This window comes from Equus quagga, chromosome 7 (assembly GCF_021613505.1).
Source record: "Equus quagga isolate Etosha38 chromosome 7, UCLA_HA_Equagga_1.0, whole genome shotgun sequence".
NCBI classification, from domain to species: Eukaryota; Metazoa; Chordata; class Mammalia; order Perissodactyla; family Equidae; genus Equus; species Equus quagga.
Window position 1 is genome coordinate 20,062,323 of NC_060273.1, and position 144,179 is coordinate 20,206,501.

General features: G+C 42.5%; 1 pseudogene; it reads right to left on the minus strand.

Annotated features, from left to right (window-relative positions):
- Positions 1-17,366: 17,366 nt before the first annotated feature.
- Positions 17,367-105,327, minus strand: LOC124242001 (ER degradation-enhancing alpha-mannosidase-like protein 1; annotated as a pseudogene).
- Positions 105,328-144,179: the final 38,852 nt, after the last annotated feature.

The following is a 144,179-nucleotide window of genomic DNA, read 5'->3' on the forward strand; positions in this document are numbered from 1 at the left end:
TTTAAGCTCAAGCCAACCATTATGCTGTCCTCTCCACTCTCAAGCCCATTGCCATCTGACCTTTAGATGTCCCCTGTGATGAATAAAGACTTTGGTGCCTCAGTCACGGTCTTCAGATCCACCCCAATTGCTACCATCATTCTGAGACTAAACACGCCAAAGAGGTCCCCAGCCATCATCATGGCTTCGCAAGGTTTTGACTTCTTAGAGCCAATGAGGAAGTCTTCTGGATCCATCCACCTCAGCCAGCTCCTCCTACCCAGACACACTGCCTGTGCTGTTACCATCGGAAACTGCTCCTCTCTGAAATCACTGATTCAAATGCCCCAGGCTGACCACTACCTTCTCCATCTCCTACTATCCGTGGGATATGTCTGCTTGGGTGTCTCGTCGATTCCTCTAGCTCAAAATGGCTGAAACTGAGAGGAATCAGATATAAAGTCTAGATTTAAACTTTAATTGAATTTGCTGATAGAAGTCTGGGGAGCCCTCACCCGTGAGTGCCTTTAATATTGAACGAGGTTATGTGGTCTCATGCCAGGCAATGAGACCCAGGCGTCAAAAATTTCCTTGATCAGGGCATCTTATTCACCTGTGAGATGGTTGCATTCCTAAATAGGTGGCTAAGCTCGGAATTTTTGTACACTGCCATAGACACATGTTTTGAGGTGATGCATCTCTTACTGTTGTCGCAGGCCTCGTTGCCCATGTAAGCTGTCAGGTCCTCAAGAATGACAGTGAGGGGGCGGGCCCCATGGCCAAGTGGTTAAGTTCGCGTACTCTGCTGCGGCGGTCCAGGGTTTCGCTGGTTCGGATCCTGGGCGCAGACATGGCACTGCTCGTCAGGCCACGTTGAGGCAGTGTCCCACATGCCACAACTAGAAGGACCCGCAACTAAGATATAGAACTATGTACCAGGGGGGATTTGGGGAGATAAAGCAGAAAAAAAAAAAGAAAGAAAAGAAAAAGATTGGCAACAGGCAAAAGATTGTTAGCTCAGATGCCGATTTAAAAAAAAAAAAAAGGAGGGGCTGGCCCCGTGGCCGAGTGGTTAAGTTCGCGTGCTCCGCTGCAGGCGGCCCAGTGTTTCGTTGGTTCGAATCCTGGGCGCGGACATGGCACTGCTCATCAAACCACGCTGAGGCAGCGTCCCACATGCTACAACTAGAAGGACCCACAATGAAGACTATACAACTATGCACCGGGGGGCTTTGGGGAGAAAAAAGGAAAAAATAAAATCTTTAAAAAAAAAAAAAAATAAAGGAATGACAGTGAGGAAACTGGATGTAGATGAAAACAAGTGCTGGGCATAGTGGCCCTGCCATGGAAAGTGGTCCCTGAAGCTCACAGGGAACTATAGCTCAGGTCTTTCAGAGCAAGAGCTAATCTGTTTCCTGTGCCTGTAGTATGGTGATGGTGGGTTTTCCCCTGATTGGGCCAGCTCAATTCTCCAGCTGGTTTGGAACTCTAAAGACACCAATTCTCAGTCCCATCCACTGGATCCCCAGGCTCCAGCCCCTGCAGCTAGTGAGCGGCCTTTGTGACACCTAGACTAGTCATTGGAGCCGGCTTGGCCCTGATCAGACGTGGGTCCCAGAAACGTCTGTGGTAGAGACTCTATCACCCTAACAACCGGATCCAGTTTTTGAAGGGACTCTTTCTACTTGACTTTAGCATTCTGGAAATAAATAGCTCTTTCAGTTGAAGACTTTGCCTTCTCCAGAGTACGCCACTCCAACTTATCTGATTCTAGCATTGTGTTGTCTTGAAGCACTTTTACAACGCTTTTGTAAGCTTTAGGTCACTGGTAACCATGTAGAATGCCTTCTTGAGTAGATATTCAATTGTCTCCCCTGTGACACTGTAATAAAACCAATTGTGCCTCCATTTATATATCCATTTCCAAGTTTTTGTCAATATTCTCGTCTTATTTTTTAATTTTTGATTTTCTTTTGAACCAGTTATAATATCTGCCCATGCCCCCATGTCGAATAGAATATTCTAAAACATGTTCATTTCATATTTCTATGGATGTTTTGATTTTATCCTGTTTGAACATATCCTTTAACTGTTTTGAAACTGACAATGAGAACCTATCAAATGGATTGACCTACCAGAGCCAGGTAAATATCATTGACGGGGAATGCACCTCTTGTGTGATTCAAGCCCAGGAGTGTCATTTTTAGTTCTCATTAGATGAATCTAAAGCTCCAATAGAACTTTGTCGACTTTCTAATTTTAATTTTCCTTTCTACTAATTTTGTATTTCTGTTTTGGTTTTGGTACATTCATAGCCAATAAATCATTCCCAATTGTTGGCAGCAGTGGTCGGGAATTGATTTTTAAGGTCTGACTGTTGGAAATATCTGTAAATGGATTAGCGGTTTATAGAGACACAGTCCATGTTGAGTGAGAGACAGCAGAGAATCTAGTGTGTCAGTCTTTTTGTTTGTTTTTTTGTCTTTTTGTGACGTTACATCAATTAAGAATTTCATGCATTCCAGGAGTGGAACAGCTCTTTGATACCGGGGCCAGTGCGTTTTTGTTTGTGTTCACTCTTGATCGCGGCTGAAATTGTAGAGTTGAAGTTACCAGCTCGATTTCTCTGCGCCACCGTGTCTATGTGCCTAAATTCAGAAATGCTTTCACCTCTGATTGTGTGAATGGGGAATGTTTTTCTACCTCTGGGTAGTGTTAATATATTAGACTATAAAATATCTTAAAGGACCTCTGTTCTGATTTGCATGTGTAGATAAGTAACGCTTACATAAATTTAATCCTAAAATTCCGAGAACATAAATATATTGGATTACTGATACTTTAAATGTATTAGATTAAAAAGTGTTCTTCCAGAGGGGCTGGCCCCATGGCAGAGTGCTTAAGTCTGGTGCACTCCACTTCTGCAGCCCGGTTTCACAGGTTCGGATCCTGGGTGACGACTTACATCACTCGTCACCCATGCAGTGGCAGTGACCCACATGCAAAATAGAGGAAGAGTGGCACAGATGTTAGCTCAGGGTTAATCTTCCTCAAGCAAAAAAGAGGAGGATTGCTAAAAGATGTTGGCTCAGGGTGAATTTTCCTCAGGAAAAACCAAAAAACCCCATGTTCTCCAAGAAACCAACTCAGAACCATTTCACCAATTCAAATTCACATAATTTATGTAAATCTTTGGCAAATAAGACAAGATTCATCTTTAGGGTTTAATAAAAAACGACTATGTCTTTTCTGGTTTATCAAGTGTTAAATATATTATAAGTATCATTATTTTAAAGATTGGGATATATTTCTCAGAAACTTATACATGTTATGCTTATACCTATATTGATTACATAGGCTAGCATTGGTTCTAGTTATTGGGTAACATTATGAAAAACACAAATTTAGGTTTAATCAAATTGATGAATTTATATTTCCACAGTAATAAGGTTTTCGCTTAATATATTTTGGGCTCTGTTGTTAGGTGTATGTATGTTTATAATTGTTAAATATTTTGTATGGATTGACCCTTTTATCAATACATAACGTCCTTGTTTGTCTCTTGTAACAATTTTTGTCTCGAAGTCTATTTTGTGTGATATTAGTATAGCCATTCCAGCTCTCTTTTGATTACTATGTGCATGAAATAGATTTTTTCATCCTTTCAGTTTCCTCTCATTTTTGTCTTCAGATCAAAAATGAGTCAGCATTGAATTGGATCATATTTCTTTGAATTATCCATTCTGCCAATCTCTGCCCTTTAATTGGAGATTTTAATATAATTACTGATAAGGAAGGACTTGTTTCTGCCATTTTGCTCTTTGTTTTCTATAGATCCTATTTTTTTTGTTTCTTAGGTCTTCCATTTCTGTCTTCTCTTGTGATTTTTTTTAACAGTATACCATTTTTATTCCTTTCTCATTTCTTTTCCTGTGTGTGTACATATATATATATATATATATTTTTTTTTTTTTCTGAGTGGTCACCCTATAGATTACAATTAATATCTTTATTATAATAAAGTTTGAATTAATACCAACTTACTTTCAATAGTATACAAAAATTCTGCTCCTTTATATCTTCACTTCATTTATGTGGTTATGGTCACAAATTACATCTTCATATGTTTTGTGCTTCTCAACATATGTTTATAATTATTGTTTTAAGCATTTTTTGAATCATACAGAGAAATTTTATCTTATTTTTGTTATCTTATTATATTATCTTTTCTTTATCTACAGTAGACTCAACAGATAATTAAAAGATAATCAAAATTTAAAACTTCTGTTTCTTCAAAAAACATTGGGAAGAAAATGATAAAACCAGACACAGAGTAGAAGAAAATACTTTCAGATGTCTTATCTGGTAAAAGATGTGTATCCAGAATATATATTAAAATACATAGGGCCAAGTGGTTATGTTCGCATGCTCCATTTCTGTGGCCCGGGGTTCATTCACCAGTTCAGATCCTGGCCATGGACCTACACACTGCTCATCAAGCCGTGCTGTGGTGGCAGCCCACATAGACGAACTAGAATGAGCTACCACTAGGATATACAACTATGCACTGGGGCTTTGGGGAGAAAACAGAAACAAAAAGAGGGAGGATTGGCAACAGATGTTAGCTCAGGGCCAATCTTCCTCACCAAAAAGAAAAAAGAAAAAAGCACTGATTCTTTGGTGCCAACTCCAGAGATTCTGATTTTAAAAAAGTATATCTATATATATGTTTTTAAAACTCTCAAAACTCAATGATAAGAAAGCAATCAAATAAAAAATGGACAAAATATTTGAACATACACTTCAACAAAAAAGATATAAAGATGGCATATAAGCACACACACAAAATTCTCGAAATCATTAGTCATTAGCAAAATGCAATGAGATGTCACTACATACCTAATAAAATGCTCCCTCCCCCATTGAAATAGCCAGTGTTAGTGAGGTGAGCAGCACACGGAGCTCTCATATATTCTAGTGTGAAAGCAAAATAGTACAGCCATGATGTAAAGAGTTTGAAAGGTTCTTATAATGTTAATCATAAACTTACTATGCAGCTCAGTAGTCCCACTCCTAGGTATTTCCCAAGTGAAATGAAAACTTGTGTTCACACACACACACAAAAAGTCTATGAGAATGTTTATAGAAGCTTTCTTTGTAATTTCTCCAAATTGGAAATAGCCCAGATATCCTTCAACAGATGAATGGATAAATCAACTACAGTCAGTTCCCCCAATGGAATACTACTCAGTAAGAAAAAGGAATGAACTACTGATACATGTAACAGCATGGATGAATCTCAAATTTGTTATGCCAAGAGAAAGGAGCCAAAATCGAAGGCTACATCATATATAACTCCATTTACATGACACTCTGAAAAATCCAGTGATTTATTTTTACATCAATAGGAAAATTGTCCAAGGAATTACTTCATAAAGCTCAGTATACTAATGTATTCGGAAGAGTACTGCCATTTCTCCTTTGCATTCCAGGAACCTTTCATCTCATTTGGGAGTTTAACATACGTACCAATTCAGTGCACGCGTAAGGGAGAAATGAACCCTGCATATGACCAACAGAAGATGAAGTGATTGGTGGAATACGTTAGCCAGCTTCCACAAAATGCATAGAGATGACAAAATATGTTCACTGGGGAAAGTACAGAATAGTATACAGAATATGAAAATTATCTATAATCTTACCCCGTAGATAGAGCGTCTGTCAACATTTAGTATATTTCCTTCTAGCTTTCCTCTCTCTGTCTCTCTCTCTCTAGATACAGAGAGATTAGATACTATAAAAAGGTATAGATAGATATTTTAGATTTTTATACACCAAATCCAATGTTTTCCAAATCCAGTGTTGTTTTTCAAATCCAGCGTTTATAGATATCTATATACAGATAGTTTGTGTACTTACAAACTGAAATTACATGTGTATACTTACACAAACAGACACACTTTGCTTTTTACAAAACTAAGATCAGGGGGCCAGCCCGGTGGCACAATGGTTAATTTCACACGTTTGGCTTCTTGGCAGGCTGGGGTTCGCCAGTTCGGATCCCGGGTGCAGACATGGCACTGCTTGGCAAAAGTCAGGCTGTGGTAGGAGTCCCACATATAAAGTAGAGGAAGACAAGCATGGATGTTAGCTCAGGGCCAGTCTTCCTCAGCAAAAAGAGGAGGATTGGCAGTAGTTAGCTCAGGGCTACTCTTCCTAAAAAAAAAAAAGACAAAAAAACCCCCAAAACTGCGATGATAGAATATACAGTATATCCTGGCTTATATTCAGATTATTTTTCTTCATGGAATACCATACATGTTATTTCATGCCACTAAATATTCTCGGCAACATGATTTTAATGGCTTCATAATATTTCATTGTATGGCCGTACCATAATTTATTTCACAAATCTCCTATTGTGAATATTTATTTTTTAAAATTTATCGCTATTATAAATAATGTTGTGACAATATCACACGTGCATTTCTGAGTATTTCCTTTGAATAAATTCCTAGAAGTAGAATTACTAACAGAGAGGATATAAAAACTTTTTAAAGCCTTTTGATATATCTTGCCAAATTACCCTCAAGAAAGGATAAAACAATTTATTCTCTTGCCATCAGTGAATGTATTATCTCAGCGCACTCTTGACAACAGGAGGCATTCCATATATAAATTTATTCTTTGTCAACTTGATAGATGAATAACGGCATTTTGTTGTTGCTTTAATTTGCATGCATTTGATTACAAAATAGGCTGATTCTTTTAGCCTTATATTATCCATATGTATTTCTTCATTTGGGAGCTGTCAATTTATGTCTCTTGCTTCTTTTCTATTGGATGCTCCTCTTCTTTTTTTAATTGATCCGCTAAAGTTATTTAAATATCAAATATATTAGCTTTGGGGAAAAAAAAAGTGGTGCTAAGAATGTACATAGAAAATGTTCTGGTGGAATAAACCCCAATCCATGAATAATCGCTATTTTATCTCTGGGGACTAGGCTAGAGGGCAAGAGGGAAGTGCTAGTTATTCTTGGTTTGCCTCCCCAACCTGATCCATTCTCCAGCCTTTCCTGTCCTACTCTGTGCCTCGGGAGACTGACATCTTTGCAGTGAATTATCAGGGCTCCCTTATCCTCTATTTTTCAGTTGGTTTTGGGTAATGGTCATCAGCAACCATAGATCAGAGGGCAGGAGGAGAGAGGGCATGGGTATTTATGTCCTCTCCCCTACTCCCTGCCTACCATGCAGTGGTTCTGGGATAGCCTGCATCCCTCTGTGGTCTCAGCTTCTGTCAAATGGCCCTGCTTCCGTGGGTCCAGCTGTTGATCAACTCTTCTGCTGACCACTTTCAACCTCGGGTATCAAGAGCTTCCCGATTCTGATTCTTAGTGCTTCACCATCCCTGGCGATTCCCATCGCTGCCCCCACGTCTCTGCATATTGCACCTTCCGTTAACTCTCTTCATTTAAACCCCTTGAGTGGGTCATCTGCTTCCTGCAGGCATGTCTCATACGGGAGGTGATTAACTTTGCACTCTAAACGTTTCCGTAGTGTTGTTGATTTCACTTTTTCATGATGATCTTGTATTTATTTTGTAAGTAACTAAAAATCCTTTTACATTTTTTCCCTCACCACTTGGATTTGCTCTTCTGGGATTTGATAGGCATCGTCCATTTTTCTACTGAGTTATTGGCCTCTTATTGTCAATATGTAAGAACTTATTGACTATTAACAGATTTTTAGCCATCGCATAGGATCTATATTATAAATGCCCCCCAAATCTATCATTTAGCTTTTGATTTTCTTTACAGTGTGTTTGACATATAAACATTGTGAAATTATATTCAAATCATCTGTGTATCCTTCTGTAGTCTCTGTGTAACCTTCCCAATTAACAAGACTTTATTATCCTAAGAATCTGTAGATGTAGGATCTTTGATTGTTTTCTAATATCTTAATTTAGGTTTTATTTATAAGACTATTGATTCTCCAGGTGATGGAGAACTTTTGCCTATTTTGAATAATGTTGCTAAGAATATTCCGGTGCAAGTCTTTCTGCGGATATGGAATTTATTTTTTATATGATGTGAGGTAGGGGTTCAGGCTCATTCATAGAAAACTAAAATCAATATAACAACAAAAAATCACTTTACCCTCAAGAGTTTGGCAAAAAATAATTAAAATTATAATGCTTATTCCTGGTAGGCATGAGGGGAAAATTGCTGTCTCAAAAGTTACTGGAGGAAGTATAAATTTTTACAGTCTTTTGGGAAAGTAAGATGGAAATATCTCATAAAATTAAAAGTACATATGCTATTAAACCCAGAAATTCCACTTCTGGGAATGTAACCCATAGTAATAAAAGCATCAATACATTAGGACACACATACCAGAATCTTTATAGCAGCATTGCTTGTAGTAGCAAAAATAAATGCCAATGACAAAGAAAGAGTTGAAAAATCTATATAATAGAATAATTTGCAGCCACTTAAAAGAGTGAATTACAGCTGTAACAGGTAGAAGAATTTATATGAGGTATTGTGGAGTAAAAAAAGAAAGGTAAAGAAATGTGTTTTATATGACACTATTTTTATTAAGCTAACAATGACAAGGTGTGTGTGTGTGTGTATAAGTTTGCAAATAGTTACATGAAGATGGAGAAAGGCAGAGAGGAACTTACAGCTGTTTTGTTAGCACAGGTTACATGGTTATGGGATTTGGGAGTGGGGCAAGAAAAACATTATAATAGAAAAATAAAACTCCCCACTTATGATATGATCCCTTTTTTGGTTTGGTACCGATATATGCATATATTTGCATAAGTAAATTAGAAAAAAGACTATATCTATACCTATTGACTTGTAAAGATGTCCTAGACAGGTTGTCGAGCATGAAGGTCAAGTTGCATAGTAATGTGCAAATAAACAGCAAAGAAAACCCCTGTATATGTTAACATATACATATGCTGATGTATAGTTTTATAACTTAGAAGAAAAGTAGAATACATTCCAAATTATTCATATGGGAGGGTCAAGGGGAGAGGCGAGCTAAGGGAAATGATGGATTAGCGGACAGTCATGTGCTGCATAACGACATTTTGGTCAACATCAGACCACATATAGGATGGTGGTCCCATAAGATTAGTACCATTCGGCCTAGGTGTGTAGTAGGCTGTACCATCTAGGTTTGTGTAAGTACAATGTGTGGTGCTTGCACAACAAAGAAATTGCCTAACAATGCATTTCTCAGAATGTATCCCATTAAGTTACGAGTGACTATACACGCACTTTTATAATGTATTATTTCAATCAAGGTGCTTTTATAGTCTGAAAAATATGTTTTTTTAAAAAATAGGAAAAAGAAAAAGGGGGGAGAAGTACTATGATAGGATCATGTCTAAGGGATTTAGGAAGGCAGATGTTAACATTGCCTGGGGGAAACTGGGAAGGTCTCTTAGACGAGGCTCTCTGAAACAGAACTTGGGAGAAGAGGAAAAATTCCTCAGACAGAGCAGAGAGTAAAATGCATTCTAGGGAGGCTGGCCCTGTGGTCAAGTGGTTAAGATCGCATGCTCCGCTGCAGGCGGCCCAGTGTTTCATTAGTTCGAATCCTGGGTGCGGACATGGCGCTGCTCATCAAGCCATGCTGAGGCAGCGTCCCACATGCCACGACTAGAAGGACCCACAACGAAGAACATACAACTATGTACAGTGGGGCTTTGGGGAGAAAAAGGAAAAAATAAAATCTTTGGAAAAAAAAGGCATTCTAAGGAGAGCAAGCAGCGTGTGCAAAGGCACAACGATATAAAAAAGTTTCTTAAAAATTAGCTAAGACTAGAGAGAAAGAAGTCATTTGGGTCTATACCATGGCCTACTGAGGAGCTTGGGATTTCCTACTACAGTCAGGGTATCTCAGTCTCAGCACCACTGACATTTTAGACCACGTAGGTCTTTGTTGTGGGGGGCCGTCCTGTGCAGTGCAGGATGTTTAGCAGCATCCCAGATCTCGATTCATTAGGTGCCAGCAGCAACCCCTCCGGCCTCCAGTTGTGAAAACCAAATATATCTCCAGTCATTGTTAAATGTCACCTTGAGGGTAAAATACTTCCGTCTGCTCCCCTTGAGAACCACTGCTATAGCTTAAAGGGAAGAAATAGTTTTTTAAGCAGTTGAGTAAACTTGATCCATGCTGATTCTTAGAATGGCCTTTCTAGTAGAAGACAGATTGGAGAGGGAGAGACCGTGGGCAGGGAGACCACTGAGGAGGCTGCTGTGGTGATCCAGGTAAGAAACGAGGACAGCCCATATCAGGACAGCTGCCGCACACTGAGAGATACTCTCCCTCCTACATTCATCTCAAATCTATGGCGCCCTCTCCATCCCTGCTGGTTTGTCCTGGTTTGTCCTTGTTGTCTGTCACCTTGCCTATCTGCCTCCAGGCTCTCCCTATCCTTCAATCCATTCTCTACCTTTCTGCCAGAGGGAACTTTCTTAAAAGCATACCAAAACGTGTTCATTCTCAGCTTAGCAACCTACAAATGGTCCCTATTATTGGCAGGATCAAGAACAATTTCACGTGGAGAATGAGGCCCTTCTTGAGCTGGGCCCTGCCAACATCCCTTGTCTCTTGTCTGTCAATTTCGGGGTCATTTCTCTTGATGAGCTCCTTGGAATCTCTTGAACGTATCTGACCTTCCCAAATGACTTCTTAGGCTTTGTTTTTCACCTCCCTTTCATCTGTCAAGACTCACCCAAAGTGTTGCCTCCTCTGAGAAGGCTTCTCTGCCCACCCTAGGGTAGAGTTGATATTCCTTTTCTGAGTTCCAATCCTCTGATGCTTATCTTGCTGTATCAAAATGCCCTAATAGTCTGTCTATCTACTCCACTTGGCTGTGAGTCCTTCACAATCAAAGTTTGTGTTCTGGGGGCTGGCCCCGTGGCCGAGTGGTTAAGTTCACGAGCTCCGCTGCAGGCGGCCCAGTGTTTCATTGGTTCGAATCCTGGGTGCGGACATGGCACTGCTCATCAAACCACGCTGAGGCAGTGTCCCACATGCCACAACTAGAAGGACCCACAATGAAGAATATACAACTATGTACCGGGGGGCTTTGGGGAGAAAAAGGAAAAAAATAAAATCTTAAAAAAAAAAAAAGTCAGCACATAAGTATTTTTTGGAAAAGGAAGGGAAGGAGGAAAGAGAAGGCTTCTCTAGAACAGACTAGCTCAAGCAGCAATATGGCTATACTAACTAGTAACTGTGTAAGCAATTTACAAAGAGAGACCTGGAAACGTAGGGTCTCTCAGTGAGGAAATTAATCAGTAAACGTATAGAAGATATGCTTCAGGAAAAGAGAACAGTCTGTGGTGGAAAGAAAAGAACTCTTGGGTCGTAGGAAGTCCTATCTCAGAGATGACAAAATTCTGATTGAATTTGGCCTTTGGTATATTTTGTTTGGCAGCAAATCATTGCTGTATTTTGTATAAAATAAACGCATAAAGAAGTCAGTAATCATTGCAAACAATTATGAATTGTAAGGCAGAGTTTATAACAACAATGTAAACAAGTGAAAATAAGCAATATCATAAAAGTATTGATTTCTGCCTTCTCTTGACATGGATCACTGAATAAGAAACCAAGAGTTGGCCAAGTCAAGTAGACTGTGTTGCCACAGGGGCTAGAAGATTGCAGGTCCAAGGGCAGGCAGGGGTCAGATGCTTATTCCCAATATAACAATGCAGGGTTTATGGATGCAAACTACTTGTAGACACTACCTGCAGATGGAGATAAAGGTCCTTTTGCTCTGAACGCCTGAGTAGGATGGTTGGATATGCAGTTAACTGGAACTGGGGAAGGCAAGGAGCTGATGCTCAAAGAATACCCCCAAGAAGCTGGAATTACTCTAGAGTTGTGGACTCTGCACATCCACACTGAGGAGCCCATCTTCTCCAAAACTCTGAGTCACCCTAAGCAGCCACTGGAACCGTGTCATGAGTGAGCCCATGGAGGGTCTGTAGAATTCTGGTCACTGAACGGAAACTGTGCTCGACGATGGCAAACATGTTTGCTAAGGTGTCTCACACGCCGTTTTGTGAATTAAAGAGAAGAGCAATAATGGTACTTTACTCTCAATTCCCTGAGAAGAGCTAATTGGCAACCAAACCTGAAATTGATTTTTTTTTTGCTAGTTCAATACTTAACGTTACATGTTAAGCAACAGGATTTTACAATTCACTAGTCCTTCACTTACAGGGAATTAAGCAATAAAAATCCATTCTTGGCCCAAATGCCAAGAGCCAAGGCTATGCACTAAGTGAATGAACCGATCGAGTGATTCAGTCAGCACATTGATTTCTTGTTTTTCCAAATACCTATTTCTTTGCTATATGTGGGGACTCCTTAATAGACTCTGAGAGCTATTTCTTCTCACCTTCTGTAATTCTTTGCCCTCTTTCCCCTTCTCCCCAAGCCCGAGACTCAGGAACTTGCTGATTGTGTCAGGGCGTTCCCAAGCAGAGTTTATAAAAATCAAACACATAGGTGCAAAAGGGAGCTTCATTTGGTCTTGACCACACCCTTGTGAAATACACGCTATTATTTCATGATAATAATGTGGTCGTGTTTATAGGTGAGGAAAAATGAGCCACATGGAGGTTGTCATCATCCTAAGGTCACCCAGGTGGCCAAGATAGAATTTGACCCGAATGCTCTGGCTCCAGTCGGTTCTTGACCTCAACCTTCATGTTATTTTTCCTCGCTGATATTTACATGCTATTCTCTAGATAGTTTTACTGCCTTTGGTTAATTCATATCCATCACTACTTATTTATTAAGAAAGCGGAACATGGTAGGTGCTCAATGATTAGTTCATTCGGAGCACTTTGCTGCCCTAATGTGGCCTAATGTTCGGCATGTTGTGTGGTGCAGGCAGAATGGAGCAGATGTGGAGAGTGGGAAATGATGGCGCTCAACAGCCTCCGAGACCACAGTTTACAAACTGCTGGTGTTTTATAGAGCTCTAAAAAGGTCTTATGCCTCCTCCAGGATCAGACAGGGAAAGGCTCGCCTTCTGTTGAAGGCTCAGTGGAGACAGGTCAAGCAGCATCTTCTCATTCTGCCCAATAGAAACTCCAAGAGCCAGGGTCAGGGGCTGGAGTGGAAGGACAATTACCTCCTAAATAAGTCCCATCACGGGTTCTTAGTCAAACTGCCCCATCCTACTAATAGGCCAGGAGAGAGGGAGGCACTGGTTTAAGAGACTTCAGGATCTCCTTGAGCCAATTGTGAAGGCCTCCTTTGTCTGCGTGATTGGTGTTTAGCTGGGTCAGTGGAGTGCTAGGTGTGCTGCAGAGGTAACTTAGGTGGCCAGGGGACAGGGCCAAGGAAAAACATGGGCACCTGGTATTTCCTTACCTGTTAATGAATTTGTATTACATTTATTACTTTGATAATAAAGAATAAAAACAACATGGAAACAAATTAAAACACCCAGCTCTTCCTTATCAGCCCCAAACCCACCAATACCAATAACTACCTTTTTTAAGAACAATGTGCCAGGCATTGGGCTAAATGTTTACAAGCATTATATCAAGAATCCTCCCAGAATCCTTAAGGGAAGTACAATTTACTTGTGCTATATTTTACTGTGTTGACTATATGTCTATACGTCACTGAGGAATCACCCAAGTTCACACAGCCAGTAGATAGCAGAGTCAAGATCTGAACCCAGGTACGTCTAGCTCCCAGCCCTGGGATGTTGGCCACACTGGTCCACCCCTGTGACTCCCTGGCCTCTGTCCTACTGCCTCCCGCTGCTTCTTCCCTCCTCCACTCAGCTCCATCCTGTACCATGAAAGGACATTGATACAGAATTTCTGTTTCCTCAGATTCCAGCTGTTGCTGCATCTGTGAGTATAGCTTTGCTATGCCCTGCATTGCAGCTGCTGAATCGAGGGATGGGACACAGTTTTTCTCTCCACCCATAGCAGAAACAGTTGAGGCTGGAGAGATTTCTGAATGAAAGACTATCTTTGACTGCCTAGAATCTCTTTTTTTTAATACCTCTCACATGGACATTTGATTGGTTGACTTCTATTTGCTGTTCAAGGTTTTGCCTGTTCCAGAAAGGAATGTAATTCCAGCACACACACACGTTATCTAGCACAGGGTACGACTCAATAAGTACCTGCCGGATGAGTGAACAAATGAATGAGTGAGTTACACAATGAAACAGATAATTCTCATTGATTATCCCTAGAAAGCACCAACTTTAGGTATGTAAAAAACAGTAAATTTACAACAAATGAAATTTGAGCTAGCTTACAAGAAAATTCGAGTCCAGGAAGGAAAATGTTGACAGAGTAACTTTCATAAAGGCCTTCTCTAGAAAACACGACAAAAAGGAAAACAAGAAAGCATGTGGAGTGGTTGAATGATTGCCTTATTCTGAAGGGTAGAATGGGGTAGGCTAGCGCCACAGCTCCCCATCTTGAGTACGCATGAGATTAACATACAGATTTCCAAACGCTGCTCCAAGATATTCTGATCTGGGGTCAGACTCAGGATTTTTAAAAAATTTAACAGTCTGGGATATTCCATTTACTGTATATCATGTACTGCTCTGAGTGCTTACACAAATTAACTCATTTAATCTTCATAACAATCCTAAAAGATAGGCGCTCCCATTATCTTCATGTAAAGTGCTCGAGGTCAGCTAGACTGTAAATGGTGGAACCAGGATTGAACACAGGCAGGGGATTGACCATGGTTGTGATGCGTCATTGTAGGTTTCTGGGCCCCTGTTCTAGCACACCGAAGTCCTTCGTCTTTGTTTTACCTCAGTCCGCCAGCAGAATATTCGGCAAAGGAGCAAGTTAGTGCTGGGCAAAGATGCATTCTCTCTTTGCATAAAAAGACTCTTCGGAGCCTCCACTAGTCTGTGCACACTGACAGTCGTTGCATCCTGTGACCATTGCCCATGGGTACGATGTCCCGTTACAGTGAGCGTCCTGAGGGCAGGGACAGCTTTGGATGTTGTTTGAATCCACCCACCTTGTCACCTTCCTGCGCTTAGGACCGTGCTTGGCACATAGTAGGTACTCCATAAGTGTTGAATAAATGGACAAATAAGTGAATGCATTTGTTCCTCATTATAATCCTGTTAAAGAGCTTGCTTATTCGATGGCAACAACGTGCACTGTACTCGTTTCCTGTTGCTGCTGTAGCAAACGACCAAACACGTGTTGGCTTAAAACAACACAGATTCATGGTCTTCAATTCTGGAGATCAGAACTCCAAAGTGGGTCTCCCTGGGCTGAAATCAAGGTGTTGGCAGAGCTGTGTTCCTTCTGGAGGCCCTGGGAGTGGACCCATTTCTTTACCTTGGCACCTTCTAGAGGCTGTCGCATTCCTTGGCTGATGGACCTCTTCCGTCTTCCATCTTCCATCTTCCATGCCAGCAATCACTTCACTCCAACCTGTGCTTCCACTCTCACATCTCCTTCTCTGACTCTGATCTCCTGCCTCCCTCTTTCACTTATAAAGACGCTTGTAATTACACTGGGCCCACCCAGATAATCCAGGATCATTTCACCACCTTGGAATCCTGAATTTAATCACATCTGCAAAGTCAAGATCCCTTTTGCCACGACTGGTCCAGGGACTAGGATGGGGCCATGATTTTGTCTATCACAGGCACCTACGACTTAATAGATTGTCCCTTTTGATCTATTTAATTAATTACAACAGTCCTCCCTTGTCTGCAGTTTGGCTTTCTGCAGTTCCAGTTACTTGTGATCAACTGTAGTCTGAAAACGTTAAATAGAAAATTCCAGAAATGAACAACTCATAAGTTTTAAATTGCATGCTGTTCTGGGTAGCGTGATGAGATCTTACACAGTTCTGCGCCATCCCACCTGGGAAGTGAATCATCCCTTTGTCATATCCACGCTGTATACACTACCCGCCTGTTAGTTGCTTAGAAGCTGCCTCAGTTATCAGGTTGACTGTTGCAGTATTGCAGTGCTTATGTTCGAGTAACCCTTATTTTACTTACTAAGGGCCCTGAAGCACAAGAGTAGTGATGCTGGCAATTCGAATATGCCAAATAGAAGTTATTGCCGTTGATCTCTTACTATGCCTAATTTATAAATTAAACTTTATCATAGGTATGTATGTATAGGAAAAAAAAGAGTGTATATAGGATTTGGTACTATCCACAGTTTCAGGTATTCACAGGGAGTCTTGGAACGTATCCCCCTGTGGATAAAGGGGGACTACTGTAATAATTCATTCACTCAACACGAGTCTTTATAATGAGCTAGAAATATGTACATTTAGGGCTGAGTATAGCGTAGTCGTTATCTTAAAGAAATCCTGTACGAATATTGCACATGAAATTAACTCCAGCCATGGAGGAGAAGATAGAAAATATTCCGTTAATTTTACAAGAAAGCAAACCACTTGTAGCTGAGAGAATACAGGAAGGTTTCATGGAAGAGGTGTCACTGGGCCTGGAACGTAAAGGTGTGTCACATTTGGGGCTGGGATGAAGTAGGGGCTGGAGGAGAAAGGGCATGGAGGAAGGCAAGCCTGATAACAAGAATAGCTTATACACGTTGAAAGTTATTGGAAGCCAGGTACTGTTAATTACTTTATAACGATAACTACACCTTGTTTTTCAAAACAACAGCCCTAAGATATAGACAATATTATTTTCCCGACATTATAGGTGAGGAAACTGAGGCACAGACAGCTCAGCAGCTTATCCAAAGGAAGCGATAGAATGGGAATTGAAACCCAGCTCCCCACCCACAAGGAAGTAGTTTGTCTTGGGTTTTGTTTGTTTGTATGTTTGTTTTATAATAAAATTCACTCTTTATTGCTCACACAAGTGTGCCAGGCACTGTCATATGTTTCACACGTTCGTCTTTGAATCTGCCCAATAACAGCCACCGCCTTATGGGAACTGCATTACTATTATCTTGATTTTACAGATGAGAAAATCTACACAGTGGAGGAAGGCACCTCCTGAGGGTGCAGGCAAGCCAGCGGCAGAGCTGGGATTCCAGCTCAGGTTTTGCCAGACTTGTGAGCACTCCTCTGCAAGAAGAAATTGAGCCCATGGGATGATCAGGGAGGGAGGGATGCTTGGGAGGGATTTTCCTGTGTTCTCTAGTGGAGGGGGTAAGACCTTAGCCCATGTCCGCACTCGCAGCCGGTGATGCAAGGATGGGCTGAAATCAGGGAGGATTCGTGCTGCCACGTCACTGCCTTTATTAAGCGTTAAGGGTCAGGTCTGTGCAGGTAGGGGGAAGGCAAGGTCTTGGTCAGAGCTATTCTGGAGCCAGCAAGTGAAGGTCGTAGGTCGAGTTGGGTGTCACATGTCAGGGTCGGTTGGCCTGGATGGTTTTTCGGATCCAGTGGCCATGTCTGCAGATGTTGGTGTAGACTCCTGGCTTCTCCTTGGATCCACTGGGGACATTGCCCCATGATACGAGGCCCCAGAGACTGTCTCCACATACCAGCATACCCGCGGAGTTGCCCTGGCAGGAATCCTTCCCATGCTTCTCTTCCCCAGCGCACACTGTTTTGGGTGATCTGGCCAGGGTAGGTTTGCTCACACTCTCATGGGACATCAGGTGGATGTACGCACACTGGATGGTGTCAGGGTAATTGCCTGCTGAGACAGATGGGCCAGGCTCACCTCACGTCTCATCCTTCCCGCATCCTCCCCTAGAAATCCTGCTTCTATTGGTCCACCAGTTCCCACTGGTTCGCTAGTTTTGTTTGAATGTAGAGTGGAGCGGATATGTAAATGGGAGTGGAAGATAACATTGCAAAAGGTAGGTAGAGACCACAGCATTTAAGAATTTTGGAGCCAGGCCTTGAATTAGTAATTCATTTAAAGCTTATAAGGACTTACACTTCTGGGAAGGTGGAGTAGATGTAATTTCTCCTATTCCTCCCACTATATACAATCAAAAACCTACACAGACTGGCTAGGTACCTTGACTAGACGAAGTCCCAGTTTTTGTTTTTATGATTATAGATCCCAGATTGGGAGCTGAAGAAGCCAGCAACCTGGAAACATCAAGGGGTGCAGAGAAAGAAAAGCCCCAACGAAAGCCCTCTCTCTAGTCGAGGGCCATGAAAGGGGCAACATAGGAGAACAGACAACTTGTAGACAATAACTGTTCTACTCTAGCCAAACTCCATAGGAGAAACTATGGCCCCATGACCATCTAAGCCAGCAAAGCCTGAGTGGGGAGCCTACTTCTGCCCTTGCCAGGCTGTCGAGAAGTCTCCTCCACCGCTGTGGTGTCAGGGGAGACCATATGGGGAGCCCGGAATTCCATTCCCATCCAGCAGCAGTGAAGTGCCCCTCACATTCCCCACGGGGGTGGTATCAGGACTTTCACCACTGCCCAGCAAGGAGGCCACACCTTGTGTCAGTGGAGGCCGCGTGGAAAGCAGCAATTATGCACACCTGCCTCTCCCAGCCAGGAAAATACCAACAGAAGTCTACTCCACCTGCTACTTGGATATCCACAGAGACTCAGTGAGGAACCTGGACATCTGCCCCGACCCAGAGTGACGTGGTGGTGAGCCCCTTTCCCCACCAGAGCAGTGTCACAGAAAGCCAGCTAATGCAGAAAGTCAAAACAAGATTCCAAGTCTCATAACATAATACCCAAAAAGTCCAGGTTTCAACTGAAATCACTCACAAATCCAAGAACCAAGAAAATTTCGATTAGAATGAAAAAAGATAATTAATCAATGCCAGAATGAAAATGACAGAAAGGTTAGAATTATCTGAAAAAAATTTTAAAGCAATCATCATCAAAAATGCTTCAATGAGCAATTATGAACATGCTAAAAACACATAAAAAAAAGAAACTCTCTGGGGGCTGGCCCCATGGCCAAGTGGTTAAGTTCATGTGCTCTGCTGTGGCAGGCAGGGTTTCGCTGGTTCAGATCCTGGGCACGGACATGGCACCACTCATCAGGCCACCCTGAGGTGGCATCCCACATGCCACAACCAGAAGGACCCACAACTAGAATATACAACTATGTACTGGGGGGATTTTGGGAGAAAATGCAGAAAAAAAAAAAGAAGATTGGCAACAGATGTTAGCTCAGGTGCCAATCTTAAAAAAAAAAAGAAAACTCTCAGCAAAGAAATAGAAGCTCTAAAGAAGAACTACATGTAGATTTTAGAACTGAAAAATACAGTAATTGAAATAAAACTCCAATGAATGGGCTCAACATCAGAATGGAGAGGACAGAAGAAAGAATCAGTGAACTGGAAGGCAGAACAAGAGAAAATACCAAATTGAGTAACAAGAAAATTGACTGAACAAAATGAACAGATCCTCCAAGGCTCGTGGAGCTTTAAGAAAGGATCTAACATATGTCATCAGAGTCCCAGAAGGAAAGGAAAAAGAAGGTGGGGCTGAAAAAGCACTGGAAGAAATAATGGCTGAAAACTTCCTAAATTTGGCTAAAGACATAAACCTATAGATTCAATAAACTGAGAGAATCCTAAACAAGACAAAGCCAAAGGAATTCACACCAAGAAAAATCACAGTCAAACTTCTGAACAATAAAAACAAAGAAAACATTTTGAAAGCAACTAGAGAGAAATGTCTTCTTATTCTATAGGGGAAAATAATTTGAACCTCAAAGGATTTCTCATCAGACAGGGAGATTGAAAAAGTGACACAATAATTTCTTTCAAGCTGAAAAAAAAGGGCTGTCAACTCAGAATCCTATTGAATGAAAATATTGTTCAGGAGTGAAGGAGAAATCAACGTATTCTCAGATGAAGAAAAACTAAGAAAATTTGTTGCCAGCAGATCTACCTAAAAAAAAAAAAAAAAAAAGTGGCTACAGAAAGTTCTCTAAACAGAAAGGAAATATGAAAGAAAGAACCTTGGGAGGAAGAAAGAATGTGGTAAGCAAAAATATGGATAAATACAATAGATTTTCCTTCTCCTCTTGAGTTTTCTAAATTATATTTGATGGCTGAAGAAAAAATTATAACACTGATGTGTTTTAAATGTACATAAAGGAAATATTTAAGATGATTATATTATAAGTGGTGAGGGAAAGGGACATAAAAGGAGTAAGAGTTCCTTTGAATTGGTAAAATAACACCGCCAGTAGACTGTGATAATTTATGTATATAAAAGCTAATATCTAGAGCAATCACTAAAAAAGCTGTACAGGAGATACTCTCAAAAAACGCTACAAACAAATCAAAATGGAATTTAAAAAAATGCTCAAGTAACCACAGAATATTTTCTTATTACAATGGAATAAGCTGGAAATCCACAACAGAAACATAACAAAAAATTTCCAAACAGTTGGAAAGTAAACAGTACAATTCTAAATCAGCCATGACTCAATGAGGAAGTCTCAAGAGAAATAAAAATAAGTTGAATGGAATGAAAATTAAAATACAGCATATCAAAATTTTGGGAAACAGCTAAGGCAGTGCTAAGAGGGAAATTTATAGCACTAAGTGCATACGTTAGAAAAAAAAGGAAAAGACTCAAATCAATCATCTAATGTCCCACGTCAAAAATTTAGAAAAAGTAAAATAAGCCTAAGGAGAGCAGAAAAAAGAAAATAATAAAGATAAGAGCAGAAACTGATGAAATTAAAAACTGGAAAAAAAAAATAGAGAAAATCAATGAGACAAAAGATTTTATTTATATAACATACTTGAAACAACAACTTTATAAAAACGGAGGAGAGATTAGTGGTTGCTGGAGGTTAAGAAGGGAGTGGAGGCAGGAGGGCAGAAGATGTGGCTGTAAAAGCACCAGGAGGGATTTCTGTGGTGATGGAAGTATTCTGCGTCTTGACTGTGGGTATGTCAACATCCTGGCTGTGTTATCGTACCGTAGTTTTGCAAGATGTTATCACTGGGAGAAACTGAGTTAAGGATATAGGGGGTCTTCTTCGTATAATTTCTTACGATGGTATGTGATTCTACAATTATCTCAAAAGTTTAATTAAAGAAAAGAGTATAGTGGGCTTCCCATCATTAATTTGGCTCAGGTTAAACGGTTTGAGGACAGCCAACATTTTTAGGGCAAAATAAGCGTGGGTCGGGGTCACAGTCCAGCTTCGTGGATGCCTGACTTGGGATCGGCTGGGAGCGGCAGTGGTCCTCAGCTTTCTCACCTTGAAAAGGGGGAGAGTGAACCAAACCTGAGCAAGAGGAGGACTCTAGGGTGTGATGAAGTAACGCAGGCCTTGTAGACTGTAAATCCTGGAACCTGCATGAAGGGGAGGCCATGGCTTGAACAGACTTCAAGGTTGATCTGAACTGGGGCCTAAGGGGCCATGAAAGTGGATTTTATCCTAAGAACAGGAGGCCTGGGCTTAGAGGTTCCCAGGAGAGAGCCCTCTTCCTGAGAAACATCCTGGCCTCTCTGATTTATGGGGAGAAGCAACATTGACTAGAGCAGCAGCGTTCTGAGAGAACAGGTCAAGATCAAGGCATTTTCAGGAAGAAAGAAGTTTCGAATGTGAAGACCCACTTAATGGACTGCTCCAATTTCCAGTTGAGAAGAAAACCAATTGTGAAGGACAGAACTCCTTAAATGGATTGCTTTAGTTCAATGTGTACAAAGGAGGAGGGGAAATGATTTATTTCCTCCATGAGGGACCACACTTGCCTTGTTCCGTCCTGTGTCTGTGGTGTTAGCTCAGTATGACCCTACCTGCTGTCTATGAACTTGGATTGGGCACTGATTAGCTATGTGAAGTTGCATAAGTCTTTGAGCCTTTCTGATCCTCAGGTTTCATTATTGCTCCAACAGGATGGACATGTGTGCCCCCATCTACATGACACAGAAATGCACAGATGGGAGATCAGATGGACTAGCACTAAGGTCTTGGCATTGGGACCCTGGGCACATTGTGGAGATTTGAGTTCCATGAAGGCAGGGACAATGTTATGTTCCTTTTTGCCCGCTGATCTCTAGCACCTGGAATAAGGCCTACCACTGAGTCAGTGCTCTGTAAACATTTGTGAATAAACTAACAGCTCTATTCCTCATTTATCCCATCAAGTATATGCCCGGACCTATTCTTCTCCACCTAATACTCAGGCAGTCCCTCCACCGATCTTCTCATCAGAGAAAGCTGGGAGTTGATGGTGTTGGCTGTGATTCACGTTCCCAGGCTCCCTGGCTGGACCCTGTTGCCGTGGCTATGCTGAGGAGGTGGAAGGGAAAACACTATGCGAGTAAGCCCGTTGAAAAACAAAATTCAACTGAGTAAATTTGAAGATCTAATTGGCTTTATTTAATGATTCATGAATTGGGCAGCATCCCATCTTAGCAGATAGAAAGGAGCTCTGAGGAGCTGTACAAAATGGAAGACTTTTGTAGGCAGAAGGGGGAGGAAAAAGGAAGTTTCTAGCAAAGAATGGATTGTTTCAGGCAGGGTCACCTTCCTTTGTGGGAAAGGGGGGTCTATCAGGCAGATTACTTCACTAGTATTGACCAGGTAATTCTAGAGGGACTGGTTAAAGTTCGCATTCCTGGGAGAGGCTGAAACTGAAGTTAGGTTAGGTATTATGTCTTGGTTTGCTGACATGGGGCTTAGCACGAGCGACTCCATTTTGGGCCTGTTGTCTCTGTTTTAACAGCCTCACTTTCTGGAGTTCTCTGTCAGGAAGGACACTGAGCTGGCACCTTCTCATTCATGTTCCAGGGATGTTGGTGATGCAACTAGCCTGAGGACTAACCTGAAGCTAGAAGACCAAAGCGGAGCATCTGGAATCAAAGAGAGGTCATTTCAGTTCTCACTTTCAGGTCTGTTCTTTCTCAGCTCTGGCTCCCAAATAAACATTTACTGACCACCTGCTGAGTGCAAGGCACTGTCCTACGCACAAGGAATCCAGTAGTGAGCTGAAGAGACGCAGCTTCTGTTCTCCTGGATCTAACATTTGGCGCAGGGAGAAGGATGGTAAGAGGTGACATATAAATAATCAGAACAACTCCAGATAATACTAAATGCTATGAAGGAAATGCGTGGTTCATATAATGAATTCACACAATAGATATTTGCTGAGCCCCCGCCACTCGTCAGGTGGTGTTCCAGGTGCTGGGGATACAGAGTGAAGAAACTAGAATCTATTCTCATAGAATGAAGATTTGAATGGGAAAGACAATCAAAAGTGAACATATGTGTTAGGTGGTGATAAGAATTATGACAACAAATAAAGCAGATTAGGTGAGTGAAAGCATGTGGATGCGTGTGTGTGTGTGTGTGTGTGTGTGTGTGAGGGCTCTTTTGTTAGACAGGGGGGCCAGGGAGACCCTCTGATAGAGTGGCAGGCATTCGAGCAGTGATCTAACTACTCCTAAGATCGATTTCCGCTGAAAATATGGAACATAGGATTCAGCTTTTAGGTTGCAGTGGGCATTGAGTGAGGTGCTAAATTTGAATATACCTGACCAGATGCCTGCAACACAGAAAACATTTAGGAAGTGAAGGTATCATCATTATTACTGTTGTTATTGTTATGGTTATGATTATGAGTTACGATGGTCTGTGAGAACTGAGTCAGAATCAGTGGTCCTTCTACTAGCATCTCAAGGTAACACCTCTACATGAAGAGAAGGAAGAGCTTGGGAAAGGAAGACAATTGGGGCTTTTTATTTGTTTTTCCATAGTCACAGTAGCATCTGTTGGAGGCTGAAATCTTAATTAACTCAGACAGGGGAGTGTCCCCATTTCTAGGCTTTTCAGCTTGTGATGTTCACGGAGCCAGCAGGGCCACTGGCTGTGTGCCTTAGGGTGGCTGAGTGAAGGAGCCAGGGACTCCTCCCACTGTGGGACGCACGGCTACAGGATGGGGCAGGCCTCGTGTGTGTTGTCTGAGGATGCTCTGGCTGTCTGGTCCTCCCCAAGGGACGGGACGCTTTCACCTTGCTGAGCCACTCCGCTCATCCTCCACAACCTGGCTCCAGCCCAGTTTATTTCATAACTGGCTCAGGAACCTAGACAAACCACACAGTCAGAAGCTAGTGGTGAAGAGGGTGCAAAAATATGTTACTAAGACTAATGACGAAAAAATTGGTCCAGGCGGTGGAAAGAGGCTTCTCAGCACAATAGCGGCCCTTAGTGATCACCACTCTGAACACCTTTGTTTTACAGCTGGGAAAACAGTGCCGTTTATTGCCTTGGCCAAATCTACACAGTGAATTCGTGATGAACTAGGAATCAAAAGTCAGCTCTGTGCTTTTTGAACTGAGGCCCACAAATATCTCAGGGATGATGACTATATTAATGAGGCTAAGCAGGAAGATGGAAATGACTTCAGGTATTTTAAACAGAAGGAAGGTAACAAAGGGAACTATTTACCCAGATGAGAGGGATGCTGAGCAGAGACGTAGGATAAAGAGGTTATGCAGGGATGAGCTACAGCAGAATTGCTGGCAACTCTAGGCCGGAGAGCTCCAAAGAAGAGGCGGTGTTACCAGAGCTCAGGGGCACCTGGCGGAAGCTGGAACCATGGTGGATCTATCCGGGAAGAGCTGACGCCACAGAGATGCACAGCCCGTGCCCTAGAAACCACTGCGTGGAGTAGAAGGGGGCAAATGCCTGTGTCTCCTTTCCCCGTGCTATCCCATGTCCTGCCACCTCCTGCCTTTGACCAAACCCCATAGGAAGCCAGCTTGCCTTAGAAGTGTAGGGGAGGAAAAATAATTTTCCCTCTACCCTTCTAGGTTCTTGACTGAGACACTTCCTGTAATAAAAGACAGATTAACAGAAGAAAAACAAACAGAAGTTTATTAATACATATACTTCCTACATACGTGGGAGATAACCAAGAAAACTAAGTAACTCCTCCGAATGGCCCAAGCCACCACCTCAAATACTGTCTCCAGCTATAGACAAAAGATGTTGGGGCAAGAGGAAGGCCAGTTATGAGAGGGTACCAGGAAAAGCACAGAAAACAAGGTAAGGTGGTAACACAGATTTAATTTGCTACTTTCTCCATTGATAACAGTTTCTAGAGATTTTGTCATCTTCCTCTTCGTGGTTCAGAGAGGGAGACACCTTTACAAATGGAGATTTCCCTTATAAATGTAAATGTCTCCTATGAAAGGCTCACTTTCACTCAGTTTTAAGAGCTTTTCCTGTGTCTACCATTTCATAAAATAACCAGCTCAAGATAATCCTTATATCAAGAGGCAGATTTGGAGTGGCATATTCTCCTCCCCTTCAGAAGCCTAGGAAACGCAGCTGCATTGGGGGAAGCCCCTCTGAACTACAGAGCAGAGCAGAGCGAGGGCGAGAAACCAACCTGAGGGCAAACAAACCCCAAACCAGCAACACAAGAGTAATCGCTACCTTTTATTGGTCATAAGCTATGCGTTAACACTGCAGAAAGGACAATTGGTACCAAGACCAAGAAGAGAATTCTTCCAGACAATTGCCTAGTTATATAACCACTGGTGTCCCCCTTTTGCAGCTAGAACACTGAGGCAAGGCTAAGTGACTTGCCCACAGCTGGCACTCATGGGTGGCTGACCTGTGTTTGACCTAAGATCATTTGGATTCCAAAGTTGATGGCTTTAACTCCTTATGGGAAGAGAATAAGAAACCACAGCCATTTTTCCAACGGGGCTAATTATATCTGTTGGTAAATACATTAAAATACTAGTTTTCTAGTAAAATAAATATTAATATATTTACAGAGGCGAATTATCAGTCTCTAAGGCTTGTTCTTTCATTTTTTATTAAGGTGTAATTTACACACATTAAATTCAATCTCCTGGTGCATAGTTTTGTGAATTTTGACAAACACCTACCTTTCGGTAATGAGCACCACAACAAGACACAAACCTCCATCACTCCCCCAAATTCCTCTGCGCCCCTTTCTAATCAGCCTCTCTCTCTCCCCTCGGCCCCTGGCCACTCACCCTCTATCTTCTGTCTCTATAGTCCTGCAGCTTCCTGAATATCATATAAACGCAATCATTTAATTTGTATGTTTCACCCAACATAACGCATAGATTCATAGATTAAAAAAACATACGACAGGAGACGTTAGAGATGTTTATTGCTGACTGGGGAGGTGTTTGAGCACTCACTCTTCTCTGTCTTTAGAAGTATTTTGTGGGCAAGTTTTAAAAATCCTCTGTGGTTCAGTTTCCTCATCTGGAAAGTGGGGATAATAATAAACATTCCACCTAATGGGCTTGATATGAAGATTAAATAAGTTACTACAAGTAGTAAAGGGCTTAGAACAGTGCCAGGCGCAAAACCATCATCTTGAGATTACTATAATGTTGACGATAATTATTACTACTATTGTTCGTCTTGCTGAATAAATGCTTGGGACACCGTCAAGTTCTGTGGAAATGGCACTGAGCGGGTGATATACTGATTTATAATGAGAAATTTGTATTTAGTCTTTGTTCCATTTCTGATACAGAGCTCCAAAAACTCTTGGAATTTCCTAAGTAATGAGTGACTAAGGTGTCTTTTGATATTCCTAACAAATCCCTTTCAACCACACCTGAGTTTATGTTAATGAGGTGACTTTGGAAATCACTTAAGGATGGGGGCTAGTTGCCCGGGAAACCAATCATGTGATTAGAGGGTTGGAAGCTTCAGCACCCACCTGCCCCCAGCCTCTGGTTGAGTTCAATCACCAGTGGCCAATGATTTCATTACTTCTGACTATGTAATGAAGCCTCCATAAGCCCCAAAAGGCAGGGTGGGGGGCATTCATGGAGTGTCCAGGTTGGTGAACACGTGGAGGTGCTGGGAGGGCAGTGCCCACAGTACAACCATGGAAGCCCCACTCCCTTTCTGCAGGCCCTGCCCTGTGCGTCTCTTCCATCTGGCCGTTCCTGAGTTGTATCCTTTTACAATAAACCAGTAATCTAGTAAGTAAACTATTTTCCTGAGTTCTCTGAGCTGCTCTAGAAAACTAATCAAACCCAAAGAGGGGTTCATGGGAACCTCAGATCCACAGTTGGTTGATCAGAAGCACAGGTGACAACTGGACTTGTGATCAGCATCTAAATGGGGGAAGTCTTGTAGGACGAGCCCTTAACCCATGGGATCTGATGCTAACTCCAAGTAGACAGTGTCAGAATTGAGTTAAATTATAGGACACCCAGTCAGTGTCCGCTGAGAATTGCTTGCTGTGGAAAACACTACCACATATCTGGAGGACAGAACTGTTTGGAGTATCGTGTTCAGTGTGAAGGAAACCAGCAGTGTTTTCCCTTCTCAGAGGGATGGTGTGCAGACCACAGGCTGGAGTTTCGGACTTTGCTCTCAAGACTTGGGCCATCTTAGAAAAACTACCTCATTAATGTGAACCTTTCTTTTCTTGTTTACTATTGTGGATAACTGTCGCTGTCTTTCTGCCCAACATCTTTGTCCTCTTCTTCTGGTACCTGATTTTGTACAACCATTCCTCATGTGGTCTAAAGGACTGTCTTGCCCCTGCTCCAGTGTCAGGCACATGACCCAGCCTTGGCCAATCAGAGCTCTGCATTCCTTTCACCACAGTGATTGGTTCGTGCATGGACACGTGACCCAGGCCAGGCCAATGAGGATCCTTCCAGGAATTTTGTTAAGAGCTATCAGGAATAAGAGGCTTCATTCTGCTGGTTTTCCTAAACTGCTAGACGATAAGCCAGGAGCTTGTGGTGGCTGTACTTACCATCGTGAGGGAAGACTCCACCTGTGAATAAAATCAATACCCAGGAAAGCAGGCATGAAATGAGGAGGCGGGAGTTTCTTTGCAGCGCCAAGCACAACTGAAGTCACATGACCTATGGTGTGTTCCAAGGACATAGACCAATAAATTCTCTTGTTGTCGTTGTTGATCTTTTGCTTAAACCAGTTTGAATTAGATTTCTGTCACTGGCAACCACAAGCGTCCTGATTTACAGATCTATGAATTGTGGATAATAATCCCTAATTATGAAGATTAAATGGATTACAGCTATGCATGCTGATTTGCAAAAGCTAAAACATTATACAAATCTTAAAAAATGATAACTATTTGAAATAGTGGAGAAAATCCTTGGGAGTCCTTAGGACAGGGACAGAAGGTGTCTCAGCTATGCTGAAGTAACTAAACAGGTGAGGAGCAGGGCTCACACCTCACACTGTCACCAGTGACTGGGTAAGATGCAGTTAGGATTTTACGAGTGTGTTCAGGATAAATGGACTTCTACATCCTTTCCCCATCACTGTGGTGTCAAAAACCCTTCATGTAGAAAGAGGCAGTTGCGTGTATCACAAAGCATGTTTAACTCAGTAGCAAATGGACAATAGCCAGAGCCGCAAGCTGCTGTGTGGCTTTAGATGGTCTCCGACCTTCTCTGAATCTCAGCTTTCTCAGATGTAGTAGAACATGGCAATAACTCCTCTGCCTTACTGCAGGATTGTTCTTTGACTACTGGAGAAAAGAGAGGTGAGAGGACTTTGAAAAGAGTAAATTGTATTTGGGGTTACTTATATCTGTTGGTAAATACCTTGAAATAGTAGTTTTCTGGTAAAATAAGTATTAACATATTTATAGAGGAGAGTGATCAGTCTCTAAGGCTTATTTTTTCATTTGTTATTAGGGTGTAATTTACATATATTAAATTCAACTTTTCTATGTGAGTTATTTTCATATATTTGTACTTAAAGAGGTATCTTTGGGATATAAATATAATCTTTGGAATATAAATGTCCTGAGTGTATGGATTACGTCTTTTAAAAATTAAAAGTTTTTTTGTAATAGAAATACCATATGACCCAGCCATCCCACTACTGGGTATCTATCCAAAGAACCTGAAATCAGCAATTCCAAAAGTCCCATGCACACCTATGTTCATTGCAGCATTATTCACAATAGCCAAGAGGTGGAAGCAACCTAAGTGCCCATCAACTGATGATTGGATAAAGAAGATATGGTGTATACGTATATATATATACATATGTATACATTATATACATATATGTATTCCATTGTATATATATATATATGTATGGAATACTATTCAGTCATAAAAAATGACAAAATCATCCCATTCACAACAACATGGATGGACCTTGAGGGTACTATGTTAAGTGAAATAAGCCAGATAGAGAAAGACAAATACCGTATGATTCCACTCATGTGTGGAAGACAAACAAACACACGGACAAAGAGAACAGATTAGTGGCTACCAGGGGAAAGGCGAGTGGGGGGTGGGCACAAAGGTGAAGGGGCTCACCTATAAGATGACTGACCAATAATAATGTACAACTGAAATTTCACAATGTTGTAAACTATCATAACCTCAATAAAAAAATGTAAAATATATTAAAAGTTTTTTTGTAACACCCTGTGGTGGATTAAAAACAAAAGGCCACAAACGCTTCCCTTCCCTGCGTTCATAGACTTTCAGTGGAGGAGTTGAAAATTTATTTCCCTTCCCTTGATTCTGGGCTGGTCTTGTGACTTGCTTTGACCAATAGGATGTGGCAGAAGTAATATTGTCCCAGTTCTGAGCCTAGGCCAAAAGAGACTTTGCAACTTCCCTCCCATTTGGGACTCTACCAGGAGCCACTGAAAGCCTAGGCTGGCCTGCCGGAGGATGCGAAACCGTTAGAGACCCACCCTCTCAGCTGAGCCCATGCCAGGCCAGCAGCTCCCAGCTGACCCAGTAGCTGACCACAGATGGCCAAGTGAGCCCAGGAGAGACGCAAAGAGCCACCCCATTCAGCTCAGTCTAATTTGCCAATCCATGGTAACCAAAGACTGCTGTTTTACGCCACTGTTTTAGAAAGCTGTGTCATATAGCAGAAGCTTACTAATACATACGAGGTAGAGTCAGCAGGTTGTCATGTCTATCACACCGTGTCATTTTACAAGGACAACGGTTTGAGCAGCTCTGTCATTTATTCTCAAGTGACCTTGGGGAACTCATTCCTGCTGCGTCCTTCCACCTTTAAAAGGGGACCAATAGTCAAACTTACCTCTCATGGTTGTGAGAATTGAAAAAATGCAGTCGACGCTGAGGCTGGGTAGTGTTGGCCGAGTTAGAATTGATGACCTTCAAGCTTCCTGGCGAACATAAGGGTCTACATGGATTGTATAACTGCAGGTTATTAGTATTATCCTTATGCATAGAGTAGACAGATAGTCAATACTGATGACACTGTTGGAATAAAACTGCCACGAGCTGAAGTGAAAAGAGATCATTTTCCCTGGGGCCCATTCACAGTGTTCAGACCGGTACTCTGGAGACATTTAGGAAAGAATTGTGAGAAGGTGCTAAGGGGGACCCTCCCCCACATGAACACAAAACTCACAGGGTTCTTGACTCCTGTGTTCAGAGACTACCCAGGAGGCATAGGGAACAGGAAGAAAGGCTGAGGGCAGCTTCTGACCCTGCTTCCACACTTCTTCAGAGGGTAAGGAGTGATTTCAGAGAATTTCCTGGAGCAACTCTGAATCGGGGATGTGGGAAATTCATCACCACTTTGTGAATAGTCAAATGGCAAAGGACCACCCCAGTCATTAATAACGCAACAGCAGTTGCAGGATTTGTAACCCTCCTGTCACAAGGCCTTTATTGGCGCTAATGAGTCAGCTTGCTGTGGTGAGTATGCCAGCCTAGAAAAATTAATGGGCTCAAGGTCTCGAGACCACTTGATGCCTGAGCCTCCCCAGGCCAGTGTTTTTTCTTTTTAACTTTTTATTAAGATTGTGGTAGTTTACAACCTTGTGAAATTTCAGTTGTACATTATTGTTGGTCATGTTGTAGGTACACCACTTCACCCTTTGTGCCCTCCCTCCACCCCCCCTTTCCCCTGCTAACTGCCAATCAGTTCTCCTTGTCTCTATCTTTAACTTCCACCTATGAGTGGAGTTATACAGAGTTCGTCTTTCTCTATCTGGCTTATTTCACTTAACATAATACCCTCAAGGTCCATCCATGTTGTTGTGAATGGGATGATTTTATCCTTTTTTATGGCTGAGTAGTATTCCATTGTATATATATATATACCATATCTTCTTTATCCAGTCATCAGTTGATGGGCACTTAGGTTGCTTCCACGTCTGGGCTGTTGTAAATAACACTGCGATGAACATAGGGGTGCATGGGACTTTTGGAATTGCTGATTTCAAGTTCTTTGGATAGGTACCCAGTAGTGGGATGGCTGGGTCATAAGATATTTCTATTTTTAATTTTTTGAGAGATCTCCATACTGTTTTCCATAGTGGCTGCACCAGTTTGCATTCCCACCAACAGTGTATGAGGGTTCCTTTTTCTCCACAAACTCTCCAACATTTGTCACTTTTCGTTTTGGTTATTTTTGCCCAGGCAAGTGTTTTTAATGAAAGTTTCCAGCGCAAGCAAATGTGGCTGGGAAATCAGAAAAAGATCATCTGGGTCCTAGGAAACTCAATCATCCCTGGGATATTTATTCATTCATTCATTCATTATAATATCAAGATGATTGTGGGTATGAATGTGGATGGTGGGACAAGAGCTTGGGCTCTGGAACCAAATTTCTGGAGGCAGAATTCCAGCTCTGCCACTCAGTCGCAGTGTGACTTTGGGCAAGTTAATTAACTTTTCTGAGCCTACTACCTCACCTATAAAATAGGGATAATAATAATAACAACAACAAACAACTCTTTGGGTGATGATGAGGATTAAATTGTTCTGTATGTGAAGACCACTTAGCATCATGTAAGTGTGCAAGGACTCAATTAATGTCAATTATTCTTATTTTTACTGTACATTAAGATTCTACTGTATGCCAGATTCCATGAGAGGAGGTAGCTAGGCTGTGAGAAACTAAAAGTAAAATGACTTTGTCATCATCAAGTTCACATTCTATACGAAAGGAGTGTTTAGTGACCAAGCAAGTAACGGGATAAAGGACCGCCAAGAGTGCAGAAAAGGAGGTAAGTGGGGAGATGTGCTAGGTTAGGACCTGGAGCGTGGATGATCAGGGACAGTCTTTAGCTGAGACCTGAGTCATGAGAAGGAGCCAGTCAGGGAGATGTGGAGAAAGAGAGTTCAAGACAGAAGGAATACGCGTGCAAAGGCCCTGAAGCACGGAGGGGCTGACATCTTCAAAGAAAATGTGGAAACCATGTGAATGGAGTTTAGGCAGAGAAGCAGGATAATAAGGGGCGCCAAGAAGTAGGCAGGGGGATTTGCGGCAACGTGGGTGGGCCTGGAGGACAGGATGCTAAATGAAATAGGCCAGACTCAGAAAGGCAAACTCTGCATGATCTCACTGATGGGAGGAGCCTGAAGTAGCAGGGAGTGGAACGGAGGCTGCCAGGGCTTGGGGGGATGGGGGAATGAGGAGGTGATGGCCAAAGGGTACAGAGTTTCAGTTACGCAAGATAAGTAAGTTCTGGAGATCGACTATACATCATAGCGCCTATAGCTAACAATACTGTATTGTATACTGAAAATTTGCTAAGAGGTTAGATCTTACGCTAAGTGTTCTTATCACCAAAAAAAGTAACAATAACGATAATAATAATGACAGTAACAAAAGAGGTGGGAGGAAACCTTGGGAGGAGATGGATATGTCTATGGCTTTGATGGTTTCATGGGTGTATATTTATCCCCAAACTTACCAAATTGTATACATTAAATATGTACCATTTTCCACATGTCAATCCTACATCAATAAAGTCATTTAAAAGAAAGAAAAAAGAAGCAGTCAAGAGACTGTTCCTGGAGGCTACGGCAAAAATCTAAGAATAAAAATAAGTAAAATGGGAATCATTTTTTTTTTAAATGCGTAAGTTGGACATATTCTCTCCAACTTACATGTGCTTTTATTTTATTTATTTACAGTTTACTGGGTTTAAGAGAGTTCAAATAACTTCTGCAAAGTCGTATAGTCCTCTGCTCTTTGCCCTCAACTCTGCAGGTCCTGTGGTGGCTGCTCAGCTTTGTGCCTCATCTCCCAACAATTCCCTTCAGTCTCCCTGGTTTTTACGGCACGCTTCTGGATCTGTACTTCCTATCCTCTGTCACTTCTAGATGATTTCCTATTTGAGCACTAGAGACCAGAAGCCGCAACCGGGAAGAGCTAGTCTTAGAAACGCTAACTCCTCCAGCTTCTGTTCTTCTGAAGCTGGTTCCCAGCAACTTCCGCTTATTAGCGCTCTTGGAGGCAAAGAAAGACATATTTAGCACATTACTGAAAGCTCTTCAGGTCTAAGGAGAACCTTCAAGTGCTCAGAGTTTTGTATAATAAGAACACAGAAGCTATCACTGTTGTTCAGGCAAAGGATTAAGGGCATCCACAAGGAATGAGTGTGTGTGTACACCACACATGCCTGCAAAGCTGCAATATCACGGGTGTGGGGAAAACTCGGACAAATTGTATCAGCTTTCTGAGCTTCAGTTCCTCGTTTGTGAAAAGGAATTAAAGACTATGTCTCAATATTCAAGCAACATGCTTATTATGTGCTGAGTACGTGGCAAGAACTCTTCCATTGCACATTTACAAACCTTTTCTACCTTCACATACATTTTTACCTCTGTGTAAACCCAATGAGGCGGGTATTGTGATTAGTCCCATTTCAGAAATGACATTGGAGAAGAGAGTCAAATCAACTAAGCCAAAGTCACAAAGTTAGGAAGTGGCTAAACGAGAATTCAAACCCAGACTGTCCTCCCCCAGAGCCTCTGTCTGTAATGTGTAGGATTGAGGTTTGGTGCCTCTTCTGTGCTTAAACTCTTTCTTCCCTTTCCAAGGGAAATTTGAGTTAGTCATGCAGAATGACTTCTGTGGACCAAGTGCAATTATTACAGCTTATTTTTGTTCACTGTTCACTCAGCCAGCACCCTTTAAACTTCAGAGATATACATAAAGAAATATCACCAATAGTCTGATGGAGCTTGGTGTGTCTCTCTTCAGATGGATGTGGTTGACGTACATTCCTCTAGGTCATGGATAGGTTGTGTAGGGAGAGCAAAAGGAATATTGTTGTGCGTCAAAGTATTATCCATAATGCCAATCACGGCATTCACAGATCCTGAACTGGGTTCATGACTTCTGTCCTGACCGTCCCACTCCATCAGAATAAAATTAGCTTCCTTTTGGCTCCCTGCCTCTCAAACGGTTTCTTCAGATGTGGGGATGCTTATCAGCCTCTGAGACCCAAACAGAGGAGCAGCTGTCCAATTGTTTTTGTTCTACTCCTCTATCTTGCTTTGGGAACAGGTTTAATAATTCAGAACTTTATTTCCCTCTGGCTGAGTCCTGCTCACCAGTACAAAGCCATTCTTTGATTCATGATATCGTTTTGGCTAAAACATACTCAATAACTAAACACTGCCTGTTAGTATGAGCATAGCTCAAGTCATTTCCAAAGAAACAATAAACATCTCCAGGGGAAGATTCCCATGAACTTGCTTTGTCTTTCTCATCTCAAAGTTAGACAGCATCAATATACTTAGTCCAACAAAATGCTAAAAATCAGTTTAGAGTTCTAGTCAAAAACAAAGTGGTTCTCATAGCCTCCTCTACCTTTTACTGAAGTTCTTTAAAAGCATAAAAAGTGATGCAAAAATTCAGTGGCACTAGAAACTAAGAACATGGTTTATTTATTTATGCTTCCACCTTTTTAGGAAAGGATTCCCAATGGCTTCCAACTGTACACACAACACCACAAAGTGGTACTGATTAAAAGTAGAGTGAAAGTTAATAGATGAATAAGACAGAGAGTGGGCAATAGAACTTGGTATGAGGTTAAAGTGTGGACTATCGTGGTCTGCATTGCAGAAAAGAATGAGGCCAATATTTGACTTTGAGCTTCCTAAGGGAATTTTGACTGTTTTTCCATTACTCGCCATGCCCATGAAACCCATGAAATAAAAACAAGCCAGTTTTCCAGGGGGAGTAAAATCTTCTTGGCACAAAGATCTGGTTGGAATGTGTCCCTGAGACCCTTATAAAGAGGATGTTTGTGATATGAAGAGCAGTGTACCCAACAACACTTTTGTGTTTGTTTGTTTGTTTTTAATAATGATTGTCACCAGTTTGAAGTTATCGCATCGATGCATAATTCTGGAAGAAATAATTTTTCAGGAATCTGTACAACATCGTCTAGGTCCCCAGCAATCTAGAGATGTGGCTTTGTCCAGAAATGTATTAGAAATGGGTGATCAAGTCCCCAAATTTTACTCTGCATAGAGATGATAAAATAGTGATGACCTTAAATATCGTTAAGGCAGATGGTCTCTAGGTACCAGAATCAGTCAAAATAGAATTTAAAGACTTCAAAAGGCAGCTCTTTCTGATAAGCTGCTAGAAGTTTGAATCAAAGTAACGAAATCAGGTAACTAGTTTGCTATTCCATTATTGATCACACTGAGAAAAGACATGGTTGGATACCAAGATAAGTTGAAATCATAAAAAGAATGATCTGAAGAAAGATTTTAAGCTGCGGAGTAGAGAAGGTAGAGGGACCTATGTGGAGGTTTGCTTCATCTTTTCTTTGAGATAGGGGGTGAAGTTCTCCACGGAGCTGACGCTGAATAGAGCGGGCATAAGAGGACACTAGGCTTGATGGTGTGGGGATGATTTGACAAGTGAAAGACATTTCTTAATGAGATTAAGTAAGGAAAGTGAAATCACAGTGTTACCTTCTTCAACATTTTGTGATGCTCATCGTCAGAAAAACTGAACGCTCCAAGTGATCCAAGTTCAGGAGTGGTTAGAATGTAAAGGGATATTAAAGGAATGACTAAATCTACAAGGCTGTAATGGACAGTTTGGGGATATCTGGCCAAGTGATAAAACTAGAAAGGAAGACATGTAAAGATGGAGGAGATAAAAAAGCATTATGACAATGGAGAGATCTAAGGATTGGACATCCAACAACAAATGGAGTGGTGGGAAAAGACGTTTCAAATAAGAAAGTTGTACTCAAAATTAATGAGCCACCTTGAGAAATTCCCATGAGTTAATGCTAAATAAAATTTACTGTATATAGAACTATATGCATTACAAATCATTATCCATTATGATCATATTCAGAATGAAGATGATGGAGAAGATGGTGACGACAGTAGTGATAGTGATGATGATGGTAGTGGAGATGATGATGGTGATAATGGTGGTGATGGTAGTGATGATGATGATGATGGTGGTGGGGGTGAAGATGGTGGTGGTGGCTGTGATGTTTCTGGTACAATTATGCTCTTCTTGGTGACTAGGGAGAAGATAAATTTCCCTCGACTGTTTCTTGCCTCCATATATTTTATATCTTCTTGGATTCTTCTTGCTCATCACTGCCTTATTGTATGTCTTCTTTTTTTTCTTTTTTGAGGAAGATTAGCCCTGAGCTGACATCTGCCTCCAACCCTCCTCTTTTTGCTGAGGAAGACTTGCCCTGAGCTAAGATCTGTGCCCATCTTCCTCTACTTTATATGTGGGACACCTGCCACAGCATGGCTTGACAAGTGGTGTGTAGGTCCGCACCCGGGATCTGAACTGGTGAACCCTGGGCACCCGAAGCAGAAGGGGCGAACTTAACCACTGCGCCACTGGGTCAACCCCTGTAATGTCTTGAGAATGCCTTTCCACGCATTTTCTTCTCTCCATCTTTACTGTCATTTCTGAGTCGAATGCATCATAATTTCTCACCTAAACTACTACAGCAATTTCCCAACTGAGCTCTCTGCTTCCAGTCTTGACTTTAGCATAGCCTACAAAGCCCTTCGTGATGTGGCCCAGCTCTGCAACCCTATTTTATGCCACTCTGCCCTTTCACAACTAAGCTCTAGCCACACTGTTATCTCTTCAGCTCTCCAAACAATCCAAGCGTTATCCGCCCAGTGATCTTTCAAAAAAGCAACTTTGACCGTTCTTTCCACTCCTATAACCCCAGAGCCTGGAGCGCCACATGGTCATTGCTAGCTATATTTAGATATATGTATTGAATGAATCAACAGTGACAAAGTAAATACTGTCTTTTCTGTGTCACCAATACGTTTCATAGCCATCTCTAATACCGTATTTATGACAGTGGATTATAATTTCATATTTTTGTATCTGTTTCTCCACCAGAATATTAGCTTCTTCAGGGCTGGGACCATGTCTGATTTATTTCCTCTTCCTCAGAGCTGAGGACAGTGTCAGGCAAATAGTATGTACTCCTTACACACCTGAAAAAAATGAATGAAAGCCACTGGAGTTGTGGGATCAGGAGCCTGTGAGATCAGAGTGTCACATGAAGGATCAGGTGTGTCATTGTTAGAGTTGATAAGATGTAACAAGACAACTCAGGGTGGAGGCAATGAACTATGGAAATGAACTTTTATTATGAAGTTGATGAACCCTCTTGTTTTTACCCCAGACAGCCTTACTATATCCTCTGTCTTCCTTAAAAATATCTTGTGTATCCTCTTCAGTCTGTTTGAAACTCTCCTTTCCATATTTTCTCTCTGAAACCAAGGGACAGGCAGAGAAATGACATTTTCTTTGCCAAGATCAATTTGAAGTCCTCAGCAGGAGCTCACATTAATCGCCTTCTTAGAAGCTCTCTCTTTCTGCTGCTCAGAAAGACTATTGTCAAAGGCAAAGGGGCCAGGAACTTCATTGATTCCCTTTCCACAGTATATGAATAGGTCCCCTTTATTTAACTAAAGAGGTATATTGTCCAATATCCCTACATTCAACCCTTAATACTTTGAACTCCATGTGGCTCCCTTGACCCAAGACAACAAAAGCATGCAAATCTTGTCTCTACGCTCATGGAGATAAAGCCAAGGTCACACATTCATTCCCCAATATGGGCCAATTAGCTTTCCTCTATTCAATGAGCCAAAGGAGCCCCATGACTGAGTACCTACTATGGGAAAAGCCTTGTGATAATCGCAGGGAGTGAAGAGATGAATGGCATGGTCTTTTTCTTGGAAAATGTAACAATATATTGAGGTGGCAGAAAAATGAATAAACCATCATAACAAAAAGTGTTAAGAGCTCTGATAGAAGGAAGATCTACAAGGCAATTTGGAATGAAAAAAAGAGGGAGATTAGTGGTGTTGGAAGAGGGTTCTCAAGGGGAATTAACATTTGTGTCAGGTCAAGAAGGATGGGTGACGGTTTTCTAAGCAGCTAAAATAGGAAGAACTTGCAGGGGAAGGGAATATGTTCTGTGCTGTAAGTGTGGAAAGGGACTTGACCATCCTCAACTCATCTTTCCCTGGGACAGGATTAGTCTTGTTGACATTGTTCAAGGACCCCTGGAGCAGTGGGGAAGCTGATAAGAGGGGCAAAGGATACTGAAGGTAAGCCTTTTCCATCTCCCAACCTGCTGAGGGCCTGCCCTTTGGGGATCGACACAGCGCCAGCACCAGAGGGAGAAAGCAGGAGTGGAATTTTATTTTTCAGAACTAAGCCACTGTCCTCTAGCCCAATTACCTATTCCCAATACACTTGGCTACTACAGAGAGGAGAAATGGGGAGAATGCCAAACTGAAAGTGAATGATTCAGGCCTCTTTGCTGAGTCAGCCCAGAACAGCTAACTTTCCCCTCTAGTATACCCTTAACCCTACTCAACGGATCCAGCAGAAAAGTGGACCCCCAGACAGAAGCTAGAGAAACAATCTCTAAAATTAGAAAATGTCTCCAGGAGTGGAGGGTTTTAGCATCTGATTGTATATGTGATGTCAGCCTACTACTTAGAGTTTTAGAAGTTACCATCAGAATAGCTTCAAACAGAATACTGTCTGTAGATACACAATCTGATTGCCACCAATCCAGATGAAGATATACTGTAAGTACAGAATACACAACGAGTTTTGAAGATTTAGCCATTCGTAAGCATCACTGTGGCATTAAAAAAATCTACATTAAATTGTCCACAATTTAAATGTCCAGCAAACAGAAATATTAACTCCTTCTCAGAATCACGGGTCCTAGATAATTCTGACACCATATTTTTCTTTGTAAAATAATCATTCTTGTCATTGGTTTCCTATGGGTTCTACTGACCTCCTGGATGAATGAGACATTTATGATCTCTCCCACTCTCCACAAGTCCAATCATCAATGTCCTAGCTTTTCTCCATTGATAAATCTTTCCAGGCTTCTCCATTCAAACCACCATTGCCTCAGTTCAGGCTGTCAGCACTGAGCACTACTCACTTAGAGGACCACATTCACCTGTCATCCTCCCCAGGTTCCCCCATGCCCTGGAAAGCAGAGCCCACAGCTTTCATTGTAGGCAGTTTAGTGACGGAATTGTGAAATAGACAAGAAGAGAAACCAACAGAAGAGGGTACTATTGAGCTGGCCATCGCTGTGGGTGACTGGGGCTAGATGCAGCTAGAATCTTCTGAGGAGTGATTAGAGCATGACAAGGAACTATCCACCCAAGGGATGGAAGAGGGAGCGTTTATCCTTTGGCTTGCATCTTTTGTGGGGCATTAGCTCCCATTTACTCCCTGGGTGATGTCGACGAAAATAATCCATAACCAATCTATAAATGAAAATTTGGGTGAGTTTATTCTGAGCTAAAATGTGAGGACCATGGCCTGGGGCCTTCTTTCCCGAAGGAAGAAAGGGCACCAAAGAAGTGGGGTGCACAGTGGTTATATACCCCCAAACAGAGTGTTTCACATAGGATTGAAATGTCCCTTTTACAATAGTCATGAGACTGCTCTGTCGGCACAGTGATTGATGGACACAGCAGGTAGGTCTGCTGTCTCAGTGGACACAGCAGCGTGGCGGGTCTGTTGTCTCAAGCTGGGTGGTCACAGGTGAGCTGGGTGGTCAAAGGGGAGCACAGCAATCAGTTCCTAGCCTAAGAAAAGATGCTTATCCCTAAGGAAATGCCGATGTGGGGGGAAGTTGCACCTTTATCTTAAGGGCATTTGTTCTTGCCATAGGAAATGTTTAAAGCAGATATATAATGCATGCTCAATGGCCACAGTCAGGCCCTTTTGGAAAAAAAAAAGTCAGGCCGAATTAGTTTTACACCAAATGGCTTCCTCATATACTCCAGTGTATCCTATTGCTTGCCATTTCTATTTGTCAGTGGGCATGCCTGAAGCCCAGGCTGGATGCCGCAGGCTTCCCAGCTTTGACTACATAAAAGGTATAGGGCAGAAAGTGAGAAATGTGGGAGAGCTGAGGTGAGGTGCTGTCAGGCTACAGCTGCGCAAAAGCAGCCACGCCAAAGCATACAAGTACAAGGTAGGCTGAGAGATGTAAGGTGGGGCACAAGAAACCTTCAATATACCTCTTAAAGATATGCCTTAATGAGTCTCCTTGTTTCTACCCTAACCATTGTCACTCTAATACTTTCTCATATAGTTTCTGTAATGAGCTTCAAACTCCTAATCATGTTACTCTTCTGATTAAAAATTTGTACCAACTCCTTATTGCTTTGTGTCATACTGTCCTGGGCAACTGTTTGCCTGACCATCATCCTTTCCCTCTTTTTACAATATTTTACAGCTTTATTGAAGTATAAATGACATACAATAAACTGCACATATTTAAAGTATATAATTTGATAAATTTTGGCATGTGGATATACCCAAGAAACTGTCAAGATAATGACTATATGCATCACCTCAAACATTTTCTCTTGCCCTCTTGTAATTCTTCTTTTCTACATCTCTTGCCACTTGATCTAGTTTTCCTTTAGGAATTCCTACTTCTCCCAAATTCGATCCATGCCATTTGGGTAAGGACCAATCACACTTCCAGGATGCAGGGATAAGAGCATGAACCAGGATGGCCAATGAGAATAGCATATTCCCTGGGTTCCACTGATTGGGTAAAGAATGGTCATATGACCTAACGGGCTACAGATCAAAGCTAAGAAGCATCAGACCCTAGTGTCTTGTTCAGACCGTGGGTAAAAGTTGTTTGCTCCCAGTGGGATTCCTCAACTAGGAGGATGTAAGCCTGGGCTGCTGATGCTGACCCTTTCTTTCACCTCTGGGAGAGTGCCTATTTGAAAGTGAAAAAGAAACTGAACTAAGATATATGGGCAGACAGATTCCAGATGACATCATTGGAGCACCTAGATCTAGCCATGCCTGAATCCAAATATTCTGGACTTTTCAGTTACACGTGCCAGTATAATTTCTCTTATGCCTAAACCAATTTTAATTGTATTTTGTCACTTGCAGCTGAAAGGGCTTGACAAACGCACGTCACAACCTAGTCCTATTCTTTCTTTTCATACTTACCTCTCACCGTTCCTCACTGTGCAATTCATCGCTTTATTTGTATCAAAACCTTTGCCTGTTCAGAGACAGACCAGGCAGCTTTATGCTTCTGTTCTTTTGCACACGCATTTTTATTTCCTTATACAATTTTATCTTTCCCAGTGGAAATCCAGCTCTCTTAGAGGAAAAATGTCTTTCTAGATATTTTAATCCAGTTGTCTATTATATCACTCATTTGCTAGCACAGTTGAATGCCTCCTATGTGCCAGGCACTGTGCTAGGTGGCAGACATACGTGTTGGACAAGACTGACTTTCTCTGCCCTCATGGGAAGTAGATTCAATCAAAGAAAATACTCAAATATTCCTGATTAATAACTTTTTCCATAATAGATTTATTTTCATCTTGGGAAGCAGTACGTGAACACATGGATGAACTTCAAAATCAAACGATTAAATGAAATTAAGTAAGATATGTTAGAAATAAACCCCCATCATTTCAAATTTATTTTACCAAGGGAGATTGATTTCAGACTTACGTTGATGGACAAAGAAGCAGGGGTATGCGGCTTGACCTCTCAACCCTACCCCTTACCATGAACTCAAGCCCTCCTTACCTGGCTGAGTAACATTTTGTCTCTCTGTAAAATGTGGCTAGAAAGTACTATTCTAAGTCATACCAGGATCCTGTGACATAAATCACCACTCCTTTAAAAATACTGGATTTTTGTGTGTGTGTTTATCTTATTTATTTGTTTGACAATCGTTGTGGTCAATATCTGAGAATTGGATCAACCAAGAAAAGACTAATCAAATTCCCCCAATGACAAACATATTACTATTCCTTGTTCTAGCTGAAATCCTGATTGAGTGAGCTATTGATTGTCCGGTATAGAAATTGGAACATTCGGCCCAATTGTAGACATTTTCTATAAGGCTCAATGATTCTCTCATGTCAGATACCTCCCAAATCCTCCACTATTTAAAACCCAGACACAGAAGCCTGACTGTAAGCCTTTGGCTGAAAGACTAACATGGTATTTAAAAAGTAAAAGACTTTCGTCTCCTTTGTCCAACAAAGTTCAAATTTCCCCTACAGCAATAAACACCTTATCTGAGAAGTATGCAGTACGGGCTGAAGTCTTCAACCATGAAATTATATGACTCTACCTTGCCCTCTGGTTTTCTCCAGTGAATCTCACCCTTAGAATACAAACACCAGCTCTGGGCTGTTTGATCTAGCTGGTGAATTGCGTAATGTTGAGCAATGCAGACTTCCATACAAAGGCATCTGGGGAACAGGGACATCTTTTTCTCTCCTCACCTACCCTGAGCATGACTGAGCAGCCCCAGGGGCTCGTGCTACGTGATGTATGTACCTGACCACCTTTCTGTCCATGCCTCCAGCAGGCAAGGAAGAGACAGCCTCCCTCTGGATGAGAACGCCAAGGCCTTATTGCAGCAATGGGTAGAGGCTGGTAAAACACTGTGTTGAGGCAGAACCTCCCTCCCTTCTTGGTTTGACCACGGATGTAATTAGAAATGATTGTCAGCCACTCTCAGGGATATGTGGCATATGGCTTGGTACTCAAAGTGTGGCCCATGGACCAGCAGTATCGGAATTATCTGGAGTTTATTAGAGATGCAGAATTTCAAGCCTCATCACAGATCTGATGAATCAGAATCCTCATTTTAACCAATCCCCAGGTGATTTTTGTGCACATTAATGTTTGAGAAGTACTGGTGATGCAAACTCGGCGAGCCGAGGAGTCGAAAGATTTCTTGGACTCTCAAGGTCTGGCAGTAGTGCTCTTTTATTCAGAGAATAGCATGGGGACAAGACCCCCGGGCAGTGAAGAGCTGCAATGGGTTGAGGGCAGGGCTAAATTTATAAGGCATAGATATGTTAGTTATTCTTTACAAGACAAAGGAAAGATCATGTGAAAAAGTCATTAAAATGGTATCAGTGCAGGTGGGGTCTGGCTATGGGTGGTCCTATAACTTTGGATAGGAATCAGGTGGGATCAGGTCAGGATGTCCTATGCTTCCAGGAGGATGATATAGATTGGTATGTAGGGCAGGACGCCTTGGGCTCTCCCTGGGGCAACCTTGATCCTCATCACTGGTTCAATGGATCTGTTATTCCCATGTCCAATCCTCTCACCCTACTTCTGATAATAATACACTCAATTCATTCCTTTGGGGGAGCCAAATCACTCCACCCTTAGGCCCATGGTGAAGGAGTCAGTGTGTCCCATTTTCTGACCTCAGGGCTTAGTTCGAGGATGAGGATGTGATTAATTGGGGCCAGAGGCATTCAGGCCCATAACAATTGTTTGAACTGCTGGGGCATGAGATACTATCTTCACTTTTGTTTTCAGACTTGGAAGGATGGGAGCCTGGAGCTTCCAAGAGCCTCCTTGTAGAGGCTGATGATGAATCTGCAATCAAAAATCAGAGTCAAAAATGAGTAAAAATAAACCTTCGTGCTATCATTTGAGCCCCTGGATCAACTATTGCCTGAAGTCCACATCTATATTGTTACTAGCATGAAAGAACAAATTCCTTTAAGGTTTTTGTTACTGTTTCATATATATATGGAGAGAGAGAGGGAGAGAGAGAGGTTGACTTACATTTATTTAAAGGAATTAGCTCACATGATGTGGGGGCTGGTAAGTCCGAAATCCACAGGGCAAACTGGCAGCCTGGACATCCAAGTAAAAGTTGATGTTGCAGTCTTGAGTCCAAAGGCTGAAAACTCAGGCAGAATTTCTGTATTGCAATCTGGAGGAAGAATTGTTCCTTTTCTGAGAAACCTCAGTCTTTGCTTATAAGACCTTCACACGATTGGATGAGGCCCACCCCCATCATGGAGGCTACTCTGCTTTAAAGTCAACTGAGTGTAAATGTTAATCATGTCTAAAAAAGACCTTTAGGCAACATTGCAACATCTAGACTAGTGTTTGACCAAACAACCGGCTATCGTAATCTAGTCATGTTGACACACAAAATTAACTGGCATAGTTAGGTTTTCTGAATCTTGCAACTGAAAAGATAGAAAGAGACAGGAGATGGCTAAAAATCCTTAGAGATGACTCTGGCGCTCAGCTGAACATACAGAACTGAATCCTGGCTTTCTGCTTTCTTAGAAAGGGTTGACTTTGCTCAAGGAAATCAGCAAAGCAATTTACACTTAATTTTGTTCTATGGAATCTAAGGAGCTCAGGACTGGGAAAGGCTAATGTCTAACCAGAGTTATCTAAATGTCAATTATTGAACTAGTACTAGAAGGATTTTTCCCCATCGATATGGTCCACAACATACAATATCCACGCCTACGCGTGTGATATTTTTCTTTAAAAGAGTATGATTCTTTAGTAAGGTAATTTATTTCTAAAAGTAATCTTTATATTACTGCCGTAAACATAAACCCCACATCACTTACCTTAAATATAGAAACATATACATAAATAAATACAACGAGAGAGAAATAATGTTTTAAAATCTTGCAAGATAGTATTACCTGCAAAAGAGTCTTCACCTAAAGATTTATTTCCCTTTTAAAAAAATGGATACAAAGCAAGGGTTAGTTAGGTATTAAAGACAAATGAGATGTTCTCCTGGACAAAATTGGAATAATTGAAAGGAAATTGAAAGGAATAACTTTTTCCTGCTTGATTTGATGCTATTTAATGGCACATCTGTGTAACATCTCCCATCTGACTGTGGTGTTGCCCCACCCGTCGGGAAACACTAACTCCAGTCTAACACCAGTTTTGAATCTCCATCTACTGTAACCTCAAGGTAGTATCCAGATTTTAACTTGGACTTTTCTTGGGATGAGAAACTCATTACCTACCAGGATGGAGTCTGTCATTGGATACAGATATAAATTAGAAAACTCCGCCTTTTGCTGAGCTGAACAACCTGCTGTAGTTTCCACCAACTGAGATCATAGAGCTACCACTTGGGACACACAAACCCTGACTCTCACCTTACCCAAATTCTGCATGCCAGCCTTCCAGAGAGCTGAAGATGCTCCTGTGGAAACTAGAATATTCCTACAGCTGTTCCTCACGTCCCTTTCCTTATATCTTCTACGTACAAGAATCTGTCAAGAATTAGTCACACCCCAAACCCGGCTTCAAGACCCAAAACACGGCAGGGACAACAACACTTTGGGGACAGCAGGACAGCATTTAGATTCAGGGTAGACATGCCCACCTGGTGAATCTTAGCTCAGACCACTCTCCTCGTCATTACGCTCCAGCCACACCGGCTTTTTCTCTGTTTTTCTTTTTGCTTTTTGTCAGGCCAACTTGTCCCTACTGGGAGATATTTCCACTTTTTGCCCCTACTGCCTAGAAGGATACCTCCCAATTCTTTTGCATAACGTTCTTCTTAATAGTTAAATCTCATTTCACATGTCATTTCCTTGGAAAGGCTTTCTTTGAGTAACCAAAGTAGAGAATTTTCAAACCCACAGAGGCTTCCTACCCAATCGACCCTATTTACTTGCTTCCTAACACAGAACTCTCCCAAATTATCTCATAGGTTCACTTGGTTTTATCTAAAATACAAGCCACAGGAAGGTGGGGAACTCATTGCTCTCTTTCTAATAACTAGAAGAATGCTGGGAATCCAGTATCTATTCAGTAAATATTTGTCCAAAGCATGGGTGAAATCAAGATGTAGCATTGCTATTTTCAAATTTTTAAAACTTATTCCCTTGGTCATTTACTTATGCATTCATACACTCATTAATTCAAAGTATTCTTTTTAATGAAAGTAGTATGTGAATTCTTGAGTACTGCAAACTGTCTTGCCACTGTCCCCGGAATTTGCTCCAGTTTGTACCTTTCACTTTTTAAGTGCTTTGGGCCAAACGGAATCTTCTAAGTGTGTTCTGACCTCATTACAGTAAGCATATAGCCTTCGTTATTCTGTGTTGTTTACTTCTATTAAGAGAGTGTATAACCACATCAGATTTTTTGGCAATCTCATCACTCTAGCAATACTTATATGCTTAATGCAAAAAAAAGAGAAAAGGCTGAGTTTTTAAATGTGTGTTTCTGCTAAGCCGCATGTCCTTGGGCAGCTGGCTTTTTAATACAAATTCCGGGCCTTGCATTCATCCTTGTTAAACTCCATCATATCCCCTGGCAGGGATTTGTGTCATCTTTCCATCTCCCAGTCTGTGACTTTATTTGGGTTCCAGCAGACTGTGTAAGAGGTGATTTGCAGACTTGCTTCCCTGCAAAGAAAGGTTGAGTGGTAACTGAACACATTGAGCCCCCATTTCTCCACTGAATCCACTGCGGGCTGGAGCCAAGGCAAGGACGAATGAAACACCATGAAAATAGATTTTTAAAAAATCACAGTAAAAACAAACATTTATTTATTTATTTTTGTTAATCTGTTTCTGTGTAATAAATCACATCGAAACATAGTTGCATAAACAACTTATGATTTCTCATAATTCTGTGATCTGATTAGAAGCTTCCTCTGCTTCATGTGATGTTGGTGAGGGCAGCAGAGGAAAGTTAAATGTTCTAAAACAGCCTTATTCCTGTGGGGAGCAGTTGGTGTTGGATGCTGTCTGGGAGCTCAGCCGAGCTTAGGATGGAGGCCTCTGTTCTCCGCCACGTCGGGCTCTTCACACGGCCTCTTCACACGGCCTCTTGGCTTCTTCACAGTGTGGAACCTGGGTGCCAAGGTCGGTGTTCCAAGAGATAGGGGCAGAGGCTGCAGCCCTCTTCAGGGCCAGCCTTGGAAGTTGCATGACTCCTTCCCACCACGCTCCATTGGCTATAAAAGGTCACAGGCCGGCAGATGAGGAAACAGAGGCTCAGTGACAGGAATTTGCAAAGCTGGCCCCTCAGACCTTTCATTAGAAAGGGGATGAGCTCTGAGATCTGAGAATCTGGGAGGCATGACAATATCGGGGTGCTCTGTGTGTATGTGTATATATTATTATTAAAAAGTAATAAAAATATACCCCCAAAGGTACAGATGTTCATTTTTAGAAAATGCAAATAAGAGCAAGCCAAAATGACCCGTAATCCCACTTTAGAGATAATGTTCTTCACATTTGGGGTTTTACCTTTTCAGTTGTTTTTCTATGTTTATGCTTTCTTTTATGCTTTGCATATATATATAAATACATGTAAAACAGACTTGTTTTGTACTCTGCCTTTTTTCTTTTAAAAATTTTGTCATGAAAGAATAAACAAATGGGACTTCATCAGACTAAAGAGCTTCTTCAAGGCAAGGGAAAACAGGATTGAAAGAAAAAAACAACCCACTAATTGGGAAAAAAATGTTTAGAAGTTATATATCCGACAAAGGGTTAATCTCCATAATATATAAAGAACTCACACAGTTCAACAACAAAAAATCAAACAACCTGGTCAAAAAATGGGCAGGGGACATGAATAGACATTTCTCCCAAGAAGATAGACGGATGGCCAATAGACACATGAAAAGATGCTCATCATCACTAATCATCAGAGAAATACAAATCAAAATACACTAAGATATCACCTTCCACCTGTTAGAATGGCAAAAATAACCAAAACAAAAAGTGACAAATGTTGGAGAGGTTGTGGAGAAAAAGGAACCCTCATACACTGTTGGTGGGAATGCAAACTGGTGCAGCCACTATGGAAAACAGTATGGAGATTTCTCAAAAAATAAAAAATAGAAATACCTTATGACCCAGCCATCCCACTACTGGGTATCTATCCTAAGAACCTGAAATCAGCAATTCCAAAAGTCCCATGCACCCCTATGTTCATTGCAGCATTATTCACAATAGCCAAGACGTGGAAGCAACCTAAGTGCCCAGCAACTGATGATTGGATAAAGAAGATGTGGTATATATCTACAATGGAATACTACTCAACCGTAAAAAATGACAAAGTCGTCCCATTCACAACAACATGGATGGATCTTGAGGGTATTATGTTAAGTGAAATAAGCCAGACAGAGAAAGACGGACTCTGTATGACTCCATTCATAGGTGGAAGTTAAACATATAGACAAAGAGAACTGATTGGTGGTTACCAGGGGAAACGGGGGTTGGGGGAGTGGGCACAAAGTGTGAAGTGGTGCACCTGCAACATGACTGACAATAATGTACAACTGAATCACAAGGTTGTAAACTATCATAATCTTAATAAAAAGTAAAATAAAATAAAAAATAAAAAACAAAGTGATGTGTATAAAACCACACACACACAAAATTTTGTCATGAGCATCATTTGCTCTATGCCATTAAATATTCAACTATTACATTATTGCAATGCCCCGTACCACAATTTACCCAGCCTCTTGGACATTTAGGTTGTTTCTGATTTGTCACTGTCACAAATATCCTTCAGGATCACATTGCAAAAGGGCATGTGGGATGGGAGGCATTGCCTTTGCTCTCATTGGATGCAAGATCCAGCATGGTCTGCCCTGTGGTCACAATTTAAGTTCCTCTGGCATGCAAACCATAGTCATTTCCTCCCAAGGCTTTAATATTCCCATCTCGTTATAGCATCAGGCTTAGCCTCAAGGTTCAAGACTTTGTCATGTAAATCTAAACCAGGATCCTTGGGTGCAGTTCCCGGATGTGGTTCCTCAGATGAAGACACTTGTGAGCCGAAAAGACAATCCATCTGCCTCCACATCCTCAGCGTAAAATAGAGCCACAGGACAGCATGACTAGATGCCCATGCTAGTCACTGGCCCATAGCAATTCTGAAATCCAGTGCACATGTTGCCAATTCTCCCTGCTCTGCAGGCAGAGAAATTATATTGGTTAGGGTCTATTTCTGCTTGTGGGAATCATTCTCAGCAGCTTTTAGCTCTGCTTTCTGGTCTCTGGAATGTCCCTTCTGAGTAATTTTTTTCTTTTCCGTTAGAAATGGCCTATTTTTACAGCGGAGTTGCTCTTGGCCTGCTCCCTATTCATAGAAATTAGGGGGTTCAGAGGTCTTTTTTCATTTTGAAATGTCTCTGTCTCTTTTAATTCAAGCTGGTGTCACTCCCATTTGCACAATTCTCTTCGAAACGCTGTCGATTTTTATGAGTCTTCTTGAAGTTCACACTACTAGACAAAAGACACGCCCACAGATGTCTCTCTACTTTGGGGTGTGGTCAAGAGCCTGTAACACAATACTTTTAACATTCTTTGAAGTCCTTTGTCTAATAGTGATGGGGTTTAGGAGACACCTCTTCACATTTTTCTGAGGCGTCAACAAAGAATGTTACAGCCATACCCTTTACTTGGTCTTGACCTGAGGCTACGTTTTAGTGACAACACTTTAGATTTGATCTTCGCTCCAGTTTGTATTTACTTTGAGACTTTTATGCCATAGAGAAGCTGAGAAACGATTTTAATTTCTAAACCTGCAAGTTGAGAACATATTCCGCATTTTCTGCTTGAATGTTGAACATTTCCTCCTTTAGACCATCTTGGTCTCCCCATACTTCACCACGGGCAGCTAAAGAAAAGAAGCCATTTTTCAACGTTATTCTGGAAATCTCCTTAATCAGATCCATACATTTATTAGGTATGCTTTTTCTCTTTCACCTTACCATAGGTACAGTGTTGCCAAATGTTGTGGCATTACGTCACACAGGTCTGCTTCTCACAAGCGTTCAGTAACTGTTGTGTCACTGCCTGTCCAGCCTCTGTTAACAGTCTCCTCGCTGCCCTTCACCCTATGCTGTCTCCCAAGCCCAAAGCTAGTGCCATGTGTTTTAGGATTTTGTCACACAGAACACGACTTCTGGTACTAATTTCTGTTTGAGTTATCTCTTGCCGTGTAAAATCCACCCTAAATTTTATATCCTAAAACAACAATAATTTATTATTTTCAAGACTTTGTGGGTCCGCAGGTGCAAAAGAGTGTGGGGATGAGACCTGGATGTGGCCATCTCTGGAAACATGGTCTGCCTCATTCTTGTTGCCCATACCATGTTCCAGGCTCTGCTGTAAGCATTTCCACATGGTGATAAATCACTTAACACTCAAAACCCTGTGAGATAGATTAATGTCATCTTCATCATACCCCTGAGGAAATGGTGGCAGAGAGAGGATAATTAACATGATGAAGCTTCCAGAGTTAGTAAGTTGCAGAGATGGAGATTGAACTCAGGCAAATCTGGTGTGTGACCTTGTGCGCTTAACCTCCACAGCCTCTGTAATAGTTTCCCTTGGCTGCCATAAGGAAATGACACAGACTGGGGAGCTCCAACAACACAAATTAATTTTCTCAACATTCTAGAGGCTGAGAAGTCCAAGATCAAGGTGTGGTCAACTTGGTTTCTGGTGAGGGCTCTCTTCCTGGCTTGTAGATGGCTGCCTCCTCACTGTGTCCTCACATGGTAGAGAGAGTGAGCTCTCTGGTGTCTCTTCCTATTAGAACACTAATCCTATGGGATCAGGGCGCCACCCTTATGACCTCATTTAACCTTAACTGCCTCTCTAAAGGCCCTATCTCTGAATACAGTCACATTGTGGATTAGGGCTTCAATTTATGAAGGGGAGAGGGTCACAATTCAGTCCATATTACCTTTCTGTCTATCCTGATAGAGCAACATTTCATCCTTAAGTGGGCAGCCCTGCCAGAGGATGTAAGAAACTATCCTAAGGAGAACATACCTCTTATTACACTGTATTAATTTATCCACTTATTTATTCATCAGATATTTACTGAATGTCTGCTAAGTGCCAGGCACACTTTTAGTCATTGGTGATATAATGATGCATAAGTCAGAAATTATTCTTGCTTTCAAGCAACTTATAATATATATTAGGAAAATAGCTATTCTGAATTTTAAATAATTGTTATTACAGTTTTCTTGTGTACTTGAAAGAAGCAATAAAATGTACTACTATGCGAGCTTTAAATAATAGGATGATTTGGACTTTGGCCCAGGGTCCAAGACATTTAAACATTTAACATTTAAAGTAATGACTTAAAAGATTGCACAAATGTCATGCCCTTTCTCCCTCAGCGAATGCATCGTCATAACTTCTAACTCTGTTACACGCCCAGCCACGGGAGCAGTCAGGTGCTGCTCCAGGATGAGCCTCCTGGACAGTGGTGGAGGGGGTTGTGCCCACCCTCCTGGCCACAGACAGTGTGTCCACTGACTCTTGGCAGCAAATGAGACATCCTGTCTTTATCCACGTCTCATGACTTAAGTCTTCATTTCTCCCAGATTGTCCTTAGCACAAATTGCTTGTGACTGTGCTGACAGGTCGATTGAATTAAGTTTGAGGATCCACAGATGTCTTCCTTGGGGAAGTGGCATTTAAAAAAAAGATGAGAAACTTCATGACTTTGCTGTGCATCCATGCGAAAGTACCATGCCAGTTGTCTCTGTTTGGTGTCCGTTTTAGTAAATGAGAGGGAAGTAGAGGTGGTTACAGTGTAGGTTCTCATGTCAAAGGCTTGACTTGAATCCTTACGCTGAACACAGTAGCAGTGTGATAGTAAATTACTCAGCCTCTCTGGGCTTGGTTTCATCTTCTGTAAAATAACAAACAAACGACACCATTGAGAATTATTGTGGTGATTAAATAGGATGACACCGAACACAGTGCTTGGCACCAAGGACAGAACTCCGTGTTGGTAGTTTGTTTGAGTCAGGAGAAGAGAGGAGAGAAACAAGCCTTTGTTTACCCACTCTAATAGGTATTGTGCAGAAAGGGTTAACTCAGCAGGCCTGGTTTGCCCAAAGCCTTCATATTCCAAAGATTGTCAGGACTGGCCCTTGACCAGCACCCAGGAGGTGACTTGTGAATATCCTTGGAATATCCTGCTTGATAAGAGTGTCTTTGCATATCAGATTTTGAGTCACGACAGTTCATTTACACTAGAAATGTGATTATGGCAAATGATCGTTTTTGTATGCCTGGGGCTTTGGGACATCCGTATCCCTTTGACATTGAGTTGGGGGTGCACTCCGTACCTGTGACCAATCCCTGATAAAAACCCTGGACACCAAGCCTTGGGCAAGCTTTCCTGGTTGGTGATACTTTACACGTGCTGCCACATTTCAGTGCTGGGAGAGTTAAGCACTCTCCATTGGGAGAGCACAACTGGAAGGATTCCGTCCTCTGTGACTATTTCTTTTGCTAATTAGAATATGTATCCTTTCACTGTCATAAACTGGAACACGAGTATAACAGCTTTTCCGAGTTCTTCGAGAGAATCCTGAAGCCTGACGGTGGTCTTGGGGACCTCCAACACGGGCACTGTGCAAGGCGATTTATTCACGACGTCTCCTTCAATCTAATCTTCAACACCACCAAGCAATGAAACTGATAGACTCAGAGGCTGTCTTCCAAGATGAGGCAGTCGGGCAGGTTCTCACAGCGGACGAGTATTCATCCAGAGTTTGAACCCGGGGCCGCCTGGTTTTGGAGAAATGAGTGTTGCTTGGGGTGGTAATTTCCAAATGACCAAGTACACACATGGGACAGTGCACTGTGTCCAGGCACTACTTACGTCACCGCCTCTGGCCTGATTGTGTTTTCTTCCTGTTAGAAGGAGACACTAGATATGAGAGAGGGGCAGAGAGAAGAAGACAAAGTGTCATAAACAAAGAGCATTCTTCCCCTTGGTCACTGCCCACTGAATTATCTAGACATCCTTCAGGAAGCTGAAGAAGGGGCATAAAAGAAGGTGACCCTCACAGGCCAGTGTAGCTAGAAACAAGAAATCAAGCACACTGAGTCTCAAGGAATTCCTTGCTGATTTTTTTCATATTTTTTATTAAAACATTTATTTTGAGGAACAAAGCATATATATGTGCACTGATATTGAAAAGTCTCCAAGATATACTGTTGGGGGAAAAAAGAATGGTGAAGAAAGATGTGCAGTACATGTTATTTGTGTAAAACAAAGCAAATACACACGTGTACCTATGCACACGTACTTCGTTATCTTTTATGTTTTACACATGGCATATGCATTAGCTATGTTACCTATGTATCTATATATCCATCTCTCTGTCTGCAACTATGCATCTAGGTATTTATCACAAACACACAGTCATGTGTCGCTTAACGATGGGGACAGGCTCTGAGACACGCATCATTAGGTGATGCAAACATCACAGAGTGGACTGGCACAAACTAGATGATGTAGCCTACTACACACCTAGGCTAAGGTGTGGTACCAATCTCATGGGACCCCCATTGAATATATCGTTCATTGCTGACTGAATTGTCATTATGCTGCACACGACTCTACTGTTTCTGGAAGGAGACAAAAGAACAGGGAGGAGTAATTGCCTCTGGGAAGGGGAACTGAGAATTCAGAGCTTGTATTAATTTCCCAGTGGTGATTTAACGAACTACCTCTCACTTAGTGATTAAAAACAGCACACATTATCTTACAGTTCTGGGTGTCAGAAGTGGTAAAAATGGGTTGGTAGGGCCACATTCCTTCTAGAGGCCTTAGGGGAGAGCCCGTTCCCCTGCCTTGTCCGGCTTTGAGCGGCTGCTGCATTCCTTGGCTTGTGGCCCTGCATCGCCACCCCTATTTCCATCGTCACGTCTCCTTCTTTGACTCTGACAGTCACCCTCCTTCTTCTCTCTTAAAAAGATGCTTGTGATTACACTGCACCCATCTGGATAACACAGGACAATCTTCCCTTCTCAAAATCCTGAGCTTAATCACACCAGCAAAGTCCCTTTTGTCGTGTAAGGTAACCTACACACAGGTTGTGGGGAGTAGAACACAGACATCTCTTCAGACCATGATTCTGCTGACCACAAGGGTAGATGGGCAACTTCACTGTCACTGGACATAGTTGTACTTTTAAAGTGCTTCACAGTGTGTAGTATTATATAACTTAATCAAATTTTAAAGTTATATTTATGTGATAGGACAATTCCTATATATGGTTTTTTAAAAATCAGAGTTTGTTTTTATACAGATTAAATTAAGCCTCCTGTCCACCCCTCGCGAGTCCCAGGTCCTGCTTGGAAGTAGTCATTTTCCTTATTTTTTGTGTACATTCTGCTTTTTTGGAAGAAGAAAAATGGGGGGAGGGGAAAGGACGTCGCCCTGGGTGGGAACGGTGGGGGAGTGCCACGAAGTCTTCTGCCTGGACTGAGACTTCCTTCTGTGTCTCTTTGGGGATCTAAACCTTACACACCCAGCAAATTGATATTTTTCCTGACTGTGCCAAGCATCACGTTAGATCCTGGGGTACAAACCAGGTTGTGCCCTCATGTGGCCTCGGACCTGGGGGAAGTGAGCAGTAAGAATGCAGCAATGGCTAATCAGGAGGATGCGTGGCCTTAGCAGGCACGGTCCCCTCTGCATCTCAGCTGGGAAGAACCGCTCCCTGTGCATCCGGGTGCTGGAAGACGGATGGGGAAGGAGAGGCCTGCTGGCTGCTGCCTCAGGAACATACTGTACGTCTTCCAGGAGGGTACCCGCCTTTCTGCTGTGTATTTATGCCTGGGCTAGTTTTCCGTGAAAATCCTATGATCAACCAAAGCATGATTTCCCTGGGAACCAGAAGGGCGCAAGGCCGTCAGCCCGCTGATATAGAGACCTCCCTGGGCTGCTTTCTAAGCAGCCCACAACCACAAGGCAGGAAAACACAGATGATGCATAGCTCTCCCGCTTTCTTCCCCTTCCTCTGGGGAACTGGGGCCTGGCTGATTCACTGTGGTGCCTTCCATCAGGCCCCTGGCCGAGGGCCTCTGAGGGAAGGAGGATTCCCCAAAGGCTGTGAATGCTGCCTGTCGAGGGCATTTACCCTTGGGCTGGTACCCTGTGCTGAGATTTTCAGAGGCTGACTTTCTCTTTCTTTTATCTGGCTGCAAATTTTGAATCTTTAAAAGCCCCAAGTATTTCAAACACCCACACAAGCCATAAGACACAAAGGTCAGTAAATTTCAGGCCCAAAAGAAAAAAAAGTGCAGAGGAATGAGAAGGAAATGTACAGAGACGGACGGAGATGCTAACACCCAAGAGACACACGCTTCCACGGAACAGGAAGAGAGCTGTGCCTGAGAGACAAAAATGCTGGAGGTGTAGAGACATACACACCCGAGAGGACTGGATATTGTCAGCAAAGGAGGGGCGCAAGAGCCAGAAACCCAGACACACAGAGGCTCAGCGCCACTGCTATCCTCAGGTGCTCTGAGAGGCAGACAGCGTGGGAGATGCAGTCCTTCTCAAGGACAGGGCCAGATACCCAGGAGGTCCACTCCCACTGTTCTTATTTCCAGTCTACAGATTCACTTCTTCCTCGTTCCAGGAAAGACTTTCTACAATGAGAGGTGCTACCTGCCATGCTGATGAGTCACTTGCAGACCCCCGCAGGGAAACTGTTCACTAAGCCCCAAGGACCTCAGTAAGTATCCAGGAGAGGAGCTGCACACAGGGACCAGAAGGCTGTGTATTCACAGAATCGACTTTCATGGGAAATTTGTCCTTCCCCCCCAGTCACTTAGCAAAGGGAGGTGACTTCAGAACTGCCATCACAGAGGCGTAAACAAGCCAAGCAAAATCCTCATTTTGTCAGACTCCTTTGTTTTGAAGCTGAGCAAAGTCCAGAAAGGCCAGGTGGCTCACCCAGTGTCACATCTCCAGTACAGAGGCCAGGCTGGAACTAGACATCTTTGGCCATGTTTTAGAGTCTCATAACAGTGGGATTTTGCCTCTCCCTTGAAAGAGTATCTTACTCTGCTGTGGGGAAAAAAATGTGGATCTTAACTTTATCAAGCATTATGAAGTGAATTGGGAACTATAAATGGCACTTCTAAAGGTGATCATAATTATTTCCCTCTCTTTGATGGAGCACAAAGGGGGTTCCCCATCTAATACTCCCACGAGATCTTGGCACAAAAGGGTGAATATGGTACAACTGTGGTTCCTTGCTGGCATTTAAAAGCCCTCATTTGGGAGTAGGATTTATTAAATATTGTAATCAGTTCAGTGTCGCCTGTTGAAACATTTGCTTTAATGGGCTTGTTAAATTTAGATTATGTTAAAAAGAAAGAGAGAGAGAGAGAGAAAGAAAGACATTTCCCTGTCTCTGAACCCTTGGGCTGCCACGGCGTGATTGGGTGTGTGTTCGAGAAACAGCTCCCAGCCGCGATAATTGCCCCCATTGTGGGAGGAAGAAGATGACATTTCGGGATGATTCAAGAGGACATTTTGTTTTGTAAACACACTCTTCCCATCAAAGCCTGTCCTTACTTTGAAAAGAGAGACATAAACTCTTCTTCCTTCTTTTCTTCTTCCTTTCCTTTATTTCCTGAATGGTATTTTAAATTGATTTTAATTATACAAGTAACAGACGATATTAATAGCTGACATTTATTGAAGGCTGACTATGTGCTGGGCACCTTTCTAAGTATTTTCCTTTCGTTAACTCTTTAAATCTCCTTAATGCTGTATGAGGCAGATATTATTATCCCGTGTTACAGATGAGGAAAGTGGGCACAGAGAGGTTAGGCAATGTGCTGACGGTCAACAGCTAGTAAAAGGCAAAAACAGGATTTAAATTTAGGTGTCTGCCTCTAAAGATTATGCCCCTACCTAACCGCTATGCTGCACTGCACATATATTCGTTCTCCCATAAAATTAAAGTTTTTTCATATAAAACTAATGTTTCCTTCGATCACCAATCCAGTCCCTATCTCTTCTCTCCATACCCAAAGTTAGCAGATATCATCAGCTTGGGAAGTATTTGTTGCAGGTATGAAATAAATAGAATCTCTGTGTGTCTTAAATCAATGTTATCATTCGTGAAACTGTTTTTTCATCCAAAAATATTCCATTTCACAGCTCTATAATATTTCATTCTATTTTATTTACTTATTTTCCTCCTAACGGATCTTCCCAGTAGGTTAGGTTGTTCCTAATTTTTCATTAAAGTAAGCGATGCCACATACATCTGTAGGTGTGTCTCTAGGGCAGTTAGCAATAACGGAACCACTTAGTCATTTCTGGTTTTAATCGATATCGCCAACTTACATTCTTCGCAGCTGTATCTGAAATTCACTGTTTCTTCAGAGTCTCACCATTACTTTTCAAAATTAAACTTTTAAAAAAAGTGCTTGCTAACCTGCAGGTGAAAATATGAGTGCTTCTCTCTCCCTGCTGGCACAGTAAGCGCCTCCATTGCTCTGCCTTTGTGTCTGCAGTCTTCAGCTCCACCCAGCTGAACCTACTAAAGGCCACGTTTAGGTTTTACTTTGTTTTCAGGAAAATGTGGCCAAAATAGAACATTAACTTTTGTTCTCCACTTTGAGCCCTGGGAATCAGGAGCCGAGGTGTAGCTGTTGAGATTTCTAGGATATGAGACCTTGCCAGACGACAACTACGTGCTTGTTTAGAAGCAAAACCAAAACCTCCCCCTTTTTGGTTTATTCATTCATTCCAATACCCAGTTTTTAATTCTACAAATAATTAATATTTGTTGTTTTTTTTTAAAGATTTTAATTTTTTCCTTTTTCTCCCCAAAGTCCCCCGGCACATAGTTGTATATTCTTCATTGTGGGTCCTTCTAGTTGTGGCATGTGGGACGCCACCTCAGCGTGGCTCGACGAGCAGTGCCATGTCCGCGCCCAGGATTCGAACCAACGAAACACTGGGCCGCCTGTGGTGGAGTGCGCGAACTCAACCACTCGGCCACGGGGCCAGATCCAATATTTGTTGTTTTTTAAATGCAGGGTGCTGAGGACGTGAGGATCAGCAAGAAGAATGCTCTCCCCATGCTCATGAGCTTTATATACCTGTGCTTGTCCAGTACATAGAATCAAACAGCCAGTCTGGTCTTCTCCATTTTATAACTGTTGCCCATTGATCTCAAGAACTTCATCTTGAATCCCATGTGTTTGGAACCCTGCTGCTTTGCAAAGCACCCAGTTCCCATCTATGAGGGGTGCATACTGCCTCCACGGGTCCTAAACTCTGAAATAAAATATCCACCCTTTCTGTTAAGAGCCAATTCTTGCTTTTTAAATCACTTCGTCGAGGAATCTTGCCATTTGGGACGACAGGGTGAACCTGAAGGACATTATGCTAAGTGAGCTAAGCCAGACACAGAAGGGCAAATACTGCATGATACCACTTATGTGATCAGTCTAAAAGAGTCAAAGTCATAGAAGCAGAGAGTAGAATGGTGGTTGCCGGTGGCTGAGTGGAGAGGGAAATGGGAAATAGTCAGAGGAGACGAGTCTCCATGGGTCTCTTGCATCTCTGCATGTCTTGAGAGTGAAGGGACTGACTGACTTTGTTCTGGATCATTGTTTCAAGGATGTTTGTACAGTGATTAGCCTTGGAAGATAGAGATCATGTCTCCTGCTGGAGTACAGAGTAGGTCTGCTCTCAGCAGGCATGCTTACTGCTTGTTATAAAAGATTCAGGTTCCCTAAGCTCAGCGTTCCTTTCCTGTAATGCACCCTACTGCATATGCAGATGTCATCTTGCTCTCTCTGCATCATCCTGTGGAAACTGGGGCTCAGGGAACCATTGCACATGCTGATACTCGGGCTAGTGCTATTGCTGTGAGTAATAGACTTTCCTTCCTTTCTGGCCCAGGTGTCTTGTGTCTTCCACCAGCATCTATGAAACCATGGACGGCTAACTTACTAGTTTGCACACAGGGAAACATCTCAGACATTTCACAGTTATTGACACACTTATTTATCCATTCAATAAAATATTTATTGATTATCTACCATGTGTCAGACACTAAGGATACAGAGATGAACCGAATAGTCAGACCTTGCCTTCACAAGCTTCAATTTAGTGAAGAAGGCATGTAAAGTGGAAGCATTTAAGGATTGTTAAATGCGCTAGGAGGGAAATACATAATGTGCAATAGGCACTAATAGGTAAACTAGGGTAGGGTGGTGCAAGATGCGATGGTGCCAGTCATTCAAACACTCGAGGAAAGCTGAGTACAAAGGCACTGAGGTGGGATGGAGCTCAAAGCCTTCCATGAGCTGCCAGGTGGCCAGCATGCCTGGAGTGGAGTAAGGCCAGTGAGAATGGCATGACGTGCAGTCAGAGGAGGAGAAGAAAAAGCAGAAAACACACGTTCCTGAGGTCACAGCATGGAGGTTGCATTTTATTCAAAGTGAAACGAAAATCACAGAAGAGTTGGCATAGCAAGGAGGAGGGAAGGGCAAGATCTGATTTACATCTTCTAACAATCCGTCTGGCAGCCAGGTAGAGAAAAGAGCAAGAGTGCTTCTCCCAGGCCATAGTGTCTGGACCGTCCACTGCCTTCTCTGGGCCCAATCTTGATTTCCCCTGCTCTGGGAGCCTGTTTCTGAGCAGTCTCTGCTATGTCTCTTGATCTTCATTCTCACTGCCCCTATGTTGCTGAGCAACCCACATTGCCTCTCGCCTCAGTGCACAGGGAACAATGCTTTTTCAGTCTAAAGCTTGAGAAGGGCAAAGAGTGAATCCAAAACCAGAAATGTGAGCAACCCTTCAGAATGTGCCATTGTTCAGTTTGGAGCAGAAAAGGATTTGCAACAGACAAAAAGAGAAGATATACCTTTTGTCAGGGCGGGATCACACAACCATCCATGAAAATATTAGCCCAAAGCATTAAAATCAACATTACAGACATGTTTGATGGAACAAGACAGTGGGACATACTGAAAACAGAATGCGGCAAACTGAATGTCTATCAAGAAAAGAATGGTCGAGGGACCGGCCCCATGGCCCAGTGGTTAAGTTCTCGCATTCCGCTTTGGCGGCCCAGGGTTTCACCAGTTTGGATCCTGGGCACGGATGTGGCACTGCTCATCAGGCCATGCTGAGGAGGCATCCCACATGCCACAAGTAGAAGGACTCACAACTAAATAAAAAAAATACAACTATATACTGGGGGGATTTTGGGAGAAAAAGCAGAAAAAAAAAAAGGATTGGCAACCTTGTTAGCTCAAGTACCAATCTTGAAAAAAAAAAAAAAGAAAAGAAAAGAATGGTCGACTAAATGGTGGCATACGTGTATTTTTGTGGGGTATTATGTAGCTAAATGAGAAAAACAAGTTGTAAAGTAATGTGTTTAGTATGATCCATTTAAAGCAAACATTGATGATTTAAAAAGTAAGTATGTGTTTATGTGTTTGCATATATATATACTCATGGAGACCGGTGTGGAAGATTACCTTCTTAAATGTTGTTGGGAAGTTCGTTCTCAGCTCTGGCTGAATATTAGAATCAACTGGGAAAAATTTTTCCCCCATAGCTACCATGAAGTTTAAAACTGGGAAATTACATATTTTCAATAAACTTTTTATTTTGGAATAATTTTACAGAAAGGTTTCTGCAAAGATATACATACAACCTTGCATATCCTTTACAGTTTCTCTGTGGTTAATAACCGTGGTAGATTTGTCAAAACGAAGGAACCAACGTTACTATTATCTACATTGCTATTGCATGTACTAATAGTACATTACTATTAACTAGCTCCAGACTTTATCCGTGTTTCACTAGTTGTTGTATTTTTTCCCATAATGTTCTTTTTCTGTTCCAGGATCCAATTCAAGGTACCATGTTGCTTCTAGTCATCACGTCTCCTTGGTCGCCTCTGGTCTATGTCAGTTTCTCTTTCTTTCCTTATTTTTCCTGACTTTGATAACTTGAAGGCATATTGGTCAGGTTTTTTGTTAGATGTGCCTCAGTTTGGGTTTTCTCCTGCTTTTCTATGGTTAGACTGAGGCCATGGGTTTTGGGGATTAATGGCAGGGCTGATGTGCCCTTCTCATCACATCATGTTGATGTGAACCTTGATAACTTGGTTAAGATGGTGTCTGCCAGGTCTCTCCACCATGAAGTTACTGTTTCTCCGTTTATATACTCTGTTCTTTGTAAGTGAGTCCCTAAGGCCAGGCCACAGTAAGGGGAGAGGCTTAAGCTCCACCTCCTGGATGAGGAGGGGTATATGCACACAGTCACGCGTCGCTTAATGAAAGTGATACATTCTGAGAAATGTGTCGTCAGGTGATTTAATCGTTGTGTGAACACCATAGAGTGCACTTACACAAACCTAGCTAGAATAGTCTTCTGCACACCTAGGCTACATGGTACTAATCTTATGGGACCACTATGGTATATGCGGTCCATTGTTGACTGAAACATCCTTATGGGGCACATGACTGTGTATTATTTAGAATTCCTCTGTGAGGAAGATTTGTCTCTTATCTCCCATTTATTTATGTATTCAATCACTTATTTATATCAATATGGACTTGTGTACATTTATTTTATACCTTAGATCATAATCTAATAGCACATTATTTTGTTATTTAGATTGTTCCAGCCTCGGCCTTGGGAGCTCTTTCAGGTGGGCTCCTGTGTCCCTCTGGCATATCTCTATCCTTGTTGTTAAAGTACTTCCTTACTTTCTGGAACTAGAAGATATTCCAGTCTCATCTTGTATAGTTCCTGCCTGAGGCTTAGAATCCATCACTTCTCTGAGGAGAATGATATTTGGAAACAAAGATGTGGGCAGAGAAGTTCTCATTGCTATAGGAGTGTCGCTGTTTCTGGGACCTCTCAGCAGACAAAGCTAAGAAATATACGTAGAGCTGGCCCTGATGGCCTAGTGGTTAAAACTCAGCACACTCCACTTCAGCAGCCTGGGTTGGGTTGCCAGACATGGAACCACACCACTTGTCTGTCAGTAGCCGTGCTGTGGTGGTGGCTCACACAGAAGACCTACAAGAATGTTCAACTATACACAACTAAGTACTGGGGCTTTGGGGAGGGGTTGGAGAAGAAAAAGGGAGGAAGATTGACAACAGATGTTAGCTTAGGTCAAATCTTCCCTTGCAAAAAAAAAAAGTTAAAAAAAAAGAAAAATGTATATATAACCCATGTATACACATATGTCTATAATTATTTCTCTTTTCCTCTCTCTATATAGATAATATATAATATATATAGTTATATATATAATTTTTAGAAAGTAAACACAAGTTCATACTAATGTCTCTGACTCTAGTATCTCAGGATTCATTCTCCCCTGCTCTCCTTGCTTATTGTAATTTCTTTCGCTGACGGTGAGATATTTGGCTCCCATTATCCACATTCATTCACTTATTTGTCCAACCCTAGTGTGGATGTAAAGTACTGAGAACTGGTAACCGATAGGCCTATGAAAAGCAGGTGAGTTCAGTGTTAATGTAAGGTTCTTTGTCTGTTAGCCTTACAGTTTCTGGTCAAAGGACTGTTTTCCATAGTTACTAAAGTAAGTTTCTTTTTTTTTTTTTTTTAAGATTTTATTTTTTTCCTATTTCTTCCCAAAGCCCTCCAGTACATAGTTGTATATTCTTCGTTGTGGGTCCTTCTAGTTGTGGCACGTGGGATGCCGCCTCAGCGTGGTTTGATGAGCAGTGCTATGTCCGCGCCCAGGATTCGAACCAACGAAACACTGGGCCGCCTGCAGCGGAGGGTGCAAACCCAACCACTCGGCCACGGGGCCAGCCCCTAAGTTTCTTTTTTTTAGTTCCTGGAGAACTTTTAAGAAACCTGGATGCCTGTGGCCTAATCCAGACCGTTCCAATATCCTTGAGGGCGGGTCCTAGCATTACATTTCTAAAACTGCCCTAGATGGTTCTAATATACAACCATTGCTTCCGAAACTGGAAATGAAGGGAGAGAGTTTTAAGTGTTTCTTCATGTACTTTTATTGCTTCACTAGTTAATGAGAACATAAAAACTCTTTTGTGATTTAAAACAAAATAAGCAAATATCTTTTAAAAAGTAGGATGAGAATAGCAGTCACAGAGACCAGGCTCTATTCTGGGTTCTTCCGATAAATAGCTATGTGACATCAGGAAAGTAAATTAAACATTCTGAGCCTTTATCTCCGTACCTCTAGATGTGATTCAGTCTAACGGCATCCATCTTGTCTTCCTCACACGGCTACCCCACAGACCAGCTGAGACCATGTATGTGAACACATTTTGATGATCTTAAAGAACTACTCAAATTGAAGGGATTATTACTAAGTTATGTCAATTGATGAGTTGTTTTTGAGATCTTTGAGGACTTAAGGCTGGCTCTGTCACCTGCACCGTTGGCCTGGCCAGTGCGCACAACAATTGGCCTGACAAATATGGTAGAGATTGGCCAGCCAGCAGGAGACGGGATTGGCGCAGATGAAGAGAAGAGAGAAGTACCATGAAAGACAGCCAACAAAGACAAAAGAATCAGAGAAAGTAGTCTCCTGATTTACTTTAGTTCCTGAATAGCTTTCAATGTCTACTTACTCTTGACACATCTCCTTGCTACATGACGGAGCTACTAAATTTTTCGTATTATTTTTAGCCCTCTATAATAGTGCACTGGGGTCCTCTAATTTGGTAGAGTTATATAATTTTGGATATCGAATCTCACCCATGCTGATTCCCCTATGATTAATCTAGGTGAAGGAGTGCAAACACAGTCACACCTCAAGCTGAGGGTTCCCAACATTGGCACTCTTGTAATTTGGGGTTAGTTGGTTCTCAGGAGAATTTCCTGCACAGGATAGGATGTTGGTGATCCTGCTCCACTCTTTGCCAGCAGCACGCCCTGCCCCAGTGTGACGGCCAAAAATGTCTCCAGATATTGTCAAATATCCCCTGGGGGCAAAATAGCCCCTGATTGAGAGCCACTGCTCTAGTGAGAATGAACGTTTTTGTCCTTATTAATAACTGATAAAATGTTATATGCTAATTTTATTATTTGAGAAAATTATGGTGAATCTTTAAAAGAAAGACCCCAAACTCGTAGTCTTTGCAGTCACTGGATGACCAGTAAAGGGGCTGATGATGTACAATGAGGAGGTACAGCTCTAGGGAGAGTATTCTGAACTTTTCAAATATTTTAATAAAATATTTTAAAGAAAATTGTCTCTTATCATTATGTAAGACAGCTACCACTGTGAACCACACTCTTATCTGTCTCCCAATGCCTTATTAAGTGGTGAAAAATATCCAAAGGAGGTAGATTTTTCTGCTAACATATCAGTTTTTATATTCTTTTTGGGTTTTAGGTCAGTTTCCATATTCTTGTGGAGTATACCTGAGTCACCTTCCAAATACAAACTACTTCAATGAAGTCTTGCTTGATTCCAGGTGGAAGGGCACTCAATCCAAACCGGCTTGTGCAAAATTCGAATTAGCTCACATTATAGAAAAAGCAATAGTGTTGTCTTCAGGCATAGCCGGATCCAGGGGCTAAGCAATGTATCCAGGATTTGGTTTGTCTCCATCCTTCAGTTTTACTATGATGTTGGTTTCATTCTCAGGCTCAATGGCCCAAGCTCTCCCTCAGAAAGCAAGATGAATGCAGCTGCTCCTCTTCACATGCTATCAGGTTCAGTCCCAATAGGAAAGGAGGACTTGCTTGTCTCCAAGAAGAAAAAACTCTTCGTTTTGTTTTGTTTTACTCTATGTGGGTCACAAGCTTATTCACATGCCCATTCTTGAACCAAGTGGTGGGCCAGAGCGTGGGTTACATCATTTAATTTAGTTCTAGTTTACATGCTCTGCTGTGATGGTTAATTTTATGTGTCACCTGGACTGGCCATGGGTTGTCCAGATTAAATATTGTTTTGGATGTGTCTACGAGGGTGTTTCCCGATGAGATGAGCATTTGAGTCGGTAGACTCAGTGAGGTAGAATGCCCTCTCTAATGTGAGCGGCATCGTCCAATGCCTCGAGGCCTGAATGGAAGAAGAAGTAGAGGAAGGAGGAATTCACTCCTCTTTTTTCTGTGTCTCTGCTGGAGCTGGGACATCTCATCTCGTCTTCTCCTGTCCTCAGACTGGGATTCCCACTTGGCTTCCCTGGATCTCAGGCCTTCAGACTTGGACTGAATCACACCACTGGCTTCCCGGGTCTCCAGCTCACAGACGGCAGATCGTGGGACTTCTCAGCCTCCACAATCCTGTGGGCCAATTCCTCATAATAAGTCTCTCTCTCTCCGTATATTTATCTCCTATTGCTTCTGTTTCTCTGGAGAACTCTGACTAATACACGTACCAATTCCTGAAGCTGCCTCAGAGAATGGGAGAGGAGAAAACCCTCAGATGGAAACAAGGACTGCTACTGGAAGCACGTGGAATAGCTCTGGGGAGGCAAACAGCAGTCTATTTCTCTAAACTTCTTCCTATAGTATAGTTACAGAAAAGTCCTTAGAGGCTGGACAGTGGGACGATCCTCATTTTATAAATGAAGGAACAGGTCCCAAGAGTGCTGAGACAAAGCAACGACCACAGTTAGTGGCAGGGACCAAACAATAACCAAAGTTTAGCTTTCAAGTTTTACAAGATGGACTCAAATCTCCAAGATTCAACATGAGAGATTAAAATCATTCCAGAACCAAAGAAAAGGGGAAAATGCTTTCTTTATATGTTCCTGGTGTCACTTTGTTTCATATCCAGGGTTTATCTTTATTTTTAAACCATACATGACCCAAAAGCGACCTGTGGTGCTTGCTAAAATTCCAGATTCTCAGGTAAACCTCCCATTGATGATAATTCACAGCAAATGCCTGGGGGACAGCAAAGGAACCCGCCATTCTTATTTTTGGGTAAGTTTGGAGAATGCTGCATATGCCAGTGGTTTTTTCAACCCAGATCAATTAAATCAGAACCTCTGGGTGTGGGTCCTGGGCATCACTTTTGTGTTAAGTTTCCAGATGATTCCAATATGTAGCCAAGTTTGAGAACCAATGCATTGTACTAATGCAGTCGCTCTGGAGATCTTGATAGAAAGACGGAAGCTGGGGTCCTATTCTCCTTAACAGACCTGAGCTTCTGTGTTCTTTATTAGCAGAATCTAAGTGATTCTTATACACACCAAAGTGGAGAAACATTGTAGAGACTCGCTACGCAAAGTGTGGCCCCAACTAATATCAACATTACCTGGGAGCTTCTCAGAAATGAAGCGTCTCAGGCCCCAGCCCAGACCTATTGAATCAGGATCTGCATTTTAACAATAATTCCTTAATCATTTGTATGCATGTTAGAGTTCAAGAACCTCTTCTATAGACTCATTTTTCTCATCTCCAGCAGCAACTTAAGCCCATCTTTGGAGATCCTATAAACGATTGATGTCCAAGCCCCACTCGAGAATATTCTGATGAGTTGGGTGGGGCCCTCAGTAGGACCTCTTTATCAGTAACATAACAAATGTCCCAAGGTGATTCCAATGTGCAGCCAGGGGTGAGAACCATTGTCGTAGGAGAAAGAGTCTGTCATCAGTTGAGCTCAGGTTGAATTTCAGCTGCAACCTTTGTTGGCTCTATGACTTTGGATAAGTTATTTAACTCGACTTTTTAGCCTCCTAATCTGTAAAATAGACATGTATTTAAAATGCTATTTCTAGGCAAATGGAGCTCCTGATGTACTTCTTACCTTGCGTCTTAGTTTCTGGGAAGGGCTGTTCTGCATGTTGAAGTTAAAAAACACCTGCAGCCAAAAAGAGTGAAGGAAATCAGGAGTGGAAACTCATTTTTTATTAAGTAAAACTCTAGCGAAAAGGATTGCCCTTTCTATCCTGGGTCCTGCCTGTTCCTTAGTCTAATAAGCCCAGGTTTCTAAAGGAAAGCCTAGTTAGGCTGCTTCTTTCTCTAGATCCTACAGCTGTTTCAACACCAGCTCTTCCTCCCGTAGGTAAATCAGATGGCACTTTATGCAACAGCAAGTGTAGCTTCGGGTTTGGAGGGAGGTACTGTCCTTCCATGAGCTCTTCCTGAGTCCTCTTCCTCATTAGTTGCACACAACGATGAAGCCACTCAAGCCTCCTAATAGGCAAGGGAAGCTCCGGCTTTCAAGCTAGATTGTCAATGGGCATGTTTGATACCGCTGCATTTCTGACCTAATCAGCTGCCAGCAGTCTCTCCACTGAGTTCCCTCGGGGCATCAGAGCAAGCTATATTTCACAATCTAATGGCTTAAATCAGCTCCGATCTCAAGGAGCAGAAGCCTGAAGAAAAAATAATGTTGGAGGAAGCTTGTATATGCAGAGAAGAATCTTTTTGATGATGGTGAGCGTGTTTGCACAAAATCTGCTCCTCGCCTTAAACCAGGCCAGAGCCTGCATCGACAGTGCCAGAGCCGATGTTCGTGAGAACAGGTGCATCTAAATTCAAATTAAATCCTCGGGTCACTCAGCATTCAGTTATTTTACTGGAGAACTCCCATAGGAGAATTTTTGCCAAAGCGTGGCAGGAAACAGAACATTAGCTTATCAGTGTGTGCTTCGGTCACACTTCAGCCTTCGTTAAATATCATCATCCATCTTGAAGACGCTCTGGCTCTGCCTCTATTTAATTTAGGCACAGAAGGGGGCATGTCAAATATTTTTGTATTAGTAGGATGTTCTCAGGTGCAATTTACTGAATACCTAAACAAAATGGATTAAATATAGACAGGGTTTGTAAGTTCATATAAAAAAAGAAATCTAGAGTCATGAGGTTTCAGGCAGCGTTTGATCAGAGTTCTTCAAATCCTGTCATTCTTCAGGCTTCCCTCCTGACTTTGTCCTCATGGCAGGCAAATAGCTGAAGCAAGTCTAGTCTTCATATCAGAGCCCAGAGCCTGAGAGAGCTTGTCTCTTCCCAACCATAAAAGCCCCAGGCTTCCTTTGCTTGGTGTGACCGAGTTTGCCTGCCTAATACTAAGGCGATCATGTCCAAGGGCAGGGACATTGTACTGATTCACCCGGGAGCAGAGTCAATTCCACCCAAACCACATAGCTGCTTCTCAATAAGATAAATGGATATCGGGGAGGAAGCCAACATTTCCTGTATAGTTACTTTCTGTCGAGGCCTTAATAGGTTTTTTTTTTTTCTTGATTAGAGAGAACGTGTGTAGGTACAAGCTAGATTCCAAAAGTAGTTTAATATTGGCTTTGCCAGTATCTCAGAATCCCTCTCATAGTGAGGCACGTGGAAATCCAGATGAACGCCTGAAGGTTATCTCATGCTGGCACAAAGCTACTTTAAAGGGCAGGAGGTTTGATTGTCTGGATGCCTTCTGACACACCTGAGCTGTGAGTGTGTGTGTGTGTGTGTGTGTGTGTGTGTGAAAGTGGAGGCAGAGACCCCTTGGATTTCTTTATTAACTCAATATGTTAGCTCCTGGCTCACAAATTTAGTTCCCACTCCAAATCTTCTCATCATTCTTGGTAGCCAAAAAATTCATATGACTAGTCATTTGGTTCTTTGACCTACTCTCCTCCTTTACCCCACCCCTGTCACCCCTCCAGTGTTCACACCCTGAACTTTGCACCACCACTAATTTTACCCCTTCTCCACATTTAAAATATATTTTGAACAACTCTGTCTTAGACTGTCACTTAATATTCCTGCTCACCTATTCCAGAACCCTCAACGTAGCAGTTTTTCCATCTTTACAATCCTCTGCTCCGTTGGCCACATCACCTTTCCACTGTTCATCAGTCGTTACCTGTGTTCACTTGTCTCCTTATCCAGCTTAGATTTTGTGACCCATTTTTATAATTAGTCCCTTGAAAAGATCTTAACTCCCTTTCTCTCTCTTCTTTTATCCTGTTCAGAGGGCTAAATTTTCCCTCACTAGCTGATTACTGAGGAAAAATCAAACAGGCAAACCAACTAGTTTCACTTAAAATTCATGACCACAGACCTCACATGCTCAATACTGCTCTACCGTCCTACAGTGTGTCTTCAGTAAGACTACCTCCTATCCTCTAGATGACTAGATTATGTTCCGAATTGCCTGCTCACAGATCTGGTAATAGAAATTTTCCTCTATAGGCACAATATCTGTTGAGCAGCCCCTACTTTTGTGACTCCAGCTTTTACCGTCCCCTTCCTTCCCTCTTTAAGGCCCGTATGTGGTCATGCTATCCCTTCATTGCTAGTCTGTGAGTGTTTCACCTACCCTCCCCTTCATAAGTAGTTCTTACTGTTACCCTTTGGGTATGCCAAGTGTTTCTTGCCAGAACTCTAAAGGATATTTCCCCCATTTTTAATCATCATTATTGTAAGCTCCATAGAATCATTCCTCACATCATATAAACGTATTATAATAATATCCATTAACAATAAAAATTTAAAACAGAAACTTCCCAGGGCTCTACTTCTGGATATGATGGATGAAATTCCTATAGAACAAATGCTCCACTAGAACAGTCGAAAAAGAGGAACAAAATACAAAACAAAAAACAAACAAACACACAAATAACACCTCATTTATCTGAAGACAGAGACGAGCCATCAGGACAGCCAGAATCTGACAAGCTAAGGTCCTGGAGAGATGGGAACTCTTTGAAGGAAGGCTAATCTTCTACCCGCAGTCACCCCTGGAGGAATTTGAAGTTTTTAAGCAGCACAGGACAAGAAGCGAGGAACCAGAGCAGAAAGTGACAGATAAACAGACTTCCTGCGTTCTCTTGGGGCTAGAAAAATGAAACTTGGGGTTCTAAGTTACCAAAACAGCCAGGAATTGAGAGGCCAAGATGCCAGTGAAAAGTAAGCCTGAAACTCTGTGACACTTTCCCCTCAGAGGCATTTGCCAATTTGTAAGCATCACAGGAGAAGAAACTAAGCATAAATTTCTGTTAAGAGGCTTAGAATATAAGAAGAACTTTGTTTTCAAAGCCTCCAAAATACTCAGTATCCTAGTAGGGACTCCTAACAGGCTATACCCTAGTGTTGAAGGTAAATTAGAGATAGGATCTTACATATTCTGAAACCCAGCCTTAAATTCACTCAATACTTGATTGGATTAAGGTCATATACCTCAGTCTAACTGCCTTCTAGAACCTAAAATAAATACTCTCGGGGAAAATAACATCATCCATAGACTCACAGTTTTCCATGTGTCATGTCCAGCATTCAGTCAAAAATTACTAGGCATATAAGGAAATGGAGCCAGAAGAACTGCAATAGAGACAGACTCACTGATGATTCAGATATTGGACTTATGAGGTATATATTTTGAAATAACTCTGAATAATATGTTTAATTGCATGAAAGACAAAGTGGAGAATTTTACCAGAGAACTGAAATATGTACTTAAAAAGTATGAAATCAAAAATTGGAAAATAAAAAAGAAAATAAATCAAATTTAAAACTCAATGGATGGGATTAACAACAGATTAGAACCTACTGAAGAGAAAATAATTGAACTGGAAAATAGTACTTTATAAAATATAATACAGACCGCATCATAAAAAGAGAAAAAGACTCCAAATAAAGAAAGGAGTTTAAGAGACACATTGGACAAAATGAAAATTATTTAATATTTTCATAACTGGAATCTCAAAAAGAGAGGAAAGAGAGAGATAAAGATAGAGATGTAGAGAGACAGAGACACAAACAGAGAATGGAGTAAAAATACATTTTTCCAAAACAGGTAAAAGCCACAGATTCAAGAATCACTACAAACTCCAAACAGGACAATAAACAAAAAGCCCCAACACATGTAAGCACATTATAGAAAACTAAAACCCAAATACAAAGTGAACATTGTAAAAGCAGCTGGAATAGAATGTGAGGGGTATGTTACCTTAAAAGAAATAACAATAAGATTGATGGCCCAATTCACAATTGAAATGATGGAATCCAGAAGAAAATTTAATGGTTTATTCTGAGTACTGAAAGAAAAGAGTTATAATCCTTGGGAAAAGAATTATCATCCTTCAAAAATCAAGATGAAATAAAGACAATATCAAGAAAATAAAAGCTGAAAGTTTGTCTCTAGAGCAGATCACACCAGAGACAGTAGGATGTACAGGGAAGGCATCTTATTCTGCTCTGGTTGCCATAACAAAATACTGCAGCCTGAGTGGCTTCAACCACAGAAATTTATTTCTCACAGTTCTAGAAGCTGGGAAGTCCAAGATCAAGGTGCTGACATGCTTGAATTCTGGTAAGGTCCTCTTCCTGGCTTGTAGATGGCCATCTTCTCATTGCTTCCTCACATGGCAGACTGAGAAGCAAGCTCTCTCCTGTCTCTTCTTATAAGGGTACTAATCCTATCACGAGGACTCCATCCTCATGACCTAATAGCTGCCCAAAGGCCTAATCTCAAGCACCATCACACTGGGGATTAGGGTTTCAGCATCTGAATTTTGGGCAGACACAAACACACAGCCCATAACAGAAGGCTCCTGAGATGTTAGTAAGACCGTTTTAAGATCTGAGTGGTGGTGACATAGGTGTGTTCACTTTGCATAAAATATTTGATTTGCATACCTATGACTTATGCTCTCTTCTGTATGTTGTACTTCAACAAATATAGTTAGTTATAAATCCATGACTGCTTCCTATAATATTTTATTTCTTTATTTCACAGCAAAACTTCTTGATAACATTGCTTATTCTTGATAGATCAACCTCCCTATATCTCATTTTCTTTTCATTTTATTCCAATCTAGTTTCTTTTTCACAACTTCATTAACATGATTCAAAATCGTCACTGCCCCCACCATGTTGCCAAATCCAGGGAGCACTTGGGTCCCCATCTTACTTTGCTTTTCAGGAGAATTTGACACAGTTTGCTTCCTTCTTGAGACATTTTCCTCTCTGAACTGACGTAATACCACATTTTGCTGGGTTTCCTCCAATCTCACTGGCTGCCTCTTTTCAGAATCTTTTCTGCACTCATACTCCTCTGCTTGACCTGTAAATGCTAGAGAACCTCAGAACCCTGTCCAGATACTGACCTTCTCATCAGGGTTTTCAAAGCTCTTTTAGGTTTTGCTTCTCTTTATGTCTTTCCAAACTCTTCTCTCCCCTCACCCCTATCTGCATTTCACCCTCCAGTCATGGTAATCTAACTGTGATTTTCAATAGGCATCAAGCAGTTTCCCACCTTCAAGTCTTTGCATCTGTGCTCCTTCTGCTCAGACTTCCCTCTACCTCCTACCCCTTTCTTCCTCTTCTTGAGATGGCAGCATACGCTTACTCCATGAAGCCTTCTTTGACACCACCACTTCAAGCCCCCTTCATGGGGCTACATGCTTCCCCACGATAGCTAGATTTTGTCATGCTGTATATCAATTGTCTGCTAGTAGACTGTGGACTAACAGCTCAGTACATGGACAGCATCTTTGATTCCTTTATGCTCAGTACAAGAATCACCGTGAATGTGATTGAGCTCTGCTCCTAGGTTTTGCCTGGTTTACGCCACAGATTTCTCCTGCCCTCTGTCACTGTCCAAGGTGCTGGCCACCTTGCCTTGCCTGCCTCCAGCCAGCCTTCCTCACCAGGGCTAGAGTCCGATCCTCTGTTTCCATTCCCAGTGCCTAAATAGGGCTACCTTCTCATTTAACCCTTATATTACTAGGGTCTGCTATAATCTCAGACTGTTGGAAGTAAGTTTATGCTTTAACAACAGCCTTCAGTTACTTACTTGCAGCAGAGGTCAGTATCTGCAGCCAGAATGAATTTCTCAGTAACTGGTCTGATCTAAAGGGTAAGTCTTCTGCCTGATCCCAGCCAGTCTTATGCACTGCTCGCTGCATAACCAAGTGCCAATCCTCACACCTCTCCCCACTTGTCTTGATATTTTTATCCCTGTTCTCACCTCTGAGGATGTGCAAGAAATAGTCCCTCATTTCCTTTTCTGTTGGGGGAGGGTCTTTGAGTGGGAGAAAGTTCAGGTCAAAGGCACAGACTTTATACTCCCTCAGACGTAAGTTTAAACCCTAGCTTTGCCAAAGACTAGATACACAAAGTTGGGCAAGCTACAAATGCTTCTGAATCTTGGTTTCCTCATCTATAAAATAGAAATAATAATGTGTATCTTGTTATTAAGAAAATTGAAGCTAATGCGTTTAAAAGCACTCAGTACATGTTATTAATTATTATTATTTTTTTGATGTTAATAGATACCAGCACAGCAATGGCCTCACTCATCATCCCAGCCTGAGCTCGGTCTTTCTCTCTCCCTGTGGAGCATTCCCCAGCCTCTCCCACTCTCTCCTGACAGATGCTTTTGATGCTAATAAATCCTGCTTGTGATATCACAGTTCATTGCAGCAGCTGGCTCAGAATCGAGACATCAACACATGAATCAGACAGGATGAGAGGAGGAGGAGGAGGAGGTTGAAGACAGAGGCTCCAACTACCTTGGTGACAAGGAACAGAGGAGAGAAAGAACAGGAGATTATAATAAGATTTGGGGGTTTTGCTTTTCTGCCAAGTGCGATGGGTTTAAACTTCTCCCTGTGTTCACCACCTACTTGGGGTTTGGCGAATTGCTTCTGGGAGGGGGCAACCAATTGGGAATTTGGCAACCAAAAGGGAAAAGTTTGCAAATGAGATCTGCCATCTGATGTCCAGGCTGAAGAAGGAAGGAAAGAGAATGAAAAAAGGAAAGAAGGAGGAAAGGAAGACCCATTAGCCTTTCTGATATGCTTGTCATGGACACCTTTCTAGCATGGTAGAAACAGGCTTCCCAAGTCTTACACAATTTGGAATTAGTTCCCTAAAATTTGATGTTCATAAAAATATGCTCAGTTCCACAGTGTAGCATTCAAGGTCATTCAAAATATGGTCCCTTCTGAACTTTCTCTCTCCATCTCCTGCCACCTCTTCTCACATCTGTATGAAAAGATAATAACAGAAGAAGTTTATTGAATGTACACTAAGTACCAGGTTCTATGCCTGCACTCTCATTTAGTCTTCTCAATAGCCCTTTGGAGTAGGTCCTATTATTACTCTTATTTTCTAGATAATAAAACTGATGCTTAGCATTATTAAGTTATTTCCTAGGGTCACAGATTTAGCACACAGTTGAGCCAGGCAGCCTGATAACAGTGACCATAATGGTGATTATTCAATGACTTTTTTTTTTAAGATTTTATTTTTTCTCTCCAAAGCCCCCCGGTACATAGTTGTATATTCTTTGTTGTGGGTCCTTCTAGTTGTGGCATGTGGGACGCTGCCTCAGCGTGGTTTGATGAGCAGTGCCATGTCCGCGCCCAGGATTCGAACCAACGAAACACTGGGCCGCCTGCAGCGGAGCTCGCGAACTTAACCACTCGGCCACGGGGCCAGCCCCTCAATGACCTTTTTTGAAAGAATAAGTTATATTTGAATGTATGCAGGTGTCACCTAATATGTGTCAGGTTCTACCATAGACACCTGGGATACCATAGTGAAGTACAGCCTTAGAGAAAATATACAGCTCCTTGAGATCAAAGCAGCAAGCGGCAGAACCAGGTCCCAGCCCTAGTCTTCAGCTCTCAAATTTATTTTTCTGTTACACTCAGCTGCTTCCCAATTCACATGTCTTCATATTCAAAGAGGTTATTAACCTACCACATCACCACCACCTGAGGCCTGCAAAGCAAATGGAGTTAGCATCTCTGTAAATAAGGACCGCTGGAGTTGGAACTCATGAGTCCCAGGGAAATGCCATCCTCTGTCTTTCAAAGAGAAGACAAATGACATTGCTCTCCTGTAGGGAACACGGAGCTGAGGCTATAATGACTGAGAGGCTGGCTCTGGCTCTGTGTGATACTGTCAAGAGGACTTCCCTCCTTGAGTCCTCATCTGTAAATTGAGGGGAATGGATGAACTGGTTCCAAGGTCCTTTCAGCCTTCTTGGGAAGGGACCTATGGGCAGTTGTCTCTCCCCAAAAGACCAAAATTCTTGGAGAGTGGGAGTTGAATGAAAAGAAATTAGGGAGACAAGATTTGACTCATTGAAGCATAATTTTTAAAAACTCCTCTTATTTTGCCAATCTGTTAATATGCTGGATCTCACCCTCAGGCCTAATTAGCTGTAAGATTCTCCTAGAGGCTTCAAAATACAGAAACTCAAGCTTTCTCAGGAGAGAACATTCTTGGGCGATTATGTTGGCACATTTCTGGGGCTCTATCCTAGAGACACATATACCTGGGAAAGTCATCCTTAGCATTCTCTTCTCCACAATCTGGGTATAGGACAGTAGTTAAAAGCTTGAACTCAGCAACCAGACAGGAAACGTCTGTGTTTAACTCCCATCCCTTAACTTCTCTTACCCTATTCTTTTCTCTGTAAAATGGAGATAATTACAGTACTTTCCTCTTTGGGTGTGATCCAATGAGTCCGTGTAAGGCTTAGACCCATAGCAGGAAGGTAGTGAGATGCTCAACCAATCAAGAGTGAAGCCCACAGGGCCATATGCCCAAGCTCCTCAGAACGTTAACATACTGGCTTGGGCAGTGGAAGCCCAGGGACCTTGTTATTCACAACTAGAGTCATTTACCACTTTGTCTTAGATTCTTTACAACTGGAGAGAGAGAGAAAGAGAGAGATAAATAAATGGGAACTTTTGGAAACTGTGCTTTGTTGGCTATCCAGCCAGGCAGTGAGCACTGAGCAAGCCACTGATTTTCACAAGAATTGTTGGTAATTGCTTCCTTCTCTCTGCCTCCTGCCTGACCCTCCACTTTGATGAGGGCCATGTTGTTTATGTAGAAAAATCCTAGCCCTGTGTTAGAAGGCATACTTACTCCTAAAAGGTCAGCACAGAGAGCCTCACGATTATGAATCTGGTGACACAATGCTCCGCTGCCCCACACCCCAGCATCAACTCTGTGTGTTTACAAGCTCAGAGCTCTAGCTGAGATCTGACACTTGGTGCGAGGGACTCTGAGAAGCAGCCCGTATCACTTATTTATTACCCCCCGACCATTGTTGAAGAGTATTTAGCAAGCATTTTTTCTGAAGGCTGTTCTCCTTGTAAGAAACCCCATCGGTGATTTAATTAAGCCTACATAAATGCTAAATGGGATTCAAGCAGAATGGGATTTGCTGATTTGTATGTGTTGAAATAAATTCCTTGTTCTGTTCTAATTGAATAGATTGAACACAGACTGTATTTGTTCTTATCCTGCAGCCACTTTCATGGGAGCGATAAATTGGAAATGTTATCTGGCTCGATATGCCAGTTTTTCTGAGAAAATTGCTCTGCCAGTGGTGAGGAAATAGAGGAGCTAAAAACATCTTTGTCTTCAAAGTCTTCTGTCACAAGCCAGGGAGATTAAAAGAAAAATTATGGCCCTTCCTGGCAAGAAGATGGTGGAACACGTACCTCACGTATGGCCAGCAATGTTGAAAATTAACATAACCCTATTGAAAAAGTAATTTGGAGATGTTAAAAGAGAGCTTAAAGATTGCTATGACGCTTCATACTTCCCTCTAGGAATTCCACATCTGGGAATCAGATCCAAGGACACAACTACAACCTGGAAAGAAGCTACTTGAACATATGAAGATGTTCACTACGGTGTTAGCCATAGCAGCAAAACCAAGCAAAATCACAAAGAAATTTTTCAATAAACCCAAAATAGAAACGATTAAGTCAGTTATGACACTTTCTTAATAAAATATCATGCAGCACTTAACGTGATGATTACCATGAGTATATGGAAGACCACTTGAAGCACATTAGTAAGTTAAAAGATAAAACTAGGTACACTTACACGTTAGGATTGAATTTAGCTTTATAAAAAATATACCATTCAGCATGAAATATTCAGAATAGGCAAACTTGCGAAGACAGAAAGACAGATACAGTCAGGCAAACCCAGAAAAAATAGAGAAGACACAAATTACTGTCAGAAATGAGGACAGGACTTTACTACTGATCCCATGGACATTTAAAAGATGGTAAACGAATGCTGTGAACATCCCTATGCTCCCAAATTTGATGAAATAAATCAATTCCTTGAAAGACACAAACTACCAAAGCTCACACAAGGAGAAATAGATAATCTAAATTGTCCTATATCTAATAAATCAATTGAATTTATTGTGAATAACCTTCAAAACAAGAAAAAACCAGGCACAGGTGATTTCAGTGGTGAATTCCACCAAGTATTTAATGGAAGAAATAATACCAATTCTCTATAATGTATTCCAGAAAATAGAAGCAGAGAGAACACCTCCTAATTCATTCTATGAGGCCAACATATTTTAATACCAAAACTAGATAAAGGTATTATAAGAAAAGAAAGTGACACACCAATATCTCTCGTGAATATAGAAGCAAACATCCTCAACAACAAATTAGAAAAGAGAATCCAATGATGTATGAAAATAGTTATACACCATACCAAGTAGAATCTATTACAGGCTTGAAAGAGTGGTTCAACATTGAAAACCAAGTAATGTAATCCATAGCATCAACAGGTTAAAGAAGAAAAATCATATGATCACATCAATAAGTGGAGAAAAGGCATTTAACAAAATCCAACACCCACTCATAATAAAAAATCTCAGAAAACTAGGAAAAGAGAGAAACTTCCACAACTTGCTGAAAAAATTATTTGCTAAAAACCTACAGCCAGCATTATTCTTAATGGTGATGCTGTCTCCCTCAGATCAGGAATGAGGCAATGATGTCCCCTCTCACCAACTCCTATTCAACATTGTACTGGAAGTTCTAGCAAATGCAATAACACAAGAAAAGGAAATAAAAGGTATACGGAGCAAGAAATAAAACTATTTCTCTTTGCAGATGACATGATTGTCCATGTAGAAAATCCCAAAGAATCAACAAAAAAAACCCTTCTGGAACTATTAAGCAGTTATAGCAAGATCATAGGATATAAGGTTAACATACAAAAGTCAATTTCTTCCTGTATACCAGTAATGAACAATTGGAATTTGAAATTAAAAACAAAACACCATCTTCACTGCACCCAAAAAATAAAGACTTAGGCATAATTCTAACCAAATATGTATAGGATCTGCATGAGGAAAACTATAAAACTATGATGAAAGAAATCAAGATCTAAATAAATGAAGAGATAGTCCATATTCATAGGTAGGAAGACAATATCGTTAAGATATCAATTCTTCCCAATTTAATCTACAGATTCAATGCAATGACCATCAAAATCTCAGCAAGTTATTTTGTAGATAGTGACATACTGATTCTAAAGTTTATATGGAAAGGCAAAAGACACAGACTAGCCGGCATAATATTGAAGAAGAACAAAGTGAGAGGACTGATGCTATCTGACTTTAAGACTTACTATAAAGCTACGGTAATCACAACAGCTTGGTATTGGTGAAAGAGTATGCAGGTGATCAATGGAACAGAATAGAGAACTCAGAAATAAAGCCACACAAATATAGTCAACTGATCTTTGACAAAGGAGCAGGATAATTCAACGGAGAAAGGATAGCCTTTTGAAAAAATGGTGCTGAAACATTTGGAATCTGTATGTCAAAAAAAAGAATCTTTCACAAAACTTATTCAAAATAGATCTTAAATGTAAATTGCAAAACTACAAAACGTCTAGAAGATAAAAATGGGAGAAAATCTGGGTGACCTTGGGTTTATTTATGAGTTTTTAGATACAACACCAAGGCATACTCTATAAAAGAAAAAAATTGATACGTTGGACTTTATTAACGTTAAAGACTTCTTTCTGAAAAAGACATTCTTAAGAGAACGAAGAGACAAGCCACAGGCTGGAAGAACATACTTGTAAGTTTGTATATTTCCAAAATATACAAAGAACTCTTAGAAGTCAATGTGATGAAAACTATCAATCCAATTAAAAAATAGGCAAAAGAGCTGACACACACCTCTCCACAAAAGATATACAGATGGAAAATAGGCATACGAAAAGATATTCAACATCATATATCCTCAGGGAATTGCAAATTAAGACAACAACGAGATATTGTTACATACCTGTTCGAGTGACTCCAATCCAAAAACAACCTGACAACATCAAACGCTGACAAGGATACAGAGCAATAGGAATGCTTCTTCCTTGCTGGCAGGAGTGCTAAATGGTACAGCCACTTTTGAAGACAGAAGGGCAGTTTCCTGCAAAGCTAAACATAGGCTTACCATACGATGCAGCAGTTATGCTCCTGGGGATTGACCTGAAATAGCTGAAAACTTATGCACACGCAAAAACCTGCACACAAATGTTTATAGCAGCTTTACGTACAATAGCCCAAATCTGGAAGCAACACTCTTCAATAAGCGAATGAATAATCTGTGATATAGCTGTATATAGAATATTATTCAGCAATAAAAAGAAATAAGGTGTCAAACCATGAAAAGACATGGGGGAATCTTAAATGTATTTTGCTCAGTGGAGGAAGCCAGTTTGAAAAATCTACATGCTATATGATTCTAGCTATATGACATTTTGGAAAAAGACAAAGCTAGAGAAACAGTAAAAAGATTGGGGGTTGCTAGGGGTTTGGGGGAAGGAGGGGAGGCATGAACAGGTCAAGCACAGGGAATTTTGGGGTGGTGAAACTATTCTGTAGGATACCATAATAGTGGGCACATGTCATTATGCATTTGTCAAAACTCATAGACGTGTACAATACAAAGAAAGAATCTTAATGTAAACTAAGGACTTTGGTTAATAACAATGTAAAAGAGTTGTAACAAATGTGCCACACAAATGCAAGATGGGTCATAACAAGATAAATGGGGTGCAGAGGTGGGGGTGGGGTGTGAATGTGAAATTCTCTTTACTATCAGCTCAATTTTTCTGTAAAACTAAAACTGTACTGACAGATGAAACCTATTAATTATTTTTTAAAGTCTGCCAGGAGGTGATCTATACCTTATTCCTAACAGGATGCCATCAGCACATGGGGGCAAAGCTACCTCGGAAATGGCAACCTTCCTTCGAATTCATCAGTATTTCTTCTCAGGGGTTTCATCTGGTGATTGAATCATCTTTTCCTGGCTTTTGTCACCTGGTGTGAACAAGATGTAATTGTCATTCCGATCCCTTTGGCAGTCAGTAAGCCATTTAGATGGGCTACCTGATGGAGAAGCGGTCAAGCCTGCGTATCTGAAGTCAGTCTGCCTGAGTTCACTCAGCTCTACCACTTGCTAGTCGTATGTCTGAGTTTTAACAACTGATATGGAGAAATCTCAGTGTTTACTTCAAAGATTGCCGTGAGGATTAAATAAGCTAATCCCTGATTCCTTGTAGGTGTTCGGTAAGTGTGAACTGCTGTTTTTATTATTTATATGTCTTACTCAATGCTCACATCAAATAGGGGAAAGATGAAAGCTTCCAGCTCAAATTATTTCTGGGCTGTGAAAGTACGTAAAAGAGAAGCTAAGATAGGATGCTTGGGAACTGTGGAAACACTGCCCAGAGGAAAACAAGCGGAGAAATATAGGTCAAAATGGCTTGAAATATCCTCCACCCATTATCTGGGTGCCCAAAATAGCACACCCCAAATCCCTTTAATAATCTCCTGTAAACTTCACCCTAACCTTGTGCTTTCCTGTGCACAAACGTGATGAAGTCTGAGACCTTCCCTCTAAGGTTCTCAGCACCCCCCGCCCAGGGCCTCCCACCTCCTGGACTAGAATCAGGAAGGATCAAGGACCTTAACACAGTGCTGCCTTATTGTGCTCTCTTTCAATGCTTACATTTTGCTCCACATGCCTGGGGCCTATGGCAGGGAGAAAGAACACTTTCCTAATGTAAACAACATTCTTATCCTATGCTTTGCTTGCTAGAAACTGTTATTGTAACCTGTTTTCTTTACTTTGGGGAGCTTAAAGCACAGAAATTGCTTTCCCTCAAGTCTTAATATCATCGGACTCGAAAGGGACCCAAAAGGGCTTTATTCTCACATAGTGTCATAGTCCCCTCCACAGACACTTTGCCAGTTTCTTGTCCTCCATGTTGGAGACTTCCTTCTGCGCTCAAGATTCCCAGAGCATCCTTAGCAGCCTTGATACTAAATGATGAACTCAGGCTGAGTTTCCTGTTATTGTTGCGAACTTCTCTTCTCTTTTCTATGCTCACTTGCTGCTTTTGAAACGAAGCCCCAATCATTTTCATCGCATCTTCCCTGAATGAAGAAGAGCTGATCTCTCCAGTCCAAGTTATTCCTCTTACATCGCCCATATTTGCTGCTCAGTAAACCATAGAAATCCTTTTGTCACCCCCTTTCTTTGTCTACATCTTTCCTCTCTCACTATTGAATTTAAAACGCATACATTAGGCATGCGCTTTATGATATTGGTGGCACCTCCCTAAATTGTAGTGCAAAAAGAGAAAAAAGGCGCCTGCTCAAATTGACATTCCCATCTCAGCTCACTCATTCAAGAGTGACAGGCTATAATTTGCCAACAGGTTCACATCCAAATGCATAGGTTACTGCTGACATCATGGGACTTGTCTACCATTGCCATCTCTGGCTCATGCGTGCTCTATAGAGGCCATGCTTGGGTCAGCAGATGTTGTAGTGAAAAACAAGAAGAATAAAGGGGAAAAGCTCTTGACTTCCCTAAACTTCTTAATGCACTAAACACAATGATATACTTCAATGTATTTTGTGGAGCAGGTGGGTGGGTCAGGCCATGCATCGGCATGCTGCATTGATGTTTAAAGCCAGCGTTCTCCTCCTGTTCACTCACTCTGGTGCAAACACCTTGATGCTGTGAGTAAACAGACTTTGTAGCCAAGGAAACCAGGAACAGCTTCTGGCTCCAAAGACGGAGGGCAGCCAGCTGTCTGAGGTGAGGGAGGAGCTGGAGCTGGACAGGTAGCTCCCTCTGCTTCTTGTGGTACAGCCCTGTCCATGTGGGAGCATCTCTAGCCAGAGCTCTGTTCACTGGCTAACATGTCAATTGTCTGGCCAAGAAGGGCCGTATTTACTTTACTCTTTTCTTTTACAATCTTTGAGGTAAACACTGAGATTTCTCCATATCAGTTGTTAAAACTCAGACATACGACTAGCAAGTGGTAGAGCTGAGTGAACTCAGGCAGACGGACTTTGCTTCTATTTCTTTGCTCTGCTTAGCCTCTTGCATCCTTCTCTTTCCACCTGCATCTGATTTTCTTCTTGCTAGGTTATTTCCTTCAGCAAATGTCTCTCTGGTAGCAAATTCTCTTAGTCCTTACACAGTTTTCAGCTTAGTTTACTTTGTAATTTTTGCCTGTGAGCTCACTTCAGCAGGAGCTGTCGTCTGCAGGAGTCGTGTGCGTGCCTGGATTTAGGAGGAATGCCACAGTCTGGTTTTACAGTTACTTCTTCCAGAGATTCCCCAGTTCCTGGCTGGCTTTTATGTTAATTTCGTGGCTTGGAATTCCTACTCTGTGTGAGGAGTTAGAACTCAGGCTTATCATCCACGCCCTATGCACATCCAGGGTTCTGATACTTTATGGAGAGCTCTGTGGTTTAGTTCAGCCTGTTCCCCTTTGGTGGTCCAGGTTCACGGCTTCAGGTCCCAGGCATGGACCTACACCACTCTTGGGTGGCCATGCTGGGGTGAAGACCCACATACAAAACAGAGGAAGATTGGCAAAGATGTTAGGGCAGGGCAAATCTTCCTCACCAAAATAAATAAATAAATAACTACTTTCCATCAGCCACCTGGGCAGACATTCACTTCTGGACCCTGTCCTGGGGCTGGAATGTGGTTTATCTTTCTTGTTTACAATATATACTTAGCATATCTTTCCTGGCACCCTAGTTTATTCAGGAGTCCTCATTCCTGCTCCTTGCAGCCCATAGAGCCTTGACTACATTTTCTCTGAGAGCACTAACATCTCAGCCCAGAGGTTCAGGTCCTGCTCTCCACTGAAGCTGTAAGGTCCCTCACCACCTCCAGATTCCCTGAGGATTACCCTTCCTGACTTTGGCATCAGATTGTATTCTACTTATTTGAAATGATTTTATCTAGGAATGTCATGGTTTTGAGCATGGAAAAGGAGTTTTGCACAACATCTTTGTTTAACCTTGTTCACCTGGACACCTGCACTGACTTTCAGCACCTGCTTCCTGCAGCTTCGTGTTATCACTTTTAAGCTGTGCCATCATCCAGGCTTAAACCTGTAGCCCTTTATGGACTGTCTTACAAGTCAGGACTCCCGCCAATCATGAACTTCAACCCCATAGCACACGGATGTCATGAAACTGAGAGACCCAAAGGTATTTCGAGGGACTCTTGTTTGGAGAAGCAAGATCTGTGTGTGGCTTATGAGCACATAATTGAGCTCTGACCTTTATCAGGTCTGGTTCCAGTCCTGTGGCAGCTGCTCAAAAGCAGAGAACAGAAGAGCAGGGGGAGGTGGTACATGGACGGAATGTCCAGCATCTTTGGGTTGACCGTGGCTAACATGCATTGCACTCCTGCTGTAGTGCACGGCTTCCTGGTAAATCCAATGCCTCTCTTTCTTTAAAGACGATAAGTTTGGTTTTTTGTCATCATTGTTTTTGGCAGCCAAAAGAATGAGTCAGTCCTCTTGGTCCAGAGTGGGAAGAAAACAGTATCAGACAGCAGAATCAGGGACTAACATCTCAGCAGCCAGCCCAAGGAGAGACTCTTTTGATTAGAGATGCCTTGAAGGGTCAGTGGGCATAAAGTGACTGCCTTTGCCCTCTGCTAAATTGATTGGTCTACTTGGGCTATTAATGTATGAATACTGTTCCGAAAGAACTTGCTAGTTCAGGTGACATAAGACACGTACCACACAAAGTCAAGATGCACAAGGAAGGCTTCTAGGTAGAACCTGGCAAATAGAAAACACCTCACTTCTCAGCAAGGTATCTTCCTGAAGTAGAGAGCCTAACAAAACAGGCTCAAAGTCCTTTTTCCCTGCAGGAGCCTACAGCATCCATGATTCTTGGAGGAGAAAGGACTTTGAGAGGTGCACTAATCCCACTGACTTCAGCTTCCCCGTCTTTTCTCCAGGCGTCTCCCGGCGCGTGGGGGGAGCTTGTGTTTCCTGAGTGTTTAATCTCTGCCAGGCAGGAATTTGATCTGTTCTTGACACAGCTGACAGAGTGATCTTTTAAAAGTAAAATTAGATCATTCTATTCTCCTTTAAAGACTATGCAAGTGGTAACTCCTTGGCATTCGGAAAAATCCAGCTTCTTATCCTGGCCATCCAGCTTCTTATCCTCGCTATGCAGCTTCTTATCCTGGCCTACTTGATCTGACGACTGTTTTCTCACCTGTTTTGTAACTTACCACAGCTCCCTTTGCTCCCTGCTGTCCAGTTTCTTTCTTCTTTCTTTCTTCTTTCATGTATATATATATACAGGGTGATAGCGAAACTTAGTATGAGGTCTACCCATTAACAAATTTTTAAGTGTACAATTCAGTATTGTTGATATAGGCACAATGTTCTTCAACCGATCTCTAGAACTTATTCATCTTGCATGGCTGTAACTTTATACCCGTTGGTTAGCATCTCACCATTTCTCTTTGCCCCAGCCCCCAGCAATCACTATTCTCTCTACTTCTATGAGTTTGACTATTTTAGAGATCTCATAAAAGTAGAATCATGCAGTATTTGTCCTTCTGTGACTGGTTTATTCCACTTAGCATAATGTCCTCAAGATTCATCCCTGTTGTTGCATATGCCAGGATTTCCTCCTTCTTAAAGGCTAATATTCCGTTGTATGTATATACCACATTTTCTTCATTCATTCCTCTGCTAATGGACGTTCAGATTGTTTCCACTTCTTGGCTATGATGAGTAATGCTGCAATGAACACGGAAATGCTACTTTCTCTTTAAAAGCCTGATTTAATTCTTTTGTGCAAATACCTACAAGTGGCATTGCTGGATCATATGGTAACTCTTTTTTTAACCTTTTGAGGAAACTCCATACTCTTTTCCATAGTGACTGCATCATTTCACATTCCCACCAACAGGGTACAAGGGTTCCAATTTCTCCGTATCTTCACCAATGGGACTTGAATAGACATTTTCCCAAAGAAGATATAAAACGGCCAAGAGGTGCATGAAAAGATGCTCAACATCACTAATCGTCAAGGAAATGAAAACCAAAACCACAAGCCGTATCTATAGGACGCCTCTTATTCTTTCTGTTTCTTGACCTTTCCCAGCTTGTTCCCACCTCAGGGCCTTGGTCTGCTGTTCCTTTTGTCTGGGACGCTTTTCCCGTAAGTCATCATCTGACTTCTAGTCATTGGAATCTCAACTCAGCTCAAATTTTATTTACTCAGAGAAGCTGACCCGACCGCCCCATCAGAAGTAACCGTTCCTGTCACTAATCACATCAGCCTGTTTTAGTTTCTTTATGGTCGTCCCCACTACCTGCAATTATTCCCTTTGTTTATTGTTTACTCTCTCTCACCCCCACCGTAATGTAAGCACCATAAGAACAGGGGTCTTGAGAGTCTTATTCACCACTGTATCTCCTATGCCTAGAGCCATTCTAGTCCTTAGTAAGCATATGTGCTAAGAACATGTCCTCCACAGCCAGCTGTCCTGGGTTCAAATCCTAGGTCTGCAGCTCACTTGCTGTGTGATCTTTGTCCTGTTGCTGAACCTCTCTGTGCCTCAGTTTTCTCCTGTGTGAAATGGTGATAATAATAGTAATTCTTACCCCATAGGGTTACTCTAAGGATTGAAAGAGTTAATACAAATGGAGGTGCTTTAAATAGCATCTAGTGCATAGTAAGCACCCAACAAATGTTAGATATTATCATCGATCACAAATGTGTTTAATGAATGAATGAACAAACCAGGTGTTTTCCCATATAGATTACATTTACTTGTCACGGCAAATGTGATTATATCCATTTTATCAGTGATATTGAGAAAATTACCGGGGGTTTTCACAGCAAGAATGACACGGAGCAGAGGTTTCATCCTAGATCTACCCGACTCCGAATTTCAGGCACTCTCCTATTACATCAAGCCCACTTTCCTGGCCTCTATTGTCACCAGTCTCCACGGTGCATCTCGGCCTTGCGCTGGGGTCGATTGTCCTGGATCCTCTTGCTCCCCGCGCCTCCCTAGCTGGTGATCTTGGGTTAATCCCCTATTTGCTGCTGTGTGTGCTACAGAGCATTCACCCCTCAGGTCTGTTAATTCCAGCCTCTTTGCCAGCAGCGCCTGATGACCCTCAGCAGGGAGTGACAAAAGGGCATTGCAGAGAAGAGCACCTCCTCCTGATCCTTGCACTGCTTCTTGCTATGTAACTTGAAAAAGTGGCCGTGATCCCCCTGGTCCTACCACCCTTATTACTCTATCCTCATACTGAGTTACTCTGCCCAGCACGGTGGCGGAAGTGGCCCTACTATTCTTGTAAATCTGGCTTTCAACTCCACTTACTGTTGACTTCTGCATTCAAGGAAAAGTGGGAAAAATAAAAATAAACATTTCTCCATGAAGAAAAAGGCCTAAGGCTTCAAATCTGGTGGGAGACCTCGGCGCAATTTTAATCTAACTGTTTTAGTGTTCTATCGCTCATGACCCCCAAAGCAGGCCCGTAATCCAGCGTTTGGTTTGATACGAGCTGTGGAAGAATACTTGAAATTCAGACTTCCCTGGAAGTTCTTGAGATAAACCTTCAAGTGTTCGACCTTTTCCCCATGCACAGCCTTTATATACTCCAAACTTTAGTCTACTCATTGTGCAATTCAGCACTTTGAACCTGGCATAGAATAGATACTGAATAAATAAACTCTAATTAGGAACAATGTTGACCATTCTCTTACAACTAAATTCCAGGCATTTGCAGATTTTAAATGAAGTGGTCTGTAACATTGAATTCTTCCTGAGTGCATTATCGGGATATGAATTATGCATGATAGCATCCATCATTTGTTCCATTCATTATTCACTCAACAAACACTTACTGAGAGCCTGCCACACACTGGGCCCTATGTTGGACAATGGAGATACAACTGAGCAAGATACATTCCCATAGGGAAATCAGGGTCTGACAAGCAAACTATCTGGTCAGCAGGACATTATAACACAGAACACTACATCCTTGGTGCGAGGAGAGTGCAAAGTAGTGGAGGCAAGGAGAAGGGCTTCCAGGAGAGTGCCCGAACCACTTGCACAGGTTCCTGACCCATCTTGGATCCTCAACATTCTCTTGGGACAAGGACAAGAAACCCAAGGGCTTCCTCATCTTCACTTTTTGGCTGACAACAAGTTTTTCAGACTCTTCCAAAAATGCTCTCCAGTCCTGGCTCAGGGGTGCCCACAGATTCCTGGCCTGTCCTTCTTATCTGCTTCAGCCCTTGGCTACTGCAAGATGGAGGGTCTCTTACCAGTGCAGCGGGGAAATTCAGGCTGATGCCCAATGGACACTGAAGCTGCCATTCAGTGGCAAAGCCCTGCTCGCCTGCTTTCCACGGCCAGGCAGGTGGTAAGGCAGGCCCTGCGTTCGCTCCTGTGAGTAACTGGTGAGTAGCCAGCGTTTTGTTTTTCTGAGCCACTGGTCAGGCCCCACTGAGCAGCTTGGCTCTGCTGGAGGCAGAGAGAGAAATCATGAGCCGCCATCAGTTTCTACAGATTCGGAGGTGTGTCTGGATGTGCTCTGGAAAGTGGAGAGGTAAACAGAAACCCGGTGGGCAGGGAGGACAGAGGGATGGGAAGCTGTGGGTGCTTGCGCAGGGTCCCTCTGGGAAAAAGGCACCTAGGACCTCAGGTAGGAGGTGAGTGAAGTGGAGCCCTGGAGAGAGGGTGCTCAGAGACAGCAGGGAAGAGGGGCAGGCCAGGGGCCCTCCAGTGGGAGCTGGAGAAGGACACCAAAGCACTCTGAGGTGGCAGACAGACAGCTGGAGGCAGATCCTGGAATAGAAGTAACAGGAATAAAAAATGGAAATAAGTCATGCTCAAAAAAATGAGAAGGCAGCAGCTGTGGGACCATCTTCGTGACTCTCATCTTTCTGTCCAATACCCACCGACCATGAGATGGCAGCTGTAAATGAATCAGGCCCAAGAGTGCCTTGTGTTCCTCACAATTCCACCAGGAAATCTTGCTGCCAGAGTTCCACTCGGAACCATGAGGACGGTTTAGTAGCCAGCATCCCAGCCCTGGGCCCTGCTGCAGCGCCCTCTGCCTCCCTGTCACTTTACCTCCCCATCACTGCCTTCCCTCCAGCCAGGACTTGGGATCCTGCTTCCCAGGATCCCTCTCCACTCCCAGGCCCACCTTCACTGTGGGGGGACTAGCCAGCTATCCACTATCCTCCAGGCCAGGGGGCCAGTGGGGCCAGGAGCTTCTGAGTTCTTTCCTTCTTATGTGAAAGAGTGTGAATGAGGCGTTTCTGCAAGGACAGGGTCTGTAATCTTTATAAGATTATCAAGGATTTGTAACAGCCCTATCTCCCCTAAAAACACCCACTTGTTGCCCTAGGCCTCAGGCCCTAACCCGCTTCCCTTTCTTCAGTGACGTTCATCTCCACTTGACTTTCATCACGGACTTCTTGTCATCCTCCCCACCTGCTCTGCCCCCCAAAATAGTCGCCTCTGACTTTCCTGACCACAAACTTTGGGCCAAACAGCTTTCTCCCTTCTTCCTGCTAATTCTGCTCTACCAGCTGGTTGAAAGCTTCTAGGCCCCTCCTCTCTTTCTCTCTTCTGGTCCTCCTTTCGTCCTCCTGACCGGACTTCCCACTTCATTCAGTCTGGACGCTGTAACTGCCCTACTGCTGGCATCTTCAGTCCCCCACGTTCCTTGTTTCATAGACCTACAAACACATCAGAGAATGCAGGATGGTGCCCTGCCCCCACCCCAAAGCTCACCTGGGCGCTCAGGGCATCTCAGTAATCCTATTATTGACCTTGGCCCTCTCTCCTTCTTATTCATCTCGGGAAACAAGAATCCTCCAAGATTTAGCCACCTGTCCTCAGATCCTCTTACGTGATCCTCCGGCCAACCCCTTTCTCAAGGAATGGCTTGGTCTCTTACAAGAAAAGAGTGGCCTGTGGGAACAAATTCTCTCAACTTCCTACTTGCCGTGCTAATTGCAGTCTTCCTTTGACAGGTGAGAAAGTGAGGATCAGAGAAGGAAAATGCTCTCCCCAAGCCCCTTTAGCTGGCTAACGGCTGTGAGAATGTTCCACCTTTTCGTGCTGTCTAGAAAGACTTTGTTCTCTCTGCAGTAGTAGTGGTAGGAGTAGGCAGCCTTTACTATGTATCAGAACAACAAGGATTTATTGAGTAACTCCCATGGACCATGCGTTACACGCTGGATAATAAGACAGGTCTGCAGGCACTGGAATAATTGTACAGGGGTGCAAATCCACAAGCAACAAATCTTCACACGCATTCCTGCACCACCTGCCTACATGTGCTCTGACACGCTCACACACACGTGTCTGCAGAGGCCCAGACCAGCTGCAGATGCGGGGGCATGCACAGATGTGCGTGCACAGGCAGCCTCCCGTCGCTTCTGTCTGGTCTTATCTGCCACCGGTCTTCCAAACACCTCCCACTGATGACCAGTGCACACAGCCTGTGAATGGAGAGGCACATGAACTGTGCTTAACAGGCCCATTAATTCATCAGGCACTCGCTTAAGACGGTTCCGCCACATTACAGCAAATGGCTTCTAGGGCTCAGGAAGCGCTGTATTTACTTTCTGAGAATCACCATTAGCCCCGGAGGGGAGGGTGCCAAGAGGCCGCATTAGTGGGCCCTTGGTCAATGTCTCTGCCCTGTGTAGTTGCAGAATTAGTCTGGGGTTTATTTATGGGCCAGTTATCCTTTCGCAGGGTCCCAATTTGGCCCCTGGGATAATGAGATGGGTCTTTAGGGACCGTCAGTCTCTCCCCCACAGCTGAGGGCGGCTCTGAGGAGCCTGGCCTCTTAAGTGGCTGGTGATGGAGTGGAGATGGGCCCGACTGCAGCACAATCCATTTATTTCCCTAGGAGCCGAAATGCTCAGCAGCCACTCTCTTCTTCTCCCCCCCAACACCCCGGTCGGCTGACATATTTGCAGGTTGAGCAAGGCTCTGTCTCAAGCAGTTGAGGAGTTCGTCTCAGCTCTGCTGGGCAACCTTAGGCATTGGCCTGACCTTTCTGAGTCCCAATTTCCTCTCTTGTAAAATGAAGACATACATTTCATGCAATTGGACATTAACTGAGGACCAACTGTGTGCTCAGCACTGTCCTGGTTTGCAGGTTAGGATAGGGCAGAATCAGGTAAAGTCTTTGTTCTCAAGAACGTTGATAAAAACTCAGTGGATCACTCTAATGAATGCACGATCCAGGCTGGGAAGGCAAGAAGCAGGATCAGATGACAAGGGGCTGTGTCCTTGTCAAGGGGCTCTGAGGGAGGGACAGTGAGTTGAGAGCTGAGGGAAGAGCAGGTGTTAATTGCTAAAGGGCCGTGGGGGGTGGGGTAGGGGGGGTAGTATACCAGGCAGAGGGAACAGCTTGTGTAAAGCCCTGGTAATGGGAGTGGACACGGCGTGTTGCAGGAACTGCCACGCCTCTAAAGAAGGGCGGAAAGGTAGGCGGAATTTGAGTCCTCCAGGAATTTTTGCCAGGACACCTTGTTTGAGAGTTGGCCTGTATCTTAAGAAAGGCAGAGAGCTGCCAAAGTTTGTAAGCGGAGGAAAGCCTTGCTCATACTGGCATTTTGAAAGGACCGCTCTGACTGTAGCATGGGTAAAAATAGGAAGGGAAACAGAGAAGATGTTAAGAGACTGGTTCAAAGGAAATTTGTGTAGAATTGATGGAAGCGCGTCCTAGGGTGGGGGCAGAGGACACAGTGAGAGGCGGTATTACGTGATGCGTTGAGCAGAATTTGGGCAGTGAGGACAGGAAGCTGTCAATAACGACTCCTCTATTTCCTGCTCATCCCTCACAAGGCCACTTCAGGATTAAATGAACTCATGTGTGACAAGCATCTGGCACACCGTAGGTGCCCAATAAATGCCAATTCTTGTCCCTCTGTTTCCATAAGCTCTTTGTCATTTCATTCCCACTGATTGTCTCACAGCCATGGAGGGATGGGGCTCTAATCCTTTTTAACTTTCTCCTAGAATGTTCTAACCTGATCATTTTCTAATTCAGCACTGAAGTGCCAACAGGCAGCCTTGGCTTGGCGGGGCTGCCAGCGAGAAGCCAGGTACAGCTTGCTGCCAGGAGCACTTCTGCTGGGATGTGCCTTGGTGGGCCGCCCCTCCTCCTCATCCTAATCCTGACTAGGATTACTGCTGCTTCACCAAGAAGACCAGCCAGGCCCCCCTCCCCTCTTAGCAGAAAGAAGAGGATTGTTGACAGGTAGACGAGGGGAGGAAACAGAAAACAGAATAACAGACTGGGGAAAAGAAGGGGATTTGTGGACAAAGGAAACGTCTTCGCCCGCCTTGGGCTTCTGTGATCGTGAGTAAATCACTTAACCCCTCTTAAGACCCCAGTTTTCTCATCTGTAAAATGGGGTTAATGATAGTTCCTACATTGGAGTTCCATTGTGAGAGTAAATGAGCTTCTGTGATGAAATAAAATGGTTTATAAATTATAATGTGGCAAGGAAATAATCCATGTGTAAGTAGCCCAGAAGGGCGGCTTTGAATTCAGTCAAACCTGGGGTCAAACCCAGATTCTACCACTTGTGATGTGTGTGGTGGAGTGGGGAGGTGAGTCACTAACTTCTCTGCACCCTGGCGTCCCCATCCACGCACAGGAATCAGAATTGTGACTCACGGAACTGTTGTCAGAATTAAAGGAGACGGCAGTCCAGGTCTTGGACTTCATGAAGCTTATTTTTCTAGAGAGAAACAAACAAACAAACATATAGGTCAAAGATCATTTAACAGAGTCATGAATGCTCTGAAGAAAGTAAAACTGTGATTGGAGAGAGAAGGACTGCCCTGGATGAGGGGCTCAGGGGAGCCTCCCTTTGGACATGACCCTTGAGTCCAGATCTGAGTGGTAGGAAACCCAAAGACTCGACGATCTGGAAAGAAGGTTCTCAGTCCTAGATGCCCACGAGAATCACCCCCAGAGCAGCTGAAATGGTACCCCTGGGGAGAAGGGCTTAAACACACGCATCTGTAATGCCCAGGGGACTCTCCTGCGTGATAAAAGGTGTAGAACAACCAAACAGGTCTAACGGGGAAGATGACGTGCCTAAGGTGCTTCACATTGCCCAATGTCTGGCAGCATTTTGATTGAGTCTGCTCCAAATGCCATAATAAAATACCACACATTGGGTGGCTTGAACAATAGTAATTTATTTTTTCACAGTTCTGGAGGCTGGAAGTCTAAGATCCAAGTGTCGGCAGGTTAGGTTTCTCCGGAGGCCTCTCTCCTTGGCTTGCTGATGGTGGCCTTCTCACTGAGTCATCACGTGGTCTTCTCTTGGTCTGTGCTGTCGACGTGCTAATGGCCTCTTCTTATAAGCCCTCTTATTATATTGGTTAGGGTCTGCCCATGTGACCTCATTTTACCTTAACTATCTAATTAATGGCTTGCCTCCAAATACAGTCACATTTGAGGTACTGGGGATTAAGACTCCAGTACAGGAATTTTGGGGGGACACAACTCAGGCAACACACCTAATGGATCCAAGTTTCTTTCTTGACCTTAAACTTCCTATTAACTTTCTGGCTCCCTGTTTTAAAACCCTATATTCCCCTCTGTGTGGTCCTGAGCACACTCTTTATTATCAAATCGTTGGTTTCCAAAAGATTGAACTTAAAATCTTCCAAATAAGGGTCTTGTGTAAAGCCCTTATTTTCCAGGTGGAGACTGACTGGTTAAGAGAGGAAGGAATTTGCTCAATTCCTCACAGATAAATGGTCCAGAATTAGGTCAACACCCCCGGTGTTGTTGCTGCCACCAGTTTTGTTTTCCTAGCTTGCACCCTACAAATACAGAGTAGAGAGGAAAAGTCTGCTACTCTAGCTCTGCACTAATTATGTGACTTTGGGTCAGTTAGGCTGTGACACTGAATGTTGTCATCTACAAAACGGAGATAATAAAAGGATGATCATGACAAATGAATACTGTAATGGGAAGGCTTCTCACAATAGCTGACACATAGTGTGTGCTATTGTAATTGATGTGATCATCAATGTCGTGCCTTGCGATGGGTGCCAAGGCCATCCTGGGAGGGAGGAGGGAGCTTCTGATTCCTTAAGGTCTCCAAGTCTGGTGCCCCGGTGCTGTGTGTGAGCCCAGCTCTGGGTTGCAGAAAGCTTATGTTCAGGAGAGGGTGAGCAAGGTGGAGGGGACCTGACATCAGGTGACCTTGTAGCCTCTATCTTCCCAAGGACAACAACCATCAGGCTTCTTTACAAATTCTGCACCTGGGCTGTTGTCAGAACCCAACATGAACCATGGGTCATGGGTCATTGTCACGTGGGATTTACACAGGAACTTGTGGGGTTCTTTGTGACATCTTGGCCCACCTGTTCTCTCCAAGGGAGGTGGGAGGAGAAAGTCTCTGTAGCTCACTGGGGCTGTGACATCAGGATTCAGCCATGTCTGCAGGTTCCCCTCCTTTCTGATGCTCTGGAAGCTTAATTATCAGATCAGCAGGGAAAGGAACATCATTTGCTGAAAGGCCCCGGGAGAGAAGGCAACCTGCATTTGTAAGCTTTTCCGATGAGATATTCAGAGGGGAACTTCTGCCAAGCAATGAACTCACAAGTGGTGGCTAGGGTTTTCTAGAGCCCAAAGACTAAAGAGACTTTGGATTTTCCCAAAACACAGTATCACTTCTATGGGAAAGGGGAATAAAACATAACATTAAAAGCAAGAAAAAACGTGGCTTTGTGTTTAGGTCCTGTCTAAGTCCTGCCCAGCCATTGTCACTGATGTCCATCCCCCGCCTTGGAGGGGTTATCCAGTTCCTGAACCAATTCTGACAAAGACAAGAAGTCCAGCCATAGCCTCAGCTCTACAAAGAGGTTGGTCTGGAATGAGGAATTCTGCTAGAGAACTAACACTCAGTCTGATAGAGGTCTTACTGCTGAATCTCAGCATACCCTCCACCTTCCTCCAAGCCCATATCAATTGGATTTAGAACCCAGGTTACAAAGTTACTGCCCCAACAACCTCTCTGATGCTTCCAAACCTCTTTATCCTACAAGGGTCTGTACCATAAACCTTCCACTCTCAGAATCAATTAGGCTTCCTTGGGCTGCAAGTAACAGAAAACTCAACAATGTGGCTTGAACCATAAAGATGTTTATTCTCATCTTAAATCCAAGTTCAGAGGTAAGCATTGCCAAGGATGATTCCACAGCTCAGACATGCCATCAAGGGTTGGAGCTACTAATCCTTCTGCTCCACCCTCCTTGGAAAATTGAATTTTCATCCTTCTGAGTGTTTCTTTAAGGTTGCAAAGTGGCTGTCAGTCCTCAAGCCACTGCCTCTTCACACAACAGCATCAAAGCAGGCAGCAAAGGAATGGGTAGCAGTAACAGAGCTTTCTCCTGACAGGTCCCCTCTCTTTTAACTTTAAATATAATGTTCAGCAAAGTGTAACCTACATAAAAATAGTACATAAATCAACAGTGTACATTGGATGACTTTTCACAAAGTAAACCCAGGCCATGAAAAAGACACACAAACCAGGATACAGAATATTACCAGCACCCCGGAAGAACCCTTGGCCCCCAAGGGAAATTACTAACCCGACTTCAAACACCATAGATCAGGTTTGCCCCCCTCCTTTTTTTTTGGTGAGGAAGATTGGCCCTGAGCTAACATCTGTGCCAATCTTCCTCTATTTTGTACGTGGGATGCCACCACAGCATGGCTTGATAAGCGTTGTGTAGGTCCATGTCTGGGATACAAACCCATGAACCCCAGGCTGCCAAAACGGAGCATGCAAACTTAACCGCTATCTAACTGGGCTGGCTCCAGGTTTGCCTTTTTTTTTTAACTTTATATAAATGGAATTGCACAGCATGTCCTTTAGGTGACTCTCTTTTTTTGCTTTGTGAAATTCATCTACATAGCTGAGAGGACCTATAGTTTGTTAATTGTCATTGCTGTGTCATGTTCCATTGCATGAATATACCAGAATTTATTTACCCTATTGTTTATGGTTATGTGAGTTGCTTCCAAGTGTTGTAGATCATGGATAGTGCTGCTATGACGCCCCATAGGTATATTCTGGTGAATGTATGTCATCTGCATGTGTGTTGGGATAACCTAGGAGTGCAAGGGCAGGGTCATAAGGATTGACTCTTTTTCCCCGGAGGAATGTCTTTCCCACAAGCCCCCAGCAGCCTCTCTCTTTCATGTAATTGACTTGTCACAAGCCTACCCTGAAACAATCCACCAACCACAGATTGACTTGACTGGCTTAGAGATGTGATTTGTTCCCTGATCTGGGGACATTGCTACTTGATCAAAATCAGGCTTCTGGAAACAATGAAGAAACCGAAATGGTATCCAGTGGCCACCGTCACACTCGGCCACCTCCTCCCGATTATAAGCTCAGGTTCTTCTATGAAATGTGAATTTGTGTGGCATCCCATGACAGCCACCCACCTGGAAGTCTCTCCACTTACTCTGCCTTGCCTGGAAGTGTGATCTTCTTCCTGTCACCATCTACCTGCCCTCCACCCAGGTTCTATCTCTAATTATGTACTTTTTTCAGGAGCTATGACTGAGTCCTTCTTCAACAGGTGGGCCTGAAGAAGCTGTCAGGCGATAATAATAAATATGGACCAACATTCACTCACATGCACCTTGTCTCAAGTCATCCTCCTGCATTTCCATCCCATCAGGCCCTCTTCTGTTAGTGAATTTCCTCAAAGCCTCTATTTCAAGATCCCAGCGGGAATGAGTTTTTTAAAGAGGCACAATCCTCCCTTGATATCATCAGACTAGAAATCCTGAACAATCTAAGGCTGATTCTAGGGCAGTTTCAAGTAGGTTAGCAGAGAATTTCCCCAGAGTTTGAGTTCAATGTACTATTTAGGAGAATCTTAATACTGCAATAAGAATAGAATGACATGGCATCAATTTCTACTCTCATTACAGTAAGAGGATCGGGGTGGTGTTAGAATTTTAAGGCCTGCAGTGTTGGGTGAGTAACAGGGAGGTCTAATGTGATTTCCCATGCTATGTTCTGTTTAGACTGGCAGGGTTCTCTGGGTGTTTCTCAATAGCCCGATAAAGCACTAGACAGAGGATTAGCTCTCTTGGAATCCAAGAAAGGAGGTGATTGGGGCTGTTTTTAGCTTGTGGGGATGGATTCTGATGGAAGAGCCCAGAGGGAGTGAGACTTTCACAGCATACAGAACGCCACGGACTCAGGGAGCACATTAGAGGGTACAGCCCCACCCTGGGGAGTAACTTCCCCCTGGGGAGCCAGAACAGCAACAACCAGAACAGAAAGACTAATGGATCTCCTCTTGGGACGACATCATAAGGAGGAATAAATCGCATCAAATGTCTCTCGAGGGGATCAATTTTTTTTCCTCTGCCGAAGAAAGGCTTCAGATTCAGATTTAACTGACACACATTGGACAGCCGACTCCGAGCGCTCTCAGTGCTCATTACCCCATCCCAGATGCCCATAGCCCCATTGGACAAGCTATCACCCTTATCCCCAACATCATCAGCATTGCTGTAGATAAGGTTTCCTAGAAACAGACTCTGAAATGGAGAATTGCTTGCAGGTTTACTTGGGATTTCTCTCTGGAGATACACCTGTAAGGAAGCTGGGACGGCAGGACTGGGCAGAGAAAGAAGCTGACCTGCTGCGTGGCTGCAGCTGAAGACTCAGAAGCTCCCACAGGGAACTCAGGAGTGGGATGGCCTTCAGAGTGATCCCAAACTGGCATCATGGGGCTGATCCTTTGTGTTTGCCCATCAGCCACTCATAGGTTGGGGCCACCCCATAGAGGGGGCATAAGTTTGGTCAAGGCCATGAGAGCAGTGCTGTCAACAACTAATATTCCCAGTATCTGGGGGATGAGTGTTAGCCCTGAAAAAGGGAGCTAGGTGGACTATCACACTATTCATTAATGAATAATCAATTCAATGATTATCACTGAATTAATTAATCAGTTCATTGATTATCAATGATCATCATCGTCATTATAATTTAGCAGAAGAGGGTCAAAAGAATTAAACACTTACCCAAGGCCACATGGCCGGTAAGTGGACCATCCATCAGTTCCTCTGATTGCCAGGTCAGTGTTCTTTCTCTTCCGTGCCTACTGCCTCAGCCTCCCTTTGTTTCTCTCAGGAGTCCAAGTAAGGATGGAGGAGGATGAGGGACATGATAAAGGAATAGGCGGCTCCCAATGAAGGAAACAGTAACTCTGGTGGAAGACGTCCAGGAACATTTTCATTCAATAAACACTAGTGTGCACCTGCTGTGTGCCAGGCTTATTCGGCACGCCATGGATATGATGGTAGGAAGACAGACAGAGCCCCTTTCCTCACAGAGTGCTTATTCTAGTCAAGCAGGTTTATATTCCAGGGAGCCTAGAAATCCGTGATGGAGAAAATCAGGAGTAGCTGGGATTGGTTGAGTGGACATGGAATCTCATCTGAGAGAACAGGAAAGGTCTTTATTGCCTACATTAATTGGGGCTATGCAGTATTTGTCTATAAATAATAGAAAACCCCACTGATAAGAAGAATGTTTATTACTCCTCTGTTCCTTAAGAATACAGATATTTTATTGACCATAAAACACTGAAGTGTGCAAGACTGTATGATATGGTGGGTATGCACCTGGACAGAAATTTCTACACCATCATGGATGACAGACTTCTGCCCACTTACTTCCATTTCAGACTGAATTTTGGTGTAGTTTGGGTTCGGTTGATGTTTGTTTTAAAATGTCGGTGTCTGGTTTCAAATGACAGAGCAGCAAACAGTGTGTCTCAGCTGCTTTCTGAGGCAGGGACTCCCTCTTCTCATCAGAAACGACACCAAGCATCGTTGGGAGTGATGGCTTTTCATTAATGAGGTTTAGGTCCGTGCACAGATTTTCCCCTGGGTCCTGCTCTCCTTCAGAAAAGGATTCCTTACATGGTGATTTCCCGAGATGCTTGTCCACAGATATAATATCGATTATCAACATACATCTGTTTTCAGATTTGTGTACTGGATGCTCTTCAAGAAATGGAAGATAAAAGTATTTACACATATTCCTGAAAAAGAAACTTCCATTCAGTCCTCTTTTATATTTTTCATGTATTAGAAAAAATATTTAATGTCATGGGAAATATTTATGATATTAGATAAAATGAAAGATGAATGCAGAATATATATAATACAATCCCAAGTTCTAAAAACTGGAGAAAAATAATCTAAATTTTAACAATTATGATCTTTGGGTCATGGGATGAAGAGTGGTTTTGATTTTCTCGTTTATACGACACCTTGTTTCTAATACCGTGTAGCGGTTATGACCATGGGCTTAGAGTTATGTCTTAGTTCTCTAGTTACCTGGATGAGTTAAATAACTTCTCTGAGTCTCTTTTCCTTGCATGTAAAATCCAGTTCTCTTTTGATTTGCTTTTACCACAGTGCCGTGGATTGTACCCACATTGGACTTCTGTGCATTTTCCAGGCTCTGTAGGACATCAATTCACGTATAAATGTAGAGGAGAGTCTTGGCTGCCTGAGAGAGGAGATATGAAGATTTCACTAATTCTGGTGTCAGCAGGTGGAAGAGAACATCAGAGAACCATAGATACCACTTAAACTTCTCAGGAAGCGATGGCTCTGTATCTTTTCTACACGGCATAGTAAAAAGTGTGGAGGCAGATGGCGACCCTTATTAGAACCTCCCCCAGGGAAGCAGGCCTTCAGAGTCAGCCCGGGGTTTACTGGCTGCCCACTGGACACGTTCACTTGAATAGAGAAGGGCGTCTCCTCTGTTTGAGGCCTCTCGACCTCTGCTTAAGAAATTCTGAATCCTCTGATGTGTAGCTGTCTTAGTTAGCTTGAGCTGCCATAACAAATACCATAGACTAGGGAGCTTACAACAGAAATTTATTTTCTTACAGTTCTGGAGGCTGGAAGTCTCAGATCAAGATCCCAGTGCATTCTGTTCCCACTGAGAGCCCTCTTCCTGGCTTATAGATGGCTGCCTTGTTGCTTCGTCCTCACGTGGCAGGGAGAGAGAGACAGCTCTCTAGTGTCTCTTATAAGGACACTAATGCTATGGGATCAAGGCCCCACCCTATGACCTCATTTAACCTTAATTACCTCCCTACAGGCCCTGTCACAAAATCCAGTCACACTGGGGGATAGGGCTTCAATATGTGAATTCTGGGGCCACACAATTCAGTCCATAGCAGTAGCACTAAAATCTGTAGATCTTCTTTTTCTTCAAAGAGAAATATTTCAAGAGATACTCTTAGAAGTAATCCAGCCCAGCATCCAAGCCTCTGTGCTTTCCAACCCAACAGCCCCTCTGGATGTTCACAGCATTCCTTAGTAATCACGTATCGCTGCTTCAGAGGTTCCAAAGAGCATTCATTGCTCCTTTGGGCATCATGTCCATGTAGCCTCTTCTAGTCATCAGCTAAGAATCCCAAATTCCACCAACAGGGAGCCACTTCCTGCTGTGCACTATTGCTGTCTTTGGGTCAGAAAATACAGGACTCCTTTCTTAGTGTTTTCAAAGGCACGGAGTTGTAACATGGCCAGGTCATGGGCCATGTGCAATAATTCATTATCATAATCCTTAACTGTCCTATCACCAGTGGGCTTCTCAGAGTCTACTAGCATTTTATAGTCAGACAAGACTTCCCAGGACCCTTATTGTAGCTTCAAAGACTTGTAAGGCTGATTCTGTGTGAAATAAAGCTGTGCTCATCACTAACTTCGCTGCTTTCTGGAACTCAGATGAATTCCCTGTTACTGAAAGTGTATCCAATGCGTCAACAAGAGTCAATGAATAGTTTCCTAGGACGTTACTGAGGTTCTGAGCTGAAGCTCAACTGTCAGACCTCGGCCACAGCAGTGGGGGTGAGAGCATCATCTACAGCCCTGGGGCTGGGGCGCTGCAGCCCTGAGAGCAGCCGTACTCCTCTGCCTCCTCTGTTGGCCTGGGAGCACCAAGGCAGGCAACAAATGGAAACTGAGTTGAGGGGAAGATTCTGGTAGAGCGCATGCTGGGTGCCAGCCTACACGTGAGCCACAACATCCATGGGGGCTGAGCCTAATGAGCATCAGTCCCAGGATGAAGGATCATCAATGCATGATTGCTTGGGCTCCATTTTAAAGAAAGAGGAACTTCCCCCACTGACCATCACATCCTCAAACTACCACAAAGCCCTGCTCACTTCCTCTTTAATAAACTCCCTTGTGTGGCGCCAGCAACTGGCCTATAGTCCCTCAGCCACAAGCCCCCAGGTCGAGTTGGCCAGGCCCACCCCTGGCCCTTGCCTAGTCTCATGGGAGCTTGGGTGGGGATCAGGAAGGCTTATTATTACCTTATAAAACAAGAAGTCTGGAAGCAGGAGTCTTCAGGCTGGTGTAGCTGCTCAGAGAATGTGTCAGATTACAAGTTCCTTCTATCTTCCAGTCTGTCATTCTCAGTGAGTCAGATTTCTTTCTCTCCCATCTGGTGGCAAAATGACCACAGTTGCTCTCTCTTAGTTACAGTAGTGTAGTTGCTATAACAGATGACCCTAAAATTTTGGTGGCAATAACAGTTATCCTGAGAAAGAGACTATTTCTCCCTCGTATATCATAGTTCAATGAAGGTTGATGGGAGAAAGTTGAAGAGGGAACTCTTTTCCTCTCTGTCACTCAAGGGCCCAGGCTCCTTCCATCTTGTGTCTGTGCTCTCCTCTGAGTCCTCAGAGTTGTCTCCAGCCAGTGGAGAGAGAATGAAAGAGCAAGAATCATAATGGGATGTGCCAAGCCTGGAGGTGGAGAGCATCACTTCTGTTGACAATCTAGAACTTAGTCAGGGAAACTTCCTTTTCCAAAGGAAGCTGGAAAATGTTGCATAGGTGTGTTACATGGACAGAAAGAAACTCAGATATTAGGGAGCACTGCAGGCCCTCCTACAATTTCCAAGTACCATATCCTCACACAAGAGCATTCCAGACCAGGACCAAAGGCAGGATCACAGGCCTCTCCTCATATATTTCTCTCATTTTATCAGAGAGAAGCATCTTTTTCCAAAGCCCTCTGGAAGATTTTTTGTCAATATCGCATTGGCCAGCCCTGGGCTACCACTAACTGCAAGGAAGTCTGGGAGAATGAGTGAGTATCTGGCATTTTGTTCTCTAAAATGAGAAGTGGGTTCTGCCAGCAAAAAGAGCAGGGAATGACTCTTGGTTGTTCCACCGACACGTGTCCATGACTTAGAACATATATTCTAACATGACTTAGTGTTCTAGCCGAGGTGAAAAGGAGGATGTCAGAAGCAGGACGAGATGAGGCTGGGCATGGGTGAATGACCCAGTCGAGAAGGCCAGGATTTGGGATGGATTTCAGTCCTAGCAGGGAAATGCAGCAGGACGAGCAGAGGACTAGAACCAAGGCCACAAGTAGTTAGATAAGGAAGCTACAGCTTGTGTCTCGCATGGATGCCCAGGGGGTAGGTTCATGCCTCATGCCTCTCCAGGAAGAACAAGTTATAGCATTGGGAGAGGACTGCCGGAAGGGCATCAAGGTCAAAGTAACTGGTTCAGCAGCATCCCTTGGTAGTGGGGAAGGGGGGTGAGCATTTTAAGAGATAACACACTTTGACCGCTTTGTCTAGGTATTTCATAGCCTTGCTTGAACACTGCTTTCTCCAGTGTCTATTCACCATAGTCTTAACCTTCTATCTATATATTACTTTTAGTGGCCATTTAAAAGCCTCCAGTTTTGGAAAATGTGCTCAGAGGTAATGACCCATCATCACCGGTTCCCCTCAAAGATATGCTCCCTCACCCGACCACATCCCACTTTCCTCCTTTCTAAGAAGAGTGGACTCTGACTAGACCAGGGATGAGGACCAAGGTTGAATTGCTGATGAATCTCAAGCCCCTTATAAGTGAGAAAGGAGTTTTTCATGGCTCCACGAACGCAGGTATAATAACGAGAAAATCATAACTCCAGTTTCTGTCTATCAAGCAGATCTTTTGTACTCGAACAGCGGTTTTCAGCTTTGACAACACATTGAAACCACTTGTAGTGTTTGAAAAGATTCCAATGTTCACGTTCTAGCTAGAATCTCTAGAAGTGGGGTCCAGACATCAAAAATTTTTAGAGGATCCTCAGTGATTCTGATGCTCAGAGAAGTTTGAGAACCATTGGACCAGCCAGTGTTCCAAAAGCTTTATAGATGCATGATCACTTTTAACCCTCATAGCCACCCACTAAAGGAAGGTACCAATGGTATCCCCATCCACAGAGGAAGGAACTGAGGTTTGGAGAGATTGAGCAATCAGCTGGGGGTTCCGTAGCTCATAGGGAACGATGCTGAGATTCAAACCTGAGTCTGCCTGACTCCCAGAGCCACCCTCCCCTCCGCCTCACAAGGCTGCATCTACAGAAAACAGGTTGCTATGTCTGACAGCTGGGGCGAGGCTGCAGTAGGCTTCAGCTGACAACACCCAAGATTGCTCCCAAATGGTGTTCCCCTGGCTTTGTCTGGGGAAACCTAATTGCTGCAATTGTGTTATAAAATTATCACTTTACCCATGCAAATGGGCCAGAGCGACCGGTTGTCTATTCCTGTGGTTGTCCCAGATTATTAAATGAGCAGCTGCCTCCAAATATGTTTGCAGCCGCCTAATTCAACGGCTGCGTGCGCTTGCATATTCATGGCTCCCAACCCACGGCCCAGACTTGCAGGACTCCTCCAGTGGGGCTCTAAAAGTTAATTTATCTTGACAATTTAAATAAATACACTTGCACTGGCTTTAGCAACTCCTCCAGATTTCAATGAGTACCTTGACAGAAAGGGAAGTCAGGGTAGCGGGGTTGGGTCTGCTCTGGATCTCAAGGTCAAGTGTAGGAGGAGGAGCAAACCCTTGAAACAGTGGGAGGAAAACCCTGCATTGGTCAGGCACCTGCATTCAAAGCTCCACTTTGCTGACTTCAAGTTTTGAGACCTTGGGCAAGCTTGATTGATCTAAACCTTGTCATTCCTCATCTTTAAAATGGGAATAACTGATTCATACGTAGGGTTATAGAGAGAATTAGATGAAACAATGCTATTTCCTAAACTTCTATTATCCTTGTTTTGTTTTCACCTAATTGTACCTCCAGGGTTACAGTTTGCTTAATTTTTACCCTTTAAATTGACCTACTTCTGTTTTTAACCTGCATATTATTTACCCATGATCTTATTAAGAGCATCCTGTAAATCTCAATAACATTGTCTCTTTCTAACATACATTAAAATAGTAGATAACTTGGGGCCAGCCCTGTGGCCTAGTGAATAAGCTTGGTGCACTCTGCTTCAGCAGCCTGAGTTTGGTTCCTGGGCATGGACTGACACAACTTGTCAGCCATGCTGTGGTGGTGACCCACATACAAACTAGAGTAATATTGGCACAGATGTTAGCTCAGGGCCAATCTTCCTCAAGCAAAAAGAGGAAGATTGGCAACAGATGTTAGTTCAGGGCCAATCGTCCTCAGCCAACAAAAATAGTAGATAACTTCAAAAACTGAATGATTTCTCCGTGTGCTACCTCAGTGGTATGTGGGCTGCACTTGGGGACCATCTGCATGGAAGAGGGTAAGGCCACAAGCCAGCACAGGACATAGGAGATATCGATGCGCACTTGTCTCATCCTCCTCTTTTCCTAATGCCAGGCTCACAGGTAAGGGAGATCCTCACAGGGCGAAATTGATTGAGGGGGCCTACAAAGTGCCCACTGAGGGGTGGGCGGGCCAGCCCAGCCACCACGAGGGAACAGAAAGAGCTCTGTGTGGGCGAAGGCCACCCGTTCCCCTCCCTCTCTCCCCTCACTGCAGCAGCTCCAGGCTAGTGGCATGGACGGCTTGGGCTCAAGCGTCGGCTGTGGCAGCTGCTATCGGAGCAATCCTCGGCAGACCTCTCACCCCTCTGTGCCTCGGTTTCTTCATCTGCAAGGTGGAGGGAATGTTAGCTACATCATAAGGTCATCACAAGGACTGGAAGACAGGCACACACTTCGAACATGGCCTGGTACAGAGAAAGTGCCAGTTGAAGTGTTGTTAAGGCTTTAGAGATATTTTCAAATGCCCACGATACACATCAGTTTGTGGTCCATCTTTGCTTCCCCTCCTCCTGTCCTCTCCGACTCTCCTTCCTTCCTCCATCCTCCTTTCCCTCCTCTGTCCTTCCCTCTGTCCCTTCCTTTCTTCCCATCTTTCTTCCTTCCTTCCTTCCTCCCTCGGTCCTCTCTCCCTTCCCATACTCGGAGGGCCTCCTATGCCTCAGGCGCTTGCTCAGACACCTGTACAGGGTAGGCCTTATTTTCCCATTTCACAGGTGAAACTGAAGAGGCTGCAGCTTGGAGAAAATAAGTGATCTGCACATGTTCACACAGCTAGTATGTGACTGACTGAGCCTACGTCTTTTCCCTGATTACACAGTAAAAGTAATACACACTTGGGAAAATTAAGATGGTCCTCCCACGTGCCACCTAATGCATTACATACGTCACTCCTGGAGAAACTCTGGTGTCACGTTAAGGAGCAAGCTCAGGCTTTCGCATAAGTCTCTTCTTGCACCTGAAGTGACCGTGAGGGCACAGGCTATTATGTTAGGGTGGCCTCTGGAGCCAGGCTGCCCGGCTTTGCCTTCTGGTTGTACCCCTTATCTGTGGCGCAGTGCTGGGCACCTCCCTGCACATTCCTGATCCTCAGCATTCGTATCTGAAATGTGGGGATAATGACAGAACTTACCTCCTGAGGTTGTTGTCAGAAATAAACGAGGCAAAACCTGAGAAGTGCTCAGTGCAGCACGTGCTAAGTGCCAATAAATATTAGTTATTGTTATTCTGAACATTAGAAGAAACTACAGTTCGAGGTGAGGTTTACAGTGGTGGCAGGATCCAGTACTCCCCTCCAACACGGGGTCTGGCTGAGCAGACATTCTGCATTCCAGTCCGCCTGCCACCCACAGGCTGTGGCCTTGAGTAAGTTCTTAACCTCTCTGAGCCTCAGTTTTCTTATCTATAAAAGGAGAATAAGAGGAGTACCTGCCTCAGGGTGGTTGTGAGGATGAAATAAAGTAACACAAGAGAAGCCCTTGGGACAGAGCCTGACACGTGGTCCATCGTAAACAATCCTAGAGGCGAGCCACTATTATCAAGCTGAGTTTTGCTCAGTTCACTTGCATGGATACCAAGTTTAGGGGACAAATATTGCCTATCTTTTTACTTCCTCTTTAAACCACCATCCTTCACTTCCCTAATACGTGATGCTCCCTCTCTCTTTAGGTAAACACACCTGGGGGCGTTCCAGATGTTTGCAGCTGGCACGCTCACCCATGGCTCCCATCAACAGCACCACCAGCTGGGCTCTGCACTTCCGCTGTACCCAGGGAAGGCACTGCTTCCAGGACAACAGGGCCCAGCCAGAGGCCTGGGGGGGCGGGGGTGTGAGCGGGGCAGGAGGAGAGAAAAGAACCACCTCTGAGTGTCTGGCTTGCCTTCGGCTTTCCCTCAGGAGAATCATAAATTACCTCCCTTTACTTGCTCACCACTGCTTCTGTGGAAATTAAATTCACAGCCTGTATTTTAAAGCCTGTATATTGTTTGGCTTAAGCTGGGATTTTTTTTTTCACTCTGATAAATAGGGCATTTTAATAACATTCACAGCATGACAAAGAGTTGGGAGAAAATACACATGGCTCCCCAGGTGCCGGATTCCCCGGGCACTGCTCAGATGGGGTCTTGTCACAGCTCACTCCTGGAGAGTGACTGATGCTTATGTAGGAAGGAGTTTGTGTCTCTGCTCCGCTGGGGGCTGAGGTCTTGGAGCGGGGGCTGAGCTTTGCTAGACAGAGCTCCTGAGGAAGCAGTGAAAGGCCAGGAGGAGGAGGCAGGGCAGGGCCCAGGGACGCTCCTCCGTGTGCTCCTCCTGGAGGCGGACAACCCCACGGGCACGGCCTGGGCCCCATGGCAGTTCTTGGAGCTCTTCTTTCTCCATTCTGTCAGGGCTCTGTGTCCTCGCTGCCAGAGATAACAGGGTGCTGAAATGTCCCCAATCCATCAAGTGCCCGCACAGCCAGCCAAGGGGCTGCTTTTGCTCCATTTTTTTTGGTTTTGCCCTCTGATGTCTGCAGAGGTCTTTGACGTTAACACGCGCGGGTTGGCTCCCGCTCTGTGCTTGGTTCTGTGGGGGACGCAGAGATGAAGAAGGCCCAGCCTCTGCCCTTGAAGAGGTCACAAACCAGCGGGGAAGACAGATGTGAGGTCCAGCAAGAAGAGTGCAATAATAGTGCCTCGTGCACACTGGGTGCCCACCTGGAGCCTGGCACGATGCTAAGCCTCCCTCATTCATTTAATCATTATTACTCAGTGCCAAGTATGTGCCAAGAACTTTTTGTTTGTGGTGCCTGGAATAAAATAGTGAAAAACACAATGGTCTTCTACCTTCATGAAGTTAATATACCCTATGGTGGTGCTGAGGAGAGAGTTTTACAGGAAATAAATAAACAAAGACTTATAGGATATTCCTGGAGGTAACAACTTAAAATGCAAAGTGGAGAGGGACAGTAGTGCCATGTTATGGTGAGCAGCTCTGAGAAAGCGACTCCAGTGAGCAAAATAAAAGAGTGAGTCACAGGGAAATCTGGAGGAAGAACCTTCCAGGTTGAGGACACAGCAAGTGAAAAGGCCCTGAGGCATGTTTGGATTGTCCACAGGACACAGCCAAGAGGCCAGCGGGCTGAAGCAGAGTGAGAGAGGGAGGATGGTGGGAAATGAGATCAAGATCAAGAAGCCTTATAGGCCAACGGAAGGACTTTGGACTTAATTTTGAGGACAATGGAATTTTTTTGGAGGCTTCAAAGCGGAGAAGTAGCATTAACTGATTTAAGTTTTCAAAGAGTTACTGTGGCTGCAGTGTGGGGAATGCGCTGCGGGGACAGGAGTAGAAACAGGGGACCAGTTGGAGGTCCTAAGGGACAGGCACTATCATTGCGGTTGTGTAGATAAGAAAAGCTGAGGCCTGAAACTGAATCTCGTCCTTGGTTTCGACCCTAGTAAGTGGAAAAATGAGGACAGAGCCAGAATGTTCCGACTCCAGAATCTCTGCCATTAACCCTGTGACCCACTGTCTTCCTGATAATCAGAGTCGAAGGCAGATGTGAGCTTCACTGGATGTGGTGCAAATATCTCACCTGGGAGGCTGAGAGGAGGGAGCAAACCACCATGAAGGGTGGCAAATCAGGGAAGGTGTCATATTGGAGGTGACCATGCGTTGGCCCTTGATGGAAGGGGTACATTTGGTCAGATAGAGAGAGAAAAGAGGATGCACCCTAGATATAAATGATAATGTAAGCAAAGGTCTGGAGACAGGAAAAGGAGGAATTATGTAGCTCAGGAAGGTTAGAACTTTGGGAACCTCTCAAAGAGGTGTGGGACGGAGGGTTGACTAGATAGCTAGACCATAACACATGTAAAATGCTAAACTGAAGAATTGTTGTTAAGGAGCCGTTAGATGTTTTCAACCTGCAAGTCGTGGAAAGGAGTTGATTCATTTCAGAGGTGAGCCTTGGGGAATTTGAGGGTGTCACCTAAGAACTAGATTTCCACAGCTCTGTCTCATCAAAGCCCCATCAGGGCAGTGCTGGGAGACGCTTGGCACGGGCTCCGTGTGAACCAAAAGACTGGAGCAAACGTGATGTCATTGGTGAAGTAGGGAAGACAAAAAAGAAATATTTATAAAGAGATGATCCACTCGGTTTTCAACATACTGAAATAAAAGATAGAATTTATTTTCCTAGCGCTCAAACAGCATTTACAGTCGACCAGGTCCAATTCTAAGTATTTTCAAATATTGACACATTAAATACTCATAATCCCAGGAGGGAGGTTTCCTATTATTATCCTTGTTTTGCAGACGACAGAACTGAGGCACACAAAGTTTAACAGCCTGCTCGATGTCACACAGCTAATGAACATCGGAGCCTGGACTGAACCCGGAATTTTGGCTCCAGAGTTCATTCTTCAGATGACTAAGTTACGACATTGTCCTTGTGAATGTCAATATCAAAACAATGATCTACAAATGACTGAGTCTCCCATATTTCCTTTTTTTTTTCCTTTGGTAATATTTATTTTTTTACCTTTTTATTTGATCAATTTGACATGTTGCAATTTGTAAATTTAAGGTGTGTGGCATGTACTTTGATACATTTATATATTGTAACATGATTGTCATTGAAGCAATATTTAGCACATCATTATAGTACAGTATTATTGACTAGATTCATTACACTGTGAATTAGATCTCTATGGCTTACTTACCACTCTTTACAAGTTTGTACCCTTAAACCCCACCAATCTTATCCCCCACCCCCCATTCCCTGGTAACCATCGCTTTACCCTGTTTTTTTACAGGTTTGACATTTTTAGATTCTACATATAAGTGATATCATACAGTACTTCTCTCTCTCTGTTTGACTTACCTCACTTAGCACCAATACCCTCAAGGTCCATCCATGTTGCAAATGGTAGGCATTTACGACAACATAGATGGACCTTGAGCACATTATCCCGTATTTCTCAAATTTGACAAAAGAATCTTCCCCCACCTTCTTATTTTAGGGACTAAGATTTACTTAGCTCTGTATATGTACTGCCAGGATATCCAGATATACTTGGATATGTATATGGCTAATAACCAATAAACTGGAAGTACCTACCAGGTCCTGTGATTGCCATGTTCCACCCATTGTGACTGGACGCCCTTGCCCCATTCTCTTCACCATTACATTGCTAGTGCCTATAGAAACACCAGGAGCCTAATTACTGCTCAGTAAAAAATTGTTGTTGAATATGGTCTCCGAATTTGCCTCATCTCTTGGACCCTGCCCTCTGGCGGTATAGTGTGGTGGTTATAGGCACAGAGTCTGCGGTCAGACTTCCTGGGTTTGAATCCTAGCTCTGACACTTGCTAACTTTGTGACCTTGAGCAAGTTACTTAACTTCTCTGTGCTTCAGTTTCCCCATATATAAAATGTGAAAGATAATAGCAAGTACTTCATAATATTACTGCAAAGATCAAACGAGTTATACACATAAAGTGCTTAAACAGTGCTAGCACATAGTATGAGATGAACAAGTGTTCGCTGTTACTGCTCCTGTGACCACTATGCTTCAATCACTACCGCCATTACTGTGAAGTAGAGATGGGCTGCTTCATGGTTCTAGAGGCTTCTTCCCAACCAGTCCTCATTTCAAACTCTCTCTACTGAGTTCTCAGCCTCCCCAAACCCAAGGCTATCCATTTTCTCTGATTATGCTTATGATGATGAAGTACCCTCTTGATGAAACCCATACCATCCCCGTCCTCTTGTGTCATCTTTATCTCAAATCATGAGCACCAGCCATTTCTTCTTTGCCTTCTTGCTGGGGAGATCAGAGTTTCAACATGAATTTGGCTTAGGAAGAAAAGACCCCCTTTGCAGCAGTTCCTGCCCTGCTGGCCCCGGAGCCCAACATGGGGGACAGGGCTGTGTGTCCATGCTCAGCCTCCCTCAACTCTCCAGGCCTGCCTTTACAGCGCCATTACATTGCTGGCCCCCCAAAGGCTCCCTGAGTTTCCCCGAGCTGGAGGCTGAGTGCTGCAACTGCAGCCACTGCCTTCCAGTCCCCTGTCCTGGAGAGAAAGGGGAATGAAGTGTCACGTCAGGGTGAACCTATGGGATTTTGATGAAAAGGCCTGGAGGTCTTAGACACGCCCAGTGGTTAGATGCTGTGATGGTTAGTTTTGTGTGTCAACTTGGCTAGCCTACAGTACCCAGTTATTTAATCAAACACTAATCTAGGTATTGCTGTGAAGTTATTTTACAAATGTGCTTAACTCCTACAGTCAATTGACTTAAGGTAAAGGAGATTATCTTCAATCATATAGGTGGACTGCATTTGAAGGTTTTAAGAGCAAACATCTCGATTTCCCAGAGAAGAAATTCTGCCTCAAGAGAGCACTATTAGCTCCTGCCTGAGCTCCAGCCTGCTGGCCTGCCCTACACACTTCAGAGTGGCAGCCCCACAGTCCTGTGAGCCACTTCCTTTACATATACATACACACACACACACACATACACACACATTCTCTTTCTCTGGAGAACCCTAATGGATACCGATATTCTCCAACCTCCCGGAAACACTGAGGTGTCTAAGGCAAGTGGACTCCAGGAGAAAAATTAGTCTGGCTCATAGTTATCAAATAACAGGAAGAGAAAAGAAGAAAATGAGGAAGGAAGGAAAAAAAGAAGACAGAAAAAGAAGACAAAGAAAAAGAAGGAAGGAGGAAGGAAAGAGGACAGGAAGGAGATAGAAGGAGAGGGGAGGGAGGAAAAGACAGAGGGAAGAGGGAAATAAACCATTTTTTTTTTAAAGATTGGCACCTGAGCTAACAACTGTTGCCAATCTTCTTTTATTTTTCCTGCTTTTTCTCTCTAAATCCCCCCAATACATAGTTGTATATTTTAGTTGTGGGTCTTTCTAGTTGTGACATGTGGGACGCCGCCTCAGCGTGGCCTGATGAGCGGTGCCATGTCCGCGCCCAGGATCCAAACCAATGAAACCCTGGGCTGCGGAAGCGGAATGCACGAACTTAACCACTCGGCCACTGGGCCGGCCCCAATAAATGTTTTTAAAAATTTTTTTAGATCCTAATATCCTGCAGACAATATTTTAGAGAGACCAATTGTGTTCCTCTCTGAGTTATACTTCTAAAATTTCGTGTATATATATATACGGAGAAATCAACTATTCAGCCAGTCTGTCAGACTTGTCACAGCCTCTGGTTCGGACAATCGGCAGGTCATAACCTAGAGAACTTGATCCCCGTTTGAGTGCAGTAGACTCACAACTATCCGTGTAACTTCTCTTCTCATAAATGAGGAAACTGGGGCCCACATTGAGGCCCAAATACAGACAGTGACTTGGCTAATATCACCCAGGAAGGGAAGGGCAGAGCTGCAGGCAGGACACAGGGCTCCTAATTTCCAGCCTTCTTCTTTTTCCACATGATGGAGAGGACCAGGAGACAATCTTTCCCCTCTGCCTCCCTTCAGCCACCTCTGACCTTGTTTGCCTCATTCCCAAGAGCCAGAGAGGCAGGGTGTCCCCCAGCCCTCAGCCATCAAAGGTGGTGGCAGAGGAGGTTGGGTGCATATGGCTGCTCAGGGTTCAGAAGTTGACATCAGCTCAGCTGCTTGGGGGCTGCACTAAATCCCAACATGCGTGGATTGAAAATCACCCAGTTACTTTGCAGGAACAGCAGTTTAATAAGATTAGGAGGAGTTGAGAATGCTTGTTACATCCAAGGCAGTGATATGAAAAGCCCAGCATGCAGCTGAGAAATTGCAATGGAATTCTGACATCAACAAGTGGAGGAGATGTATTTCGAGGACATGGAGTTCAAGCTCCTGCCGGTGGCCCGGTCAAGGTCAAATCTATCACTCTTAGAAGAAAAGCCAGTTAGTTGCCCTTTGTATAGAAGATCCTGCTGTCCTCCTTGGAGACTAGTTACAGAGCACATTATTGTTCACGTTTGGAAAGTCTACCAATGTCATATCCTATAGATAGATCTCATCTACTGAGCTCTGAGCCCAAAAATATTTAGTGTAACTTGACTTTGAATCAAATAGTGTCATAATCTAAATTAATGATGTCAGATAGAAGTTCATTAATTTGGTTCAATGGGAGCAGAAAATAGTAAGGATTTGTGTATGATCAGAATTAAGAATGTTGCCCAGCTGTGACATGGCCCACTAGGCCATCCCAGGGACTGTGGTCAACTCTGACTTAATTAGTCAAGTATTGTCATTGTAGAGTCCAACAAGACCATGTTGCTTGTAAGAAACAGAAATCTAGGTGACAATGGAAACATTTGGGTGAGAGAGGTCTTGATGTGTTAAAGGACCTGAAAGAAGACTCAAGTAGCTGAAGTATAGTGGGACAGAGGGATTGTTGTCTAAGGACAGCCAGATAGGGAGGGGAACGACAGATGCCTCAGAACCTCGAGTTGGGTAAAGAGTTTGGATTTTATCCTAAGGTCAAGGAGATGTTATTGGAGGGTTTCAGACAAGGAGTGACATGAATCAGTTTATATTTTTAAAAGCTCACTTGAACTGGTTGGTGGAGAATAGATTGTAGGAAAGGTGAGAACGAAGGGAGGCAGGGGACCAGCTGGAAAGACATTGCAGTGGTACAGGATGGAGATGATGTTGGCTTTGACTAGGATGATGGAAGCGGAGGTAGAAAGAGGTGGATGGATGAATGGTTGGACGGATGGATGGATGGATGCATGGATGCGTAATTGAATGACAGGGCATACACAGTGTGTGCCCTTTGTTCTTGATTTCCTGCTGCTTGAACTCAGAGAGATATTGATTTTCTGTAAGAAGCTCATTGACTAAGATTTTCTCTGTCAACACAGCAAGTGAAAAATGATAGGCAATAGGCCATTGTTGTATATGAAGAAAGAATCCTGTGCCACCCTCAAGTTGCAGACGAAGAGACTTGGGTCCTCAGGGGAAAACGGCTGGCCAGTGGAAATACAGGCAGGGGAGCCTGGGAGCAGAACTAGAACCCCACTCTGCTGACCTCAGTTGCAGGAGTCCTTGCTCTACTCCATGCGGCTGTTGTCATGCTGTTGTTGACCCTTTCCCAATAAGCAGAGAAGCCAGGGCCATCTGTTACTGCCATCAATTATGATGACATCTTCAAAATAGGCTGATGGAAGTCGCCACTGTGCATTGTCCACCAAGGGATCCGCTACACTGCGGAAACAATGCACTGAAGCTCCACTCTGGAGCAAAGTGGGGCAGGATCGCAGGGGCTGCCATTCCACAGGTGTGTGACGAAGGTTCTGTGAGCAGGAAGATGACCAGATAGGTCCTTGTGTGAACACAGGCATATCTACATCTAGAGACAGAGGGAAACCAAGGTATTCAGAAAGAAGATTCCAAGTTTGGTCATTTCACAGGTCTGGGTCTGTATTAAGCAATGAAGAGAATCAGGGACAGAAAGGGAGTGAATGAATGACACATGAGAGTTGCTCCATGTGGGCAGAGGGGGTATATGACTATGTGTGTATGTGGGTGGGTATGCTTGCCTGTTTTTTTTCTGTAAGTGTGCACGGTGGTTGTGTGCATTTGTGTTTATTTGTGTTTTTATTTGTGTGTGTGTGTAAGTGAGAGAAACATTTTGAGAGGTACCTCTGAGGATTCTCATTTCAGGGCTGCCTATGCATTTCAGGGAAGGAGGGATAGAGACATTATTTGCAACATTTTGGAGTTTAGGTCCATATGGGCTGTGGTGGTCAGGGTCAGGAGAAGGGAGAGAGAAAGAGACAGACAGAGAAAGAGAAATTGAGTCAGAGAAAGGAGCCACCGCCCAGCACAGAGGATGTCTGCAGCTCTTGGCCCCCGCTATCTGCCCGGAGCATCTCTCTATCCTAGAGTGGCTTTAATCCCCGCAAGCTGTGATTGTCCTGCCTGTTTGATGGTATGTCAGTCCTCTACATGACTAGAAATTGCTTAGGAAAAGACTTCATTTTTTTCCCAAACCGCTAAAAGCAGCTCTTCTGTTTCCGCTTTCTTTCAAATGCGGTCTCAGAGAGGTAGATGGGCTCTTGGTGGTCTGTCTCAGGTCTCTGGCGAGGTGGGAAGGCCTCCAGGTTATCCTGCAGAGGAGGGGTTCGGGGGGAGGGGAGAGAGATTCCATTAGATCGTGCCCCAGGTTGACCAAGTGGAAAATGGAGAAAATAATAGCAATACCTTTCTTGCCCTCACAAGTGAGTCTGGAAGGGGAGAGTAAATCTCTACTCTCCAGGAGTTCCCTGGAAGGCAGGTTTTATAAGAGCTGTGGAGGGGAGCCGGGGAGAGCATGTTCAGGGAGGGGGAGATGTTTAGACTGAGGAGTCAGTGTGTGTTTCAAGGAAGCGCGGGTAAAAAGCCTCGAGTGAGGGTAGCTGAGCTGCCAAGTTGTGGATTTGGTCTGCTCTTGGTCAGAATCTCCTTGTGGAGTTGAATTCCAATTAGACCAATCTGGCTGGAAAATCGAGCATCCAGTTCTCATGCTTTTAATATCACTTACCACAGTCTGGGCTTTACTTGAGAAATAGTGCTTGATGGCAACAGAAAAAGCTGAAAGAACATGCACTGGGGGCCTCACAAGACCCCATCCCTAGATGAAGGCAAGTGAACTCAACAAACACCTATGGATGGTTTACGACACGCTGGGCACTGGGCTGCATGCTGGGGCACAGCAGGGAACAGTTGGCACACCAGGTCCCACTCTCAAGGAGCTTCAGGTAAGTGGGAAAAGATAGTTAAGAGGTGAGCCAATGAACCGGATGATGTAGGTAGTGATAAGAGATGCGTAGAAAGTACAGCAATGGATTTGATAGGTGGTGATTTGCAGGGGATGTTGTTTGATTAGGAAAAGCCCACTGGAGAGACATTATTTGGGCTGAAATCTAAATGATGAGAAGAGAGATGTGGAAGCTTGAAGGTCACCATAGGAGCATAGATTTACTTCTAAGTGCAACCAGGAGCCATTGAAGGGTGTAGTAAGGAAGTGATAGAATCTGGATACTGAGTGGAAAATGGATTGAAGGGTGTTTGGCCAGAGAAAAAGCAAAGGGACCAGTTAGGAGCCTGCTGCAGGTGTCCAGGCAACAGACAATGGTGCCCTGGAGCAGGGCGGTAGTAGTGGAGATGATAAGATATGGTTGTCTCTACAACCCCCAGAACGGCTAAAGTTTTAGACTAATGATACTGAGTGATGGCAAAGAGGTGGAACAATGGGACTCTCATACACTGCTGCTGGGAGTATGAATTGGTATAAACAGTTTTAAAATTGATGACAGGACCTTCTAAAGCTCAAGAAACCTCTTTCCTGAGACCCAGGAAGTCAACTCCTGGGAATACGCCCAACAGAAATGAGTGCTCATGTTCACCACAAAGCGTAAAAGAATTTCTAACAGCTGTATTCACGGAAGCCCCAAACTGGATACCAAATGTCCATCCACAAGAGACTAGATAAGTAAACAAACTACTGAATTACCCAAAAACATGCATGAAACTCACATAGATCCTATCGAACAAAAGAAGCCAATTGCAAAAGAGTATACAGTGTATGGGTCCGTCAAGATGCAAGGCAAGGAAAGATGACAGAGGTCAGAATAGTGGTTACCTTTAGAGGGATATTCACTGGAATGAGACATGGAGGAACCTTCTGGGATGCTGGAAATATGTATCTTATAGATGGTAGCACAGGTGCATTCATATGTAAAAATGAATGGAACTTGATTTTTAAGATTTGTACATAATTTTGTGTGTAAATTATATCTAAACGACAAACTTAACACAAATGGTTTAGTAAGGACATGTTTTAGAGGTTGGTCTAAACATCCGATAGACCGTACTGATAGATTTGATGTGGGACAAGAAGTAAAGAGATGAATCAAGTATTACTCTTGGGTTTCTGGCTTGAGCAACTGGGTGGATGGCTTCACAAATTGGCGTGCTTGATATCCCGGTGGGCAAGGAGTGTTACCCAAGGATCCTGGTCATCGTTTGTCATTTATAAGTAAATGGCGGACACTGAGGTCTATGGTGAAGGAAACACCCAGGCCTCTCAGCAGATGGGCAGGCACAGTAATAAGGAAGCCAGGCCCATGGCCCTTGGGGAGCAGAACCTCAGACTCTAGTCTGGAGTTCAGAGGACAGAGCTACAGACTCTGGTGAGGGCAACATGTAAGAACATGGCGTGGCCTCCACCATATAAAAAGCCTGAGGAAAAACTGGTCACTGGCTTTTTTGCTATTAAGCTGAGGGGATGTGCTGGTTCTGGCCAGAGGAATATGAGCGAGTGAGATGTATACCATTTCCAGGCCTGGCCCCTAATCTCTCAGGAGATCCTTGGTTCATTCTCTTTATTTCGAGCATAAGAATCCAGCTTAGGACGCAAACCCCTATGTGGAAGGCAGAACCTGAAGGTGGAAGGAAACCAGATTGCTAAATTATGGCGTGTAAGACTGCTGGCTCAATAGCTGATTGGGTTGTGACATGAACAGGAAATACACCACTGTGCTAAGTCTGTGAGATACAGGGGTTGTTGCAACAACCGGATTGAATCACCCTGACCCACACATCTGTGTTCAGAATATAAGTAGAGGAGGGCACGGATGTCAGAGAGTTTGTGCTGGGATTCTAAGGTCTGGTCAGCTCTGAGGAGCCTGGGATGGAGTCAACCAATGGGGTGGAGACAGATGGGACTGAGCGCATCTGGTGGAAGCACCAAGGAATGACTGGGCTGTAAAACCTCTGCCTTTAGGAGAAAAGTCTGGGAGTTAGGCTATAATTGTCTGTGGACATTGGGCGACACAGCTGCGGGGATGCTGCAACTAGGAGATGTACAGAATCTCAGTGGTCCATCCATCCATCCATCCATCCAATACTTCCCAGCACCTGCCTTGTGCTAAGCATTGTGGATGCAGAGGACAAATAAACAGACATGGGTTCTGTCTTCCTGGTGCTCAAAGGCTAGTGCGATGGGGTGGTGCCTAACACATTATTCTCTGGTCAACTCTTCATAGAGAGGAATAAACATCTTGCTGCTTCCTTTGGGCTGAAAACCCACCTTGGAGACTCTTTTGGCACAGCCAGCCCAAGTTGCCCTGAGTAAGTAGAGGAAGAAGCATGTTTAACCTCAGCAGGAGGAGACAGTGGAGCAGCTCAGCCAGAGGGCAAGGTCATAGCCTGAGGGGCTGCTCCTGCCTGGGTTTTCCCCAAATGCCTTAAGGATAGTCACACCCCAACATTGTATTGCATCTGCCGGCTTGCTCTGCTTGTGTGAGATGCCTCTGCAACGTCCATCTGAGCCCAGGTCAAGGAAGGGGCAGCTGTCCTCAACAGAAACAGTTTTAAGCTCATGCGAAAACTGCTCCTGGAACAATAAACAAATGGAAATGATGACAACCCTCTGGGCCTGGCTGGTTTTCTCTTCAGCATTTCCTCCCCGAGCTGTCTGGTGCACAGTCTCACCAGTACTCAGAGCCCTATGGGTGAGAACCAGAGGCTACCCCATCCATATTTGGTGCCAGCTTTGTTTTCACTCCACTATAAATAATAATAGTAGTGATAAATAGTTAAAGATAGAAATAAAAACCATTAATTGAGGTCCTTCTATCACCAGTCACTTTATATTATCGCCTTTAATCTCATGCTTAGCAATGGCCCGTTCTGAGCTGTTGGCATCATGGAGCTCCGGGAATGAGGACCTCAAGGAGCAATACCCAGGATTAATGGAGCTCTTGCTGTGTGTCAGGCACCATGCTAACTGCCTTAGCTCACCTGACTTTTCAACACACCTGTTTCTTAGGTACCATCCGTATCTCCATTGTGCAAAGTAACTAATGTCCAGAAGGGTTAAGTAACAGCCACAGATCACACAGCCAAGGACAAAGCAGAGCAGGTATTGACCCAGCAGCCTGGCTTCAGAGCCTCTGCAGCTAAACACTATGCTATACTGCCAGGGACGTACTAGTCTAGAAGTTTCTCCAGAAGGGTTAACAAGCCACTGCCATTTTGTGCAGGAAGGCAGTGCTGCGGCCAGGCCTGGAATTCCATTGAGAAGTGAAAGTCCACACTGTGTAGACGGGGAGGGTCTTCTGGGTTTCTGGAGGATTCCTGGGCTCTACATTCCTTTAGGGAAAACACACAGACATGATTACTTACAAAGGAAGCTTGGTGGTCTGAACCACCTTCCTTGCCTCCCCAATCCCCCAGGAAATGAGAGTGACTGGCAGCTGGCGCAGAGAGGACTGATTCCCGGCCAGCTGGTCAATCCAAGAGGGCTGCCTGCGACAATGATGTGAGCCTGGTGTAAACGCTGAGAAAGCCAGACCTGGTGAATTTCCCTTCCCAAAGGGAACACTGCACATTCATTTGTACTTTGCAGCATGCAAAGCAAGTTCACATTCATTGGCTTATTGAATTGGAACCTTAAAAAAGTAAGTTCTGGTAGGCAAGAAAAACAGAAACAAGTATCTTCAATTCTGGTGGGAGATGTTGTTCTCAAGCTATAGATGAAGAAAGTGAAACTTCGGTGAGCTGGGGCGTTTGTGAGCTCAAGGTCACACAGCCACATAGTGGTAAAGCCAATAGTCTCTCTGGTCCAAGGTCTGTGCTGTTAACCATCAGACCCTCCGGCTCCGAGCAACAAACGCTTTCCCGTTGTCAGGCCCCATTCACTGCTCACTTTCCCCTGCATCCTCAGGGCTGTCAACATACAAGGCACATAGTAGGAACTCAGTAATTGCTCATTGAATGAATAGTGGGTGGGTGGATTCGCTACCTCAAGACACAATCATGACTTAGACATGCCAACCGTGGGGTGGGACCACTTCTACGCTCTAACTAGGAACCCTTCAACTGCAGCCGTGAAGTTGGTACAGGTGGCCAGAAGTGTCTAAAGGCATTGATTTCTCTGAAGTTGCTCTAAAATCCTCTCTTTTTCATTAATAATATTTCTTTTTTCCTGAGAAGCAGTTATTCACTATCTAACACAGACACTACCTAACTGAATCCCCATTATAGCCACGGTAGACCCACATTATCATCCCCATTTTACAGATGAGAAAATCGAGCCCCAGAGAGGTGAAGTAGCTTTCCCCAATTCAGCCTCATAGTGGCAGAGCTGAGGTTCTAATTATGATCTGTCAGTTGCTAAAGCCCGTCTCCTAACCAGTACTGATTTCCTGCCAAGGGTGGTCCTCTCGAAATGGTTCAGAAGCCTCTGAGTGCTTGCAGCTTCAGGGAGCCTGACCGTACATTGCCTGCTTCTCCTAAATGAAAACTTGCAACTTCTAGCGAGTTCCCTTTTCCCTTACTCCCAATAAAGGAAGCAGCCGGCAGAGAGAGCTGCCGTTGCTCATCAAGAAGCTCCAGATTAGAAAGCTAGTTAACAATTCATCTAAAAGAAGCAGAGTATTCCAAGCATATCCAAATTAATATTTATGGAGGGAATGCTTGCTCAGACCCAATTACTCTGAGGGCCTGGAAGCCAGGCACAAGTGGTGCGTAGAGTGAAGGGAGGGAGTGAGGCTGACAGTGGGCACGCGCCCTGGGACAACTGCCAGCACACTGTCGGGTGCAAAGCATGGGGTGTCAATGGGGGCTGGGCACATTTGGCGGGGTGAACAGGTAACGCACCGCAGGCCTTTTCATGTACAGGTGGCACTGAGTTTCCTCACAGCTTCAATTGTTCTCTTCAGCCCAGAGGACTAAAGAAGCGGAGCGCATCTTTGCAGGGGTCGCAAACTCAAAGGCTTACAGGGACTGGGTCATAGGGTAAATCCGTAGATGGGCTAGATGGGGGATCTGGCAAACTGGAGATCAAGCACCACCATTTCCTGTCTCCAATTCATTACCACCCATGGGAGTGCGTCCCCGCCCTGGTCAGCCAGATTTTTTGCATAGAAAATTCCAATTTTAATATGAAATGTGCATAGCAACTAATTTGCCTTTTTAAATAGTGAGAGGGTCAAACACAGCCTGCCTGTGTCATTTTGGGCCCAGCTGCTGCCTTGTTACGGCCTCTGGCCCGGAGGCTGGAGGCTGAGGTTATGTCCAGTAGCTTTGATTAAGTCCTGCCGCCTTTGCCTTAGAGAATTCTCCCAGCACTGTCTTCAAACCAGTCAGTCTGTCACAGGATTTCTCCATGTTCTAGCAGACTCGGCCCATTGTAACCCTGGAACCTGAAGTTCCTACTAGAAGTCCCAACCCGCCACTGAGAGGGGCAAGAAGTGGTCTTAGTCATTATTCCCAAGACCTTAGCGTCATCATCACAGCATTCTCCCTCCAGCCTCCTGCTTAGTGATGCTCATTTCTGGATCTCTGATCTCTAAATGTCTCCTTTCCTGTCATCTTCCACATAGCACCGGTGGGACCCTTGGAAAACGCGAATCTGATTTTTTCATTCTTCGGCCCTCCAAAAATTCCCCCTGCCTTCCCACAAAAAGTCAGCTCCCTTAGAATCCCATTTAAGGCCCTGTGTGATCTGACCATCGCCTGTCTCTCCTGCCTCGTCTCCCACCACCTTGAGCCTCATTCTTTAACAGTTAGGGATCTTTGTTTGGAAGCAGCAAGAAGTGGTTCTGACTAACTGAAGCAGAGTAGGAACAAGAGACTGCTGTCACCCAACTCCAAGCCACCACTGTCACTTGCCTGGATCTCTGCTCTTCCACTTGCCCGATTCAGGCTGTTCTCAGTATAACAGCCAGAATGTTTGTTCTCACTGGGAATCAGTCCAGGTCTCTCCCCTGCTTAAAACTTTCGAAGGCCTGCCCATTTCGTTGAGAAGAAAAGTCAGATCTTCACCATGATTTGCAACAATAAGTAACCTTTATTGAGCACTTATATACCAGGAACTGTTCTAAGCACTTGACGTGTGTTAACATGTCACAACGATCTTGCAGGGTAGGTTCTTTCCTTAGTGCCATTAACACATGGGGACACTGTGGAACAGAGAGGTCAAATAACTTGACCAATGGCACACAGCTTGAAGGCAGTGAATTTGAGAGGGACTCCAGACTGGCTCCAGAGCAAGATTTCCTCCATTACAATGCACCAAATGCTGTCTGTGGTCTCCTAACAATGTCCTCCTCATTCACCCTGCTCCAGTCTCACTAATCTTATTGCTGTTCTTCCATCTTGCCATATTTATTCCAACCTCAGGGCCTTTTCTCCTGCTATTCCCACTGCTTGGAGCATGCTTCCATCAGAACTCCACCAAGAGGCTTGCTCTGGCCATCCTATCCAAACCAGCACCTCTCCTGCTGTCCCATGTTGTCCCCTAAGACCCCACCAGTTTTCTCCAAAGTGCTAAATCAATGAGAAGGTGGGAGAAAAGGTTTGACAAGGGCAGGGCCCACAGAGTTTGGGGAGGTTCTTGTAGCAGAAATTGCTGGGATTGACTGCTTCAGGTCGCTGCCACGAATCAATTGCCACAAGTTTTCCATCCGTGATGCAAAGTCAAGGAGAGATAGATTCCTGTTGGCGTACATTTGGTCATGTACCTCATTCTTGGCTACAGGAGAGCAGGGCATCTTGATTGACAACCTGGGTGGCTGCCAGCCCATATGGCATCTTGGCACAAGTTTAGGGGAAACGCCCTCCTTTGAGATAGGTAGAGCCCTCCACCATTGTGCATGGTGGTGAACAGAACCAGGGCTTAATTTCAGCCCCCAATTCAGCCTTGACCAGGCACACTTGTGCAGTGCACAACCTTCATAACCACATGTGGCCACTTAGTCAGTATTACTCACAGATGGCGAGAAGTAATTCCTCAAACTAGAATTAAGGACTGTCACTCAAGAAGTGAGGGTGTATGCTGAGTGGCCAAAAAAAGAAATCCACTTATGTCTACCAGCTATTCTCAACCGGTAGCTCTCAACTCAGATTGCACATTAGAGTCACCTGATGGGCTTTACAAATATTCAGATTCTAAAATTCTACCCAAAGCCAATTAAATCAGTATCTCTAGGGGTGGCACCTGAACATCAGTATTTTTTACAGCCTTCTTGGAGATCCCAATTTGCTGCCAGGTTTGAAACCACCGCCCTAAACTCTACCTCCAGGGGCTGTTATAGTTTCTCACCTGGATCTTCACGTGCATTGCTTCCACGCTCTTGTTCCAATTGTCATCCTTTCCTAGGATGTTTGCAAACACCACACACACACACACACACACACACACACACACCTTTGCTATGATAATGCCTGCTCACATCCTCAAGGAAACTCAACTGACCTCCACTTGACCCACTTCTGTGCTTCTTAAGCACTGCACGTTCCACAACTCGCTGTTGTTGGCAGATCTGTGTGTCCATTCCATTAGACTATGAACTTCCTGAAGATAGGGACTAGGCCAGATTCATAACGAACCTAAATTCTAACCCTAAAATCAAGGGACTTCTGATGGCTGTCCTTACATCTCTTATTTCCTGCAATCACCATATCCCAACTTGGACTGACTCAAGATTTTAGGTGTTCTGTTTGTTATCGCAGTTTCTACAACCCAGAATCTGCATTTCTACTTGATTCCTAAAATCTCTGTTACCCAGAAACCTTGGAAGTCCAGATCCCCTGCTTTAGTCAGGGTTGTCCAGAGAAACAAAACAAAAAGGAGATACATAAATTGGGAGATTTGTTATAAGAATTGGTTCATGTGAGTACAGTGGTCAAGAAGTGCCCTGACCTGCCGTCTGCAAGCTGAAGAACCAGGAAAGCTGGAGGTATCATTTGCTCTAAGTCCAAAGGCCCCAAAACCAGGAGCACCAATGTCCAAGGGCAGGAGAAGGTGATGTCCCAGCTCAAGACAAAAAAGAGCAAATTCACACTTCCTCCACCTTTTCGCTCCATTCGGGCCCCCAATGGATTCGATCATGCCCACCCACATTGGGAAGGGTGCTCTTCTTTACTCAGTCTACTGGTTCGAATGCTAATCTCCTCTGGAAACACGCTCACTGACACGGAAATAATGGGTGTGTCTGAGCATCTCTCAGTTCAGTCAAGTCAAATACGGTTAAGTGTAACATCCTGGATATTACTCTGACCTGCATGCAACTGTTTTTGTTTCTTTGTTTTTTGTTGTCTTCTGCCCTTTGAACTTTGGAAAATAAGTTCGTGCCAGTGCCTCTCCCTGCCCGTAATGAGGCCATCCACCCACTCGGTCTCAGTTACAATTCGTGGGTCACCTCTTCGCTCCCTTTGCCTGTCCAGAGTTCTTCAGCTTTCCCTGCAGCCTAAGCCATACCTTTAAAGAAAAAACTCTTGTAGTATCACTGCCTTTCATCCTTGCCAGACTCAAGGCCTCCTGACATCGCCTAGCCTTGCCCTGCCTTCCCTGAGGAAAGCAGTGAGGACTTGAATGAGAAGGATGGTCCAAAGAAAGGATTTTGACTGATCTGTGCACACCGGTTTTCCTTGATGTTCTGGAGACAGATGAGGATGGGGTTTCATAGAGAGCTCCTGTCTCTGCTCACCGTCAGCAGCTGCTCCTCAGTCAGCAGGCAATGGTGTGTGTCTGTGCTGAAGAGAGCAGAGGTTGCTTAAATTGTTTCCCATCCCCTCTGAAACCAATAAGTGCTACTTGACTGCTTGGCACAATTGACTTCCTGCATGGTGCCCCGGTGGAGTGTCAAATCAAATCTTAATCCTGTCAAACGCTGGTTCAGTGAGCTTCCAGGAGCAGGCATAGGACGAGGTGAGGAGAGATTGGGGGTCCTGGTCCAACTGGCTTGTGCAGGGGCCACAGCGATCCACTCTCCTTATTCTGCAGAAGAAAGGCCTTTGTCCTAGCAAATATCTGGAGTCTGAGAGATGCCTTCTGGAAGGTTTAACAAGGCCACGAGCAATAGTACATTCCGGGTCTAACTTTGTGATAAGGTTCAACAAGGCAGACAGTTGTCAGTGGGCGTGGGGTTGATGAAATTACGGAAGAAGGTGTGGATGGGTTTATTTAATAGTTATTGAAGTCTATGCTAGACCTTGGAGGGATAGCAATGAAGAAGACAGGAAAGATCCCTACATTCAAGGGGCTGATATTCTAGACATGGTCTCCCTCTAACTTACCCTAGACAAGCACGTGTCTTGAAAGATGAAGAGGAGCTTTCAAGAGATGCCATAGGACAAAAAAACCCAAAAAAACCTAGTCCCTCAGAAGTCCTAGAGAATTCACCCTGTCTTTTAAACTGCATGTTCCAGCCTAACAAAATCGCCCAGGAGCAGATCAGTTCCATGGATGAGAGGCTACCATGCTAGTGCCAAGTGAAGCTTTCATCTGTCATCCCTCTCCATCTGAGCTCCCCAGGGCCATAGGCTCTGGGATCTCAGCGTTCACTCACTGCAGCCTCTTTCACCCTGGAGGCACCCCAAAGGCACTGCGCCTCTGACTGAAATCCAATGTGCTTGATGGTATGAAGAGGTAGCTAAGATCTGAGACTCTAAAGTCAGGTTTTGGATCCCAGCTCTGCCACTTACTAGTGTGTGACCTTGGACATGGCCCCATACTCTCTGAGCCTCAATTTCCTCAACTGAAAAATAGGATAATATGAATATTTACTTTTCAGAGTTGAGACAATGATTCAATGGAGATAATTCAGGTAAGAAGTAAATAAATATTAGCTACTATAGTAATAAAAATTACTTTGTTATCACTATTCACATGTTTTACAATTTTTATTGAGGTATGATTTATATACAATACAATGCACAGATTCCAAGTGTTCAGTGTGATGTCACCCAGAGAACCGCCACTGAAACAACACACAGAACATTCCCACAGCCTAGACATTTCCCTCACGCCCCTTTCCCGTCAGTGTTCCCTCCCCAAGAAGCAATCACTTTCTGACTTTTGTCATCATAGATTAGTTTTCTCTCCTCTTGAAAGCTATAGAAATAGAATCGTAAAATGTGTTTTTTGAGTGTGTATTTTCCTTCTTTTCCTCAACATAATTTTTCTGCGATTAGTGAATGTTGGGCTACAATCATGTTTATAATTTTGTGTCTCTGTGGTTGCTTCCTTTTTACTGCTGACTAGCTTTGTAGTGCAATGGCTTGACCACAATCTGCTGATCAACTCTGTCTGCCCAGAGCAGTCGCACCATTTAATACCCCCGCCAGAAATGTACAGAGTTCCACTTGCTCATGGTCTCACCAACATTTGGTACTTCACTCTTTTTGAATTTGGCTCCATGTTTTATTAGTATTTGGTGCTCTAATTTACTCATCTTGGGGCTGTTATGGCCCTAGGCAGATGCCACATGTGCAGAATATTTATTGTAGAGCCCAAGTACTTTCACCTCTCTCACTAGCTTCAGTTGTTTCAGGACCTTCAACATTGGAGGAATTAAAGTCATTTTGAAGTTGGTGGTTTCAACGTCAGTTACCAACTGTGCATGTACTCTTATCTAGGAGTGGTTCCTCTCAAAAGCCACATCTACAGGCTGAAACCATCACTAGCTCCTGAGCCAGTCCTTCTATGAACAGGTAGGGTAGCAGAAGTTACTCCACAGTGGGGCTTGGTGCTGTTTTATCATCAAATCCGCATGGAATCCTGTGATGAGCAATGTCAGTAGACACCTCTTGACTGAATGTGTTTTGAAGCTATTCCCGCCATATTTCTCATAACAGTATCCCAGTTTTCCTTTGTGAACCCTCCAACCTTCAGTCCTTATAGTTAGTATCATGTTGACCCCACTCTCTTGTTCCAGATGTGCACCCATGACACAATCTTGGACTACTTGAGTCACAGAACATGTTTCAGAGATGGATGTGTGACCAAGTGGCCCAATGCCATGCAGGCTTTTGTTGGAGCTACTGAGAAAGACATTCTCCACTGGGGTTGTTATTAAACAGGTAGCATGGAAACTTGGAATTCCTGGATCAAACCTTCCAGCTCATGAGAAGAGCCTGCTTGAGAGGAAGGCACAGGCAATAGGTGAACAGAGTGGCACTGTTTGAAACTTTGTACTTTTTTACAGCTTTATTAAGGCATAATTGACATATTATAGCTGTATTATGTAAAGTGTACAATTTGATGATTTTGCTTTGTTTTGTTTTTGCTGGAAAAGATTCACCCTGAGCTAACATTTATTGCCAATCTTCCTCTCTTTTTCCTTTCTTTTTTCCTTCCCAAAGCCCCACTATATAGTTGTATATTGTAGTTGTAAGTCCTTCTAGTTATTCTATGTGAGCTGCCACCACAGCATGGCTGCTGACAGAGGAGTGGTGTGGTTCTGTGCCCAGGAACAAAACCCAGCCCGCTGAAGCAGAGTGTGCTGAACTTTAACCACTAGGCCGTCAGGGCTGGCTCAATGAGTTTTTATAGATGCATATACCAGTGAAACCATCACCAAAATCAAGTTGATGAACACAAACATCATGCCCAAGACTTTCCTTGAGCCATTTCATAATCCCTCCAGTCCATTCCCAAGCAGTCTGCTCTGTCACTATAGATTAATTTGCACTTTCCATAATTTTACATAAACAGAATCATAGAGTGTGTACTCTATCTTTTGCTCTGGCTCCTTTAACTCAGAATAATTAATTTTCATCCACATTGTTGTGTGTTTTAGTTGTTCCTGCCTTTTTATTGCTGAATAGTATTCCATCGTATGGCTATACCACAGTATTTTATCCACTCATCTCTTGAGGGTGGCATTTGGATTGTTTCCCATCTAGGTCTATTATGAATAAAGCTGCTATGAATATTCATGTGAAAGTCTTTTTGTATCATTTGCCTTCATTTTTCTTGGGGAAATTCCTAGGGATGGAATATCTGGTCATATGATAAGTGAATGTTTACCTCTTAAATGAATTGACAAACTATTCTGCAAAGTGGTTGTACTTCATATCACTTTATGTTCCCACCATCAGTGCACTAGAATTCTTCTTGCTCCATATTGTTGCCAATAGTCGGTATAGACAGTCTTTTCAATTTTAGCCATTCCAGTGGTTGTATATCATTATAGTTTTATTTTAATTTCCATAATGACTAATGATGAGCATATTTGGTGTGCTTACTTGCTATCCATATGTCTTCTTGGATGAAGTGTATGTCAAATCTCATGCCCGTTGTTTTACTAGATTATTAATATTTTTTTAGTATCATTGTAAGAGTTCCTTCTCTATTCTAGATGCAAGATTTTTGTCAAATACATATTTTGAAAATATTTTCTCCCAGTTTGCAATTTGGCTTTTGACTTCTGTAAGTCTTTTGAAGAACAAAAATTTTTAATTTAAATAAAATCTAATTTATTGATATAGTTTCTTTTAAAACTACTGGGGTTTTTTGTGTATTCTGTTTAGGAAATATTTGTCAAACTTAAGGACACTAAGATTTTCTCCTGTGTTTTTTTCTAGAATTTTTATATTTTTGCTCTTACATTTAGATGCATAATCCATTTGAATTAAAATCTGGGTGTGAGACAAGTGTTGAGGTTCTTTCTTTTATATATGGATAATTGATTATTACTGAAAAGATTATTTTCTCCCTCAGTGAATTGCCTTTTTGTGGAAAACCAGTTGACCATATATGTGTGGGTCTATTCCTGGACTTCTGGACTCTATTCTGTTCCACTGACCTCTATTCATCTGTCTTTATGCCAATGCCACACCATCTTGGTTTCTCTAGCTTCATAATAAGTCCTAAAATCAGATAGTATAAGTTCTCCAACTCTGTTCCTCAAAGTTGTTTTGGCTGTTCTACATATTTCACATTTCCATATAAATTTTAGAATCAGCTTGTCAGTCACTACAAGAAAATAGCCTGCTGACATTTTTATCGAGATTCAAGGAGAATAGGGATCTAACAATATTGAGTTTTCTGATCCACGAACACAATATATCTCTTCACTTTTTCACTTTTCAGGTCTTTTAAAATTTCTCTTGTCGATTTTTTAATGATTTTTAATGTACAGGTAGTAAACATCTTTCATCAAAATTATCCCTATATATTTCATTTTTTAAAAAATTTCTAATTGTTCACTGCTACTATGTAGAAATACAATTGGACTTGTATCCTCCACCTTTATAACAGTACTTTTAACCAGTCTGTCTGTCTGGGTTCTCCACTGGTCTCTTCCTTGTTCTGCTCAATTATTCTCTTGATCACTTGAGTATTTTTATTATTTGCCTTAGTCCCATCCTCCTCACTGGCCCCTTGCATGGTGTTCTTGGTCCCATTTTTTATGTCCTCGTCGTGAGTGCCCAGCTCATCCTGAGCTCATCATTTGGAACTTGCTCTGACCACTCCATTATATAGTCCTAGGTGTGACTCCTACCCAAGAGATTTACCATGCCCTTCCAAGAAAGACAAGCTCAGCTGTCACAGAGAAGTTGGTTTAGCTCAACTTCTCCCAAAAAATTGATCATTCACCCATTCCCAAGAAACTTGTAGTCCATCAGTTTTAAAATCTGGTTCCCAGGATATCCCAGCTAGAATGCATAGTTTTTGAAGCTCTGGATTTTGTCAGAATAAAGGAAACACTGGAAGCTTGCAATCCTCTACATTCTCTATGGCAATAACCATGGGGAGGACTTTCTAACGGAGTGTGAGTGACAGAAGGAACAAATCAAAGATCATTCAATACTAAAAATATCCAGTTAGAAATGAAAGCAGGAGGAGGGGAGGCCCATTCACAATAGTCGTAAAAACTATAAAATATCTATGAATAAATTTAGCAAGCATGGTACTTATCTGAATAAAACTATAAAATTTTATTGAAGAGCATAAAACATGATCTGAATTAACGGAAAAACATTAGCATGCTCCTGAATGGGATGACTTTGTATCATAAAATATTCACTCTTTCCAAATTAAAAAAAAAACCAGTTTACCAAATTTTCTCTTTGAATTCTCATGTTTTATTTTTAAATTTTTTCCTTTTTGCTTATTTTTTGGATTACTTTTTAGGGGAGTGGGACAAAATAAGTTAAAGAACAAATTTGGAGTTTTTGAAAAGGAAGAATGGTGGAGAGAGAATTACCCTACCACCTGTATAAAAACATACTCTAAAGATGCTCTAATCAAGCCAGCATAATAATAACTGATATTGTAGTAGAAAGCATAATAACTGATATTGTAGTAGAAAGCATAATGAATGATATTGTAGTAGGAAGCAATAGAAAATACAGAATAGATCCTGATATATACATAAATTTAATATCTGATATAGATGATATTTTAATTCACATGAGAAAATAAAGGCTCACTTAATAAGAGGTTCTGGCATAACAGGCCTCTGTCTGGGAAGATGCAAAGCTTATCCCCTACAGTACACAATGTATAGAAATAAACTCCAGCTGGATGAGAGATGTAAAAATGAAAATAATTCACAAAAAATATGAATACACATTTAAGAAAAAGATCATTAAAACCTCAGGTTGAAAGAAAACTTCTTAAATGATACAGAACATTCAAAAACCACTATTGAAAAAATAAATGAAGGAAAAAGGCACTGCATAAAATCAAAGGACAAATAATAGCTTGAGGAAAATGTAAATTTGAGACATTGCAAATAAATGGTTAATGTTTATATACAGGTGATTCAGAAACTTTAAGTCAAAGCATTTAACCCACAAGGAAGCACTGATGGGTTGAGAGCCAATGTCTGTCAGACTTTGGTCCTATTATAAAAGAGAAGGATTCTGTTTAAGGGTCTCCTATAGCTTCCAGGGTCCACCATGTGAAGAGGGCTTATTTGGGTTTTTATGTGAAATCTCCCAATAGTTTAACATTTGTAACTAATTCAATTTTTAAAAAGAAACGCTATGTGATCCAAACAAAACATATCCACACAGTGGTTGCAAGCAGTGAGTGATATCTTTGTAATAAACTCGCATAAATTTTTCAGCAAGGCATGCCTCCAGACCAGCCCTGTGAACTATTCATCCAGAGTTTGAGCAGGGAAAATAAAGAGGAAGAGAGAACGTTTTTATCCAGTGATCCTCAAAGGATGAGTAAATTATGATAATTTTCTTTCTATTCATTCAACAATAAAAACAGTAGTGTTTACAACTTTAGATTTATAGTTGAATACACCATATTTGAACCCCGCCTCAGCTGCTTATTAGCTTTGTGATGGTGTTAACAACAGTATCTATCCCCTAAGGTTGTTTGTTGTGAGAGTTGGGTGGGATAATTGGTCCTCAAGATTGCCTTGATAGTCTCCTTCAAAAGAGGAGGTCACTCCAGAAAACTGGTTCCCTAGTCACCAAGCATCCAGGCCATAGTAGCAGACCCACTGATAGATTTTTCCTGGTAGCATCTTCCAAATCTTTGTCCCCTTCCAACTGGTGTGGTGTCTCTTCTTCTTGTGTCGTCTGCACAGACAAGAACTGAAACAATCTCTCTCTTTCCATGGAAGCTGTCTTGGAAAAGAGAGCTCGGCTTATCTGATCTTTAAGATCACTAGGGTTTAGATTTGTGTTTTTCTATTTTTCTCTTTATTTTTCTTACCTCTCTAAGAGATAATATCTCCCCCCCCTCTTTTTTAACCTCTCCATGCGTATGTTGATCCTTTGCTTCTCTTTTCTCTTCCGTTTCTTTCTCCCCCACCACCTTGTTTTACACATTCCTTCTCTCCACATCTTACCCTTTCTTTCTTCCTATCCCTACATCTGTAAAGTAAGGAAAAATAACTGTATCATCATGACCGTTTTAAGGTTTAGACAAATACATTCAAGACTGCTAACATTACCTGGACAGAGTAGGCTGTTAACATACAGAAGATGTTTTTCCTTTTTCTTGTTCCTTTGAATCTGTCCTCTTCTTTTTTCACCCTGTTTCCTTACTTAGATAGCTCCTTGGCACCCGCCCTCTGCCTTCCACCCCCACCTTTTTGCTGTCAGGTTTATATCAGCACCTTCTTCACCCCCACAGCTTAGAGAGGCAGCTGCCTTCATTCAAACCACTAACAGCCCTTCCTTGAATTTTTATTCTTCCTTCTTCATTTGAGATGCATAATGGTAACTTGTTATATTGTTAAGATGATTGACTATATATCACAAGAGAAAAGAGTCACATTTCATGAATTTCAGAAATTTTCTCAATAAAGGCATATTTGCTCTGTGAACATTTTAATTATCTTTGTTAAAGGATTATTTTAGATGCTAGAGGCAGGATTGCTTGGAAGTCTTCAGACAGAGCTCGGCTCATGACTAAAGTTCTCTCCGAGGTGCTGAAATTTGAACTCACAGGGTGTCTTTGCTTTATTCCCTTTGAGAGGGTGGACAGGAGATACTCATTCACAGACATGCTTGACAGATACTGCTACAATAGCACCTCTTTTTGAAGTTTTTGAATTATGCTACCTGGAATTCATACCTCACTCCTATAATGTCATTTCTTAGCTCAGAAACCTTTGACAATTCTTTCCTACTGCAACAAGCTCTTACAGCTCTGTCTTTGTGACAGCATGAAGTTCTGGCAAAGAGCATGGCTTCTGGAGCCATCCCCCTCCATCACTAACTAACTGTGTAACCTTGGGAAGATTACTTAAGCTCTTTGTGCCTCTGTAAAATGAGAATAAATGGGAATAATAACATACCTAATCCATAGTTTTGTAAGGGTTAAATGAATTAATGTATGCAAAAATGCTTTAAAAAATACCTGTCATATATTAAGTGCCATATAAGAGTTAGTCAATAAAATCTTTCAAGACAAAATAATATGGAAACAATTTATCTCTCCACTTTAGGTAGATTAGCATAGTAGACATCACACTGAACTCAATAATAACAGCTTGCATGAACACCACTCAATAGGTACCAGACATTGTGCTAGCTACTGTACATGTATGCCTACAACAGCCTTAGGGGTAGATGTAATTATTTTCTCCCTGCTGCGGGTAAGGAAATAAGATGCTGAAAGCTTGCAATGCCGCTTTAGACCATTCAGCTCTAAATATTTTATTAAGAAGGTTGCTTTTAGGTGCAAGTGAAAAAATATAGCTAAAACTGTGTTATGCAAAGAAGTGGAGGATTTATTGCTCAGGTAACTAGAAAGTCCAAAGGGGGAATTTCTAGCTTCAGGCACAGTTGAACCAGGTGATTAAGTGATGTTGTCTGGAATCTGTCTTTATCTCTTGGCCCCTGTTTATTATCTGTTGGTCTTATACTGAAATAGACTTTCCCCACGTGGTGGCAAAATAAGAAAAAACATACTTACGATTTTCTTTTTAACCTTTTAACCTTTTGTATATTTCCCCCTTCTTTAATGTAGTTATCTGAAGCCATTTTTCTGTACAATTATTTTACTTGTAGCTGAGCCTATTTTATTCTTGGAATTTCTATTTAATTAGTTAATTTTATAATGATGTTGTTTGAGTTCTCAATTTGTTTCTCGAAATCTGCAATATCCCCTTTCATCCCATTCTGTTGTTTTATTATCTCAACTTTGAGCTTTCGTATGATTAAAATCTTGTTCTAACTGGTATTGTTTTCTATTGCTTAAAGTACTCCTCATGCAATTCTGTGAGCTATTGTCTTTTTTCCAACAGCTTTCTTCATCTGTCTTTTGTGATCTATGTTGCATGTTTCTCTATTTCTTGTCTTTTAATTGCATTAGTAGATTTTCAGTATTTCAAAGCTTTTATAAGCTTCTTGTCTGTACTAACCATGAGTGCTCTTTCCACAGCTTTTGTTTGAGGTAAAAAAAAATTAGTGAGTTTATTTTGCCCTTTTTGGTCATTATCTGAAAACTGCTTCTCTTTCTGATGAGCAGGAGCTTGAGTCTGTCTATTGCTTACGTGCACTGTTACATACACACACATACACATACACGAAAAGAATATGAGGTGGGGGCGAGGAGGAAGCTTAGCTGTAGAAATTGTTACATCATCAAGGCTGATTCTCTCTCTCTCCATCTTTCTTTCTCCCTCTCTCTCTTTCTCTGTTTCTCTCTTCCTCTCCCTCTCTGTCTCTCTCTTCTTAAATGCCTGAGATATAGGTTTTCTTCCCTTCGTTGAAGGTGTTATTCCAATGACTTGAGAAGATTAATTCACACTTTGGATATTATGCCTAATTAGGTCTAGAGGGCTCAAAAAAAGAAAAAAAGATAGACCTTAATGGTTCCACCTGTCTCAGCAAAAAGAATTTTCTTATAAGTAGCCAAGATTGAAAGCTGTTCTATAAATTTTAATGGGCAGCTCCTCAAGCCATATCTCCTTAAACTAAGTATTGATAAGCATTTTATTGACTCACCCCCTTCCCCGAAGCCCCAGTACTGTTATGGTGAATGCAGGCTGGGTTAGGAGCTCTGCTACAGTCACAGAATATTCCGTTTCTTTTTCTCATTCTCATTTTTCAAGGTTTTTAACATTAAGTTGAACTCCTTTCACTGTATGCTTGCTGCCACCAGTTTTTGGTGGCTTTTACTATTTTTATTAATTTCATGAGTATTGGGGAAATTTGGATGTTCGATTCAGCTTGAGCCTGCTGCCTTTGTCCAGAAGCCCCCATTAACTCCCTTATAAAAAAGTTAGGAAACTGATACTCTGAGAGTTTGAATTTCTCTAAAATCCTCAGCAGTTAAGTGACAGAGATAAGACTTAGAATCTTTTCTTTTCCTTCCAGTTCTAGTGATCTTTCCTGTGGCCTACACTCTTTTCAGTGGATATTTTCCACTTCTACTGGGAACTGAAACAGAGCCAATGGGCTTAAGCCATGGCAAGAGGATGGAGAGCTCACCTAACTGTTGGGACTACTTAATATTTTTAATGCATTTACAGAGTCATTCATTCATTGAAATATGTGTTGTTGTGTTGAGTGTCTCCTACAAATGAAACACTCTGCCAGGTGTTAGGATACAAGAAGCCAGAGAGACAAGACCCTTGCTCCTATGGAGCTTCTGGTCTGATGGGGGAGGCAGACAATAAGCAAGAAAACAAATGAAGAGGGTGCATTTCAGTAAGTTCTATGAAGACACCAAGCAAGCGAGGTGCTGGAGGGTAACTGGAATTGAGAGGGGCAAGGACTCCAATTTACATGACGTAGATAGACAGAGTAGGTCTCTAGGGGCTTGGTGATATTTTGAGATCTGAAGGATGAGAGAAGGGCATTCTTGTGAAAAGTAGAAGGGAGAAATGATCCAAAGTCCTGAGGCAGAAAAGGTTTTGGAGACATGGAGGACTGGACAAGGTGGCTGAAGTGTAGAGATAAAAGGGGCAGGTGGTAAAGGATGACGTCAGAGCAGCGAGCAGACATCAGATCATGCAAGACAAATGTAGCATGGTCAAAGGTTTGACCGATTATGGAGGAGTCATGTGGCTTCCTGAAGAAGGCATCTTGTCTGAGGGTATTTTACAAGAGGGAATTTTAGATGCTGGAGGTAGCGGAGCTGGTGCTAAATGACCATTACATTTTCTCTCAGAGGTGGCAACTTCACAGCACTAAGTGAAGAGAGCTCAGCATATTTATAGGTTGTAAAGAGCTCAGCAATGAAAGGTGCTAGATGAAGCCAAGCCTGTGGCTATTGTAACATTTCAAGATGCCCGCCCAAGACTGTAATAGATTCCTCTGGCATTTTCTGCTTTCTGTCTGAACATTGGGTAAGAATCTTCTTTTCATTTCCCCAGTTACATCTCACTTGCGTGTGTCTTCCCGCTTTGTAGGATGGATGTAAAGGTTAATTCCACATCTGTAACTTCAGGAAGGGTTTTCTTCCAGGCTGCCAAGCTCTTTGACGATTTGTCTTGGCTGTTGTGCAATAGAATGTCACATCTCTCCACTCACCCTTTGAAAACAGCCTGTTTAAAGAAAGATGATTTGGGGTTACAGTCAATAAAATCAGGTGGTAAGCAATTCTTCAGCATGTTTGGTCTTCAACAGATAGGCTGGGTGGCCAGAGAGCCATTTTTGATAAATGTCTCCTTAGAGTGCAAGCCTGGGAGATGCTACGTGGCTGTGCATGCAAAAGGCTTGAAGCGACTTAAAGATGCACCCAAATGAAAACCAAGTGTGAACCATGAGGGCTCCTTTCGTAGCTCTTGCGGAGGCTCTCCTAGAGAGAATGCAGGCTCTGTCCAAAGTGAGCTCAGTCTCTTCAGGCAAGTAAATCAAACCTTTTGAGCTTCAATTTCTCCATCTATAAATTGGGATAAGTATTTCTACCACTCATTGTTATTTGGAGGCTTGAATAGGATGTGTGAAAGTGACCAGCACAGTGCCAGTACATCTTTGTAGCTTCCACCGTCGCTCCTATCATTCAGCTTCTTTCTCTCCTCCTTTCTGTCTTCCTTATTAGCCATTTGTATCTGATTTTATGGTCTCATCAGAGAGTTTGGTGCAGCCGTTAGAGCACAAACTCTGGAGCCAGACCACTTGGATGTGAGCCTTGGTTCTGCCATTTTACTTGCTGTGCAACCTTGGGCAAGTCACTAAAACTCTTTGTGTTTTCATTTCACTACCTATTAAGTGATGACGATAGAATATATCTCACAGGATTGTTGTCATGATTAAATCAGTCAACATGGAAAGTGTTTAGGATAATGCCTGGCATGTGGTTTGTGCTTTACAAGTGTTACTTGTTAGCATTATTATTATTGTTGTTTTTTATATTGCGGTAACATTGGTTTATAACATTATATAAATTTCAGGTGTACAACGTTATATTTCAATTCCTGTGTAGATTACATCATGTTCACCAGCCAAAGACTAATTATAATCCATCCCCACACATGTGAGCCTAATCACCCCTTTCACCCTCCTACCTCCCCTCTTCCCCTCTGGTAACCACCAATCCAATCTCTGTCTCTATGTGATTGTTTGTTGTTGTTTTTATCTTCTACTCATGTGAGAGCATGTGGTATTTGACTTTTTCCCCATGACTTATTTCACTTAGCATAATACCCTCAAGGTCCATCCACGTTGTCACAAATGCCCAGATTTCATCGTTTCTTATGGCTGAGTAGTATTCCATTGTATATAAATACCTTATCTTCTTTATTATTCGTCCCTTGATGGGGACTTAGGTTGCTTCCAAGTCTTGGCTATTGTGAACATAGGGGTGCGTGTATTTTTACGCATTCATGTTTTCATGTTCTTTGGATAAATATCCAGCAGTGGAATAGCTGGATTGTAGGGTAGTTCTATTCTTAATTTTTTGAGGAATTTACATACTGTTTTCCATAGTGGCTGCACCAGTTTGCATTCCCACCAGCAGTGTATGAGGGTTCCCCTCTCTCCACATCCTCTCCAACACTTGTTGTTTCCTGTCTTGTTAATTATAGCAGTTCTCACGGGAGTGAGATGATAGCTCATTGTAGTTTTGATTTGCATTTCCCTGATAGTGAATGATGTTGAAAATCCTTTCATGTGCCTGTTGGCCATCTGTATATCTTGTTTGGAGAAATGTGTGTTCAGATATTTTGTCCATTTTTTAATTGGATTGTTAGTTTTTGTTGTTGAGATGTATGAGTTCTTTATATATTTTAGATATTAATCCCTTACAGATATATGGTTTGCAAATATCTTCTCCCAATTATTAGACTGACTTTTCATTTTGTTGGTGGTTTCCCTTGCTGTACAGAAGCTTTCTAGTTTGATGTAGTCCCATTTGTTTATTTTTTACATTGTTTCCCTTGCCCAGTCAGACATGGTACTTGAAAACATGCTGCAAAGACCAGTGTCAAAGACTGTACTGCCTATGTTTTCTTCTAGAAGTTTCATGTCTTACATTCAAGTCTTTAATCCATTTTGAGTTGATTTTTGTGTATGATGTAAGATAATGGTCTACTTTCATTCTTTTGCATGTGGCTGTCCAGTTTTCCCAACACCAATATGGAAGAGACTTTCCTTTCTCCATTGTATGTTCTTGGCTCCCTTGTTGAAAATTAGCTGTCCATAGATGTGTGTGTTTATTTCTGGGCTCTTGATTCTGTTCACTTGATCTGTGTGTCTGTTTTTGTGCCAGTACCATGCTGTTTTGGTTACCATAGCTTTGTAGTAGATTTTGAAATCAGGAAGTATAACTCCAGCTTTGTTCTTTTTTTCTCAGGGTTCCTTTGGCTATTTGGGGTCTTTTGTTGTTCCACATAAATTTTAGGATGCTTTGTTCTATTTCTGTGAAAAATGTTGTTGGAACTTTGATAGGGATTGCGTTGAATCTGTAGATTACTTGAGGAAGTGTAGAAATTTTAGCTATGCTAATTCTTCCAATCCAAGAGCACCGAATATCTTTCCATTTCTTTGTGTCTTCTTCAATTTCTTTGAACAATGTTTTATAGTTTTCGGTGTACAGATCTTTCACCTCTTTGGTTAAGTTTATTCCTGGGTATTTTATTCTTTTTGTTGCAGTTGTAAATGAGATTATATTCTTAATTTCTCTTTCTGCTACTTCATTGTTAGTGTATAAAAACACAGCTGATTTTTGTATGTTGATTTTGTATCCTGAAACTTCACCATATTCATTTATTTTTTCTAAAAGTTTTTTGGTAGATTCTTTAGGGTTTTCTATAAATAAAAGCAAGTCATCTGCAAATAGTGACAATTTCACCTCTTCATTTCCAACTTGGATCCCTTTTATTTCTTTTCCTTGCATGATTGCTCTGGCTAGGACTTCCAATACTATGTTAAATAAGAGTGGTGAAAGTGGGCATCCTTGTCTGGTTTCCCTTAGAGGTATCCCTTAGAGGGATAGCTTTCAGTTTTTCTCCATTGAGAATGATGTTAGCTGTGGGTTTGTCATATGTGGTCATTATTATGTTGAGGTACTTTCCTTCTAAACCCATTTTATTCAGAGATTTTATCATAAATGGATGCCGTATCTTGTCAAATGCTTTCTCTGCATCTATTGAGATGATCATGTGATTTTTATTCTTCATTTTGTTAATGTGAAGTATCACATTGATTTGCAGATGTTGAACCATTCCTGCATCCCTGGAATAAATCCCACTTGATCATGGTGTCTGATCTTTTTAATGTATTGTTGTATTTTATTTGCTAGTATTTTGTTGAGTATTTTTGCATTGATAGTAATCAGTGATATTGACCTGTAATTTTCTTTTTTTGTGTTGTCCCAGTCAGGTTTTGAGATTGGGGTAATACTGGCTTTGTAGAATGAGTTAGGAACCTTCCCCTCCTCTTCAATGTTTTGGATGAGTTTGAGAAGGATAGGTATTAAGTCCTCTTTGAATGTTTGATAGAATTCACCAAGGAAGCTGTCTGGTCCTGGACTTTCATTTTTTGGAGGTTTTTGATTACTATTTTGATCTCTTTATGGATGATTGGTCTATTCAAATTCTCTATTTCTGCTTGATTCCGTTTTGGAAGGTTATATGATTCTAAGAATTTATCCATTTCTTCTAGGTTGCCCAATTTGTTGGCGTGTAGCTTTTTGTAGCATTCTCTTATAATCTTTTTTATTTCTGAGGCGTCCATTGTCATTTCTCCTCTTTCATTTCTGATTTTATTTACTTGAGCCTTCTCTCTTCTTTTTCTTGGTGAGTCTAGGTAAAGGCTTGTTGATTTTGTTTATCTTTTCAAAGAACCAGCTCTTGGTTTCATTTATATTTTTCCTTTTTGTTTTCTTTTAGTCTCTATTTTATTTATTTCTGCTCTGATTTTTATTATTTCCTTCCTTCTACTGATTTTAGGCTTTGTTTGTTCTCTTTCCAGTTCCTTTAGGTGCACTGTTAGATTGCTTATTTGAGATTTTTCCAGTTTGTCTCTATTACCATTAGCTTCCCTCTTAGAACTACTTTTGCTGTATTGCACAAATTTTGATATGTCGTATTTTCATTTTCATTTGTATCCAGGTATTTTTTAAATTTCTCCTCTGATTTCTTCATTGACCCAATCGTTGTTCAGTAGCATTTTGCTTAATCTCCACATATTTGTGGCTTTTCTGATTTTCTTCCTGTAGTTGATCTCCAGTTTCATACCTTTGTGGTCAGAAAAGATGCTTGGTATTATTTCAGTCTTCTTCAATTTATTGAGACTTGTTTTGTGGCCTAATATGTGATCAATCCTGGAGAATGTTCCATGTGCATTTGAAAAAATGCATAGTCTACAGTTTTTGGATGGGATGTTCTGTGTGTATCTACTAAGTCCATCTGGTCATTTAAGGCTGATCTTTCCTTATTGATCTTCTGTTTGGATGCTCTATCCATTGATGTAAGTGGAGTGTTGAAGTCCCCTACTATTATTGTGTTACTCTTTATTTCTCCTTTTAAATCTGTTAATAATTGCTTTATTATATTTAGGCGCTCCTATGTTGGGTGCATAGATATTTACATGTGTTATATCCTCTTGTTGGATTGTTCCCTTTATCACTATGTAGTGCTTTTCTTTGTTTCTTGTTGCAGTTTTTTTTTTTTTTTGAGGAAGATCAGCCCTGAGCCAACTACTGCCAATCCTCCTCTTTTTGCTGAGGAAGACTGGCCCTGAGCTAACATCCAGGCCCATCTTCCTCTACTTTATATGTGAGACGCCTGTTACAGCATGGCTTGCCAAGTGGTGCCATGTCCACACCCGGGATCTGAACAGATAAACCCTGGGCTGCCAAAGCAGAACGTGTGAACTTCACCGCTGCGCCACCAGGCCAGCCCCCAGTTTTTGTTTTAAAATCTATTTCATCTGATATAAGTATTGTTACCCCTGCTTTCTTTTCTTTGCCATTTTCGTGGAGTACCTTTTTTGATCCTTTCACTTTCAGTTTGTGAGTGTCTTTAGGTCTAGAGTGTGTTTCCTATATGCAGCATATATATGGCTCTTGTTTTTTTATCCAATCAGCCACGCTATGTCTTTTGATTGGAGCATTCAATCCATTGACATTTAAAGTAGCTATTGATAAGTGTGTACTTACTGCTATTTTATTACTTTTTTTTCTGGATGTTTGAGTAGTTCTTCTCTATTCCTTTCTTCTTCTCTTGCTCTCTTTCCTTGTGGTTTGATGGTTTTCTTTAATATTATGTTTGGGTTACTGTCTATTAATTTTTTGTGTATTTATTATAGGTTTCTGGTTTGTGATTACCATGAGGTTCATATATAATAACCTATGTATATAGCAATCTATATTAAGTTGATGGTCTCTTTAGTTTGACCTATATCTAAAAATTGTACTCTTTTACTCCCCTCTTCCCACATTTTAAATTTTTGATACCATATCTAACCTCTTTTTGTGTGTGTGTGTATCCATTACCCTCTTATGGCAACAGGTAATTTTAGTATTTTTGTCTTTGACCTTCATATTATCTTCATAGGTAGTTTATCTGCTACCTCTACCGTATTTTTCCCTTTACCAGTGATTTTATTGGTTTTTTAAAAAATAATTCTCTTATTCTTATTTGTGGTCTTCTCTTTCCTGCTTAAATAAGTCCCTTTAGTATTTTTTGTAAAACTGGTTTCTTGGTGGCAAATTCCTTTAACTTTTGCTTGTCTGGGAAACTCTTTATCTCTCCTTCCATTCGGAATGATAACCTTGCTGGGTAGAGTTTTCTTGGCTGTAGGTTTTTTCCTTTCACTACTTTAAATATATTCTGCCACTCCCTTCTAGTGTGTAAGGTTTCTGCTAAAAAGTCAGCTGATAGCCTTATGGGGTGTCCTTTGTGTGTAACTTGTTGCCTTTCTCTGTGACTTTTAGGATTCTCTCTCTATATTTAATCCTTGAAATTTTAATTATAATATGTTGTGGTGTGGGCCTCTTTGGGTTTAGCTTGTTTGGTGCTCTCTGTGCTTCCTGTACCTGGATGTCTGTTTCCTTTCTTAGGTTAGGTAAGTTTTCAGCTATTATTTCTTCAAATAGATTCTCTGCCCCTTTGTCTCTCTCTTCTTCTGGGACACCTATAATATGAATGTTAGTATGCTTGATGTTATTCCAGAGGTCCCTTAGACGGTTCTTATTTGTTTTAATTGCCTTTTCTTTTATCTGTTCAGCTTGGGAGATTTCCTCTAGTCTTTCATCTAGCTGGCTGATTCGTTCTTCTGCGTCCTCTACTCTGCTATTGAGTCCCTCTAGTGAAATTTCATTTCCAGTATTGTATTCTTCATTTCTAATTGGTTCTTTTCTTATATTCTCCAATTCACTGTTGATGTTCTCACTGAGTTCATTCGTTCTTTTGAAATCATGACAATAATATGGAATGCTACATACATACGTACAAGTGTGTGTGTATATATATATATATATATTTTTTTTTTTTTTGCTGAGGAAGATTAGCACTGAGCTAACACCTGTGCCAATCTTCCTCTACTTTATATGTGGGTTGCTGCCACAGCATGGCTAATGAGTGGTATACGTTCACGCTTGGGATCCAAACCCACAAACCTGGGCTGCTGAAGTGGAATGTGCCAAACTTAACCACTACCCCACGGGGCTGGCCCCCTCTATAATAATGTCTTGAAAAATGTTTGATAATATGAGGTGTATTGTTATACAAAAAATTAAAGTGAGCTGCAGAATGATCTTAATACAGAAACACACACACACAAACATTAATAATAGATAGAAGAGGAAATGTACCAAGGTATTAACATTAGTTATTCCTCAGTAGGGGCTTCATACATTGAAAATTCCCTAAATGCTTAGAGACTAAACTTATGTCCTCAAACAATAAGAAACCATAGCCTGAAGTGTCCTACCACATGGAGAAATTTCTTTTTTTCTTTTTTTATCATATTTTCTTTAAAGTACCACTGCATTAAAGAGCAGTAACTCACCAGATTCACTATGCAGGCAAAGTTTCTTTGCTGTGTTGTTGTTGCAAAAATTTCAGAACTCAGGCCCCATAAATACGTGGATATTAATATGAAAAAAGTTTTTTCACGTATTTCCAGTAAAATTGACCATCCAAGAAATTTTACCATTTTTACTTCATAGCTCCCCACCTCCTTCATACTGAACTCATTGTCCTGATAGTACAAATAGTATCATTTGACGAGCAAAATCTAACTTTACTAAAAGCCTTAGAACGCAGTATGTCCCAGGCTATACCGCTCTGCCGTCTGGCATCCTGGAGCCTCGACTCAAAGATCATCTCCATCAACACTTCCTTCACCAGTACAAGTAGGCTGTGTTTTCTTCTCCTAGGCTTTCAGCACTGAAATAGATACATGAGTCACTGAGGGGAGTGGAGTTTGGAAAGGAGAGGGGCTTGACTGGCTTGTTTTGAAGACGGCTCTTAAACAAATGGAGTCAGAATGGCTACTTGTATTTTAATTTTTATTAGTTAAATTTCAAAGCTCCAGTTCTATGCACAGACAGTGGGTGTACATTCCAATCTTCTTTGGGAAAGACTGACCTGTTATATGTAACCCTATCCATCCCCCTCCACCATGTGACATAACGTTGTGACTAAGAACACAGCTGTTGGTGCCAGACAGACTTGGGTGTGAGTGTCGGCTCTGAGATTCTCTGTCCAGGATTAGGATAATAACACCGGATTTACTGGGTGCTTGTGGGGATATTCCAAACCACAAAATCAAATAAAGATGAAAGCTTTCCTGTGGGAAATGATTCAATTTGCCTAGAAATACATTTTTAAAAATTGTGCACATGACATACATGAAAGGAATCTTTAAAAGATAGTAGAGGACACCAAATATTACATAAACAAATGAAAGGCATATTCTTTTCTTGGATATAAGACTAAAATCATAAATTGTTAATTCTCTCTGAATTAATCTGTACATTCAATAGGATTTTGTTAAAATGTACCAACAGGCTTGTTTTTGAACCAAAGAAACTGCATTAAAGCTTACCAAAAGATAAAAATATCAAAGAAAAATATAAGAGTTTTGATGAGGATTAATGTTATCAGATATACAGAAATATTGTAGAGCTACAATAATTAAACTAGTGTGGTTCCAGCACAGAAATAAAAACAGATCAGGAGGAAAATAGAGAATGTAAAAGCTGAAGCGAATACAGAGGGAGATTTAACAAATGATAAAGGAAATGCTTATTCGTAAGAAAGAAGATGAATTATTTGATGAATCTTATTGAGAGAATTAGAAGCCATATGGAAATAACCTAGATCCCTACTTCATTCCTTCTAACAAATATGTTCCAGGCAAAGCAAATATTTTAACTTTAAAAATCAGGCAATAGAATATTATTGAGTGTTAAAAGGAAATAAACTACATCATACTCAATGGTGAAAGACAATAAGCTTACCTCCTAAGATCAGGAAAAAGACCAGGAGGTCTGCTTTCACCACTGTTATTACAAAGTGTACTGGAAGTTCTAGCTAGAGAAAATAAGCAAGAAGAAGAAATAAAAAGCATCGAAATTAGAAAGAAAGAAGTCAAACTATCTCTATTCACAGATGACGTGATCCCATGTGTAGAAAAATCCAAAGAATACATACGCGTGGACACAGCTACTAGAAGTAATAAGTGCATTTACCAAAGCTGCAGGGTACAATATCAATGCACAAAAAACACGCGTGTTTCTGTACCTCAGCAACAAGCAATCCAAAAAGGAAAGTAAGAAAACTATTCCAGGGGCCGGCCCCGTAGCGCAGCGGTTAAGCGCGCACGTTCCTCTTTTCAGCGGCCCGGGGCTCGCTGGTTCGGATCCCAAGTGCGGACATCGCGCAGCTTGGCAAAAGCCATGCTGTGGTAGGCGTCCCACATATAAAGTAGAGGAAGATAGGCATGGATGTTAGCTCAGGGCCAGTCTTCCTCAGCAAAAAGAGGAGGATTGGCAGTAGTTAGCTCAGGGCTAATCTTCCTCAAAAAAAGAAAACAATTCCAGTTACAATAGCATCAGGAAGAATAAAATACCCAGGAATAAATTTAACCAATAAGGTGAAAGACTTATACACTGAAAATTACAAAACATTACTGAAAGAAATTTAAGAAGGCATAATAAATGCAAAGCTGTCCTTCAGAAATTAAGAAGAGAGAAAGTGTATATATATATACTCACATACACATATACATATGTATATGGCCCAACACACATTACATCATGTGTAATTGCCAATATTTCATTGTTTTGAAATACCAACATAAAAGTTTCTTACGAATCAATCTACATTATTTCGAAATAGCACCCATGAAGTGTTATCCTCAATACACAAATGATAAAAGGGAGTTCTTAAAAAGTCATAAAAACTTCCTAAGGAGAAAGTACTAGAAAGTGGGAGTACTGAGGTTTGAACTCAGGTCTCTAATATCAAACTTAAGCTCATAACTGTTATGATGTACTGTTTTCCATAATTTCCCTGTGGGAAAAGGAGACCCATTGGCTATTTTGAATCAGAAGCATGACATGATCTAAAATTGTTTTAAAAATCACTATGTTAAGTAAAAGATTAATGACAAATCTAGGAAACAACAGCAACAAAAATATAGCACACAACACAAAAAAGTTGTAAATCTATCAAGAGCCTCTATATATCAATAAGAAAAAAGGACCTACATTTCCATAGGCAAGAAAATGGGCTAAGGGGGCTGCCTGGTGGCACAGTGGTTAGGTTTGTGTGCTCTGCTTTGGCGGCCCAGCGTTCGCAGATTCAGATCCCAGGCATAGACTTACACACCGCTCATCAAACCATTCTGTGGCAGCGGTCACACACAACATAGAGGAAGATTGGCATGAATGTTAGCTCAGCAACCATCCTCCTCAAGCAAAAAGAGGGAGATT